Raw genomic sequence first — 127,068 nt, 5'->3', positions numbered from 1 at the left:
GGTGGGGGGTAGAGAGATAGAGAGGTGGGGGGGTAGAGAGATAGAGAGGTGGGGGGTAGAGAGATAGAGAGGTGGGGGGGTAGAGAGATAGAGAGGTGGGGGGGTAGAGAGATAGAGAGGTGGGGGGTAGAGAGATAGAGAGGTGGGGGGTAGAGAGATAGAGAGGTGGGGGGTGGTAGAGATAGAGAGGTGGGGGGTAGAGAGATAGAGAGGTGGGGGGTAGAGAGATAGAGAGGTGGGGGTAGAGAGTAGAGAGGTGGGGGGTAGAGAGATAGAGAGGTGGGGGGTAGAGAGATAGAGAGGTGGGGGGTAGAGAGATAGAGAGGTGGGGGGTAGAGAGATAGAGAGGTGGGGGGTAGAGAGATAGAGAGGTGGGGGGTAGAGAGATAGAGAGAGAGATAGAGAGGTGGGGGGTAGAGAGATAGAGAGGTGGGGGGTAGAGAGATAGAGAGGTGGGGGGTAGAGAGATAGAGAGGTGGGGGGTAGAGAGATAGAGAGGTGGGGGGGTAGAGAGATAGAGAGGTGGGGGGTAGAGAGATAGAGAGGTGGGGGGGTTAGAGAGATAGAGAGGTGGGGGGTAGAGAGAGAGGTGGGGGTAGAGAGAGAGGTGGGGGTAGAGAGAGAGGTAGGGGGTAGAGAGAGAGGTAGGGGGTAGAGAGAGAGAGAGGGTAGGGGGGGAGAGAGAGGTAGGGGGTAGAGAGAGAGAGAGGTAGGGGGGGAGAGAGAGATAGAGAGGTAGGGGGGAGAGAGATAGAGAGGTAGGGGGGAGAGAGAGAGAGAGAGGTAGGGGGGGAGGGAGAGAGAGAGAGAGAGGGAGGGGAGAGAGAGAGAGAGAGAGAGAGGTAGGGGAGAGAGTGAGGCGTAGGGGGGTAGAGTGAGGCGTAGGGGGTAGAGTGAGGCGTAGGGGGTAGAGTGAGGCGTAGGGGGTAGAGTGAGGCGTAGGGGGTAGAGTGAGGCGTAGGGGGTAGAGTGAGGCGTAGGGGGTAGAGTGAGGCGTAGGGGAGAGAGAGAGAGAGAGGGGTAGGGGAGAGAGAGAGAGAGAGAGGTAGGGGAGAGAGAGAGGGGTAGGGGAGAGAGAGAGAGAGAGAGGTAGGGGAGAGAGATAGTTAGGGGGTAGAGAGAGAGATGTAGGGGGTAGAGAGAGAGATGTAGGGGGTAGAGAGAGAGAGGTAGGGGGTAGAGTGAGGGGTAGAGGGGTTAAGTGAGGGGTAGGGGGGTAGAGTGAGGGGTAGAGTGAGGGGTAGAGTGAGGGGTAGAGTGAGGGGTAGGGAGGGGTAGGGGGTAGAGTGAGGGGTAAAGGGGGTAGAGTGAGGGGTAGAGGGGTAGAGTGAGTGGTAGAGGGGTAGAGTGAGGGGTATGGGGTAGAGAGAGAGGGGTAGAGAGAGAGGGGTAGAGAGAAGGGGGAAGAGAGAGGGGTAGAGAGAGGTAAGGGGTAGAGAGAGAGGGGTAGAGGGGTAGAGTGAGGGGTAGAGTGAGTGGTAGGGGGGTAGAGTGAGGGGTAGGGGGGTAGAGTGAGGGGTAGGGGGGTAGAGTGAGGGGTAGGGGGGTAGAGTGAGGGGTAGGGGGGTAGAGTGAGGGGTATGGGGTAGAGAGAGAGGTGTAGAGAGAGGTGTAGAGAGAGGTGTAGAGAGAGGGGTAGAGAGAGAGGTGTAGAGAGAGGGGTAGAGAGAGAGGTGTAGAGAGAGGTGTAGAGAGAGGGGTAGAGAGAGAGAGAGGTAGGGGGTAGAGAGAGAGAGGTAGGAGGTAGAGAGAGAGAGAGGTAGGGGGTAGAGAGAGAGAGAGGTAGGGGGTAGAGAGAGAGAGGGGTAGGGGGTAGAGAGAGAGGGGTAGGGGGTAGAGAGAGAGAGGGGGTAGGGGGTAGAGAGAGAGAGGGGTAGGGGTAGAGAGAGAGAGGGGTAGGGGGTAGAGAGAGAGAGGGGTAGGGGGTAGAGAGAGAGAGGGGTAGGGGGTAGAGAGAGAGAGGGGTAGGGGGTAGAGAGAGAGGGGTAGGGGGTAGAGAGAGAGGGGTAGGGGGTAGAGAGAGAGAGAGGTGGAGAGGGAGAGAGAGGTGGAGAGGGAGAGAGAGGTGGAGAGAGAGAGGTAGGGGGGAGAGAGAGGTAGGGGGGGGGAGAGAGAGAGAGGTAGGGGAGAGAGAGAGAGAGAGGTAGGGGAGAGAGAGAGAGAGAGAGAGGGGAGAGAGAGAGAGAGAGGTAGGGGAGAGAGAGAGAGAGAGGTAGGGGGAGAGAGAGAGAGAGAGGTAGGGGAGAGAGAGAGAGAGAGTTAGGGGGTAGAGAGAGAGAGTTAGGGGGTAGAGAGAGAGAGTTAGGGGGTAGAGAGAGAGAGTTAGGGGGTAGAGAGAGAGAGTTAGGGGGTAGAGAGAGAGAGTTAGGGGGTAGAGAGAGAGAGTTAGGGGGTAGAGAGAGAGAGTTAGGGGGTAGAGAGAGAGAGTTAGGGGGGTAGAGAGAGAGAGTTAGGGGGTAGAGAGAGAGGTAGGGGGTAGAGAAAGAGAGAGAGAAAGGTAGGGGAGAGAGAGAGAGAGGTAGGAGAGAGAGAGAGAGAGAGGTAGGGGAGAGAGAGAGAGAGAGAGAGGGGAGAGAGAGAGAGAGAGGTAGGGGAGAGAGAGAGAGAGAGGGGTAGGGGAGAGAGAGAGAGAGAGAGGTAGGGGAGAGAGAGAGAGAGAGAGGTAGGGGAGAGAGAGAGAGAGGTAGGGGAGAGAGAGAGAGAGTTAGGGGGTAGAGAGAGAGTTAGGGGGTAGAGAGAGAGAGTTAGGGGGTAGAGAGAGAGAGTTAGGGGGTAGAGAGAGAGAGTTAGGGGGTAGAGAGAGAGAGTTAGGGGGTAGAGAGAGAGAGTTAGGGGGTAGAGAGAGAGAGTTAGGGGGTAGAGAGAGAGAGTTAGGGGGTAGAGAGAGAGAGTTAGGGGGTAGAGAGAGAGAGTTAGGGGGTAGAGAGAGAGAGTTAGGGGGTAGAGAGAGAGAGTTAGGGGGTAGAGAGAGAGAGTTAGGGGGTAGAGAGAGAGAGTTAGGGGGTAGAGAGAGAGAGTTAGGGGGTAGAGAGAGAGAGTTAGGGGGTAGAGAGAGAGAGTTAGGGGGTAGAGAGAGAGAGTTAGGGGGTAGAGAGAGAGAGAGAGAAAGGTAGGGGAGAGAGAGAGAGAGGTAGGGGGTAGAGAGAGAGAGAGTGAGAGGTAGGGGGTAGAGAGAGGTAGGGGGGTAGAGAGGGGTAGAGAGAGGTAGGGGGTAGAGAGGGGTAGAGAGGTAGGGGGTAGAGAGGTAGGGGGTAAAGAGGGGTAGAGAGAGAGAGAGGGGTAGAGAGTGAGGGGTAGGGGGTAGAGAGAGAGTGAGGGGTAGGGGGTAGAGAGAGAGTGAGGGGTAGGGGGGTAGAGAGAGAGTGAGGGGTAGGGGGTAGAGAGAGAGTGAGGGGTAGGGGGTAGAGAGAGAGTGAGGGGTAGGGGGTAGAGAGAGAGTGAGGGGTAGGGGGTAGAGAGAGAGTGAGGGGTAGGGGGTGGTAGAGAGAGAGAGGGTAGAGAGAGAGAGGGTAGAGAGAGAGAGGGTAGAGAGAGAGAGGGTAGAGAGAGAGAGGGTAGAGAGAGAGAGGGTAGAGAGAGAGAGGGTAGAGAGAGAGAGGGTAGAGAGAGAGAGGGTAGAGAGAGAGGTAGGGGGTAGAGAGAGAGGTAGGGGGTAGAGAGAGAGGTAGGGGGTAGAGAGAGAGGTAGGGGGTAGAGAGAGAGGTAGGGGGTAGAGAGAGAGGTAGGGGGTAGAGAGAGAGGTAGGGGGTAGAGAGAGAGGTAGGGGGTAGAGAGGTAGGGGGTAGAGAGAGAGAGAGAGAGAGGTAGGGGGTAGAGAGAGAGAGAGAGAGAGGTAGGGGGTAGAGAGAGAGAGAGAGAGAGGTAGGGGGTAGAGAGAGAGAGAGAGAGGTAGGGGGTAGAGAGAGAGAGAGTGAGAGGTAGGGGGTAGAGAGAGGGGTAGAGAGAGGTAGGGGGTAGAGAGAGAGGTAGGGGGTAGAGAGAGAGGTAGGGGGGTAGAGAGAGAGGTAGGGGGTAGAGAGAGAGGTAGGGGGTAGAGAGAGAGGTAGGGGGTAGAGAGAGAGGTAGGGGGTAGAGAGAGAGGTAGGGGGTGAGAGAGAGAGGTAGGGGGTAGAGAGAGAGGTAGGGGGTAGAGAGAGAGGTAGGGGGTAGAGAGAGAGGTAGGGGGTAGAGAGAGAGGTAGGGGGTAGAGAGAGAGGTAGGGGGTAGAGAGAGAGGTAGGGGGTAGGGGGTAGAGTGAGGGGTAGGGGGTAGAGTGAGAGGTAGGGGGTAGAGAGAGAGAGGTAGGGGGTAGAGAGAGAGAGGTAGGGGGTAGAGAGAGAGAGGTAGGGGGTAGAGAGAGAGAGGTAGGGGGTAGAGAGAGAGAGGGTAGAGAGAGAGAGGGTAGAGAGAGAGAGGGTAGAGAGAGAGAGGGTAGAGAGAGAGAGGGTAGAGAGAGAGAGGGTAGAGAGAGAGAGGGTAGAGAGAGAGAGGGTAGAGAGAGGTAGAGGGTAGAGAGAGGTAGAGGGTAGAGAGAGGTAGAGGGTAGAGAGAGGTAGGGGGTAGAGAGAGGTAGGGGGTAGAGAGAGGTAGGGGGTAGAGAGAGGTAGGGGGTAGAGAGAGGTAGGGGGTAGAGAGAGGTAGGGGGTAGAGAGAGGTAGGGGGTAGAGAGAGGTAGGGGGTAGAGAGAGGTAGGGGGTAGAGAGAGGTAGGGGGTAGAGAGGTAGGGGGTAGAGAGGTAGGGGGTAGAGAGGTAGGGGGTAGAGAGGTAGGGGGTAGAGAGGTAGGGGGTAGAGAGAGGGGGGAGGAGAGAGGTAGGGGGTAGAGAGAGAGGTAGGGGGTAGAGAGGTAGGGGTAGAGAGAGTGGTAGAGTGAGGGGTAGGGGTAGAGAGAGAGGTAGGGGGTAGAGAGAGAGGTAGGGGGTAGAGAGGTAGGGGGTAGAGAGGTAGGGGTAGAGAGAGTGGTAGGGGGTAGAGTGAGGGGTAGGGGGTAGAGAGGTAGGGGTAGAGAGAGTGGTAGAGTGAGGGGTAGGGGGTAGAGAGAGGGGTAGGGGGTAGAGAGAGGGGTAGGGGGTAGAGAGAGAGGTAGGGGGTAGAGAGAGAGGTAGGGGGTAGAGAGAGAGGTAGGGGGTAGAGAGAGAGGTAGGGGGTAGAGAGAGGTAGGGGGTAGAGAGAGAGGTAGGGGGTAGAGAGAGAGGTAGGGGGTAGAGAGAGAGGTAGGGGGTAGAGAGAGAGGTAGGGGGTAGAGAGAGAGGTAGGGGGTAGAGAGAGAGGTAGGGGGTAGAGAGAGAGGTAGGGGGTAGAGAGAGAGGTAGGGGGTAGAGAGAGAGGTAGGGGGTAGAGAGAGAGGTAGGGGGTAGAGAGGTAGGTAGGGGGTAGAGAGGTAGGTAGGGGGTAGAGTGAGTGGTAGGGGGTAGAGTGAGTGGTAGGGGGTAGAGTGAGGGGTAGGGGGTAGAGTGAGGGGTAGGGGGTAGAGTGAGGGGTAGGGGGTAGAGTGAGGGGTAGGGGGTAGAGAGAGAGGTAGGGGGTAGAGAGAGGGGTAGAGATGTAGGGGGTAGAGAGAGGGGTAGAGATGTAGGGGGTAGAGAGAGGGGTAGGGGGTAGAGTGAGGGGTAGAGAGGTAGGGGGTAGAGAGGGGGGTAGAGAGGGGTAGAGAGAGAGAGAGAGAGGGGTATTTAAAAACAACAAACGGGAGGTAAACGGGAGGTAAAAAGTAAAGTTATGTTCTTAATGCATCTATGAAGTTCCCTTCAGTGGTCATCTTTTCTGAAGCACTTACAAGGATTAATTGAGATCACATTAAGCAAAAGTGATAACGGCGAGGGGTAGAGAGGGAGGTAGGGGGTAGAGAGAGAGGTGTAGAGGGTTAGAGAGAGAGAGAGAGAGAGAGAATCCAAGATGGCGTAGCAGTCAGATGTCCTTTGTCCTCGTCTTATCCCGTGTATATATATTGTATATATTTTTCTTCGCATATATTTTTATATATATATTTTTATATTTTATTCTTCTTAAAAACTCAACTTCAAAACACTCTCCTGCAACCCACCTCACCAAATGTGGTGCGGATCTGTTTTTTTTTTTCCTCAAAAGTATTATTCACCTCGTATCCGAAATCTACAACAGAAGCTAGCCAGAAGTTAGCCAGCTCACAAGCTAACGTTAGTAGTTCAGCTAACCACAGCTAGCGCTCATCAGCTATCCTTTAGCTCGGAAAACTATTGCCAGTTTTGTACAACGCGACTCAGATCAGAGCATACCAGACCTTTTTTTCTCTCCATATCCCCGGATTTTTACCGCAAACTCTGGACATTTACACCTGGATCTTGCAGCTAACTAGCTGCTATCCGAGTGACTATCGGCTAACATCAATTCCGGAGCAAACACCAATTATCCCGGAGCTAGCCAGCTGAAGAGTTCCATCAGCCACTCCTGGGCTACAATCACCTATCCGGACCCGTTTTACTGCCGATGCGGAGCCCCACCGGGCCTTCACGACTGGGATTCCGACGTTATCTGCCCGAGGGAGTATTTCAACTGGCCCCTCCATCGCGACGTAACCTGAACGTCCATATGCTAACTGCGGCCCGCTAATCGTTAGCTGTCTTGAGCATATCGGCTGCTATCTGAACAGGTCTATTGAACAATCTTCTTAGGCCACTATAACTATTTTGACAATTGGATTGGTCCCCTCTACCACACGGAACCCCACTAATCTACCGACGGAATTGCACGGCGTGGCTAAAAACAGACCTCCATCTTCTGCTAGCTTGCTACCCATGACTAGCTGTCTGAATCACGAAGCTAGCACCAGTTAGCAAACACAATTCTACAACTCACAACCTCTCTTTCGCCACCGCCATCCGGCTTGGATTCTCTGTCGACACGACCACGTCTGGTCTGTAGACAAATACCCCATCCGCTGTGCCCTCAACCGGCCTCCGTCTGAGCAGACCCCCTCCGTCTGAGCAGACCACCCCCCCGGGCTACTAACTTTAAACGCCGCGGGCTAGCTTAGTGGAGGCCTCACTGCTCCATCTACGGCTGCCCCCTGGACACTATGATCACTCGGCTACATAGCTGATGCCTGCTTGACTGTCCATTAATTCACGGTACTCCATTCCGTTTATTTGTGTTTTATCTGTCGGCTCTGTGCTTTAACTCAGGATCTGTGTGTAGTTAATCCGACCCTGTCTGCCTGGTCGTCGCCATTTTTACCTGCTGTTGCTGTTAGCTGACTAGCTGCTGTTATCTCACCTGTTGTTTTAGCTAGCTCTCCCAATCAAGACCTGCAATCACTTTATGCCTTATTGTATGTCTCTCTCAAATATCAATATGCCTTGCATACTGTTGTTCAGGCTAGTTATCATTGTTTTGGTTTGCAATGGACCCCGTAGTTCCACTCTCCGTACCTCTGATACCTCCTTTGTCCCACCCCCCACACATGCGGTGACCTCACCCATTGAGACCAGTATGTCCAGAGATACAACCTCTCTTATCATCACCCAGTGCCTGGGCTTGCCTCCGCTGTACCCGTGCCCCACCATACCCTGGTCTGCACATTATGCCCAGAATCTATTCTACCGCGCCCATAAATCTGCTCCTTTTATTCCTTGTCCCCAACGCTCTAGGCGACCAGTTTTGATAGCCTTTAGCCGCACCCTCATCCTACTACTCCTCTGTTCCTCGGGTGATGTGGAGGTAAACCCAGGCCCTGCATGTCCCCAGTCACCCTCATTTGTTGACTTCTGTGATCGAAAAAGCCTTGGCCTTATGCATGTCAACATCAGAAGCCTCCTCCCTAAGTTTGCCTTACTCACCGCTTTAGCACACTCTGCCAACCCTGATGTCCTTGCCGTTTCCGAATCCTGGCTTAGGAAGGCCACCAAAAATTCTGAGATTTCCATACCCAACTATAACACTTTCCGTCAAGATAGAACTGCCAAAGGGGGAGGAGTTGCAATCTACTGCAGAGATAGCCTGCAAAGTTCTGTCATACTTTCCAGGTCTATGCCCAAACAGTTCGAACTTCTAATTTTAAAAATTAATCTCTCCAGAAATAAGTCTCTCACTGTTGCCGCCTGCTACTGACCCCCCTCAGCTCCCAGCTGTGCCCTGGACACCATCTGTGAATTGATCGCTCCCCATCTAGCTTCAGAGTTTGTTCTGTTAGGTGACCTAAACTGGGATATGCTTAACACCCCGGCAGTCCTACAATCTAAGCTTGATGCCCTCAATCTCACTCAAATCATCAAGGAACCCACCAGGTACAACCCTAAATCCGTAAACATGGGCACGCTAATAGACATTATCCTGACCAACTTGCCCTCCAAATACACCTCTGCTGTCTTCAATCAAGATCTCAGCGATCACTGCCTCATTGCCTGTATCCGCCACGGGTCCGCGGCCAAACGACCACCCCTCATCACTGTCAAACGCTCCCTAAAACACTTCTGCGAGCAGGCCTTTCTAATCGACCTGGCCCGGGTACCCTGGAAGGATATTGACCTCATCCCGTCAGTTGAGGATGCCTGGTCATTCTTTAAAAGTTACTTCCTCGCCATATTAGACAAGCATGCTCCGTTCAAAAAATGCAGAACCAAGAACAGATATAGCCCTTGGTTCACTCCAGACCTGACTGCCCTCGACCAGCACAAAAACATCCTGTGGCGAACTGCAATAGCATCGAAGAGCCCCCGCGATATGCAACTGTTCAGGGAAGTCAGGAACCAATACACGCAGTCAGTCAGGAAAGCAAAGGCCAGCTTTTTCAAGCAGAAATTTGCATCCTGTAGCTCTAACTCCAAAAAGTTCTGGGATACTGTAAAGTCCATGGAAAACAAGAGCACCTCCTCCCAGCTGCCCACTTCACTGAGGCTAGGTAACACGGTCACCACTGATAAGTCCGTGATAATCGAAAACTTCAACAAACATTTCTCAACGGCTGGCCATGCCTTCCCCCTGGCGACTCCAACCTTGGCCAACAGCCCCGCCCCCCCCCCCCCCCCCCCCGCTGCTACTCGCCCAAGCCTCCCCAGCTTCTCCTTTACCCATATCCAGATAGCAGATGTTCTGAAAGAGCTGGAAAACCTGGACCCATACAAATCAGCTGGGCTTGACAATCTGGACCCCCTATTTCTGAAACTGTCCGCCGCCATTGTCGCACCCCCTATTACCAGCCTGTTCAACCTCTCCTTCGTATCATCTGAGATCCCCAAGGATTGGAAAGCTGCCGCGGTCATCCCCCTCTTCAAAGGGGGAGACACCCTGGACCCAAACTGTTACAGACCTATATCCATCCTGCCCTGCCTATCTAAGGTCTTCGAAAGCCAAGTCAACAAACAGATCACTGACCATCTCGAATCCCACCGTACCTTCTCCGCTGTGCAATCCGCTTTCCGAGCCGGTCACGGGTGCACCTCAGCCACGCTCAAGGTACTAAATGATGTCATAACCGCCATCGATAAAAGACATTACTGTGCAGCCGTCTTCATCGACCTGGCCAAGGCTTTCGACTCTGTCAATCACCATATTCTTATCGGCAGACTCAGTAGCCTCGGTTTTTCTAATGACTGCCTTGCCTGGTTCACCAACTACTTTGCAGACAGAGTTCAGTGTGTCAAATCGGAGGGCATGTTGTCCGGTCCTCTGGCAGTCTCTATGGGGGTACCACAGGGTTCAATTCTCGGGCCGACTCTTTTCTCTGTATACATCAATGATGTTGCTCTTGCTGCGGGCGATTCCCTGATCCACCTCTATGCAGACGACACCATTCTGTATACTCCCGGCCCTTCCTTGGACACTGTGCTATCTAACCTCCAAACGAGCTTCAATGCCATACAACACTCCTTCCGTGGCCTCCAACTGCTCTTAAACGCTAGTAAAACCAAATGCATGCTTTTCAACCGTTCGCTGCCTGCACCCGCACGCCCGACTAGCATCACCACCCTGGACGGTTCCGACCTAGAATATGTGGACATCTATAAGTACCTAGGTGTCTGGCTAGACTGTCTGGCTAGCAAACTCTCCTTCCAGACTCATATCAAACATCTCCAATCCAAAATCAAATCTAGAGTCGGCTTTCTATTCCGCAACAAAGCCTCCTTCACTCACGCCGCCAAACTTACCCTAGTAAAACTGACTATCCTACCGATCCTCGACTTCGGCGATGTCATCTACAAAATAGCTTCCAATACTCTACTCAGCAAACTGGATGCAGTTTTTTACAGTGCCATCCGTTTTGTTACTAAAGCACCTTATACGACCCACCACTGCGACCTGTATGCCCTAGTCGGCTGGCCCTCGCTACATGTTCGTCGTCAGACCCACTGGCTCCAGGTCATCTACAAGGCTATGCTAGGTAAAGTGCTGCCTTATCTCAGTTCACTGGTCACGATGGCTACACCCACCCGTAGCACGCGCTCCAGCAGGTGTATCTCACTGATCATCCCTAAAGCCAAAACCTCATTTGGACGCCTTTCCTTCCAGTTCTCTGCTGCCTGCGACTGGAACGAATTGCAAAAATCTCTGAAGTTGGAGACTTTTATCTCCCTCAACAACTTTAAAAATCTGCTATCCGAGCAGCTAACCGATCGCTGCAGCTGTACATAGTCCATCTGTAAACTACCCACCCAATTTACCTACCTCACCCCCATACTGCTTTTATTTATTTACTTTTCTGCTCTTTTGCACACCAGTATCTCTTCTTGCACATGATCATCTGACGATTTATCACTCCAGTGTTAATCTGCTAAATTGTAATTACTCGATTTATTGCCTACCTCATGCCTTTTGCACACATTGTATATAGATTCTCTTTTTTTTTCTACCATGTTATTGACTTGTTTATTGTTTACTCCATGTGTAACTCTGTGTTGTTGTCTGTTCACACTGCTATGCTTTATCTTGGCCAGGTCGCAGTTGCAAATGAGAACTTGTTCTCAACTAGCCTACCTGGTTAAATAAAGGTGAAATAAAAAAAATAAAAAAAAGAGAGGGAGAGCGAGAGGGAGAGAGGGAGAGCGAGAGGGAGAGAGGGAGAGCGAGAGGGAGAGAGGGAGAGGGAGAGGGAGAGAGGGAGAGCGAGAGGGAGAGAGGGAGAGCGAGAGGTAGAGAGGGAGAGCGAGAGGTAGAGAGGGAGAGCGAGAGGTAGAGAGGGAGAGCGAGAGGTAGAGAGGGAGAGCGAGAGGTAGAGAGGGAGAGCGAGAGGTAGAGAGGGAGAGCGAGAGGTAGAGAGGGAGAGCGAGAGGTAGAGAGGGAGAGCGAGAGGTAGAGAGGGAGAGCGAGAGGGAGAGCGAGAGGGAGAGCGAGAGGGAGAGCGAGAGGGAGAGCGAGAGGGAGAGCGAGAGGGAGAGCGAGAGGGAGAGGGAGAGCGAGAGGGAGAGCTGGAGAGGTAGAGAGGGAGAGCTGGAGAGGTAGAGAGGGAGAGCGAGAGGTAGAGAGGGAGAGCGAGAGGTAGAGAGGGAGAGCGAGAGGTAGAGAGGGAGAGCGAGAGGGAGAGCGAGAGGTAGAGAGGGAGAGCGAGAGGTAGAGAGGGAGAGCGAGAGGTAGAGAGGGAGAGCGAGAGGTAGAGAGCGAGAGGTAGAGAGGTAGAGAGCGAGAGGTAGAGAGGGAGAGCGAGAGGTAGAGAGCGAGAGGTAGAGAGCGAGAGGTAGAGAGCGAGAGGTAGAGAGCGAGAGGTAGAGAGCGAGAGGTAGAGAGCGAGAGGTAGAGAGCGAGAGGTAGAGAGCGAGAGGTAGAGAGCGAGAGGTAGAGAGCGAGAGGTAGAGAGCGAGAGGTAGAGAGCGAGAGGTAGAGAGCGAGAGGTAGAGAGCGAGAGGTAGAGAGCGAGAGGTAGAGAGCGAGAGGTAGAGAGCGAGAGGTAGAGAGCGAGAGGTAGAGAGCGAGAGGTAGAGAGCGAGAGGTAGAGAGCGAGAGGTAGAGAGCGAGAGGTAGAGAGCGAGAGGTAGAGAGCGAGAGGTAGAGAGCGAGAGGTAGAGAGCGAGAGGTAGAGAGCGAGAGGTAGAGAGCGAGAGGTAGAGAGCGAGAGGTAGAGAGCGAGAGGTAGAGAGCGAGAGGTAGAGAGCGAGAGGTAGAGAGCGAGAGGTAGAGAGCGAGAGGTAGAGAGCGAGAGGTAGAGAGCGAGAGGTAGAGAGCGAGAGGTAGAGAGCGAGAGGTAGAGAGCGAGAGGTAGAGAGGTAGAGAGCGAGAGGTAGAGAGCGAGAGGTAGAGAGGTAGAGAGCGAGAGGTAGAGAGCGAGAGGTAGAGAGCGAGAGGTAGAGAGCGAGAGGTAGAGAGCGAGAGGTAGAGAGCGAGAGGTAGAGAGCGAGAGGTAGAGAGCGAGAGGTAGAGAGCGAGAGGTAGAGAGCGAGAGGTAGAGAGCGAGAGGTAGAGAGCGAGAGGTAGAGAGCGAGAGGTAGAGAGGGAGAGGTAGAGAGGGAGAGGTAGAGAGCGAGAGGTAGAGAGGGAGAGCGAGAGGTAGAGAGGGAGAGCGAGAGGTAGAGAGGGAGAGCGAGAGGTAGAGAGGGAGAGCGAGAGGTAGAGAGGGAGAGCGAGAGGTAGAGAGGGAGAGCGAGAGGTAGAGAGGTAGAGAGGTAGAGAGCGAGAGGTAGAGAGCGAGAGGTAGAGAGCGAGAGGTAGAGAGGGAGAGGTAGAGAGGGAGAGGTAGAGAGGGAGAGGGAGAGGTAGAGAGGGAGAGGGAGAGGTAGAGAGGGAGAGCGAGAGGTAGAGAGGGAGAGGTAGAGAGGGAGAGCGAGAGGTAGAGAGGGAGAGCGAGAGGTAGAGAGGGAGAGCGAGAGGTAGAGAGGGAGAGCGAGAGGTAGAGAGGGAGAGCGAGAGGTAGAGCGAGAGGTAGAGCGAGAGGGAGAGCGAGAGGTAGAGCGAGAGGGAGAGCGAGAGGTAGAGCGAGAGGTAGAGAGGGAGAGCGAGAGGTAGAGCGAGAGGTAGAGAGGGAGAGCGAGAGGGAGAGCGAGAGGTAGAGCGAGAGGTAGAGAGGGAGAGCGAGAGGTAGAGCGAGAGGTAGAGAGGGAGAGCGAGAGGTAGAGCGAGAGGTAGAGAGGGAGAGCGAGAGGTAGAGCGAGAGGTAGAGAGGGAGAGCGAGAGGTAGAGCGAGAGGTAGAGAGGGAGAGCGAGAGGTAGAGCGAGAGGTAGAGAGGGAGAGCGAGAGGTAGAGCGAGAGGTAGAGAGGGAGAGCGAGAGGTAGAGAGGGAGAGCGAGAGGTAGAGAGGGAGAGCGAGAGGTAGAGAGGGAGAGCGAGAGGTAGAGAGGGAGAGCGAGAGGTAGAGAGGGAGAGCGAGAGGTAGAGAGGGAGAGCGAGAGGTAGAGAGGGAGAGCGAGAGGTAGAGAGGGAGAGCGAGAGGTAGAGAGGGAGAGCGAGAGGTAGAGAGGGAGAGCGAGAGGTAGAGAGGGAGAGCGAGAGGTAGAGAGGGAGAGCGAGAGGTAGAGAGGGAGAGCGAGAGGTAGAGAGGGAGAGCGAGAGGTAGAGAGGGAGAGCGAGAGGTAGAGAGGGAGAGCGAGAGGTAGAGAGGGAGAGCGAGAGGTAGAGAGGGAGAGCGAGAGGTAGAGAGGGAGAGCGAGAGGTAGAGAGGGAGAGCGAGAGGTAGAGAGGGAGAGCGAGAGGTAGAGAGGGAGAGCGAGAGGTAGAGAGGGAGAGCGAGAGGTAGAGGTAGAGGTAGAGGTAGAGGGAGAGGTAGAGGTAGAGGTAGAGGTAGAGGGAGAGGTAGAGAGGGAGAGCGAGAGGTAGAGCGAGAGGTAGAGCGAGAGGTAGAGCGAGAGGGAGAGCGAGAGGTAGAGCGAGAGGTAGAGCGAGAGGGAGAGCGAGAGGTAGAGCGAGAGGTAGAGAGGGAGAGCGAGAGGTAGAGCGAGAGGTAGAGAGGGAGAGCGAGAGGTAGAGCGAGAGGTAGAGAGGGAGAGCGAGAGGTAGAGCGAGAGGTAGAGAGGGAGAGCGAGAGGTAGAGCGAGAGGTAGAGAGGGAGAGCGAGAGGTAGAGCGAGAGGTAGAGAGGGAGAGCGAGAGGTAGAGCGAGAGGTAGAGAGGGAGAGCGAGAGGTAGAGAGGGAGAGCGAGAGGGAGAGCGAGAGGTAGAGCGAGAGGGAGAGCGAGAGGTAGAGCGAGAGGTAGAGAGGGAGAGCGAGAGGTAGAGAGGGAGAGCGAGAGGTAGAGAGGGAGAGCGAGAGGTAGAGAGGGAGAGCGAGAGGTAGAGAGGGAGAGCGAGAGGTAGAGAGGGAGAGCGAGAGGTAGAGAGGGAGAGCGAGAGGTAGAGAGGGAGAGCGAGAGGTAGAGAGGGAGAGCGAGAGGTAGAGAGGGAGAGCGAGAGGTAGAGAGGGAGAGCGAGAGGTAGAGAGGGAGAGCGAGAGGTAGAGAGGGAGAGCGAGAGGTAGAGAGGGAGAGCGAGAGGTAGAGAGGGAGAGCGAGAGGTAGAGGTAGAGGTAGAGGGAGAGGGAGAGGGAGAGGGAGAGGGAGAGGGAGAGGGAGAGGTAGAGGGAGAGGGAGAGGTAGAGGTAGAGGTAGAGGGAGAGGTAGAGGTAGAGGTAGAGGTAGAGGTAGAGGTAGAGGTAGAGGTAGAGGTAGAGGTAGAGGTAGAGAGGTAGAGGTAGAGAGGTAGAGGTAGAGAGGTAGAGGTAGAGAGGTAGAGGTAGAGAGGTAGAGGTAGAGAGGGGGAGAGGGGGAGGTGTGTAGGAAGGGGGCAGAGAGAGAGAGGGGTAGGGGGAGAGAGGTCATAAGGGGCGTTCCTTCTTGCTGACAAGCTCTCTGACCTCACTCGGGGAGTGGCTACTTAATGTGCAAAGGACATGATTAGAAGTTTTCTCTTATGACTCCTAAAATCACATTACTAGGACATCTTCTTTGTGCATGACACAAGTAATTTTCCCAACAATTGTTTAAAGACCGATTATTTAACTTATTATCTGTATCACAATTCCAGGGGGTCAGAAGTTACATACACTAAGTTGACTGTGTCTTTAAACAGCTTGGACAAGTCCAGAAAATTATGTCATGACTTTAGAAGCTTCTGATAGGCTAATTGACACCATTTGAGTCAATTGGAGGTGTACCTGTATGTATTTCAAGGCCTACCTTCAAACTCAGTGCCTCTTTGCTTGACATCATGGGAAAATCAAAAGAAATCAGCCAAGACCTCTGAAAAAAAAATTGTAGACCTCCACAAGTCTGGTTCATCCTTGGGAGCAATTTCCAAACGCCTGAAGGTACCACGTTCATCTGTACAAACAATAGTACGCAAGTATAAACACCATGGGACCACGCAGCTGTCATACCGCTCAAGGAGACACGTTCTGTCTCCCTAGAGATGAACGTACTTTGGTGCGAAAAGTGCAAATCAATCCCAGAACAACAGCAAAGGACCTTGTGAAGATGCTGGAGGAAACAGGTACAAAAGTATCTATATCCACAGTAAAACGAGTCCTATATCAACATAACCTGAAAGGCCGCTCAGCAAGGAAGAAGCCTCTGCTCCAAAACCGCCATAAAAAAGCTAGACTACGGTTTGCAACTGCACATTGGGACAAAGATCGTACATTTTGGAGAAATGTCCTCTGGTCTGATGAAACAAAAATAGAACTGTTTGGCCATAATGACCATCGTTATGTTTGGAGGATGAAAGGGGAGGCTTGCAAGCCGAAGAACACCATCCCAACCGTGAAGCACGGGGGTGGCAGCATCATGTTGTGGGGGTGCTTTGCTGCAGGAGGGACTGGTGCACTTCACAAAATAGATGGCTGCATGAGGTAGGAAAATTATGTGGCTATATTGAAGCAACATCTCAAGACATCAGTCAGGAAGTTAAAGCTTGGTCGCAAACGGGTCTTCCAAATGGACAATGACCCCAAGCATACTTCCAAAGTTGTGGCATAATGGTTTATGGACAACAAAGTCAAGGTATTGGAGTGGCCATCACAAAGCCCTGACCTCAATCCTATAGAACATTTGTGTGCAGAACTGAAAAAAGTGTGCGAGGAAGGTGGCCTACAAACCTGACTCAGTTACACCAGCTCTGTCAGGAGGAATGGGCCAAAATTCACCCAACTTATTGTGGGAAGCTTGTGGAAGGCTACCCGAAACGTTTTCCCCAAGTTAAACAATTTAAAGGAAATGTTACCAAATACTAATTGCGTATGTAAACTTCTGACCCACTGTCAATGTAATGAAATAAATAAAAGCTGAAATAAATAATTCTCTCTACTATTATTCTGACATTTCACATTCTTAAAATAAAGTGTTGATCCTAACTGACCTAAGACAGGGAATTTTTACTAGGATTAAATGTCAGGAATTGTGAAAAACTGAGTTTAAATGTTTTTGGCTAAGGTGTTTGTAAACTTCTGACTTCAACTGTACATTTAATACTGTATTGACATTTGTGTTTGCAAAACAACATATAAATACAGATATGTGTTTGTCCCTCTCAGGTACTGGGCAAGGACCACCCAGATGTTGCCAAGCAGCTGAACAACCTGGCCCTGCTGTGTCAGAACCAGGGCAAGTACGGAGAGGTGGAGTACTACTACTGCCGCGCCCTGGAGATCTACGAGTGCAGACTTGGTCCCGACGACCCCAACGTGGCAAAGACAAAGAACAACCTGGTGAGTACTACTGGGCAACACCTGGGTGGTGTTCATTAGGCACCAAACGTTTATTCTATTGTGTGTCCCAATGAGCACAGCCCTGCTTTCATACTAACTCACTCTGTGGGGAATGTCCTATTTCTGAAGGGTCTGTGTTGTGTTCAGAACAGAATTATCTACGTGTAGTGGGTCACACACACACACACACACACATGCTTGTGAGAATAGCTACTGTGTCTTGTGTCCATCGTCATTCACCTATAAAAAAACACCCACATAAGCCATGTGTGGATTAGTTTGAACTTGCATGTTTGGTTAGTCAGGATTTCTGTGTCACTACGTTTAGTTCAAAATGAAATACAATTGTATTTGTCACATGCGCTGAATACAACAGCTGTAGACTTTACCGTGAAATACTTACGAACCCTTTGCCAACAATGCAAAGTAAAAAAAATAAGAACAGTTTTCAAGAAAGGAAATATTAACACAAGTAACATAATGAGACTATATACAAGGAGTACCGGTACCGAGTCAATGTGCAGGGTTACGAGGTAGTTGAGCTAATATGTGCAATCAGGATAAATAATAAACTGAGGTGCAGCAGCGTTTTTGAGGTGTGTGTGTGTGTGTGTCTCAGCATATGTAGTGAATGTGTTGGCGTGTCCGTGTAGTGTGTGGGTAGAGTCCAGTGAGTGTGCAAGAGTGTCAGTGCAAATAAAAAGGTGGTCAATGCAAATAGTTAAGGGAGCCAGCAGTCTTATGGCTTGGGGGTAGAAACTGTTCAGGAGCCTTTTGATCCCAGACTTGGTGCTCCGGTATCGCTTGCCATGCGGTAGCAGAGAGAACAGTCTATGGGTGCGTTTGCTATCTACTCCGATTTCAGAGCACTCTCGTCTGAGTGTGCCAGAGCGCGGAATAACTGATGAATTTGAGAATGCTCAACACCCGTTGATTATGGCCTATGTCAGTAAATGTCGGGCAAATAAGCTTAATTCAATTGTTGCCAGCAGCACAGTTACAGTCACCAACGCTCTGGATAACATGAAAACAGCCTAACCAGCTCTGCTAGGGTGAGTAAAATGGTCAGAGTGAAGTGTTCTCTCATTTGTGTTTGGAAGTGGCTAGCAAGGTAGCCAACGTTAGCCAGTTTGCTTGGGTGCCTGACTGCCGTTGTGAGGTCGGTACGCTTGGATCAACCCTACTCCTCAGCCAGAGCGTCCAGTGTGCGCTCTGAATGTACCGAGAGCGACGCAATCTGAATTTACGAATGGACAATCTGACAACGCTCTGAATTTACGAACACCCAGAGCGCACACTCTGGCACTCCAGATTTGAATCTACAAACACACCCTAAATGACTTGGGTTGCTGGAGTCTGATCATTTTAAAGGCCTTTCTCTGACACCGCCTGGTATAGAGGTAGCGCCTTACGGTCGGAGGCCAAGCTGTTGCCATTCCAAGCGGTGATGCAGCCAGTCTTGATGATTTCAATGGTTGCAGCTGTAGAACTTTTTGAGGATCTGAGGGCTCATGCCAAATCTTTTCAGTCTCCTGAGGGGGAAGAGGTGTTGTCGTGCCCTCTTCACTACAGCCCTGTCAATGTGAATGGCAGCTTGTTCGGCCCTCCGTTTCCTGTATTCCACGATCAGCTCCTTTGTCTTGATGAGGTTGTTGTCCCGGCACCATACTGCCAGGTCTCTGACCTCCTCCTTATAGGCTGTCTCGTTGTCGGGGATCATGGCTACTACCGTCATGTCGTCTGCAAACTTATTGATGGTGTTGGAGTCGTGCGCGGCCAAGCAGTCGTAGGTGAACAGGGAATACAGGTGGGAACTAAGCACGCAACCCTGAGGGGCCCCTGTGTTGTTGTCTACCCTCACCACCTGGGGGCGGCCCGTCAGGAAGTGGAAGTCCAGGATCCACTTGCAGAGGGTAGGCAACACCTATGGTGTTGGAACGCTGAGCTGAACAGTATTCTCATGTAGGTGTTCCTTTTGTCTAGGTGGGAAGGGGCAGTCTGGAGAGACTGCGAGAGAGCGCTTTGTATGCGTATCTGTGTGTGGAGTAATGGTGATGTAGAGTTCTGTTCCTGTAGGAGTAGCTTGTAATTACAGTTGTGTAACCTTCTTGACAATGTTTGCTCAGAGTATTGATTTAAAAGAATAACGTCACCTTGACTCTTCACATTCACCTGTGAAGTTTCAAAGTTAGGATTATGGAAGACACAGCATTTTCATTCAGGATGAACCGTCTATATTGGTACTCGGAGACAATAAACCAATGTGATTTTCCACTCCTGTAGAGTTCGCTTCACATTCACAGCATGATTAACGCTGATTGGCGTTACCTTTGCTTTGCAGTTAATTGTGCTTGCCTCTCCACAAGCAGGGAAACGTCTCAATTAGTGTTTAAAAGCATTCTACTAGTCCACTGGGCTTTGCTTTGTCTATTTGTCTATTCGCCGCCAGTTTCCAGAGTCTTGTAGCTTGTCTCGTCCACCCACTCAAATCATGGGATTGAGGGGCTGTATTGAGACCCCGAGGCAGGCGCGGTGGTGCTATATGGTGCCCCTGAACTACACTGGAGAAATATTTTGATGGATGGATTGGACAAGTTCTTTTAGGAAACTCGGTGTGATTTGATACAACATTGATAAGCACTTTTTTTTTAATATCTTCTCTCTTTTCTCTAAAGGCATCCTGCCTTCTCAAACAGGGCAAATACAAGGAGGCTGAGATTCTGTATAAAGAGATTCTGACCCATGCCCACGAGAAAGCGTTTGGATCTGTTGATGGTAAGAACAGTACAGTACCATGCTTTTCAATAAAGCTCTCACCTCAGAGGGGTAATATGGTTTTATATAATCATAATATGAGGAGGACTGGTGGAGGTGGCAGGGTGGGGTTCTCTTAGAAAGTACATTAGAGATGTCATGTCTTTAAAGATGTTATCATCTTTCTTCTCGATTCGCCTCTTGTCTTACCCCAGCGAGCAAGGCCACTGATGGACACAGGGTTAAAAAATGGACAGTGTTCTAAACAGGGCGCTGTTCGTTCGTCAAGGCACGACTCGCTCACCAGTCAGACAGAGGATGAGAGAATTTTCTGAAGAAAATAAAAAGGCTTTTTCCTGGTTTAACAGATTAACTTTCCTTGCTCTTATTCCTTTGGGATAAACTCAGGGGATTTGATATCCTCCTTTAGAATGTCACATTGGTACAATTTATTTTTAATGAGTGCCACTTGTGCCAAGTGGGAGCACTCAAGCTGACTAAACTCCGAGTTTGGTTGGTTCTCAAAATTTCCTTGAAGCTTTTTCATGAATTGAGACAAGGCAGGTCTTTTCTTTCTGTTGGTCGCCTGAAGTTTAGACAGAGAAGTTGCGGTTTACCAATTTTACAATGCGAATTATATGATCTTTTCAATCAACTGTTCTCTGTCGTGGGTGATGTTGGCTTTCGCCGACTGGTCGAGCAACGGTACACACTACCAAGTGCGTTACCAAGTGCACAGTAATAGCGTCACTGCTATTAGCTTCACCACTGACATTTGGACCAGTAATATCAGCCTCATGAGCATGCTGAGTCTGACAGCACAGTGGGTCGTAGAGGATTTCGTACTGAGGAAAGTCATATTTCATGCTCATGAATGTAATGGTTGTCATACCGCTGCTGCCATTTCAATGTCATCTGGGAACATGTTTGAAACTTGGAAACATGAACACACTAGCTAGCTCCATTTGAACCACTGACTTGAGAAATAAGCTCATCAACTGCGCCCGCAGCAGACGTGATACCCTCTGTCATGGCATTGAAACTCCTGCTCAACAAAACTGCCGACAGACCGTGGGGTTAAAACTTGCAAAAGTAGTCTACTAGAGACTGTGAACAAGCAATTCGGTGGCATTCTCTCTGAGCCTCTTTACTGTGTTGCCACCATGCTCGACGCTAAGTACAAGGACAGCTACTTCGATGCAGACAAGAAACAGGGTTTATGTGAAATGTTACAGACATAGCTGGACAAGATGAAGATGGACACTGTGACAGTGCGCACCGAAGAAGAGGACCCATGACAGAAGAGGCCATGGACAGACAGAGCTGAGACTTCACTGCTTGACATGTATAATGAAATCCTGGTAGAGAATGAGACGACTGAACAACGAAACAGCACAGCAAGTACGTGAAAGAAATAGGTTTTGATTATGTTTTACTGGTAATGGGTACATACGTAAATGCCAACAAAATAACTTGTTGGTGTGTGTGTGTAACTAGGCAAGTCAGCTAAGAACAAATTCTTATTTACAAAGACGGCCTACCCCAGCCAAACCCGGACGACGCTGGGCCAATTGTACGCTGCCCTATAGGACTCCCAATCACGGCTGGATGTGATACTGCCTGAATTCAAACCAGGGATGTAGTGAAGCCTCTTGCACTGAGATGCAGTGCCTTAGACCGCTGCATCCATGTGTGTGTGTGTGTTAACTATTTAACGGTACTAGAATGCTTAAAAGGCCACTAAAATTGTAGATATCGGTTATCGGTATCATTTTTGGGGGGGCCAGGAAAATATAGAATATCGGTATCTGCTTAAAATGTCATCGGTGCATCACTAGTTGTTGATCATTTCTAGACTTTTTTTCAAGTCTTGCCATTGATCTTCAAGCAGATTTAAGTCAAAACTGGAACTCGGTCACTCAGGAACATTTAGTGTCTTCTGGTAAGCAACTCAAGTGTAGATTTGGCCTTGTGTTTTAGGTTCTTGTTCTGCTGAAAGGTGAATTCATCTTCCAGTGTCAGGTGGAAAGCAGACTGAACTAAGTTTTCTTCTAGGATTTTGCCTCTGCTTAGCGCGGTTGTTTTTTTTTTATCCTGAAAAACTCCCCAGTCCTTCACATTCCCATAATATGATGCAGTCACCACTATGCTTGAAAATACGGAGATTGGTACTGTCATGACGTTGCCCTCTTTGGGTACCATCCCCCTCTCTCTCCGTCTCCTACACTCAGGCTGCTGCGACCTCAGGTCGTAAATTCCTAGAGAAGATCCTGCCTCATGGCCAGACAGTGTCGAGAGAGTGAGTTTTCATAGAGAGAACAAAGGAATTTCTTCCACCTCACAGAATGGGTGGTCCGAACAGTATTTATGTTCTGGAGAATGTATAAAAGATCGGTGAAGAATCCAGCTACGAACTGGTCCGTTTGGTACAATTTTGTGAAACTCATGAGACAATACAGCCACATTACCATAACGCTGTTTATACAATAGCCAAGGGCCAAGACGAGACCAGCTTACCTCAATTACGAGATGGCTAAAGGTTGCAGACCAGCTTATCACGAGAGGGCCAAGGTTTGAGTAGAGACCATAAACCTGAGTATAAGCTAAGGTTTGAGTAGATTGCGGAATCTTTTAACCATACCACGTGGTTAAACTCTTAGACAATCGATACCGACAGAATAAGAACAAGTCTGATATAAATTACTAGTCTGCAGCTAGGATTTCGGTATCATTGAACGCGAAGACCGACAACTGCCGAAACATCAATTCTATAACGACATGAATGAATGTCACTCTGAACTATCCAGTCTAACCACGACAGAGAGAGGGCGGACAAACTCCAAAGAATTTTTGATAAAGATTAATCTTCAGTTTAATGATACCAAAGACACGACAGTACTCAGTAATGTAATGTCTTGGATTTGCCCCAAACATAACACTTTGTATTCAAGACAAAAAGTGAATTGCTGAGCCACATTTTTTGCAGTATTACTTTAGTGCCTTGTCGCAAACAAGATGCATGTTTTGGAATATTTTTATTCTGTACAAGCTTCCGTCTTTTCACTGTCAATTAGTTTAGTATTATGGAGTAACTCAAATGTTGTTGATCCATCCTCCGTGTTCTCCTATCGCAGCCATTAAACTCTTAACTGTTTTATTGTCACCATTGGGCTCATGGTGAAATTCCTGATTTGGTTTCCTTCCTTTCCAGCAACTGAGTTAGGAAGGACAGCTGTGTCTTTGTAGTGACTAAATGTATTGATACACTATCTAAAGTGTAATTAATTAATAACTTCACCATGTTCAAAGGGATATTCAATGTCTGCTTGAATTTTTTTTTTTTATCTACCAATAGGTGCCCTTTGTGAGGCATTGGAAAACCTCCCTGGTCTTTGTGGTTGAATCTGTGTTTGAAATTCACTGCTCAACTCAGGGACCTTAAAGATAATTGTATGTGTGGGGTACTGATATGAGGTAGTCATTCAAAAATCATGTTAAACACGATTATTGCACACAGAGTGAGTCCATGCAACTTATTATGTGACTTGTTTAAGCACATTTTAACCCAGACCATGTTTTGGCTTGCCATATCAAAGGGGTTGAATACTTATTGACTCAAAACATTTCAACTTCTAAAAACATAATTATGCTTATGGAGTATAGGCCATTGACACACAATCTCAATTTAATCAATGTTAAATTCAGGCTGCAACGCAACAAAATATGGAAAATGTCAAGGGGTGTGAATACTTTTTGAAGGCATTTGGAGTATTCAGACCCCTTGACTTTTTCCATATTTTGTTACGTTACTGCCTTATTCTAAAATGGATTAAATAAAACAAATGTGTCATCAATCTACATGCAATACCTCATAATGACAAAGCAAAAACAGTTTTATAGAAATGTAAGCAAATGTATTAAAATAAAAAAACAGATACCTTGTTTCCATAAGTATTCAGACCCTTTGCTATGAGACTTGAAATTGAGATCAGGGTGCATCCTGTTTCCATTTATTATCCTTGAGATGTTTCTACAACTTGATTGGAGTCCAGCTGTAGTAAATTCAATTGATTGGACATGATTTGGAAAGGCACACACCTGTCTATATAAGTTCCCACAGTTGACAGTGCATGTCAGAGCAAAAACAAAGCCATGAGGTCGAAGGTACTATCTGTACTGCTCCGTGACAGGATTATGTCGAAGCACAGATCTGGGGAAGGGTACCAAAAAATGTCTGCAGCATTGAAGGTCCTCAAGAACACCGTGGCATCATTCTTAAATGGAAGAAGTTTGGAACCACCAATACTTTTCCTAGAGCTGGCTGCCCGGCCAAACTGAGCAATCAAGGGAGAAGGGCCTTGGTCAGGGAGTTGACCAAGAACCCGATGGTCACTCTGACAGAGCTCCAGAGTTCCTCTGTGGAGATGGGAAAACCTTCCAGAAGGACAACCATCTCTGCAGCACTCCGCCAATCAGGCCTTTATGATAGAGTGGCCAGACGGAAGCCACTCCTCAGTAAAAGGCACATAACAGCCCGCTTGGAGTTTGCCAAAAGGCACCTAAAGGACTCTGACCATGAGAAACAACATTCTCTGGTCTGATGAAACCAAGATTGATCTATTTGGCCTGAAATCCAAGCATCACGTCTGGAGGAAACCTGGCACCATCCCTACGGTGAAGCATGGTGGTGGCAGCATCATGTTGTGGGGATGTTTTTCAGCGGCAGGGACTGGGAGACTAGTCAGGATTGAGGGAAAGATGAAAGGAGGAAAGTACAGAGAGATCCTTAATGAAAACCTGCTCCATAGCACTCAGGACCTCAGACTGGAGTGAAGTTTCATCTTCCAACAGGACAACGACCCTAAGAACACAGCCAAGTCAATGAAGAAGTGGCTGAATGTCCTTGAGTAGCACACCCAGAGCCCGGACTTGAACCCAATGGAACATCTCTGGAGAGACTTGAAGATAGCTGTGCAGCGACGCTCCCCATCCAACCTGACAGAGCTTGAGAGGATCTGCAGAGAAGAATGGGAGAAACTCTCCAAATACAGGTATGCCAAGCTTGTAGCGTCATACCCAAGAAGACTCAAGGCTGTAATCGCTGCCAAAGGTGCTTCAACAAAGTACTGAGTAAAGGGTCTGAATATTTATGCATATGTGATATTTCTGTTTTTATTTTTTAATAAATGTGCAAAAATTTATATAAACCTGTTATTGCTTTCTCATTTTAGAGTATTTTGGGTAGATGTTATATTTTTTAAATTTAAATCCATTTTCGAATAAGGCTGTAGCATAACAGAATGTGGAGGAAGTCAACTGGTCTGAATTCTTTCCGAATGCACTCTGCCAGGTCAGGCTGACCACAAACAATCTTTTTACAGAACACTCCTGTTTCATTTTTGCAGCTGAGAACAAAATCATCGGGATGCACGGTGAAGAGAGGGAGGAGATGAGCAAGGTGGGTTGTGTGTATTTACCTATGTTCTCATGTATCCTTAAGGCCATACTAGGTGGAGCTCTGTAACACATCTGTATACCAGTCGGAATGTAGTAGTTCCTGTCTGAAGTTCCACTCTCATAATTGACCACTCTCCATCTCTCTTTAATTACTTCCAGGGCAGGCACAGAGACAACACCCCGTACGGCGAGTATGGAGGCCGGTATAGGACCTGCAAAGTCAGCAGGTGAACCACGAGTTGTGCTGACGTAGAGACAAAGCATTGGTCAGTCATTAGTGTGGCCCCTATTCAAATTGACATTATGACACTTAGATTATGTGTTTCAAAGGCTTCAGGATATTAGGCCAATTGAATGGTGCCAATTACGCATGGAGCTATTTAAAGAGATTCATCAAGTTCTTTCAAAATATTTTACCCTGAAATATTATCCACATCAGTCCTTGCAGCAAAAATAGAGAACCTGTTCAATATCGTTGAACAAGACATGGCCTCTGTTTAAAACCATTTGTGCCTGCTGTTATCCGTGTGAGTGACCACTCACTCAGTGACAATTGCTGTGTCTGTCTACCCGCAGCCCTACAGTGAACACCACTCTGAGAAACCTGGGGGCTTTGTACTGCCGACAGGGCAAGCTGGAGGTCGCAGAGACCCTGGATGAGCGTGCCGTGAGTTCACGCAAGCAGGTACATATACAGTGAGCTCCTTAAAGTATTGGGACAGTGAATTTTGTTGTTTTGGCTCTGTACTCCAGCACTTTGGATTTGAAATGTTTCAATCACTATGGAGTTGTAGACTGTCAGCTTTAGTATTTTCATCCATATCGGGTGAACCGTTTTGAAATAACAGCATTTTTTTGTACATATTCCCCCCATTTTAGGGGACCAAAAGTATTTGGACACATTCACTTATGTGTATTAAAGTAGTAAAAGGTTAAGTATTTGGTCCCATATTCAGAGGTCCAATACGCAATGACTACAAGCTTGTGACTACAAATGTTAAATGCATTTTCTGTTTGTTTTGGTTGTGTTTGAGATTATTTTGTGCCCAATAGAAATGAATGGTAAATTATATATTGCCAAATAAGAATAAAATATGTTTCTAAACACTTCTACATTAATGTGGATGCTACCATGATTACAGATCATCTTAAATTAATCGTAGATAATGATGGGTGAGAAAGTTAACGGCATAAATATCACACCCTCCCAAAAAATGCTAACCTCCCCTGTTATTGTAATGGTGAGAGGTTAGAATGTATTGGGTATGATATTTGTGCGTCTAACTTTTGAATGAATGAATCTCATGAGTCCTGTTTCCTTTCTCTACCTTGCTTTGGATGCAGAGCAACATAGTAAGTGGTTTTAAGTCTAATAGGTAGTCTCACTAGAGTCTCCATCCACTAGAGTGTCCCTCCTAACATCACTCCCATGTAACTGTCATTGTAGTGTCCATGTCTCTGTGGTGGCTTCCTATTGCATTCATTGTCTCCATGCTCCAGCAAATGTCTCAACAGAGGCAGTGGAACAAAACATATAAACATAATATAATTCCACAGCCTCTATGTACTAGAACAGTAGTATTCAAAGTCTGGGTTGTGACAACAACTTGAGTACAGATTATTCATATTTATTTTGATAAGAAATGATGGTTACTTGTTGATGTAAAAATATACAAACTGATTTGGGGTGGGGTTGCAAGAAATTCTTGGGGGAAAAAGGGGTCCCTGCTGAAAAAGTTTGAATACTGCTGTACTAGAATATATCCGGACTTCAGATATGTTTGTGCTGCCTTGCCAACGCCTGTGATCAACATGACAATGACCATAACAGTTGGGTATACATCCCTAGAATTCACTAGCTCGTGACATCTTCAAGGTTAGTAGTCTCTCAAGGGCGTGTGCTTGTTTGTGTCTGTCTGCTTGCTCGTGTATGTGTGCACTTGTCCTTCCCCCAGACCATAGACCCCATCCACCAGATGCGTGTGGTGGAGATCTTAAATGATGGCGAGGGGGACAGGGAGAGACGGAGGATTAGGGACAGCCTGTCCAGCGTTAAGTGCGAGAGCGGCTCCGAGACCGGCGAAAAAGTGAGTGTGGAGTGGAATGGGGTGAGTACAAATCCACTTCAATTTATTCAGTCCCCTAAACTCCAGTGACCTTAGTGATGGACATAGCAGTCATACAGACTACACTGCTGAGCTAATGGTCTGGTACAGTAGGACACCTGCCCTAATCCTCAACATTGCACAATCCGTTCTCACTATCCCTTGCTGTTTCTAACATGGTTGTGTACTGTTAGGTTCTTATTTTTCAGAGTAAATAACTCACGGCCACTAGAGAAACTTAACCAAGTTGAATTCTTCCCAAAAGGTTGTTGCAGTTGTAATTCAGCCAAAAAATGTTCTCACCATCACAAGTATATATTCCCCACTTCGGACACTCCTCTCTAATCCTTACATCGTATGGTTCCACAGGAAGAGGGTAACAGGATAATATAACAAGTATTTCTCCCTTCAGGGGATCTGACCTGACCTCAACCCCCCCCCCCCCCCTTCTCCTAATCCACAGATGTCCTCTCATATCACCTATCGCACTCCCGTGACTCTCTCCCGTCCACCCAGGGCATTCCACATCCACTCTGTCTTTCTACAGATCTCACTCCTTTATATACTATGCGTCTGATCTATCATGTCTTTAATATCACGATGTTCAAAGTTTAGCCCGAATCCAACAGTACCAATTCTCTGCACTTTTTCCAAAGTGTGTACTTGCAAACCTGTACATGGATTTACAAGGATTGTTGTGAAAGTATTAGCTGGAGGGAGTTGTCACCATCGTTAAAACCATGAGAGGGAGGGTACTCACACCTGGAGCGCACATTTCGTGTGATGCATGAAACATTTGGACGCTGACAGAGTCATCAGTACTAAAGTATGTGTGCAAGGAAATTAAGGCTGTTCACTCCTGGATCTGGAGCAGCATCTATAAGAAATTGTTTTCCAGTTAGCTATACTGTATCAGTCCACCAGCTCTGTATTAGTGCCCTGTCATCACTAAAGTGTCAGCTGGAAATGCTTTTTGAAAAGGCAAAAAGCTGATCGAATGTCCCGGCATACCCTGTTGTGTAACGTCTTTTCATTTAAATACTGGCTTTGTATGTCTTCCATTTTTTTTGGTGGTGCTTGTATATTATAATTTCTCGTTTTAATGTCTGAGAGTTGTTAAATGTCGCTGAGGTCGCTTGTTAAAGAAGAGAGACACAAATGACACAGGTTCACTCTGGGGCATCTTGTAAAGGCAGAATCCTCTTTTTTTTCAGAATTCACAAGGCACTACTGTTTGGCCTGTTACCTTAATGACGCCTAGCTAATGTGTCAATCTGATAGATCACAGCTTAGTATAGTCACTCACCATTGTTTGGGGTCAGTTCCATTTCAATGCAGTCAATTCAGGAAGTTGACTGAATTGAAATGGAATTTACCCCAAACCTGGTTCGAAGTCTTTAAAATGCCAAGCGACAGTGAAATGTACCTCAGTCAGACGCTGGCTGTTTGTCCCTTTTAGGACATCTGGACTGGTAATGCTGGCATGAGTTTTTCTCCCATTCTCTCCTCTGCGAGCCGTATGGGAGGGAGAGATTAATTTACTGCATTTAATGGGCTTTTACAGCCCATGCTAGTCAGGCAACAGATCTGCTGCAGTGGGAGCGCTGCCGATAAGCCATGACTAAAACAGTGAGGGATAGTGAGAAGGGATTTTGTTGGCTGCGTCCCAAATGGTTACTGTGACCCTATGGGCCTTGGTCAAAAGTAGTGCACTATATAGGGAAATAAAGTGCTATTTGGGACTCATTTGGGACGCACGCAACTGATCCTTCCAAGAGATACCCAGACTGTGCCTCATCTCACTAACGCACCCAGCCACCTCTTGCTACCCCCCTCCCACTCCAAACACACATGTTCCGCCACTGCTAGCCTGCGAGGCTCACCTTTTAACACGGGACATGCCATGTCAAACAGTCTGTTATATCTGGAGTTTTTCTCCTGTCTTATCCGGTGTCCTGTGTGAATTTAAGTATGCTCTCTCTTTCTCTCTCTCGGAGGACCTGAGCCCTAGGACCATGCCTCAGGACTACCTGGCATGATGACTCCTTGCTGTCCCCAGTCCACCTGGCCGTGCTGCTGCTCCAGTTTTAACTGCTCTGCCTGCGGCTATGGAACCCTGACCTGTTCACTGTGATTACTATTATTTCACCATGCTGGTCATTTATGAACATTTGAACATCTTGGCCATAATCTCCACCCGGCACAGCCAGAAGAGGACTGTCCACCCCTCATAGCCTGGTTCCTCTCTAGGTTTCTTCCTAGGTTTTGGCCTTTCTAGGGAGTTTTTCCTAGTCACCTTGCTTCTACACCTGCATTGCTTACTGTTTGGGGTTTTAGGCTGGATTTCTGCACAGCACTTTGATATATCATCTGATGTAAGAAGGGCTATATAAATAAAATTGATTTGATATTCAGTTGGTTTGAAATGCAGACCACCCATTAACCACCGCCGTGCTTTGGCTGATTCATGTGTCCTCATATCTTTGAGGTTATTTTATGTTCTTATAATCCTTTTCTTGATCTTTTAAAGAAAGGTACAGTGTGTATTTGTTAAATTGTGTATGATGGCAAAACATTTTTTTTTAGCTTGCTATCAAGAGTTTGAACACAATTATTCTGATAAAAAAAGATTTAACATTTGCCAAAATCCAGTCTCCTATAGGAATTGTGTGTACCTAGTACCATATGATCAGACCTTTCACATAGGCCCAGAAGCAGAGCTTAGTGTTCTCGCCCATATGGGTGCGAGGCATAGCCAGGAGCCCATCCTGTACGTAAAATCTTACTCCGTATGGGCACACGATACCTGATTTCGAACATGTACAGAGAATATAGCTTTTTAATATCATTTTTATCTACTATGATGAACACAAGATTGTATTAGGCTACAAAAATTCTTACTTGCAGTTCCAAAGCAAGTCCTGAACTATTTAGCTACGCATAACATATACTGTAGCTATATAGCATAACCATGCATTAAATAATACGCACAGACAAATGTCAAAATTGTATCACAAATAGCATTGAAATTTGAATCTGCAGTAGGGTGGAACGGCACCACTGGCTGCCCCACGATTATGGATCAGCTACTCTTCCTGGGGTCCAGCAAAATTAAGGCAGTTTATACAGTTTTAGAACATTACAATACATTCACAACACACTGTGTGCCCTCAGGCCCCTACTCCACCAATACCACATATCTACAGTACTAAATCCATGAGAATGTGTAGTGCGTATGTTATTTTGTGTGTGTGTGTATGCATGTGTCTGTGCCAATGTTTGTTGCTTCACAGTCCCCGCTGTTCCATAAGGTGTTTTTTAATCTGTTTTTTTAAATCAAATTTGACTGCTTGCGTCAGTTACTTGATGTGGAATAGAGTTCCATGTAGTCATAGATCTATTTAGTACTGTGTGCCTCTCATAGTCTGTTCTGGACTTGGGAACTGTGAAGAGACCTCTTGTGGCATGTCTTATGGAGAATGCATGGGTGTCCGAGCTGTGTGACAGTAGTTTAGACAGACAGCTCGTTGCATTCAACATGTCAATACCTCTCATAAATAAAAGTAGTGGGCTCTCATTCTTAATTGGAAGAAGTTTGTAACCGTCACAACTCTTCCTAGAGCTGGCTGCTCGGCCAAACTGAACAATCAGGGGAGAAGGGTCTTGGTCAGGGAGGTGACCAAGAAACCAATGGTCACTCTGACAGCACTCCGGAGTTCCTCTGAGATGGGAAAACCAGAAGGACAACCATCTCTGCAGCACTCCACCAATCAGGCCTTTATGATAGAGTGGCCTGGCGGAAGCCACTCCTCAGTAAAAGGCACATGACAGTACACTTGGAGTTTGCCAAAGGGCACCTAAAGGACTCTCAGACCATGAGAAACAAGATTCTCTCGTCTGATGAAACCAAGATTGAAAGATTGGGCCTGAATGCTAGGTGTCACGTCTGGAGGAAACCTGGCACCATCCCTATGGTAAAGCATGGTAGTGTGGGGATGTTTTTCAGCAGCAGGGACTAGGAGACTAGTCAGGATTGAGGGAAAGATGAACAGAGCCAAGTACAGATAGATCCTTAATGAAAACCTGCTCCAGAGCGCTCAGACTGGGGCGAAGGTTCGCCTTCCAACAGGACAACAACCCTAAGAACACAGCCAAGACAACGCAGGGGTGGTTTCGGGGCAAGTCTCTGAATGTCCTTGAGTGGCCCAGCCAGAGCCTGGACTTGAACCCGATCGAACATCTCTGGAGAGGCCTGAAAATAACTGTGCAACGGCGCTCCTCATCCAACCTGATAGAGCTTGAGAGGATCTGCGGAGAAGAATGGGAGAAACACCCCAGATTCATGTGTGCCAATCTATTAGCGTCATACCCTAGAAGACTCGAGGCTGTAATCGCTGCCAAACGGCTTCAGGAAAGTACTGGTAAAGGATCTGAATACTTGTGTAAATGTGACATTTCAAGGGGGTTTTGTAATAAATTTGCAAAAATGTCTATCCTTTTTTTGCTTTGTCATTATGGGGTATTGTGTGTAGATTAATGAGGGGGATAAAACTAAAGAATTTTAGAATAAGGCTGTAACTTAACAAAATGTGGAAAAGGTCAAGGGGTCTAAATCCTTTCCGAATGCAATGTAACATGCAAATAAAGATCTATTCTATTTGATTTTAAGAGTAGTCAATACAGCAGTGCAGATTTGGCCAAAGGCACATCTCCGTTAGGATAACCTGAATAGGTTAAGGATTGCGTTTAGTTAGATGATGCCCCACCTCAGAGCTTTTAATCCAATGTTTTTTGTTTGTTAGTGTTTCTTTCTCTTTCCATCAGGCCTAAGCCACATCAAGATTATTGCTCCATCCTTTTCTCTCTTCTCTCCTACCACGAAATTAAAAGTTCATCCTCTACCATTCCTCGTGTCCTCGGCAAGACTGCTCCTTGATGTCACCTCTGTCCCTCTACTGACAACCGTTGGGATGTTTGGTTTCCTCTATCTTCTCTCTTTTCACTCTTTTCTTTCACTGACCCTGTCTCGTCAGAATTTTCTCTCCCTATTCCCATAACACGAAGTCATGCCTATCATACACACTCCTCTCCCTTCTAACATCCATCTGTAATATTGAGCTGTATTCCACTGTATTTAATTATGACATGATAGAAGGGGTCAGAGTTTGGAAAAACGGTTACCCGTGGGGAGCACAGTAGAAAATACCAGAATGGTATTGGACAATGGGGAATCTGTGTCTATGTGGCCTGCAACTGCTCCCGTCACCCTTAACATCTGCCCAAAACCCCAGTCTATTACCATGACAACACCTGTCCCGTCACAACATAGCTGAGGTTTGACTGTCTGCATCTCAAGTCTCCCTTCAGGATTTCACTGTTGCTTTGCGTTGGCCGCAGTCTTTATTTGTGTTGGAGTCATATACACACATACACACCCAGGACAGTAAGCAGCTGGCATGTGAAAATAGTCTGTGATCAAATACAACATTTCTTGGGAGTCTGCAGTTGACAAACTTGGTACCTGTTTTTTAGCCATAGTAGTATCTTCTTATTGAAAAATGCAGTTTTATTTGCTTCTTTTAAAGTAAGTTGAATCATTTTTTAAATGTATCCATATGCCTGAGATCAATGAACTGAGCAGTTTTAAAGAGGTATTGTAAGAAATGCTCATGACTTTGTTATATTGCATTAGGTAGGCTAACGCCGATGACTTTGAGTTGTCAAGCGCGGGGATGTAGTGGATTCAAACGTGTCCTGTGTTTATATATTTATTTTCCTTGTTTACATAACTTGTATTACTCTTGCTGTGTCTTGGCGGCTGAAGAAAGCAGGGGTGTTCTAACTTACTATACTACCGGTATGTGGCGTTACTGTATCATACAGTAACCGCTGCCTGTTTGTCTTGGTGGATTAATACACACTGCAGCATTTTCAGCCTGTGAATAATATAGCGGCTTTAATGAACCATTTTTCACAAAAGAAAACTGTCATTGCGACCTTCAAAATTACCCTGTGGCTTGTGTTCTTATTGGCTAGACTGCTCTCCCTTTTTTGACGCATAGCGTTTTACATACTGTAGGCCTACTGTTTACCATGCACAGGTTACGTTTAAAAAGGGAATAGTGTCACATGATCAAATGGTTAAACTGCTACTGTAACAAGACAACCAACATTTACATTATCAAAACATCCTCGTCCTCTGAGACCAAGGATAAGTTAGTGACTTTATATAGCCTTTGAATGATATGTTGGCGTTGAGATTGTATAGCACAAATTAGTGTTGCTGTTTGAGAACATATTAGTCATAGTATTTTTGTGTGAACACTTTAATATGTTGCCTTATGTCAGAGTTTATTACAGATGAACATTGTCCATAGTTAGTGCTCCCTCAAGGCCAACTTAAGTGTTCAACCAACTAAATTTAGTAATTTCCACATTATACTTAAGTGTATTAATGATATTCATGGCTTTGATAAGTGCTCATCACATCAGGTGTTTGAAATGTCCTTTGCATTGATTTTCCATTCCTAACCATGAAGCATACTGTTAAGAATACAAGCAACACTGACAAAAGAGGGAGGGAAACGACAATGTTCATCACGTAATTCTGACAATATTGTTGAGTTATAGTGGAATGCTGCTGGTTTATTTAACCTGTCTGTAATTGATGTTATGTAGCGTGAACTTCCGTTTCCTAGGGCAGAAGTAAACTCCATGGCAAGCACTGTCTTAGAATGGACTGCATAATATTTACCATTTATTCTTGCAGTGTGATGATTGTCGCATCAACACTTGTTAGTATTCTCAAATAAAGTTTTTCCTTTGAAGTGTCATTTCTCTCTGTACCTCTTCCAGATCATGAAAAGCTTCCACACCTGCAAGTTGGGGCGTAAAAAAAAATATAAAGTTTTATTGTGCCCTCTGCTGGCCACTTTGATATACTGCCATCTCTAATTAGAACATTCAGAAACACTTTTTGAGTTTGGATGGCCACATCAAATGTATTTCTAAAGTTATTTGTTTGAATCAGCAGGTGTCACAGGGTCAAATAATAGTCACAGTGGTTATAGAGGGTGCAACAGGTCAGCACCTCAGGAGTAAATGTCAGTTGGCTTTTCATAGCAGAGCATTCAGAGGTTGAGACAGCAGGTGCGGTAGATACTGGAGGCTGAGACGGGGGTCTCGGTACACAGTGGCCCTGTCCGGCGATACCTCCAGACAGGGCCAACCAGATGGGTATATAACCCTATTCACTTTGCCAAAGCACAGCCCCCACACCACTTGAGCGATATCACCAACTTACTACCTTGAGAAGGCTGAGGATAGCCCACAAATATCTCCACCGCACCAGCCCGAGGGGGCGCAAGACCGGACAGTGACTCAACCCACTCAAGTCGATTATAGTGAAAAAGCCTGGCACAACGTGACGCACCCCTCGGGACGGCATGGAAGAGCAATATTAAGCCAGTGACTCAGCCCCCATAATAGGGTCAGAGGCAGAGAATCCCAGTGGAGAGAGGGGAGCCGGCCAGGCAGACAGAAAGGGCGTTTAGTCACGCCAGTGCTTTGCCGTTCACCTTCGCACCCCTGAGCCAGACTACAGTCAATCATAGGACCTACTGAAGAGATGAGTCTTCAGTACAGACTTAAAGGTCGAGACTGAGTCTGCGTCTCTCACATGGATATTCCATAAACATTTAGCTCTATAGGAGAAAGCCCTGCCTCCAGCTGTTTGCTTAGAAATTCTAGCCTGCGTCTCGTGATTTTAGTGTACGTATTCTGCCCTTGAGTTGCGTTCCCATGCAAAACTAGACAGATAGCTAACAACTAAGTCTTCAATAAAACTCCCACGGCGTGACTTTTCTTGAATTAATATATTGAAAACGTTTATGTTGTGAAACTGCAAAATACAGAAAAGAATATACTTTAGTATTCAATTCACACCGACATACTGTAGCTGTACATTATACTGTAGCGACCCGCACAGACAGCTGTGTGTTATGTGTTAGGCTAGTAGGTGGTTGTGTTGTACTGACCAGTACCCAGTGTTCGCGAGGTCCGACATGTCAATCAACCTGCTATCTGCCAATCACGGGAATGCCTGGAATGTTCTGATGCCGGGCATCCTGGTGGTTGGCGGAGTGGCGTGGAGGGGGGTTGGGCAGGGGGATGGAGCATTGGAAGTTAAGACCAGGTTTAGCCTTTGTTCTCTCTCTTTTACGTCTGGGCTTCACAAGAGGTCACGATTGGCTTGTGGGTTATCTGGCATTTATTTGGCGTGGGCTACGGCCAAACAGTAGCCTGTGTAAAGTTGGTTGAATAAAACGTCAATTCGCAAACTCAATCCTCTGTCTGGACAATTGTTCATTTATGATCTAGTCAGGTCATTACAATACATTTAAAGTTGCATAAATACAAAGCACGTGCTAAGGTACCATGCATCTGGCATGATGCCAAACCATATAGCTAATTGTTACTCATATGGTAATTGGCTAACTCCTTTCATTACTCTAATAATGTACAACCATCTATGTAGAATAACAAAGCATATTACACTAGAAACAGTAACAAAACTACAGTATTGTATATTTTATAATTTGTTTGCATGACGCACGAGCAAAGTAATACAGCTAACGGCATACATGAAAGGCATTGCAATTTGTGTGAGTAAATGCAACCAACCAACATTGATATGTAAGCAACTCTATCAATAACAAGATTATCATCACTAGCTAAATGCTTGAATTTAACTTACAAACAAACATTTTCCAAGGCTGGAGCGTGACAAGAAATAACTACATTGAAAGACCTGCACCGTAGCGTTGTTTTTAGCTGCTTCTATGCGTGCAGAACGAATTCTCTACTTCCTGTTTGCGTAGTCTTTCTAAGTACCAGAAAGCTCCACTAGGGGGCGAATAACACCATGGAACACAATGAAAATACATTTTAACCATTGTAATAAAATAATCTGTTACCTCCTAAAAGGATGGCAGCACAGTACGTGTAGGTATGTACGGCAGGACCACAACGAAGAGATAGGTAGGAGCAAGTCCATGTAATGCTTTGTAGGTTAGCAGTACAACCTTGAAGTCACCACTAGCCTTAACAGGGAGCCAGTGAAGAGAGGCTAGCACAAGAGTAATATGTGACCTGTTTCAGAAAACTAGGCATATGTCGCGGGTCACTACTTCACATGAGAGCCATTTGAACGTTTTTTTATTTTTTTATTCAAAATGCGAATTTTGGCAGAAATGCCTTCAGGAACATTGAACCTGGTTGGTTAGCTACCTGCAGATTCAGGCAGGGTAGTACCATCATGAGTTGGGATTATGGTTCATTGTTTCGCTAGCTAGCTACATGTCTTTAAAAAAGACTCCACTATGCAAGTGTCCATTAATTGAATGTCTCTGAGACAACTGTTAGCTTCGGTGCTTGACTGCTGCTGTTAGGACAGAACGCTCGGATCAACCCTTAAAAGAGTTTGTTGGAGCTAAATCTTAATAAGAGGGTGTGAACGATGCTGAATGGGTGTAAACAAAGAAGAGCTCTCCAGTAGGTACCGAAATACTCAAAGACCATTTTTTCAAAAGTGAGGTTCCAAATTTATCAACTTTCAAAGCATAATTACTTTCCCATTGTTCCTCAAATGCAGTGTATACAGTGTACCATTTTGTATCTCTGCGTTTCTGCTTTTATCCAATGTAAAAAAACACAATTTCAAATTTTGCTACATAAGACCGAATCAAGGTGCTAGGTCACATATAATACTTTTTGGGGGTTCTAATCAAGATTCTAGCAGCCGTATTTAGCGCTAACTGAAGATTATTTAGTGCTTTATCTGGAGAGTAGAGCATTGCAGTATTCTAATCTAGAAGTGACAAAAGCATGGATTAGCTTTTCTGCATCCGTTTTGGACAAAAGGTGAATGATTTTTGCAATGTTACGAAGATGGAAAAAAAGCTGCCCCTCAAATATTCTTCATATGTTTGTCAAAAGAAAGATCAGGGTCCAGAGTAATGCTGAGGTCCTTCACAGTATTTTTTATTTGAGACGACTACATCCAAGATTAATTGTCACAGCACATCTCTTTGTTTCTTGGGACCTAGAACTCTGTTTTGTTTGAGTAAAACATTTTTTTTTTATTGCCGCCATCCTTATGTCTGAAACACAGGCTTCCAGGGTAGGTAATTTATTTAGTTTTTAAAATGTATTTGTATTTATTTTATATACATTTTCTGGGTCAAGGTTTGACTTTTTCAGGATTAGGCTTTATTAAAGGCACTTTTGAGTTGGGTACACATCCAGAAGATAGGGAGCCGTTTATTATGTTCAACATAGGAGGACCAAGCACAGGAGTAGCTCTTTCAGTAGTTTAGTTGTAATAGGGTCCAGTAGGCAGCTGGAAGGGTTAGAGGTCATGACTACTGTATTTTTGTGAATGTGTCGAGAGATACAGGATTCAAAAACTTTAGTGTCCATTGATACTAGGTCCTGGCAGTTTTGTGCAGACTCAGGACAACTGAGCTTTGGATAAATACGCAGATTCAAAGAGGAGTCCGTGATTTGGTTTCTAATGATCATGATCTTTTCATCGAAGAAGTTAACCTGTCTGGCACCGGCGTTCCGCTAGCAGAACTCCTCCCACATTCCACTGAAAAGGCAGAGCGCGAAATTCAAAAGATATTTTTTAGAAATATTTAACTTTCACACATTAACAAGTCCAATACAGCAAATGAAAGATACACATGTTGTGAATCCAGTCAACATGTCAGATTTTAAACATGTTTTACAGCGATAACACCACATATATTTATGTTAGCTCACCACCAAATACAAAAAAGGACAGACATTTTTCACAGCACAGGTAGCATGCACCAAGCCAAACTAACTAACCAAGAACCAACCAAACTAACCAAGAAACAACTTCATCAGATGACAGTCGTATAACATGTTATACAATAAATCTATGTTTTGTTCGAAAAATGTGCATATTTGAGGTATAAATCAGTTTTACATTGCAGTTACCATCACAGCTACCGTCAGAAATAGAACCGAAGCAGCCAGAGTAATTACAGACACCAACGTCAAATACCTAAATACTCATCATAAAACATTTCTGAAAAATCGATGGTGTACAGCAAATTAAAGACAAACATCTTGTGAATCCAGCCAATATTTCCGATTTTTTAAAGTGTTTTACAGCGAAAACACAATATAGCATTATATTAGCTTACTACAATAGCCTACCACACTACCACATTCATTCATCAAGGCACGTTAGCAATAGCAATAGGCACGTTAGCTATAGGGAATAAACCAGCAAAATATATTAATTTTCACTAACCTTCATAAACCTTCATCAGATGACAGTCCTATAACATCAGATTATACATACACTTATGTTTTGTTCGAAAATGTGCATATATAGAGCTGAAATCAGTGGTTATACATTGTGCTAACGTAGCAGCTTTTCCCAGAATGTGCGGATATTTTTATGACACTCCAACTATTCTGACCAAATAACTATTCATAAACGTTACTAGAAAATACATGTTGTATAGGAAATGATAGATAGACTAGTTCTTAATGCAATCGCCGTGTTAGAATTCTAAAAATAACTTCATTACGATTTGCAGTTTACGTTATGGCGAGAGCGTGCCCAAAACCTGGCCGCAAACGACTATTTCACATGTTCGACAGATATATGAAATAGCATCATAAAATGGGTCCTACTTTTGATGATCTTTCATCAGAATGTTGTACAAGGGGTCCTTTGTCGGGAACAATCGTTGTTTGGATTTAGAATGTCCTCTTCTCCAGTCAATTAGCACGGAAAGCTAGCAAAGTGGCTCGAAGCTCACCTTCCTGAACAAAGGCAAATAACAACGCAACACGCCTAACGTCCCGAATAAATTTCAATAATCTAATAAAACTATATTTAAAAAACATACTTTACGATGATATTGACACATGTATCAAATAAAATCAAAGCCGGAGATATTAGTCGTCCATAACGACAGCTTATCAGAAGGCAAAACCAGGTCCCTTCACGCGCTCTCCAGAAAACAGGAAACTGGTGACACGTCATGCCGATAGCTATTATTCGACCCCAGATCAAGTTACACACTCCATTTCTTCTCTCACTGACTGTCGACATCTAGTGGAAGACCAAGGCACTCTTCATATAATTGATTAAAATGCCTTTATTAGTATAGCATGTTCAATAGAAACAAAGTTGTTTAAAAAACGAAATGCGTCCTCCTTTCTTTTTGATGGTCCTTGGTCCTCCTTTCTTTTTGATGACCAATTTACACCTTTTACCAAAGAGCACCTTCTATCTACCAAAATATACTATAGTGTACCTTAGTAGCGCTTCCCTTCCTCCTCTTTCATCTAGTGGAAGACGTATGAAGTGCATGTATTCTAATAAATATCAAGGACCTTTATAGGCAGGCCCTAGAACAGTGCATCGATTTCAGATTTTCCACTTCCTGTCAGGAAGTTTGCTGCAAAAGGAGTTCTGTTTTACTCACAGATATAATTCAAACGGTTTTAGAAACTAGAGAGTGTTTTCTATCCAATAGTAATAATAATATGCATATTGTACGAGCAAGAATTGAGTACGAGGCCGATTTTCCCCCAAAGTGAAAACAGCACCCTCTGTCCTCAACAGGTTAATAAATTCATCACTGCTGAAGTGAAGATCCTCTGTTAGGGAATGCTGCTTTTTAGTTAGCTTTGCAACACGATCAAAAATATATGTTGTATTGTTTTTATTCTCCTCAATTGGGTTGGAAAAGTAGGCTGATCGAGCAGCAGTGAGGGCTTTTCAATATTGCACGGTACTGTCTTTCCAAGCTAGTCAGAAGACTTCCAGTTTGGTGTGGCGCCATTTCCATTCCAATTTTCTGGAAGCTTGCTTCAGGGCTCGGGTATTTTCTGTATACCAGGGAGCTAATTTCTTGTGACAAATGTTTTTTGTTTTTAGAGGTGGTCCAATAGTCCCGGATTATTAGGAAAAACATTTTTATCCACAATATTTATTCCACGGGACAAAACTAGATCCAGGGTATGACTGTGGCAATGCGAAGGTCCGGTGACAGGATGAACAAACCCCACTGAGTCGATGATGGCTTAGAAAAACTTTTGGAGTGGGTCTGTGGATTTTTGAATATTACATTTAAATTGAATTTAATTGAACATCATGTATAATGGCATGACCTGTGTTTACGTGAGCATCCGATTAGGCTTCAGATGGGCCTATTATGTAGGACAGATGGAAGTGATGCATGGATGGATCGATCGATCGACAGGTGGAGCCTCTCTAGACCATAACAGGTTGTTATACCCCGGGTACAGGAAAGACTTATTGTCATATCTAGGAATGTGACGTGATATCACAGAATACTAGCAGAAATGAGAAGTGAATATTGTGAAGTGTGAATAGGGTCACAAATAGTTTGAGAATTTAGGTATCAGTTACACTACTTAGATCAATGGGACAATAACCCTACATAAACCAGTTTGGCCATTGCCTTTGGGTAAAATAATTGGGTGACTACTCATATCATACATAACACAAAGGGAATTGAATGTTTGCTTAATTTCAGTTTATGTGACAAAACAAGCAAGTATAGTGTAGAGAATCATTGTACCATTTAAACTGCTGTGAAATATATTTTCCATAACCAAAATATTGTATTTTCAGCTGTTTGAAGCTTGTTTACTAAACCGAAAGTAAAAGACAAAAACTAAACTTAAAAACGGAAAACACAGAAATGTCTAGCGCACATAGAACAGAGCTACTGCTTATTAAACTTGCATTCAATTATTTATTTATTTAATTTAACTGTTATTTAAACAGGGAGTTACATTGAGATGAAACATCTATTTTACAAGAGAGCATTACAATACACATTACAATAATAACAGAATATTAATAACATACACGTGTATAAAACAATATAATTCCGCACACATTTAACAAAAATAAACATTTAATAAAAGCAATCACATTCAACTACATAGAGGTCCTCAATCAATCATTTAAACTGCCAGAGGGGCACCAGTACATCTAGCTGCAGTGAACTCTGCATATTGTTCCACAAATTAGAGGCAAAAAAACGAAATGTGGATTTTCCGAAATCTGTAGAGACTGAAAGGATCTCTAGTGTCATCCATTACTGTTGACGGTTTTAGTAACTTATTATTCTTATCTTAATTAATGAAGTTACATATGGAGGGAGTTTCTGTAACTTTGCGTTGTAAATAAATAAGAAGGCAGCTCTCTTTTTACAGACAGAGATGTCCATCCCACATTTTTATACAGACTACAATGATGAATCCTAAAATTGTCCCTTCTGATAAAACGTATTGCGGAATGGTAGACTGCATCCAAGGGTTTTAAAACAGAGGTTGCCGCATGCATGTAAACAATATCACCTAAATCCAATACAGGGAGAAGCGTTGCTTGAACAATCTTTCTCCTATTTTTAATACTAATGTATCATTTATTTCTATATTTAAAAAACTATCTTAGCTTCTTAGTCAGATTTTTTTTTATATGCGCTACGAAGGATAACTTGTCATCAATCCAGACACCCAGGTACTTATATTGAGAAACAAGCTCAATTTGGATTCCATTTATTGCGCAAATGTGCAGGTCCTCAAGGTCAACATTTCAGGACCTAGAGAACAGCATGAGCTTGGTTTTACTTGTATTTAACACTAATTTAAGATCTGTAAGTGATTTCTGAATTGATTCAAAGTCATGCTGAAGTTCACGATTGGCCTGCTGCACTGAGGTGGCTCAGGAATACAAAACTGTGTCATCTGCATAGAGATGAATGCTACAAGAATTAACTGTTTTTCCTATGTCATTAATATACAAAGTGAACAATAAGGGACCCAAAATCGAACCCTGAGGAACACCTTTTTGGATTTCAAGAAATTCTGATTGAACCCCATCTACAGTGGCTTGCAAAACTATTAACCCCCCTTGGCATTTTTCCTATTTTGTTGCCTTACAACCTGGAATTAAAATTGATTTTGGGGGGGTTTGTCTCATTTGATTTACACAACATGCCTACCACTTTGAAGATGCAAAATATGTTTTATTGTGAAACAAGAAAGAAATAATAAGAAAAAAAACAGACCTTAAGCGTGCATAACTATTCACCCCCTCCCAAAGTCAATAGTTTGTAGAGCCTCCTTTTGCGGCAATTACAGCTGCAAGTCTCTTGGGGTATGTCTCTAAGCTTGGCACATCTAGTCACTGGGATTTTTGCCCATTCTCCAAGGCAAAACTGCTCCAGCGCAATCTTTAAGTCATACCACAGATTCTCAATTGGATTGGGGTCTGGGCTTTGACTAGGCCATTCCAAGACATTTAAATGTTCCCCCTTAAACCACGTGAGTGTTGCTTTAGCAGTATGCTTAGGGTCATTGTTTTGCTGGAAGGTGAACCTCCGTCCCAGTCTCAAATCTCTGGAAGACTGAAACAGGTTTCCCTCAAGAATTTCCCTGTACTTAACGCCATCCATCATTCCTTCAATTCTGACCAGTTTCCCAGTCCCTGCCGATGAAAAACATCCCCACAGCATGATGCTGCCACCACCATGCTTCACTGGATGGTGTTCTCGGGGGGATGGGAGGTGTTGGGTTTTCGCCAGACATTTTCCTTGATGGCCAAAAATCTCATTTTAGTTTCATCTGACCAGAGTACCTTCTTCCATATGTTTGGGGAGTCTCCCACATGACTTTTGGCAAACACCAAACGTGTTTGCTTAATATTTTCTTAAAGCAATGTCTTTTTTCTGCCTACTCTTCCGTAAAGCCCAGCTCTGTGGAGTGGACAGCTTAAAGTGGTTCTATAGACAGATACTCCAGTCTCCGCTGTGGAGCTTTGCAGCTCCTTCAGGGTTATCTTTGGTCTGTTTGTTGCCTCTCTAATTAATGCCCTCCTTGCCTGGTCTGTGAGTTTAGGTGGGCGGCCCTCTCTTGGCAGGTTTGTTGTGTTGCCAAATTCTTTCCATTTTTTTAACAATGGATTTAATGGTGGTCTGTGGCATGTTCAAAGTTTCTGATATTTTTCATACCCAACCCTGATCTGTACTTCTCCACAACTTTGTCCCTGACCTGTTTGGAGAGCTCCTTGGTCTTCACGGTGCCGCTTGCTTGATGGTGCCCCTTGCTTAGTGGTGTTGCAGAATATGGGGCCTTTCAGAACAGGTGTATACTGTTGTCGTGTCTTTGACAATGCCAGATTAATTGCTATGACATGCTATTCTATAAAAGAATTTCTCTGTAATTAATGTTACCTGATTGAACTAATCATGTAAACATAATTAACTAGAGAGGGACACCACGAAATAATATTTATAGAGCTGTTATCGTTCGAATAAACTCTCAAAGACTTAGGAATATTTTACATCCATAGCAGTCACATTATTCGTCAGTTTATTCAGTCTCATCTGAAAGTTGTAAATCCTTGATTATCTGAAAGAATCCTGGCTAACAAGTTGAATCAGCAATACAAAATTGGGTTTAATTATTTATTTACTTAATACCTAACTAATCACACAGAATCACACATACACAATGAAATCATAACTTGATCACAAATTACGTCTTACAGAAAAACGTCCCTAGCGGGCGGAATCGATATGACAGCTTGTTACACAAAGAAAAGGGGCGGGATTTTAGTGAAAGAGCGGGAGACTGGAACATAGGCGAAGCTGTACCATCGTAAATACAGTATCTTATGCATTCTAAATTACCGCCCATTTGAAAAGGAAAATGCAATAAATATTTACTCTAAGCTGCGCTTCAGTAGGTTGGTGGTAGATGGAAGACCGTATCGCCAACCCGAGTCCTCTGTCCTTTGAAGAATGTCTCTGGTGATCACTGGATACGTTGGAGTAACGTTGTGTGTAGTAGACGGGATACTCTGACTGTCCTTACTAACCTACGTTTGTAGCAGCTGTTGCTAACTCAACGGCTAGGAGGTATCCCTTCTGTAGTGAATACGAGTTCAAAGTTCATACCATTCACAACCAAAGTCCATGCTGCTGTTGGCTTAGTTCTGTAGTTATTATCTGAACCATTCTGACACCGGATCGTCATCCTAGTGTACCCGGAACAGTTATTATCTGAACCATTCTGACACCGGATCGTCATCCTAGCGTCCCCGGAACAGAAAGTTATATTCTCGTCAATGGCTTTTATAGTGGAGGGAGAGGGGTGTGTCTGAAAAGTTTATAACCCATGCCTCTTCACAGGGGCGGGCCACTGTGAGCAGAGAAAACTTATGAAAGCCCAGATCTCTCATTTGGAAACTAAAATTACATTTAATCTCTTCACAAATAATTTCATATTCAAACATTTGAGTTAAACAACAATTCCATGTGAATCCCATACCTCTGACGTTTAGACTTTCCACAGTAGAGTTTATGTCATTCTATCATTGATGAGAATGTGTCAGAGGGCAACCGAACTGACATAATATACCTTAAGTACCACCGCATATGTTCAGTTGGTCGGATTACCAGAATATAGTTCATTTCCCCCCACCTTCTGATGTCCCCAGAATCTCTATGTTAACCAAGGGGTTTTCTTATGTCACATCAGTTATAGTAGGGAGAGAGAAAAAGGGGGAAAGAGGTATTTATGACTGTCATAAACCTACCCCCACTGCCAACGTCATGACACTGTACAGTTGAAGTTGGAAGTCTACATACACCATAGCCAAATACATTTAAACTCAGTTTTTCACAATTCCTGACATTTAATCCAAGTAAAAATTCCCTGTCTTAGGTCACTTAGGATCACCACTTTATTTTAAGAATGTGAAATGTCAGAATAATAGTAGAGAGACTGTTTTATTTCAGCTTTTATTTATTTCATCACATACCCGGTGGGTCAGAAGTTTACATACACTCAATTAGTATTTGGTAGCATTGCCTTTAAATTGTTTAACTTGGGTCAAATGTTTCAGGTAGCCTTCCACAAGCTTCTCACAATAAGATGAATTTTGGCCCATTCCTCCTGACAGAGCTGGTGTAACTGAGTCAGGTTTGTAGGCCTCCTTGCTCGCACACGCTTTTTCAGTTCTGCCCACAAATGTTCTATAGGATTGAAGTCAGGACTTTGTGATGGTCAGTCCAATACCTTGACATTGTTGTCCTAAATACATTTTGCCACAACTTTGGAAGTATGATTGGGGTCATTGTCCATTTGGACAACCCACTTGCGACCAAGCTTTAACTTCCTGACTGATGTCTTGAGATGTTGCTTCAACATATCCACATAATTTTACTTCCTCATAATGCCATCTATTTTGTGAAGTGCACCAGTCTCTCTTGCAGCAAAGCACCCCAGAACAGGATGCTGCCACCCCCGTGCTTCGTGGTTGGGATGGTGTTCTTCGGCTTGCAAGCCTCTCCCTTTTTCCTCCAAACATAACGACGTTCATTATGGCCAAACAGTTCTATTTTTGTTTCATCAGACCAGAGGACTCTTCTCCAAAAGGTATGATCTTTGTCCCCATGTGCAGTTGCAAACCGTAGTCTGGCTTTTTTATGGCGGTTTTGGAGCAGTGGCTTCTTCCTTGCTGAGCGGCCTTTCAGGTTATGTCGATATAGGACTCATTTTACTGTGGATATAGATACTTTTGTACCTGTTTCCTCCAGCATCTTCACAAGGTCTTTTGCTGTTGTTCTGGGATTGATTTGCACATTTCGCACCAAGGTACGTTCATCTCTAGGACACAGAACGCGTCTCCTTCCTGAGCGATATGATGGCTGCGTGGTCCAATGGTGTTTATACTTGCAAACTATTGTTTGTACAGATGAACGTGGTACCTTCAGGCGTTTGGAAATTGCTCCCAAGGATGAACCAGGTTTGTGGAGGTATACATTTTTTTTTCAGAGGTCTTGGCTGATTTCTTTTGATTTTCTCATGATGTCAAGCAGAGAGGCACTGTGTTTGATGGTAGGCCTTGAAATACATCCACAGGTACACCTCCAATTGACAAAAAATATGTCAATTAGCCTATCAGAAGCTTTTAAAGCCATGACATAATTCACTGGAATTGTGATACAGTGAATTAGAAGTGAAATAATCTGTCTGTTAACAATTGTTGGGAAAATTACTTGTGTCATGCACAAAGTAGATGTCCTAACCGACTTGCCAAAACTATAGTTTGTTCACAAGAAATTTGTGGAGTGGTTTAAAAACAAGTTTTAATGACTCCAACCTAAGTGTATGTAAACTTCCGACTTCAATTGTATATGCTGAGATCATGTGACAGATCATGACACTTAAATAAAGTCCACCTGTGTTCAATCTAACTAATTATGTGGCTTCTGAAGGTAATTGGTTGCACTAGATCTTATTTAGGGGCTTCATAGCAAAGGGGGTGAATACACATGCACCCACCACTTTTCCATTTTCATTATCTTTTTCATTTCACTTCACCAATTTTGACTATTTTGTTTATGTCCATTACATGAAATCCAAATAAAAATAATTTTAAATTACAGGTTGTAATGCAAAAAATTTCGAGAAACGCCAAGGGGGATGAATACTTATGCAAGGCACTGTATCAAGATGGCCTGAGTTTTGTCGCTAAGATAATTCTAAAACCATTAACAGGCTGTATATCCCAGGCCTACTTTCTTCAGAAAAACAGAATGATCAACAGTGTTGAACGTCTTTGACAATAAACAAGGCAGCTCTTTTTAGCATCCAAGGCATTGACAAGATCATTAGCAACTAGTGTGGTTGCTGTGATAGTACTATGCCCGGGCCTAAACCCTGATTGGTTTATATTAAGAATACAATTATCAGATAAAAAGGAACGAAGTTGTACAATAACCAAGGATTCAAGAATTTTAGCTAAACAAGGTAGTCTTAAAATGAGGCGATATTTGTCAAGATCATTTGTATCCCCACTCTTATGGAGTGGCAGCACATATGCGTATTTCTTTTGGAATACTTCCTAATAATAATGTTAAATTAAAAATGTGGGCTACTGAGCCAGCAATAAGGGGTGCTGCACACTTAAACAGTCCAGGATCCAAATGATCAACCCCTGTGGATTTTTTGTTGGTTTGTTTGTGTCTAATATTAACAAAGCATCCAGGACTTCTTTATCTGTCACGACTTCCGCCGAAGTCGGTCCCTCTCCTTGTTCGGGTAGTGTTTGGCGGTCGACGTCACCGATCTTCTGGCCATCACTGATCCATTTTTCATTTTCCATTGGTTTTGTCTTGTTTTCCTTCACACCTGGTTCCAATCCCATCAATTACATGTTGTGTATTTAACCCTCTGTTTCCCATCATTGTTGTAATTGTTGTTGTAATGCAACAAAATAGGAAGGGGGATGAATACTTTTGCAAGGCACTGTACCTTACCTGTACTTATCTCATGAAGGTGGTGCTATCAATTAGCTATGACAGGCAGTCTTATGTAATATATATATATATATATATTTTTAATTTAACCAGGTAGGCTAGTTGAGATCAAGTTCTCATTTACAACTGCAACCTGGCGATATACTTTTGTTATTCCAGTCTCCTGGTGTAAATAACACATCCCCTTTCCCAGACTTGTTCTGTGGTACTAAACCAGGGAGTCCTGTGTCCTCTAATGTTACATGGAGCTATTGGTTAGTTTGGTTAAGAGGGGAGACATAGGCTCACAAAGAAAGCAGATGTCTTAGCAAGGCTCCATGATCAACTATCACTGCGGTCTGTAGTCATTCCTGATCCAACTGTCACTCAACAAGCACCTCATGGAAGCCTATAGTGCTGTTTATACACTCTTAAATGATAACAAGGGGAGACAACCATGTTCAGTGGTTCCTCATTTAAAAGTTGCGTAATACTGCAGTACAGCGTTCAGTATGCTGTGGTATTCTTCGATTTGTCGCAGTCCTTGCCTTTACTGCTCATTTGAACCACCAGAGGGCATCTTAGAGCACATCTGCTTCAAATAGACATCCTGATAATGTTATGGATGCTTTGGGTGCGTTTAAACATTTAGTTTATTGTAATTCATCTTAACAGAATAGAAATTAGCCTGAAGAGTTTTAATAAAGTAGAATGTTGTTCTTATACCAACATGACAGGTTTTATTCAAAAGCAAAACAATGGCCGTTGCATCTTCCTCTTTGCTATAAATCATAAAGGAATATAATAATACCTGGGTTCGAGTCCAGGCTCTGTCGCAACCGGGAGACCCATGGGGTGGCGCACAATTGGCCCAGCGTCGTCCGGGTTAGTGGAGGGTTTGGCCGGCAGGGATGTCCTTGCCCAATTGCGCCCTAGCGACTCCTGTGGTGGGCCGGGCACAGTGCACGCTGACTCAGTCGCACGGTGTTTCCTCCAACACATTGCTGCGGTTGGCTTCCGGGTTAAGTGGGCATTGTGTCAAGAAGCAGTGCAGTTGGGTTATGTTTTGGAGGCTCTCGACCTTCGCCTCTCCCGAGTCTGTACGGGAATTGCAGCGATGGGACAAGACTGTAACTACCAATTGGATACCAACCAAGAAATTGGGGAGAAAAAATAAGAAAATAAAACTAACAAAACAAGTTTCAGCAAATTATTTTTGGTAGCATTTCTATATTGAAGATGAACAAGTAATTGGGTGCATTTTCCCTTATTCCATACAGTTCGCTTAATTTTTATAATATATTACGCTTCATCTTTCTCGAATAAGTTCCTCCATTTCTTTTTGTTTTTACTCTCACTTAATCTTGGAGCGGCAGGTAGCCTAGTGGTTAGAGCGTTGGGCCAGTAACCAAAAGATTGCTAGATTGAATCCCCGAGCTGACAAGGTAAAACTCTGCCATTCTGCCCCTCAACAAGGCAGTTAACCCACTGTTCCTAGGTGGTCATTGTAAATAATAATTTGTTCTTAACTGACTTGCCTAGTTAAATAAAGGTTACGTTTTTTTTTAAATCTTTGTCTCTATTTTTATTGCTATCAATCTGTTCAATAAATCCTTCTATTTCCTTAGGACTATGGACTCTTTTCACCTAAATTGCTTTTGTTTAACAGATGAGTATTGTATTGCATGGCACATTTAAGTGTCCCATACAATAAGGGGATCTGCTGTACCTACACTACCGTTGAAAGAAAGCACGCGTTTTGACCATTAAAATAACATCAAATTGATCAGAAATACAGTGTAGACATTGTTTATTTTGTAAATGACTATTGTAGCTGGAAACGGCTGATTTTTTATGGAATATCTACATAGACGTACAGAGGCCCATTATCTGCAACCATCACTTCTGTGTTCCAATGGCACGTTGTGTTAGCTAATCCAAGTTTATCATTTTAAAAAGGCAAATTCATCATTAGAAAACCCTTTTGCAATTATGTTAGCACAGCTGAAAACTGTTGTGCTGATTAAAGAAGCAATAAAACTGGCCTTCTTTAGACTGGTTGAGTATCTGGATCATCAGCATTTGATTACAGGCTCAAAATGGCCAGAAACAAAGAACTTACTTCTGAAACTCGTCAGTCTATTCTTGTTCTGAGAAATGAAAGCTATTACATGCGAGAAATTGCCAAGAAACTGAAGATCTCATACAAAGCTGTGTACTACTCCATTCACAGAACAGCGCAAACTGGCTCTAACCAGAATAGAAAGAGGAGTGGGAGGCCCCAGTCCACAACTGAGCAAGAGGACAAGTATATTGGTGTCTAGTTTGAGAAACAGACGCCTCACAAGTCCTCAACTGGCAGCTTCCTTAAATAGTACCCGCAAAACACCAGTCTCAACGTCAACAGTGAAGAGACGACTCCGGGATGCTGGCCTTCTAGGCAGAGTTGCAAAGAAAAAATAATATATCAGACTGGCCAATAAAAAGAAAAGATTAAGATGGGCAAAAGAACACAGACACTGGACTGAGGAACTCTGCCTAGAAGGCTAGCATACCAGAGTCACCTCTTCACTGTTGACGTTGAGACTGGTGTTTTGCGGGTACTATTTAATGAAGCTGCCAGTTGAGGACTTGTGAGGCATCTGAACAGCCGCTCATTCGAAATAATTGCAATTTACATATTTACAATTGTATGCCTTTGTTGTCTCTCTGTTAAAATCGCTGGTCCGTCTGCTGGAGAGTCAGTCGACAGAAGATCTCTGGTTTGTCCACCAGAGATCAAAGTCTTTTGAAGATGTAGCTTGTTCCCTTTGTTCTGGAAGTGTCTGTTATAATCGATGATTGGGAAATGTTCTCCAGAATGGATCATGAAGAATACTACCCGGGGGTTCTCGGTCGCGTTTACCAGACTAAAGTACTTAAACAGCTGCAGACTGAATGTTCCTGTGTAGTTTTCAGTTTTGTAGATTTCTTAACCATTCGTGGCGTTGGTTCAACACCGTCTGCCTGCTTGGTCTATGGAGTAGTAGCCATTTCAACGTGGGGACTCCCGTCCCTGCATTTTCTTGACTAAATGTACATTTTGTCACAATTTCGATTTTTGTCATTATGTCTGTGCTCACGTGGGCATGGCCACCGACTTGGTTAATTAAGACTTCATATGAAAAACAACTCTCTCATTTAGAAGGCTAACGTCACATTACATCTTCTCACAATTAGTCTCATATTTAATCATATCAGTTCCCCAACATTTGGATGTAAGTCTGGTAATGGGGAAATATGCACATTCAGGGATACAGTTATGTTGTTCTTCCATCTTTAGTTGCATCACAAATTATTAACAAATTCGACAGGATTGTTCTTTAAATACCCATGGACCATTTCAAATGTTTGGATTACAGAAATACTGTTTAATTATTCAACCTTTTGACGTTACCATACTGCAATGTTTCTCTCTGTGGTAACAAAGGGATTTAACTTCCATTTCTGAGAGTGGGAGACAGAGTTTTCCTGCAGGTATATATTGTAAAACTGTGGAGAGAGAGAGCGGGGGCACCTATGATCCTCCCCAAAGGGCAAGTCATGACATGTTTTATATTATATAATAACATATGCCTAGGAACTCACTTGGTGAAGTCCACAGGACTGAAAATTTACAAATTCAACAACCATGTCTCAGTCACTAACAGATGCAGTCATGGGTGGTAGTAACTTTACAATTCACTCAAAAATCTAAGGCACACTGGGAAATTATATTTTAGGCGTGGCTTAGTGGGGGCATGGCTTTCAGATAGTTATTGTTGTCCACCTGTGAGTGGAAGTGTTGTACCAGTTTTAGAGGTACATTTTTCCCACTACAAGGAACACGTGGCTTTTTCACTGTGGTGTCACTATATAAAGGCAAAAAGCATTATTTTGAACTAGTGGAGAAATGTACTGAGGTATGAACTTGGGTACAATTATGTACATATAACTAAAAGTACAAAGGAGGACCTTGCAGGGTACCACCTCAGTGACGAGTGGTTGTTCCCTTTTAGGAGCAAATCTAAACCATTATTTCTGAGAGTGCAAGTGTGACAGTGTTTCCATTCGCAGGTAGTAGCTGGCTTTTGGCCTATAGAAAATGTGAAAAGCCGATAAATGACATGACCACCTGTCAATTGTCTGAGAAGAAGAAAAAATAACATTATAAAATAATGCTTTTTAGCCTATTCATTGATGGAAATATCAGTCGATGGACATACATTTGACTTGTCATGTCTATTGGAACATTTGCATAATTTAGTGGAATTAAATTGCTGTGTGTGTAGGCTACAGTATATTCCTTGTATCTTATTTATCACATGCATACAGCATACAGATACAGAGCCTTTGAGTGGAAAAGCTGTCTGACAGCACTAGAGCTGCTGCATCTCAAATGGCAATGGAAGGCAGGCTTCATCAGCACGTCACACATCACTTTGCAATGAGCTGGAGGCAGTAGGCTATGCAGTTTGAAAAAATATACTTCATTGTTTGAAACCGGAACGTTTTATTACATATGAGGCATGTCTTACCTTGATTCAAAGTAGCCTATTAGATCTCCTCACTTTCTACATGTCTAACGATATTTTCATCTCTGTCACATGAAAACGCTCACATGTGCTGTGCCCTTTTGACAACAATGTTTTCTGCTTATGTATTATGGAACGAACATTCAGGTCTCTTGTGGCCTTGGGTGCAATGCTGTGCTTATAATGTGACGTAATAATAGTTTATCATCATTTTAAGCTAAAACTTCTGATCAGTTGCATCAGTCTCATAGCTTTTAAAATTTTTGATTTTTATGTAGCCTAGGCCTACTGGTTGTGTGAATTCAGGTTCTATCTACCCACAACTGTCCGAGTCTGATTGGAATAGGCTATTTCTTTCTCAACAAGCTGACCAATAGAAATCGGTCAACTTTTCTACAATGGAGGATAGTAGATTGAAATAGGCTAGTGATTTTTCTGTTTGTTACTCGTCTTGTTGGCTGAAAAAGTAAAATGTGTACAGTTATTCTAACATCTTCAAAGTGCACATCAGAATTCGGTAAGAAGGACCACACATCGTTGCATCCTCGACTTGTATGTTCTGTTAACCTTTTCACACATACCAACAAACGGGTGTGATCATTCTACAGTGGTCCCTGCAGCGTATGTTCAAACCAGTGTGATGAGAAAGATTATTATTCAAACCAGTTTCAATTGACGCAACAGTCTCAGTATTTGTGCTAGCCAGTTTTTTTCCACAGAAACATTTTGAATAAACACATTCCTTAAAAAATGTATGTCCTGAATGTGAGCAGTTTATTTTTGGATGCAATGTTCAGACATTTACAGAAATAGAGACAGCATACACAATCATCCAAACCGGAAAATGTAGGCTGCACTAGTCCTAGCGCTAACTGAGGAAAGATTGACCTAACACAAGCGGTCATATTTAGAGAACACTCAGCTGATAGAAACCACAATATAAATGAGCTAATAGCAATTACTATTTATAATTCATCACGTCACGGTTGAGCTCAACATTGATCTAAATAATTGAGTAAAACACTTTCTAGAAATCAAAAGTCATCCGACGATGGGTAGTTCGTGCGTGTAGCCATGTTTGTTTTTTCGCAATCAACCAAAGATAATAAAAGGAGACTAGATGAATTTGGTCTGTTGGCATGATGCATGTTGAAGGGGTGGGGGGGGTGTCGTCTACGATCATTCACTTCCGGAGGTTTACTCAAAAGATGAGTGAACAATTCCTTCACCTCATTATAACATCTTTGGTCTGACTGACATTTACGTGACACCCAGAATGCAGTGTATAATGTCAACAAACATGGCGCCACACATAGTTGGCAAATAGCTTAGCATTAGCTCATTATAATAATCAGTACAACAAAATACCCAAAAAGCATTTTACACACATCATAGGTGTCCATTACAATCTATGCAATAATCTAAACCAAAAAAAGTGTTGAACAAATCAAAATATATGTTATATTTGAGATTATTCCAAGTAGCCACCCTTTGCCTTGATGACAGCTTTGCACACTCTTGGAATTATCTCAACCAGTTTCACCTGGAATGCTTTTCCAACAGTCTTGGAGTTCCCACATATCCTGAGCACTTGTTGGCTTCTTTTCCTTCACTCTGCGGTCCAACTCATCCCAAACCATCTCAATTGGGTTGAGGTTGGGGGATTGTGGTGGCCAGGTCATCTGATGCAGCACTCTCCTTCTTCGTCAAATAGCCCTTACACAACCTGGAGGTGTGTTGGGTCATTGTCCTGTTGAAAAACAAATGGTAGTCCCACTAAGCGCAAACCAGATGGGACCACATAGTAGTCATTGGTAACTACATGATTCCATATGTGTTATTTCATAGTTTTGACGTCTTCACTGTTATTCGACAATGTAGAACATAGTAAAAATAAAGAAAAACCCTTGAATGAGTCGGTGGGTCCAAACATTTGACTGATAATATACATACATACATACATACATACATACATACATACATACATACATACATACATACATACATACATACTGTATGCTACAGTAGAAACGACAACACGACATAAGGCACTTACTTTGATAGGAACTCACACATGTCCAAAGTTATTATTTGTAAAGAAAGCAACAATGCGAACACCGGTCAGAAAACCAGCCAGTTTAGTGCAAGACTGCGCAAATGTCTGCATACTTGATGTGCGTAAAAAATGTGAAGGGCTCTCCTCGAAGAGGGAAGTTTGTCCGGCATGGTAAAGCCTCAAACATAAATACTGAAATGGGCTACTTCTATGTGAATTAATGAGGCGGAACACACCTCAATTCAAACTGTTGTTAGAAAATACAACTTTATCGAAAATAATTGGAAATTGACATGTTGAAACAGCCTAAAGAAAATTAGCAGGCAGCGCGTGTTAACTATCCCGTTGCTTATTAACAATCACAATTTGGAACAGTGAGTGCATTCTGATTTCACTTGCATAAAACAACTCATGCTGGGGCGACCGTTAGAGATATTTGGAACTCACTGGTGAAAAGGTTAATATTAATTGCCATAATTAATTACGATAATTCGGTCATTCTGAGCACCTGTGGGTGCACGCCCTAATCAGGTTACGCACCAAATGCATATGGGTCTGGGAGATTTCTCAAATGTCCTGTAAAACCCTGAAGTGTGAGCTCCCAAGCTGAACCACAGAATTATGGCTAACAAAATATCCATTCAAACCTTTCTACCAAAGTGGTAGCTGAAAATGTTATCTGTTTAGAGAATTCGTACCTGAATGGATTTTCTAGAGAGATGGTTCATGGTAGTGGTATCACAACTAATTGAGCAATTTAATCACACAACTTGTATTAATGTGTACAATTCTTTATAATGTACTGTATATATAGGTGAGTTCCTGAGGTCATTCATTCTTAGCTGTGCACTGAGATGTATTGTTGCTCTCATGGAAGATTCTCAGCAGAGAACAAGTGGTTCTTGTTAGTAACGAGCAGTGGAAAAGAGACTAATTACATTTAATTTGAGTACGCTAATAGATTACGTTACTAACCTTGAGACATGCCTCTAAGTGTATTATATTTATTGTTATACTGCTGTTTTAATTTCTTTTTACACTTGATTCTCTATTTTTCTCATTTATTTTCTTTTTCGGTTTCCTTGGAAATAAGGAGATCTGAAACAGTTCTTGAGAATCTACCAAAGCAAAGATGAGACAATCAAGTCTCAACCTATCAGCACAAAGACCAAAGTAAGTAGCATTCACTACATGTTGGATGCGATTTGCTCATTTAATTTGAAAAACAAGCACACAACACAATCATTAAGCTCTGTTGGAAACCATGTGCCAGCTGGAGGGTACACAGGTGTCTGCATTTTGATGCAAATTAGTCATTTTTTCTCTAATTGGATTGCTTTGTCTAATGGGGCTTTAGACAGCTTTTATAAACCCTATGTAAAACCTGCCTGATTCATGCCATTCTGGATCTGAGTTGAGCAGCTTTGTATTATATGCCAATGCCCTTTCTCTGTCTCTCTCGCTCTCTCTGTCTACCCAGGTATCCATCTGTGCCCAGGTAGCTCATGGGATGGAGCATATGTCCAATCACCGCTTTGTTCACAAGGACCTGGCTGCCCGTAACTGTCTAATCAGCAGCCCACGCAGTGTCAAAATCTCAGCTCTCAGCCTCAGCAAGGACGTTTACAACAAGTCACAAGTCATGGGGCCTGCCACGTGTAGTGACGGTCCATCATGTGAAAAGAAAGTATAGCACATTTGTACTAGGATAATGTATGCAGCCTTGGTTAAGCATAAAGTCAAGACAAAATAGTAACATCATGCACATAATTAAACTCTCGACATTAGTCTGTTTGTCTGACCCTCAATACGTGTGTTGGTCTGTCTGCAGTGAGAGTACTACCACTACCAGCAGGTGTGGATCCCCCTGCACTGTTTACCGGCCGAGTCTGTGTTTGAGGTTGACTTCTCCACCAAATCAGAGGTCTGGGCCTTCTGGGTGCTCGTGTGGGAGGTGTTTAACCACGGGGAACTGCCATACACCAAACTCAGTGATGATGAGGTGCTGGAAGGCTTGTATAAATCAATAGAAATTTTGAAATGAAGTACTTTGACTAGTGCAATTTACCAGACTACATAGTGCCCACCAATCTTTGTAATCCAATGGCTGAGCAATCACTGTTCAGAAGGGGGGGCTTTAGATCACTACTGGCTGTAAGCGAATGAGTGAAGTGCATTTGGAGCAATACTAGCTGTATCCAAGGCTCAGCCAATCATTCACATAACAACAGAATGCAGCACCGACTGGAGAGAAGAGACAACCAACTTGCTAGTTACAGCATCAGCGCGCACTCTGGAAAGACAGCAGAGAGTGGAAAGGGAGTTTGCCAGTTACAGCAGCGCTTCCCCTGAATGATAATGAAGAAGTAGGTGAAAAGCCTGACGATGGGGGTGAGATGGTGATGAAGCTACTTCATGAGCTGAAACCGAAAAACTGGCATTTGGAAAGTTTGAGGTGAGGGAGCAAGTGTGGTGGAACAATAATTGTTAGCATCTTGCTAACTGGATCAAATTATCCGTTAGTTAGCCTGAGAACTGTTGAGCAACATTAGCCAATTTAGGTGATAAAGTAATTAAGTTTATGGTGTGAAAATTAGCTGGCTAATAAAGTCAGACAGCTAGTTGACGTTACAACAACAGATGAGCTAACGTTAGTAACCTAAACAATTCCTTATAGTATTAACTGGTATACGACTCCTTGCCGTTCCTCAAGTTATAACGTTTGTTGCTTACTGGACCCTGGCAATCTGAAATGTTAACTAGCTAACGAACTAACTACTATCTATGAACTAATATTTTCCCTCTATAGTATGTGGTTCATTTCAGAATGAGAGAATTAGGTGAAAATGAGGCGTTGCTTGTTAAACAAGTGCATTCAGGGATGAAGTGGAGCTGGGCTTGGCTTAAACTGGATGCCACTATAGAGGTGAAAGGAACACCACACTTTTTCCTATTTCTCACTTTTTCAATACAGTGGATAAAAAGGTCTATGCCAGGTCTAAGGTCTTTTTTGCTCTGCCTGAAAGAAATCAATTATGCCAACAACGGGTCTCATGCTCTGCTGCTAGCACATTGTAGAACACATGTCCACAGGCAGAAAGTGTACAATGTAATAACGTGCAGTGTAGCCCAAAGACATTGCTTTTGTCTTGTTGAACTTGACATAGCGTAACACTTGTGAGTGAGGGGGATTATAAAACATTTTACACAGTGAACGTTATTTTTGTTGGTGCACTTGATCGATGTCTACATAGTGGCCACTATAATAGAGCAAAAATAGAATGCCTCTTTCATTCTATTTCTACTTTAAGATGTTTTTTCCCCCAATTGCAATATTTAGATGTATGTGGTCACAAGCGTTCTATTATAAAGGCTGTCATGGCTAACTGCAATATTTGTGTGTAGTTTTTTTTTCTCTGGACTTGTGTCATTTGCAGTAAAGTCTAGGCAACAAATAACATTGGATTGCTTTCCTTACATTTTTTAAGCAGTGAGATAGGTTCACATTTACCACTTTCTTTTAGACACAGAAACTGATCATGCAGATCATATTCTTTGTTTAATTAGTTAAAACCTGCATTTCAAGAAGGGATCCAGCCTAAGTCATTAGATATTAGCATTTTAAAGCTGATATTAAAATAAAAATGTATCGCCCTAGCAGGGATTTTTTGCATGTTTCAGTGCCCCAAAAAAGTGTCACCTTTTTGGACTCTCTCCAGTTTGTAGCCCTGGTACTTCTGTTCTGATAGTAGGCTGATTGGGTATGAGAAAATAATATGTCTTATCTGCTCTGTGTATGTACCCCCTAGTGCCAAGGCTGCGAGGGCTGCTGCCCAAGTGGCTGACTGTCCACCAACATGCTGCAAAAATCATTGCAGACCAAGGCCAATTAATACATTTTTTTTTTAATGTAAAATTTGATGTACATGACTTCTCTGAATGTGATTGATTCCATTGTTATTGATGATTGTGTTCATAGAATGTATATTTTCTGGGTGATTTCAATATTGCCTGGCTTTCATCAAGCTGCCTACTCAAGAAAAAGCTTCAAACTGTAACCAGTGCAGTCAACCTACCATCAGTCAACCTACCAGGGTGGTTAAACAGCACAGGATTGATATCATGTATTGATCACATGTTTACTAATGCTACAGAAATGTGCTTGAAAGAATTATCCAGATCTATCGGATGTAGTGAGCACAATATAGTAGCCATATCTAGGAAAACCAAAGTTCCAAAGGCTGGGCCTAATATAGTGTATAAGAGGTCATACAAGAAGTGTTGTAGTGATTCCTATGTTGTTGTAAAGAATATTTGTTGGTCTGTGGTGTGTAATGAGGAGCAAATAAACGTTGCTTATCCCAGTTACTAATAAGCATGCACCCTAAGGCTAGGCGTCCCACTAGCAGTACAACTTCCAGTGACACTGGAGGGCACGCAATTCAAATAAATAATCATAAAGATTATGGATATTTAACATTTAGGAACATACAAGTGTCTTATATCGGTTTAAAGCTTAAATTCTTGTTAATCTAACTGCACTGTCCGATTTACAATAGGCTTTACAGCGAAAGCATGCCATGCGATTGTTTGAGGACGGCGCCCCACATCAACATTTTTCCACCAGCACATAAATTCACAAATAGCGATTAAATATGCACTTTTTGAAAATCTTCCTTTTGATTTGTCATCCAAAGGGTCCCAGCTACAACATTTAGTGTCGTTTTGTTATATAAAATCTGTCTTTATATTCCAAAAAGTCAATTTAGTTGGCACCATCGATCTGAAGCCAGGCAGCTACTTTGGGCACGTCAATCCGGTGGAAATTGAGAAAAACAGACCCTAGCCTGAAGAAGATTTATTAAGAAAATTACTGTAACAACTGTTAAATCCCAGTGAATTGAAAAATTGTATGGTTGAGAGGGATGAGGCAAAAGGAATGGCAAATAAGTCTGGCTGCACAAACGATTGGCAAATGCACTGTAAATTGAGAGATAATGTGACTAAACTGAACAAAAAGAAGAAACTATACATGAAACGAAGATACATGACATAAAGAATGATAAGAAAAACTTTGGCGCACCTTCAATTACATTTTGGGAAAAAGGCAAACTCGGCTCCACCATTCATTGAATCAGATGGCTCATTCATCACCAAATCGACTGATATTGCAAACTACTTCAAAGATCAGCAAACTTAGGAATGACATGCCAGCAAAAAACGCTGATACTACACATCCAAGTATATCTGTCAAAATTATGAAACACCAAAATAAAAATTTTGAATTCTGTAAAGTGAGTGTGGAAGAGGTGAAAAAATGATTGTTCTCAATGACAAGGCACCGGGATCTGAGAACTTGGATGGAAAATGACTGATGATAATAGCGGACAATATTTCTTCTAAAAACATATACATATGCAGACCTATCAGTGGTCTGTAGACTCCCATTCTCTCCCATCCATTTGGAAAAAGGCCATTATCACTCCAGTCCCCAAAAAGCCTTGTCCAAAAGAAAATAATGACTTTAGACCTGTTTCGCTGACCCCCATCGTAATGAAGTGTTTTGAAAAGACCATGGTGTGGGAGCTCCGTTCAGATGTGAACCCTGTGTTCGATCCTTACAAAATGCCTATAAGCAAAATCGTGGGACTCATGATGCAATCAACATCTGGAAAATCCCAAGGCCTATGCTAGACTGTTATTTATTGATTTCAGTTCAGCATTTAAGACAATACAGCCACATGTCCTACTCAGCCAGTTAAAGCAGATGCGTGTTAACCCCTATACCATAAGGTGTTACCACTCATTCCTGTCTAGCCATACTCAACAGGTTAGAGTTAACAGGAGATGGTGTTTGACCCCACATCTGTCGGCAACCACGCGCCTATGGTTGTCCGCAATGCTGAAAATAATGCTCCTGTTATACTATGCACTCATAGAGAGTATCTTGAGATACGGCATCACAGTCTAGTTTGACAATTTATCAGTCCAACTGAAATCCCAAATTGCCATAACAGACCATTTTTTTTTTTAGATCAGATAAAACCAGATCCTTCCCATGTCCTTTACTCGTGAGTATCACCTCAGATGCTTTAGGGTCCCTCCTCCCCTCAGACACTATAGAGTCCCTCCTCCCTTCAGACACTGTAGTGTCCCTCCTCCCCTCAGGCAGACACTATAGGGACCCTCCTCCCCTTAGGCAAACACTATAGGGTCCCTCCTCCCCTCAGGCAGACCTATAGGGTCCCTACTCCCCTAAGGCAGACACTATAGGGTCCCTCCTCCCCTCAGGCAGACACTATAGGGTCCCTCCTCCCCTCAGGCAGACGTTATAAGGTCCCCCCTCCCCTCAGGCAGACACTAATATCTCTCCTCCCCTCAGGCAGATGCTATAGGATACCTCCTCCCCTCAGACATACGCTATAGGGTCCCCACATGTAAGCTGAACAGGTGTAAGCATTCCCATGTCCTTCAAATACCAAAACGACAATAAGTAAAACTGAGCTGTTAGTACGCTACTGACAGAATAAGGGAATAAGCAAAGTATTACTTATGTGGCTATATGAGAAGTGTATGATGATAATGGTAATGTGCAATGTATGTATTATGTTGAGTGCGTAATGTAGTGTCTAATTTGTGTACAGTAGTACTGTGTGTCTGACAATTTTCCCCTAGGGACATTAAAGTTCATCCTTTCCTATCCTCCTTATAGTATGTGAAATTTCTAAAATGTTAAATGCCAGGATGTCAGACTATTTGGGTTTTTCATCTAGTATGAGAATCATCTTTCCAGACCCACGTGCGTTTGACAACAGCCAATAATCAGTTAAGGTGATGAGCTGTACCAAAATGAACGAATGGCTGGAAACAACGCAATTGTGCATTAGATTACACATTCTCAGTATGGATGAGCCTAGTATGTTGATATTTTACATAAGTAAACTGTAGTTGACTTATGTTTTACTATACAGTACATTCTAAATAGTATGTAGTACAATTAGTGCACAGCATGCAGTTTTAGTAAGTAGTAAGCAAGACAGATTTCGGACACGGCCACTCTCCTATTCTTGGGGTAACTTCAAGCTATTCTCGAGTGTCAATCGCAGGACTGTGATTAATCATTTTTATGGTTCTGTTAGGAGAACAACTTGTATTTGCTTGACATTGTATTGAGATACACTATACTGTAGGTCACCTTGACAAAGTGTGCTAAGTGGCACATACAGTATCATCATTTTATTATCAAGCTGAGGGCAGGCTATCTGCCCAATCATTCTTATGAATTCCCTACCAGAACCAGCTTTACTCTATTCTTATGATGATTTGACTCATTGCGCTATAAGAATGGAGTGAATGAGTTAAATCACATTGACCTGTACATTCTGTATCCCAAGTCTAACCTCCCCTGTCTCTCCCCTCCACTCTTCTCTCCCCAGGTCTGCAAGCAGGCAAGATTAAGCTGCCCGTGCCCAAGTTTACAAGCTCATGTGCCGCTGCTGAGCCCCCAGTCTCAAAGAGAGCCCCTCCTTCAGTGAGGTCGTCAACGCCCCGGGGGAGCTGTCCTCTGACAGTAAAGCCTGAGAGGAGGACAACTGACCCCACCGCACCTCCATCTCTGCCCCCCTCCCAAATGAACACAGAAGTGCTGGATTCTGAGTCACACAGATTTCAAGGACGAGGGGGGTGGCAAGGAGTTATTATTTCTAAGGACGTGTGGATAAGAAGAAGATAATACTTTTTTATACCCTTGCGTGTGTGTAGATGGTTTCATGTGAGGAGGAGTGCCAGGAGTTTACATTTGCCTTAATTGCAGCATGGAAGGCATGCCCCACTGACGCTGTCCCTCTTTGCTCACGTGGTTTCACTGTGCCCATGCCTGGCATGGGTCTCTCAGGGTGTGTCCTATAGACGCCCTCCCTCTCCTCTATGACCCTGCAGCACAGGAACCATAAGAACTATAGTGCCTCTCCTTGCCTACCAGGGCCTCAATCAACCCTTAAATCCCCCCAACTAATCCAGGAGGAGAATTTAAACTACCTTTGTCCAGCAGGGGGCACATTGTGTATGTGCTGCACTGGACTCACCACCTGAATGCTGTATGTACAGTACCGTGAAAACTTATTTGCCCCCTTTCTAATTTTCTCTACTTTTGCATATATATTTATTTATTAAATATTCTTTTACAGATGTGTATTTTTACTGCTTTTTCGCCCCAATTTCGTGATATCCAATTGGTAGTTACAGTCTTCTCCCATTGATGCAACACCCGTACGGACTCGGGAGAGGCAAAGGTTGAGAGCCATGTGTCCTCGGAAACACGGCCCTGCCAAGCGACACTGCTTCTTGACACACTGCTCGCTTAACACGGAAGCCAGCCGCACCAATGTGTCGTAGGAAACACCGTCCAGCTGGCAACCGTTGTCAGCTTTCAGTTGCCCAGTCTGCCACAAGGAGTTGCTAGAGTGCAATGGGACATCCCCAAACCATCACACTACCACCTTGACCTTTGTTATGAGGTTCTTACTGTGGAATGCATTGTTTGGTTTTCGTCAGGCATAATGGGACCCATATCGTCCAAAAAGTTATACTTTTGAATAATCTGTCTGCTTTATGGCAGGTGCTTTATGGCAAACTTCACTCAACTTTTTGGACGACATGGGTCCCATTATGCCTGGTGAAAACCAACCACTGCATTCCATAGTAAAAACCAAGAGTCAAGCATGGTAGTGTGATGGTTTGGGGAAGCTTTGTTGCCTCAGGACCTGGACGACTTGCCTTAACCTGTCTAGGACTGGGACCCCGTTCCGCTAACGGAACCCCTCGGCAACAGCCAATGAAATTGCAGGGCGCCAAATTCAATCAACAGAAATCTCATAATTCAATTTTCTCAAACATACAGGTATTAGACACCATTTTAAAGATAAAATTGTCGTTAATCCAACCACAGTGTCAGATTTCAAAAAAGCTTTTCGACGAAAGCAGACATATCATTATGTTAGGTCAGCAACTAGTCACAGAAAAGATACAATAATGAAAACACAATTAATCAGCTAGCTGGTACTTTGCAAATAGGTAGCTAGCTAGCGTTAGTAACTAAATAAACGCACAGTCATTCATTAAAAGTACAATTGTTCCCCTACTAGATAGTTAACCATCCACAGTGTAGTAGCTACGTGAGTGTGCTAGCCACAGTGCTGCATACAGCGATTTTCCAACCAAAGAGAGGAGTCACAAAAAGCAGAAATATTGATAAAATGAATCACTAACCTTTGATATTTCTTTGATATTCTTCATCAGATGACACTCCCAGGACAACATGTTACACAATACATATATGTTTTGTTCGATCAAGTTCATATTTATATCCAAGAACCTCAGTTTACATTTGGCTTTGCCTCCAAAACATCCCGTGAATTTGCACAGAGCCACATCAAATCACAGAAATACTCATAATATACATTGATAAAAGATACAAGTGTTATTCACAGATTTAAAGATATACTTCTCCTTAATGCAACCGCTGTGTCAGATTTCAAAAAAACTTTACGGAAAAAGCAAACCATGCAATAATCTGAGTACGGCGCTCAGACGACAAATCAACCCAAAGAGATATCCGCCATGTTGGAGTCAACATAAGTCAGAAATAGCATTATAAATATTCACTTACCTTTGATGATCTTCATCAGAATGCACTCCCAGGAATCCCAGTTCCACAATAAATGTTTGATTTGTTCCATAAAGTCCATAATTTATGTCCAAATTATTCCTTTTGGTTCGCGCCTTCAGTACACAATCTAAACTCACGACGCGCGGGCAGGTCCAGGCAAAAGTTCAGACGAAAAGTCATATTACAGTCCGTAGAAACATGTCAAACGAAGTATAGAATCAATCTTTAGGATGTTTTTAACATAAATCTTCAATAATGTTCCAACCCGGAGAATTCCTTTGTCTTCAGAAAAGCAATGGAACAGAGCTCGCTCTCACGTGAACGAGCGTCATGAGCTCAAGGCATTCTGGCAGACCTCTGACTCATTCCCCTCTCATTCGGCTCCACTTCACAGTAGAAGCATCAAAAAAGTTTCTAAAGACTGTTGACATCTAGTGGAAGCCTTAGGAAGTGCAAAATGACCCCCTAAACACTGTGTATTGGATAGGCCAAGAGTTGAAATTGGATTTTTCTCAGGTTTTCGCCTGCCATATGAGTTCTGTTATACTCACAGACATCATTCAAACAGTTTTAGAAACTTCAGAGTATTTTCTATCCAAATCTATTAATAATATGCATATATTAGCAACTGGGACTGAGTAGCAGGAAGTTTACTCTGGGCACGCTTTTCATCCAAACATGAAAATGCTGCCCCCTATCCATAACAAGTTAATAGAAGGAACCATGAATGCTGCTCTGTGACAGAGAATTCTACAGGAGAATGACAGGCCATCCTTATGTGAGCTGAAGCTGAAGCGCAGCAGGGACATTCAGGAAGACAATGATACAAAATCAAATCTACATGCAAATGGATAAAAAGCTAAACAAATGAAGTTTTGGAATGGCCTAGTCAAAGTCCAGACCTAATTCCAATTGAGATGTTGTGGCAGGACTTGAAACGAGCAGTTCATGCTTGAAAACCCACAAATGTCGCTGAGTTACAGCGGTTCTGCATGGAAGAGTGGGCCACGATTGCTCCACAGCGATGAGAGAGGCTGATCAACAACTACAGGAAGCGTTTGGTTGGAGTCATTGCACCTAAAGATGGCACAACCAGTTATTGTGAGTAAGGGGGCAATTACTTTTTCACACAGGGGAATTGGATGTTGCATAACTTTGTTAATTAAAACAAGTATATATATTTTTTGTAAACTCAGATTTCCTTTATCTAATATTTGGTTTTGGTTGAAGATTTGATAATGTTCAGTATCAAAAATATGCAAAAATATAGAAAATGGAATTTGCAGCCTCAAGGATGCACATGTTCATCTGATGATTTATCACTCCAGTGTTAATCTGCTAAATTGTAATTATTCGATTTTTTGCCTACCTCATGCCTTTTGCACACATTGTATATAGATTCTCTTTTTTCTACCATGTTATTGACTTGTTTATTGTTTACTCCATGTGTAACTCTGTGTTGTCTGTTCACACTGCTATGCTTTATCTTGGCCAGGTCGCAGTTGCAAATGAGAACTTGTTCTCAACTAGCCTACCTGGTTAAATAAAGGTGAAATAAATAAATAAATAAAAAATGTGTGCCACTGATGCTGTTGTTTGAACTTGTTCTGATATCTGTTGAAGAGGCAACCATCAGGGTAGAAGCACAAATGAACAAGGTTTCGCATGAAGGTTTATACTATTAACATTTTTACCCTATTTTATAGTCAGTTACACATTGTGTCTGGGGAACTCAATGGATTGACTTGTCTGGTTGAAATATGAACTTCACATGAACAAAAGTACTGTCAAATGTATAGCCAAGGATTATTTAGAGTGAGTGAGTTTTGCTTGTGTGCACTTTTTAATCTCTTCTGAGCATGTCATTTTAACTCTGAAGTGCTCAATGGTGACCATCATTGACGGAATTTACCATATAATAGACCACATATTACATATATAACCATGCTATCACTGTTGCAGTCTGTCATTTCAACATAACCTGCAACGCTGTCTCTTCAGAGGTCCAATCACAATACCCGTAATTTTCTAGCTGGTCCAATGATTTTGTGCAATGTTGCACATTCCACCAGGCGATGTGTACGTAATGTAGAAGCCATACACTAACTTCACTTAAAAATATCTCTTTTTATTACTATCATATTGTAGAAGGATGTACTTACGGGAACCTTTTTATTTATTTTTAAGGTCCTGTCTTTTTTAACCATATTTTTTCATTAAAAGATACTTTGATCTCTTAATGCAGTCAGTAGGGTTATACATATGTTATTACAAAGAAGAGTCTGACTACAAGTCACCAATGCTCTTCAAGGGACTCTTAAGTGCCTGGTAAATGAAGGATAATTAGCTGTTTTCCCTCCTTTTTTTATTTTTTATTTTACCAGGTAAGTTGACTGAGAACACGTTCTCATTTGCAGCAACGACCTGGGGAATAGTTACAGGGGAGAGGAGGGGGATGAATGAGCCAATTGTAAACTGGGGATTATTAGGTGACCATGATGGTTTGAGGGCCAGATTGGGAATTTAGCCAGGACACCGGGGTTAACACCCCTACTCTTACGATAAGTGCCATGGGATCTTTAATGACCTCAGAGAGTCAGGACACCCGTTTAACGTCCCATCCGAAAGACGGCACCCTATACAGGACAGTGTCCCCAATCACTGCCCTGGGGCATTGGGATATTTTTTTAGACCAGAGGAAAGAGTGCCTCCTACTGGCCCTCCAACACCACTTCCAGCAGCATCTGGTCTCCCATCCAGGGACTGACCAGGACCAACCCTGCTTAGCTTCAGAAGCAAGCCAGCAGTGGTATGCAGGGTGGTATGCTGCTGGCTCCTTCCCTTTACACAATATCTAATCAAAATGTAATGGCCTTTTTTGTTTGTAAAGACCTTGCTTTTTTAAAATGGTTTTTAGTGCGAAATTGTTTTTTGTTTTTTATGAAGGCTATGTGCTCACACTTAGGCCTGTTTTTGAATCCGCTTCAGCTAATTGCCACAGTAACCACAATGTATACAAGCTGCTACCAATAAAGTTTCATGTGTTTTTAAACAAGGTGTCTCGTCTTTCTAATTTCTGTGTTACATAGAACTCATATTGATTGGCCCCATACACGCTCAAGTTGTGAAACTGATGTGCAACACGTTTTGCATGTACACTCTTAGAAGAAAAGGTGCAATCTAGAATTTAAAGGGGTTCTTTGGCTGTCCCCATAGGAGAACCCTTTGAATAACCCTTTTTGGTTCCAGGTTAGAACCCTTTTGGGTTTCATGTAGAACCCTTTCCACACAGGGTTCTTACATGGAACCCAAAAGGGTTCTTCTTACCTGAAACCAAAAAGGGTTCTCCGATTGGGACAGCCGAAGAACCCTTCTGGAACCCTTTTCTCTAGTAGTGTATGGTTGTGATACAATGGAGTGTTTTTCTGTACAAAAATAAGTACACTAGTGTTGTGGAGATGCCACACAATGGCTGTGTACAAGTTTTGTGCAGACTAACCCTCCACTGTGTCACAAAAATATCAGTTGTGCCACAAGCATTGTGTCGTGCATGAGTTGACCAACATCAATGTATGTATACAGGGCCATGTAGACTGGAGAGATTGGAGATACTGAAGAGCCAGCAGTGTAAAGAACTTTGTAGAAGTTAAAGAAAGATTGTTTGACAAATGCCCCTCTGAGGCTTTAGGGATGTGTCATTGTAGGCCTGTACTCTGTACTCTATAAGAGCTGTGTTGTCTCTGATGTGTGTTTACATGAATGGACGGTCACACAGGATCGAGGCTGGAGGCAACAGGATCTTGGGCTGACATAGAACTTCACAGCCCCATGATGTTGCTAACTCTTCCTAGAAGGACAGAGCTTGAAAAAACAGGTAATGAGCAGTGTATAGTGTGTAAGCGTGTAAGCAGTGTATAGTGTAAGCAGTGTATAGTCCAGGCTGTTAATGTACAGTACCATTCAAAAGTTTGGACACACCTACTCATTCAAGGGTTTTTCTTTATTTTGACTATTTCCTACTTTGTAGAATAATAGTGAAGACATCAAAACTATGAAATAACAGATATGGAATCATGTAGTAACCAAAGGAGTGTTAAACAAATCCAAATATATCTTATATTTGAGATTCTTCAAAGTAGCCACCCTTTGCCTTGATGACAGCTATGAACACTCTTGGTATTCTGTAAACCAGCTTCATGAGGTAGTCACCTGGAATGGATTTCAATTAACAGTGCCTTGTTAAACATTCATTTGTGGAATGTATTTCCTTCTTATTGCTTTTGAGCCAATCAGTTGTATTGTGACAAGGTAGGGGTGGTATACAGAAGATAGCCCTGTTTGGTAAAAGACCAAGTCCATATTATGGCAAGAACTGCTCAAATAAACAGAGAAATGATAGTCCATCATTACTTTATGACATAAAGGTCAGTCAATCCGGAACATTTCAAGAACTTCTAAAGTTTCTTCAAGTGGAGTCGCAAAACCCATCAAGCGCTATGATGAAACTGGCTCTCATGAGGACCGCCACAGGAAAGGAAGGCCCAGAGTTACCTCTGCTGCAGGGGATACGTTCATTAGAGTTAACTGCACCTTAGATTGCAGCCCAAATAAATGATTCACATAGTTCAAGTAACAGACACATCTCAACATCAACTGTTCAGAGGAGACTGCTTGAATCAGGCCTTCATGGTCGAATTGCTGCAAAAAAAACACAACTAAAGAACACCAATAATAAGAAGAGACTTACTTGGGCCAAGAAACACGAGCAATGGACATTAGACTGCTGGAAATCTGTCCTTGGTCTGACGAGTCCAAATTTGAGATTTTTCATTCCAACCGCCGTGTCTTTGTGAGACGCAGAGTAGGTGATCGGATGATCTCCGCATGTGTGGTTCCCACCGTGAAGCATGGAGGAGGTGTGATGGTGTGGGGGTGCTTTGCTGGTGACACTGTCTGTGATTAATTTAGAATTCAAGGCACACTTAACCAGCATGGCTACCAAAGCATTCTGCAGCGATATGCCATTCTATCTGGTTTGCGCTTAATGGGACCATCATTTATTTTTCAACAGGACAGTGACCCAACACACTTCCAGGCTGTGTAAGGGCTATTTGACCAAGAAGGAGAGTGATGGAGTGCTGCATCAGATGACCTGGCCACCACAATCACACGACCTCAACCTAATTGAGATGGTTTGAGATGAGTTGGACTGCAGAGGGAAGGAAAAGCAGCCAACAAGTGCTCAGCATTGTGGGAACTCCTTCAAGACTCTTGTAAAAGCATTCCTCATGAAGCTGGTTGAGAGAATGCCAAGAGTGTGCAAAGCTGTATCGTCTGTATACCACCCCTACCTTGTCACAATACAACTGATTGGCTCAAACGCATTTATAAGGAAAGAAATTCCACAAATTAACTTTTAGCAATGCATTTCCACCTGTTAATTGAAATGTATTCATGTGACTACCACATGTAAGCTGGTTGAGAAAATACCAAGAGTGTGCAAAGCTGCCATCAAGGCAAAGGGTGGGGACTTTGAAGAATCTAAAATATATTTTGATTTGTTTAACACTTTTTTTGGTTACTACATGATTCCATATGTGTTATTTCATAGTTTTGATGTCTTCACTATTATTCTACAATGTATAAAATAGTAAAAATAAAGAAAAACCCTTGAATGAGTAGGTGTGTCCAAACTGTATTAAAAAAAAATACAATTAAAAAAATCTGGGGGGGTATGGGAGAGCTGATATGGGAGAGCTGATATGGGAGAGCTAGTTGTACTCATGCTTACTAATACTGTTTCCATTGAGTATTTGCATAGGTATAGAGGGTATTTATGTGTAATACTGTGATCCTACTGTGCTCCCAATATTCTGTTGCCTGTGATATGTAGGCCTACTGCTTATCATTAATGATGACATTGACCCTTGATTGGCCTGATTTATTCTGCAATGATCTACTGGGCTTGTTGTCCATGGCCCTTGATTGAAGGTTATTTGTGTAAGCAGGAGTGTGAATGACCTCTAATATGTAAAGTTATAACATTTTATTACTAAGTATTTAACAACATCCAATGTCGCTCATTCTAACAAGATTATGCCAAAATGATTTAGGCTATTACCATCAGATAAAGTATTTATTAAAATTTGGAACATGTAATGTTCAAATTCAATCTGCTTTTGAATTATTTTCTAAATGTGATATTTTAGATAGTACCACCATTTATTTAGCTATTTAGCTATAGTAAATTCTAAGACCCACTATCCTGTTCTTAGGCATAACACGTTTATTATTGTCTATAACACGTTTATTATACTATTATTATATCCCTTAATTTACTGTCTTGATACAAATGAAATACTACGCTGCTTTGAGGGCATGCATGTTTTGATATTTCAATATCTCAACGCATGACCACATTGACGTCGTGTACAGCGCAACCATTTTGGTATTTATTCTAATAAACATGCTCTATTGACCAATGGTAGCTCTACTGAGAACCTCATCGGCCAATCCGTAGACGACGCTTTGACTCGCCAAATAAGGAGAGACAACTCCATAAAAGGAAACATTGTATCTCTTTATAAGGAGGAAAGTAGTTCTTGGGTTGTAATATTAATCCACTATCTGATACATTATTTCAAAAGGCATCAGGTTTGTGTGCAAATGCACGGCTAAAATAGTGATATTCGATTAAATATTTTCAGCGTTTGTGCTTTGAAGGCGGATACCGATGACACTTGAAGCGTTTAAGGTGTGAACTACATGACATGGCGGAGTAATAACTAATGCGCTCTACGCCTTTTCCTTTTTGAGAAATTGCTCGGAGTTTTGGAAATAGAGGAGGTTGAGCCAAGCTGTACCGGGCTGATGAGTCCTAGGGGCAGCATCACTTTTGAAAGTTTACGTTGGTGGTTTCAAACAGACGCCAATTTCGCAATGTCCTCATTTTCGCTGTTTGTTTACCTTTTTGGTGGTTGGGTTGCATGAGCTGTGCCGTAATTTTACTAACACGCGCTCCGGCTGGCGATTTCAGAGACCGGGTCCTCTAAATAGAATGTTACCAAGCCAGGCTGGATCAGCACCATCTGGAAACGGATCAGCGTCTGTCAGTGGTAACACAGGTCACGGTTCTGTCGTTATTGGGAGTGGAATTCGCCCTGTGTTGGTCAGAGCAGTGCAGACGACAACTGGGGTCAGCGACAGCACCGGTGCGGTTGGGATGTTGGGGGGCAACGGTCCAGAAGTGGGTCCAAGAGGTGGGGCAAGACCAGTGAGCGGGACGGGACTGACGACTCTACAGACCGCCGGCCATGGAGGCATCGGAAGTTTGAATACGGGAGTTGGGGTTCACGGAGGCAGCCGGTACGACCCAGACAAAAAGTGTGCGCCCATGGGGTGCAGTGGGTCAGACGCTGATTCGGACTCGGGGGATGATGACGACATGATGGGATCAATCAGAGACAACAGAAGAGGTGTAAAGCGGGAGAGACTGGAGATGGAGGCTGCGGTAACAGGGCAGGGGACTGGGGTACCACCCGGGGCTTATGGTTTAGTCCCCGGAGGTGTTGCTGGCGCAAAGCCGGGGAAGAAGACACGTGGACGTGTAAAGATAAAAATGGAATTTATCGACAACAAGTTGAGGCGATACACAACTTTTAGCAAGAGGAAGACAGGCATAATGAAGAAGGTGAGTAATCACAGTGAAAATTCCAGCTGTTGCATCTCTCATCACACGTGACACTCAGGTGTGATGGAACACTCATAGAGGGTATTTAGGTGTAATACTGTGATCCTACTGTGCTCCCAACATTCTGTTGCCTATGATATGTAGGGCCTACTGCTTATCATTAATGATGACATTGACCCTTGATTGGCCTGATTTATTCTACGATGATCTACTGGGCTTGTTGCCCATGGCCCTTGATTGAAGGTGATTTGTGTAAGGAGGAGTGTTAATGACCTCTAATATGTAAAATTATAACATTTTATTACTAAGTATTAGTGTGTCCACTCCAAAGTGTTACATGGTCATGCATGATTTTGCATAGTCTATATACAGACTGAAACTAATGCCTGCAAAATCGTGTAAATGATCCTTACAAGCCAGAACGTTGAATAAAATTATACGTGAACTTACTCCCGGGTGTCTGTGTGGTTTGTCCTTCGGCTGCTTGACATTTTTGACAAAATATCCACAAGAAAGCACCAGGTATAATTAGGTTTATATTGGATATTTGGTTCTCAAATAGCTTTTGAATCAAGCGCTCCATGACAATGAATCAGTAGAGGACGGAGAACAATTGATGTGAATTTTAAATGTTTAATTTGGATTTCAATGTTTAAAAAAAAAGTTAATTGTTCTTCATCCTCCCCTGATTCAGAATATAAAATGTTCATTGTCATGACATGCTTGGTTCCATAGCTATTGACGAGAGAACCGATTTATCCAATATGAAACTAAATTTAGCTCTTTGTGGAACTGAACCATATATCTACAGGCTCTCTAAAAAGTCTAGTAAACAATACTTTCCTGTGGATATTTTATCTCAAATTTCGAGCAGCTGAAGGACAAACCACACCGTCAACCGGTAGAGTAAGTTAAAATGCAATATTATTAAACATTCTGACTTGTAAGGAACATTTACACCACAGGAGGTTGGTGGCACCTTAATTGGGGAGGATGGCTTGTGGTAATGGCTGGAGTGGAATGGTATCAAAGACATGGTTTCCATTCTATTCCCTCCGTTCCAGACACTATTATGAGCCGTCCTCCCCTCAGCAGCCTCTACTGATTTTAAACGATTTTGCAGACATTAGTTTCAAGCTGTGTGTATCCTAGGCTTGGGCGGTATCCAGATTGTCATGTCAACCATGTGCCATCCTGGGATATTCTGTAATACTGGCAATGAACACAAGGGGCACAACAAGTACATATATAAAATCCCATAGCACTCTCTGACAAACTGTTTGCAGGGCAGACATTCCAGCTCATAAAGTGACTTATAAATGCTACTGACAGTTTGCTGCACACACAAAACAAACATTAGACCGCAAGTCTCTTGATCCAGTTGGGGGGATTCTCTGCTGTTACCAAGAAGAGCTTGATTGCAAGAAGCTAACCACTTAACTAGCTAGATAACTAATTACTAAGTTAGCAAACCAAATGCACAACTGTAGAGCATTTAGCACATTTTAGACAGTTAATAATAAGATTAGGGGTGTCATGACATCAAATGTTCAGCCTGCTGCACTGACCCTATGGACGCTATCCCATAATGACAGTAAAAACATGTTTTTATACATTTTTGCACATTTATTGAAAATGAAATATCTCATTTACATACAGTACCAGTCAAAAGTTTGTACACACCCACTCATTCAAGGGTTTTTCTTTATTTTGAAGATTTTCTACATTGTAGAATAATAGTGAAGACATCAAAACTATGAAATAACACATATGGAATCATGTAGTAACCAAAAAAGTGTTAAATAAATCAAAATATACTTTAGATTATTCAGTCACCACCCTTTGCCTTGATGACAGCTTTGTCCACTCTCTGGATGACCTCAACCAGCTTCATGAGGAATGCTTTTCCAACAGTCTTGAAGGAGTTCCCACATATGCTAAACACTTGTTGGCTGCTTTTCCTTCACTCTGCGGTCCAACCCATCCCAACCATCTCAATTGGGTTGAGGTTGGGTGATTGTGGAGGCCAGGTCGTCTGATGCAGCACCAACACTCTCCTTGGTCAAATACACAACCTGGAGGTGTGAGGTCATTGTCCTGTTGGAAAAACAAATGATAGGCCCACTAAGCGCAAGCCAGATGGGATGGTGGCCAATTCAATTGTTTGGGCAGATTTTAGAAATAAACACTTGTAAGGTCTCACAGTTGGCAGTGCATGTCAGAGCAGAAACTTTACCATGGGATGATCTCTGAGATATAATTGTGATGAGGCATGTATGTGGGGAAGGGTATAAAACATCATTCAGAAATTGAAAAAATACGGAACTACCCAGACTTTGCCTAGAGCTGGAAGTCTGACTAAACTGAGTAACTGGTCAGGGAGGTGACCAATGACCACTCTGACAGAACTACAGAGTTCTTCCTTGTTTGGGAACACACACACCAAAGCACGCAACAGGCTGACCAATACAATGGTTGAAAAATTGGTGGCTATCCGGGCAAATTTTGGGCTTTTTGAGCCTGACAACGAGCCATCCACAACAAGGTTGGAAAGTGACAGTGAAGATGAGGCCTGAGTCTGATGTTCAAGAGGTGAACAATTTAAGGAGGTCCAGGGAGAAGACATGGAAGCCTGAGAGGAAGACAACCAAAGCTTTAGATTCTAGACTATCATTTTATGTTGAATTTTATGTTGAAAATGTTATTGTGAGATGCGATGGATCATTCAATATTCCCTTTCTTTTGTTGTTCAGTGAAATCATCCCATGTGAAGAGTCTTTTCATTTAATTAAAGTTACATTTCTAACTAAGTTGTTTTATTCTAACTAAGTTGTTTTTATCTATTGGAAGGATTAAATCATTTGCAATTATGTCCACTGATAAGGTAAAAGGTTTATGTTTCTGTCTTCATATGTTATGGTAAATATATTCAATGCAAAAAATATTGACATTTTTAAATGGTATTAATATTAATTTGCATTTGTTTCCGTTAATTCCCACGGAAAGTTTCCACCTCTGACTATTCCCCAAAATGTGCAACCCTAGTCAAGAGGTATGAATACTTTCTGGAAGCCCCTGTATATTACGCTACTTTCCATGATGTGTGTCTGCAGAAGTGGACGTTTTGATCACATCGAATTGGGGGACTGGTTATCCTTTTTACCGCAGATTCGTGATGTTAGTATAAAAGTTTTTGTCAACATAGTGACACAATCAATTGTTTAAAATTGATCAATGTATTTGGTTTTGTTGAGTTGATCAAACGTGCTGGAACTTAGAACGCAGCTCTAAAAAAATTCTCAAATGGTACTGGATAATTCTGGGGGAGGTCTCTATAAAAGTTGTTGGCCACACACCAATACGGAGTTGACAGTCAAACTATCACTTAAATGGCAGCCAACTGTTGTCACTGTTAGTATCCTGTGGCGGTTCGTGATTCATTGAAGTTGACTGACAACACTTTTTTTCCCTTTTCCATGATGGCAGCCTCCTGAAATCAACGTCCGCCATTCCAAAATATAGATGGAAGCCTTCTACAATTTGTCAGCTAACCAACCATGTATAGGTTATTCCAAGTTTCAGTGTGGCCTTTGAATAATTTTTGTTTAAACAGCGCTACACCCCAAATGTTTGCCCACTGTACTATTGATTTCTGCGTAATATCGTGATTTAACAAAAGTTTTGGGTTAAACTTTCCATATTGGTGAGCCACTTGATTCAAAATGCAACACTTCAAAATGTAGCTTGCTGTCTTATACAAATTGTCCTCTAACCAATGATGTACAAAATTCTTTGAAGTACTTTAAATGATGTCTGCGTGTTGTAGTGTTCCCTTGGCTATCCGAAAATAAATAAAAAACAATAAGATTGTGCTGTCTGATTTGCATATTATAAGCAATTTGAAATGATTTATACTTTTTGATACTTAAGTATATTTTTGCAATTACATTTACTTTTGATACTTAACCTGTTTGGCGTGCAAGCCCGACGTCGGTACACTTATGACAACAGCCAGCTCAAAGTGCAGGGCGCGAAATTCAAAAGATATATTCTTTAAATATTTATCTTTCACACATTAACAAGTCAAAGACACCAGATAAAAGGTACACATCTTGTGAATCAAGCCAACATGTCCGATTTTTAAAATGTTTTACAGGGAAGACACAATATGTAAATCTATTAGCTAACCACGTTAGCAAAAGACACCACTATTTTTACTCCATCCGTTTTTTACTACATCAGTAGCTATCACAAATTCGACCAAATAAAGATATAAATAGCCACTAACCAAGAAACAACCTCATCAGATGACAGTCTGATAACATATTTATTGTATAGCATATGTTTTTTTCGAAAAATGTGCATATTTCAGGTATAAATCATATTTTACATTGCAGCTACAGTCAGAAATTGCACCGAAAGCAGACAGAAAAATTACAGACACCAACGCCAAATAACTAAATACTCATCATAAAACATTTCTGAAAAATACATAGTATACAGCAATTGAAAGACAGGCATCTTGTGATTCCAGACAATATTTCCGATTTATCAAGTGTTTTACAGCGAAAACACAATATAGCGTTATATTAGCTTAGCACAATAGCAAACATAACAACAGCATTGATTCAAGGCAAAAATAGCTATAACGTATAAACCACCAAAATATATTAATTTTTTCACTAACCTTCTCAGAATTCTTCAGATGACAGTCCTGTAACATCATATTACACAATGCATATAGAGTTTGTTCAAAAATGTGCATATTTAGCGGCACAAATTGTGCTTATACAATGAGATTAGTGTCCATAACGTCAAGCAATCTGTCCGGCGCCATCTTGGAAAGCCACCTACTCTTATCGAAAACTATTCATAAACTTGACAAAAAAAATACAGGTTGGACAGCAATTGAAAGACAAATTAGTTATTTTTTAAAATGTTTTAATTTTTTTTTATCCCTACCGGATATCCCTACCGGCCAAACCCTCCCTACCCCGGACGACGCTATGCCAATTGTGCGTCGCCCCACGGACCTCCCGGTCGCGGCCGGCTGCGACAGAGCCTGGGCGCAAACCCAGAGACTCTGGTGGCGCAGTTAGCACTGCGATGCAGTGCCCTAGACCACTGCGCCACCCGGGAGGCCCGACAAATTAGTTCTTAATGCAATCGCCGAATTACATTTTTAAAATTAACCTTACTGCGCAATACAGGCTGCGATAACAATGCTACACTGCAAGCAATGGCCTTTCATGCATTTAACATTTTTCAACAGAACAATGAATTATCAGCATAAAGACTGCTTACTATTAGCTGAGCTTCCATCAGAATCTTGGGCAAGGTGTCCTTTCTTCAAAACAATCGTCTTTGGGTTGAAAGATGTCCTCTTGTCCGGTCGAATTAGCCGCTAAACGTTAGCCGCCAACTGGAGTGGTGTCCAACTCGTGAAAGCGCATGGCAAAGAAATCCCAGAAAATCGCAATAAACTGCAATAAGTCGGTTTAAATTAACTACCTTATGATGTCTTTAACACCTATAACGAATAAAAACATGACCGGAGATATAGAAATACTAAAACGAAAGCGTTTGCAGGACGCCATTCTGATGTCTTCATGCGTCAAGCGCACTGTTGAAAAGAACGGTACTTCCTGTTCCACGGTCTAATATAAGGTCCCAGATTGCGCAATCGACTCCATTCAAAGTCTCACCGCTTACTGACATCTAGAGGAAGGCGTATGCAATGCATGTACCCTCATAGCTTGCATGGGGACTTATAAACTGATCTCAGAACAGGGACCTGGATTTCTGAAATCTCACTCCCTGACAGGAAAAGTGCTGCAGAAGGAGTTCTGTTTCACTCAGAAATAATTCAAACGGTTTTAGAAACTAGAGAGTGTTTTCTATCCAATAGTAATAATAATATGCATATTGTACGAGCAAGAATTGAGTACGAGGCCGTTTGAAATGGGCACCATTTAACTGGCTACTCAATACTGCCCCTTGCAGCCATAACAGGTTTTAAGTAGAATTTTTCTGGGTGACTTTCACTTTTGCTTGAGTCATTTTCTATGAAGGTATCTTTTAATTTTAGTCAAGTACATTTGGGTACTTTTTCCACCACTGCCAAATTCCGTGTGGTTTTTGAGCTGTGTTCGTTTTAACACCCCCCCCCCCCCCCCCGTGCAATTTGATTTCAATGTGATAAGAGTGATTGACAAAAGTGTTGCGCTCCTCTTTCAGTTTTGGTGACCCCGTATCAGAATGCAACATTCTAAAATCTAGCTAACTGTTCGTTTTAAACAAATACAAGCAATATGATTACTATTATTGCACATGTGTAGGTTGTCGTCAACAGGAAGCAGCGACCGCATCAATGTATATTCTTAAGTTAAAAATGAACTTTCAACATTTAATTTCCAATGATATTGTACTTAATCAGGTAAAAACTGCTGAATGAGCTCAAAAACTTGTTGTGATTTTATTTTGATTTACCAGAAATCACCCAAACTGGTGTGCCCTGCCTAATACGATATCGCAAATATTTAGCTGTGAATTCCATACTGTAACTAGATCAGTGTGTGGTGCACAACAGTGAGTGAGTTACTCACAAGGCTCCGGTCTCTCGTCGTTGTGTGCTTGTAAACAAACGTGACTAGGGACTATCTCTAAGCCTCATAATGTGACTGTTGAAATAAAGAACGTTATCTGCTTTATCTCCTAACGTATTGCACAAGTTGACTGCAGGTATTTAATTTAAAAGTAGCTACAAATATTAACTATTCATAAAAACTTCAAAACCATCCCGTGGCTATTTCCAAGTACCCCGGTACCGTCCAAGCCTAGTGTGTGTGGGTGGGTGTGTATGTACCAATTAATTGTGTGTGTGTTACAGCCTGATTAATCAGACTAGATGTTGCATTGCTTGATGTGTATGGGGCATCATCAAGTCCTGTGAGTCTGTAAAACTCCTGAGCGGCGCAGCGGTCTAAGGCGCTGCATCTTAGTGCAAGAGGCGTCATTGCAGTCCCTGGTTTGAATCCAGACTGCAACACATCCGGCTGTGATTGGGAGTCCCATAGGGTGGCGCACAATTAGCCTAGCATTGTCCGGGTTTGACCGGGGTAGGCCGTCATTGTAAATAAGAATTTGTTCTTGCATGACTCGCGTAGTTAAAGGTTAAAAAAAACATGCACCTATAGCAGGGATCATCAACTAGATTTAGCTGCGTGCCATTTAAAAAATGTAATAAAACATTCAAGAGTGGCTGGTTAGGGGGATGGAACATAAATACAAATAATTTGTAGACTGCAAATTGACCGCAAGAAGCCCAAACGGATATCATTCAATCATTTCAAACTTTGTATCCATTTGTATACGATCACATCTCTATTATGCATGGAAAATACTTTGGAATAGATTTTAAAAATTATAATCACTTAGAGCTTGTTTTTAGTCTGTTTTTAAATATATTTTTGGAGGGCGCCGCCTCTGCCAGTTGGGGAGCCCTGACCTATAGGCTACACCAACACTGACCAAGAATGTCATCATGAGGTAGACTTCAACTTCCCTGTACAATATCCTTCCCTTGTGTCACTTTGACTTATATATTATGTAACCCGTGGAAGGCCCAATTCAACCCAAAATCGCACAGAATTTGCCATAATCTGATGTAATAAGACTCGCAGACATAATGTGTAAAGAACCAAGTGGGACATGCCATCTCTGTCCTGGCACTGAGTGACTGGAAGTCACAACATTCATGTCTGGCTTTGTGTTTTAAATAGACTAGAGCAACTGACATTTCTATTTATAACCACAACGTCACCTCCACTATACATCTCTGTGTCTGGTAGGCATAGTTGCAGTAACACACTTTTAATCTAAATGTAGAAATAGTATATTTTTAGCAAACTATTTTCAATTTGCATTTTTTCACATTTTCAAAGAGGAGTTTGTGCTCAGTATGTTTAAATGTTTCTCATTCAACCTTTTTAAAGTAGCTATTTGTATTTAATATCGATCCCCATTAGCTTAAAATGGTGTGAACCAAAGCAGCAGTTACACTTCCTGGGGTCCAGCAAAATGAAGGTAGTTTATACAATTTTAAAAACATTAAAATACATTCACAGATTTCACAACACACTGTGTTCCATCAGGCTCCTACTCCACCACTACCACATATCTACAGTACTAAATCCATGTGTATGTATGTTATCGTGTGTGTATGCATGTGTCTGTGCCAATGTTTGTGTTGCTTCACTGTCCCTGCTGTTCCATAAGGTGTTTAAAAAAAAAACAAAACTGTTTTTAAATCTAATTTTACTGCTGGCATGAGTTACTTGATGTGTAATAGAGTTCCACATAGTCATGGCTCTCTGTAGTACTGTGTGCCTCCCATAGTCTGTTCTGGACTTGGGGACTGTGAAGAGACTTCTTGTGGCATGTCGTGGTGTATGCTTGCGTGTCCGAGCTGTGTGCCAGTAGTTTAGACAGACAGCTCGGTGCATTCAACATGATAATACCTCTAATAAAAGTAGTGATGAAGTCCACTTTCAGCCAGGAGAGATTGACATGCATACTATTAATATTAGCTCTCTGTGTACATCCAAGGGCCAGCCGTGCTGCCCTGTTCTGAGCCAATTGCAATTTTCTTAAGTCCTTTTTTGTGGCACATGACCACACGACTGAACAGTAGTCAAGGTGCGGCAAAACTGGGACCTGTAGGACCTGCCTTGTTGATAGTGTTGTTAAGGCAGAGCATGGCTTTATTATAGACATACTTCTCTCCATCTTAGCTACTACTGCATCAATACGTTTTGACCATGACAGTTTACAATCTAGGGTTACTCCAAGCAGTTTAGTCAACTTGCTCAATTTCCACATTATTTATTACAAGATTTAGTTGAGGTTTAGGGTTTAGTGAGTGTTTTTGTTCCAAATACAATGCTTTTAGTTTTAGAAAAATGTAGGGCTAACTTATTCCTTGCTACCCACTCTGAAACTAACTGCAGCTCTTTGTTGAGTGTTGCAGTCATTTCATTCGCTGTAGTAGCTGACGTGTATAGTGTTGAGTCATCCGTATACATAGACACTATGTCTTTACTCAGTCAGTGGCATGTTGTTAGTAAAAATTGAAAAACACAAGGGGCCTAAACAGCTACCCTGGGGAATTACTGATTCTAACTGGATTATATTTGAGAGGCTTCCATTAAAGAGCACCCTCTGTGTTCTGTTAGACAAGTAACTCTTATCCACATTATAGCAGGGGGTGTAAAGCCATAACACATGGTTTTCCAGCAGCAGACTATGCTCGATAATGTCAAAAGCTGCACTGAAGTCGAACAAGAGAGCCCACACAATCATTTATCATCAATTTCTCTCAGCCAATGATCTACTGCGCAAGCTTCCGACATACCTCACTTCTTTGTTGTTGAAGAATAGAGACATGAGTTACAAAACACACTCGCAGTGTTGGTTAACTCATGAGGTTCTTCGGGTCTCCACCAAATTGTGTAGATCCACTTTTAGTTTTGATGTGCCCTACTGCTGGAACAATCTGCAGATCTCGTTGAAATGGGATGTTCTGGTGCTGCTCAAGCAGTTTAGGGTATTAATTGAAGACCTGGTAGCTGAGAGATGTAGATGTTATCCATGATTTGTATGTTTGTGTATTTTAACTGTTGCTTGTATTCTATAAAATTGTAAAATGCAGGGCTCCCTTGTAAAATAGACCTTTGTCTCAATAGGACTCCCTGTTGAAATAAAGGTGTACATTTGTAATTTATAAAAAAATTTTTTTTATTCTTGTCTGAAGCAGATCAACGCTTTGTTGAGAGCGAGAACAGTTGTCTCAACAAAGTGCTGATCTGCTTCAGAGTCCCATGCAGTGCAGACATTCTTTTTTAAGATTGTGTCATCAAAATAATTGCAATGCCACTCTTTGCATTGTTTGATCTTTGTAAAAAGGTTGAGTTCTGACTGATGAGCAAGTCCCTGCCTTGCTTGTGCTTGTTTCCTTTTGGCATCCTCCACTGTTGCCGTGGAAACTGAGGTTTCTGTATATTGTACAGTAGGCAGCAGCGTGACTGGTTGTCAAAACCAGAGTGCACAGAACAAAGTATGACAGCATTCAGCAGTTTGTTTCAGATCTCTCAGGGTGCAGGCCAGGGCAGTGTAAAATGGTTGAAATTAATGGATTTCTAGATCTGAAATCTGCCTCTGGTTCAGAAAAGGATCTGCAGGCTCATTCAAAGGCATGTCAAGCCTGCACACCCTCTAGCAAGTCTATTTCTCCAAGACCAGGATTTTACTACTGCTCAAAATTTTCATGCCCCTGAGCTTTAATGTATAGATAGATCTGAATGACTGTTCATCACCACAGTGCTAATTTGTGTGACTGCCTCAATGGAGCCACATGCCCCAAAGCTTTACATGTAAATCAAATACAATTTTATTAGTCACATGCGCCGAATACAACCGGTGTCGACCTTACAGTGAAATGCTTACTTATGAGCCTCTAACCAACAATGCAGTTTAATTTTTTTAATAAGAAATAAAAGTAACAAGTAATTAAAGAGCAGCAGTAAAATAACAATAGCGAGACTATATACAGGGGGGTACCGGTACAGAGTCAATGTGTGGGGGCACCGGTTAGTTGAGGTAATATGCACATGTAGGTAGAGTAATAAAAGTGGCTATGGATAGATGATAACAACAGAGTAGCAGCAGTGTAAAAGGGGTGGGGGTTGAAATGCAAATAGTTTGGGTAGCCATTTTATTAGATGTTCAGGAGTCTTATGGCTTGGGGGTAGAAGCTGTTTAGAAGCCTCTTGGACCTAGACATGGCGCTCCGGTACCGCTTGCCATGCGGTAGCAGAGAGAACAGTCTATGACTAGGGTGGCTGGAGACTTTGACCATTTTTAGGGCCTTCCTCTGACACCGCCTTGTATAGAGGTCCTGGATGGAAGGGAGCTTTGCTACAGTGATGTACTGGGCCATACGCACTACCCTCTGTAGTGCCTTGCGGTTGGAGGCCGAGCAGTTTCCATACCAGACAGTGACGCAACCTATCAGGATGCTCTCGATGGTGCAGCTGTAGATGTTTTTTGAGGATCTGAGGACCCATACCAAATCTTTTTAATCTCCAGAGGGGGAATAGGTTTTGTTGTGCCTTCTTCATGACTGTCTTGGTGTGCTTGGACCATGTTAGTTTGTTGGTGATTTGGACACCAAGGAACTTGAAACTCTCAACCCCGTCGATGAGAATGGGGGTGTGCTCGGTCCTCTTTTTCCTGTAGTCCACAATGATCTTCTTTGTCTTGATCACGTTGAGGGAGAGGTTGTTGTCCTGGCACTACACGGGCCAGGTATCTGAGGCTTTCTTGTCGGTGTTCAGGCCTACCACTGTTGTGTCATTGGCAAACTTAATGATGGTATTGGAGTCGTGCCTGGCCATGCAGTCATGAGTGAACAGGGAGTACAGGAGGGTACTGAGCATGCACCCCTGAGGGGCCCCTGTGTTGAGGATCAGCTATGCGGATGTGTTGTTACCTACCCTTACCACCTGGGGCAACCCGTCAGGAGGTCCGAGATCAAGTTGCAGAGGGAGGTGTTGGTCCCAGGGTCCTTAGCGTATTGATGAGCTCTGAGGGCACTATGGTGTTGAACACTGAGCTGTAATCAATGAACAGAATTCTCACATAGGTGTTGCTTTTGTCCAGGTGTGGAGTGCACTAGTGATTGCATCATCTGTGGATCCGTTTTGGGCGGTATGCAAATTGGAGTGTGTCTAGGGTTTCTGGGATAATGGTGTTGATGTGAGACATGACCAGCCTTTCCAAGCACTTCATGGCTACAGACGTGAGTGCTACGGGTCGGTAGTCATTTCGGCAGGTTACCTTAGTGTTCTTGGGCACAGGAACTATGGTGGTCTGCTTAAAACATGTTGGTATTACAGACTTGGACAGGGAGAGGTTGAAAATATCAGTGAAGACACTTTCCAGTTGGTCAGCGCATGCTCGCAGTACACCTCCAGGTAATCCGTCTGGCCCTGCGGCGTTGTGAATGTTGACCTGTTTAAAGGTCTTACTCACATCGGCTGCAGAGAGCGTGATCACATAGTCTTCCTCGAACAGCTGGTGCTCTCATTCATGTTTCAGTGTCATTTGCCTCGAAGCGAGCATAGAAGTAGTTTAGCTCGTGTGGTAGGTTTGTGTCACTGGGCAGCTGTCGGCTGTGCTTCCCTTTTGTAGTCTGTTATGGTTTGCAAGGCCTGTCACATCCGACGAGTGTCAGAGCCTGTGTAGTATGATTCGATCTTAGTCTTACATTGATGCTTTGTCTGTTTGATGGTTCGTCTGAGGGCATAGTGGGATTTCTTATAAGCTTCCGGGGCTTCCCGCTCCTTGAAAGCGGCAGCTCTAGCCTTTAGCTCAGTGCAGTGTTACCTGTAACCCCAACCATAAGCCATGGATATGTACATACGGTTACTGTGGGGAGGACGTCATCGATGCACTTATTGATGAAGCTGATGTGTGTACTGATGTGACTGATGTGATGTACTCCTCAATGTCATCGGAGGAATCCTGGAACATATTCCAGTCTGTGCTAGCAAAACAAAACAGTAGCTTAGCATCTGCTTCATCTGACTACTTTTTTATTATTATTTAAGGCCAGAAACAGCATACAGTGCCTTCAGAAAGCATTCACAACCCTTGACTTTCTCCACAATTTTTTGTTACAGCCTGAATAAAAAATGAATTTCTGTGCCACTGGCCAACAGATAATACCCCATAATGTCAAAGAGGAATTATATTTTTTAGAAATGTCTACAAATGTTTTGAGTCAATAAGAAATGTTTTGAGTCAATAAGTATTCAACCCCTTTGTTATGGCAAGCCTAAATGTTTTTTTTAATTTTTTTATATTTTTATTTATTTAACCTTTTTAGCTTGGCTAGTCAGTTAAGAACAAATTCTTACTTACAATGACGGCCTGCCAAAAGGCCTCCTGTGGGGACGGGGGCCTGGGATTAAAAATAAAAAATAAATACAGTATAAGTATAGGACAAAACACACATCACAACAAGAGAGACAAAAAAACACTACATAGAGAGAGACCTAAGATGACAACATAGCAAGGCAGCAACACATGACAAAACAGCATGGTAGCAACACAACATGGTAGCAGCACAAAACATTGTACAAACATTATTGGGCACAGATAACAGCACAAAGGGCAAGAAGGTAGAGACAATAATGCATCACACGAAGCAGACACGACTGTCAGTAAGAGTGTCCATGATTTGAGTCTTTGAATGAAGAGATTGAGATTAAACTGTCAAGTTTGAGTTTGCTGCAGCTCGTTCCAGTCGTTAGCTGCAGCGAACTGAATAGAGGAGCGACCCAGGGATGTGTGTGGTTTGGGGACCTTAAACAGAATGTGACTGGCAGAACGGGTGTTGTATGTGGAGGATGAGGGCTGTAGTAGTTATCTTAGATAGTGGGGAGTGAGGCCTGAGAGGGTTTTATAAATAAGAATCAACCATTGGGTCTTGCGACGGGTATACAGAGATGACCAGTTTATAGAGGAGAATAGAGTACCGTGATGTGTCCTATAAGGAGCATTGGTGGCAAATCTGATGGCCAAATAGTAAAGAACATCTAGCCGCTCGAGAGCACCCTTACCTGCCGATCTATAAATTATGTCTCCGTAATCTAGCATGGGTAGGATGGTAATCTGAATCAGGGTTAGTTTGGCAGCTGGGGTGAAAGAGGAGCAATTACGATAGAGGAAAGTCTAGATTTAACTTTAGCCTGCAGCATTGATATGTGCTGACAGTGCACCGTCTAGCCATACTCCCAAGTACTTGTATGAGGTGACTACCTTAACCTCTAAACCCTCAGAGGTATTAATAACACCTGTGGGAAGAGGGGCATTCTTCTTACCAAACCACATGACCTTTGTTTTGGAGGTGTTCAGAACAAGGTTAAGGATAGAGAAAGCTTGTTGGACACTAAGAAAGCTTTGTTGTAGAGCATTTAACACAAAATCCCGGGAGGGGCCAGCTGAGTATAAGACTATCATCTGCAAATAAATAGATGAGAGAGCTTCCTACTGCCGGAGCTATGTTTTTGATGTAAATTGAGAAGAGCGTGGGGCCTAGGATTGAGCCTTGGTGACAGGCAGTGGCTGAGACAGCAGATTTTCAGACTTTTTACACTGCACTCTTTGGGAGAGGTAGTTAGCAAACCAGGTCAAAGACCCCTCAGAGACACCAATACTCCTTAGCTGGCCCACGGGTGGAATGGTCTACCGTATCAAAAGCTTTGGCAAAGTCAATAAAAATGGCAGCACAATATTGCTTAGAATCAAGGGCAATGGTGACATCATTGAGGACCTTTAACCTGTCTAGGATCAGCGTGGCGCTAGCGGCACACCCCCCCCCCCCCCCACTGAAAAACCAGTGCCGCGAAATTCAAAAAAAATATTTTTTTAAAATATTTAACTTTCACACATTAAAGTCCAATACAGCTAATGAAAGACACAGATCTTATGAATCCAGTCAACATTTCCGATTTTTAAAATGTTTTACAGGGAAGACACAATATGTAAAGATGTACATCTATTACCTAAAAACACATTAGCATAATCCACCATCTTTTATTTGTCCACCAACACCAGTAGCCATCACCAATTCGGCTAAACTAAGATATTTATAGCCCCTAACCAACAAAAAAACTCATTAGATGACAGTCTGATAACATATTTATGGTATGGGATAGGTTTTGTTAGAAAAAAGTGCATATTTCAGGTATATGGCATAGTTTACAATTGCACCCACCATCACAAATGGACTAGAATAATTACAATGAGCAACGTGTTTACCTAACTACTAATCATCAAACATTTCGTAAAAATACACAGCATACACGAATCGAAAGACACAGATCCTGTGAATACAGACAATATTTCAGATTTTCTAAGTGTCTTACAGCGAAAACACAATAAATCGTTATATTAGCTTAGCACATAGCAATTAGCAGCCCAGCATTGATTCTAGCCAAAGTGAGCGATAAAAGTCAACATCGCCAAAAGATATTAATTTTTTCACTAACCTTCTCAGAATTCTTCCGATGACACTCCTGTAACATCACATTACAACATGCATATACAGTTTGATCGAAAATGTTTATATTTAGCCACCAAAATCATGGTTAGACAATGTGAAATGTAGACAAGCTGGTAAAGAAAACGTCCTTGCGCCACTTAGACAGTGATCTACTCTTATACATAAATACTCATAAACGTGACTAAAAAATATAGGGTGGACAGGGATTGATAGACAATTTAATTCTTAATACAATTGCGTTATTACATTTTTTAATTTATCCTTACTTTTCAATACAGTTTGCGCCAAGCGAAGCTACGTCAAAAAACATGGCGTCCTAAGCCACTAAAATGTTTCGACAGAAACACGATTTATCATAATAAAAATGTCCTACCTTGAGCTGTTCTTCCATCAGTATCTTGGGCAAAGGATCCTTTCTTGGGAGAAATCGTCTTTTGGTGGAAAGCTGTCCTCTTGCCATGTGGAAATGTCAACTACGTTCGGGATGAACTGAAAAGCGTTCCCAACTTTTCACATCGTTGCAAAAATAAATGTCCCAAAATCGCACTAAACGGATATAAATTGCTATAAAACGCTTTAAATTAACTACTTTGTGATGTTTGTAACTCCTATAACGAGTGAAAAGATGACCGGAGAAATATAACAGGCTAAACTAACGCTTGGAACAGGAGAGGGTCGGTGTCTTCCACGCGCGTTACGCAGCAAGAAAAGACTTGCTAGCTAAAGGTTTTTTTCATTTGTAGGGCCTGTGAACGAGCAATCGAGCCCGTTGGAATCGTCATCACGTAAAGGCATCCAGGGGAAGACGTAAGAAGTGTCCGTATAGTCATAGCAACGACAGTGCCCGTTTAAATGACTTCAGAAAAGTGGCCAACGTTTCTCAAATCTGACTCCATGTCAGGGAAATTGCTGTAGAATGGGCTCTGTTCCACTTAGAGACAAAATTTCAACTCCTATAGAAACTATAGACTGTTTTCTATCCAATAATAATAATAATATGCATATTGTACGATCAAGGATTTTGTGGGAAGCCGTTTAAAAAATTAGCCACATTAGCATAAATAGTCTAAACAGCGCCCCCATCCCCAACAGGTTAAGGTTGCAGTGACTCATCCATAACCTGAGAGGAAACCAGATTGCATACCCCAGAGAATACTATAGACATCAAGAAAGCCAGTCAGTTGATTATTGACAAGTTTTTCCAACACTTTTGATAAACAGGGCGAAATAGAATAATAAATAAATAAATAGAATAATAAAGGATGAACCGTGGCTGCCTTCCAAGCAATGGGAACCTCCCCAGAAAGGAGAGATGGGCTTGGCGATGATAGGGGCAGCAACCTTAAAGAAGAAATGGTCTAAACCATCTGACCCAGATGTTTTTTGGAGGTCAAGTTTAAGGAGCTCCTTTAGCAGCTCGGACTCGGTGACTGCCTGCAGGGAGAAACTTTGTAGCGGGGCAGTGGAAAAAGAGGGAGAGGCATCGGGGAAAGTCGCATTAGAAGGGGTGGGAGATGAGGAAATGTTGGACGGGCAAATATGAATCCTGACTTAATGAAGTGGTGATTAAAGATCTCAGCAATGTGCTTCTTGTCAGTAACAACAACATCATCAACATTAAGGGACATGGGCAGCTGTGAAGAGGAGGGTTTATTCTCCAGGTCTTTAACCGTTTTCCAGAACTTCTTGGGGTTAGACCCACAGAGGGAGAACTGCTCCTTAAAGTAACTAACTTTGGCCTTCCGGATAGCCTGAGTGCACTTATTCCTCATTTGCCTGAAGGATAGCCAGTCTGCCTGAGTATGCGTGTGCTGAGCCTTTCGCCAAATGCAATTCTTGAGGTGGAGTAACTCTGCAACATCACGGTTGAATCAGGGGCTGAACCTATTTTTAACATTTTCTTTATGGGGGCGTTAACAATACCACTGAAAATATCAAAATAGAAGGGCCAAGCGTCTTCGACAGAGGATATCAAGATGATTCTATACCATTTTACCTAGGGCAGTTCATGAAGGAAGGCTTGCTCATTAAAGTTTTTTAGCAAGCGTCTATGACAAATCAGGACAGGTTGTTTCACTGAGCACCCATTACGAACCCAGGCTGTAAAACAGTGATCACTAAGGCTATTACAGAAAACACCAGACTGATGCCTATCAGGATTATTTGTGAGGATAACATCGAGGAGAGTAGCCTTGCCTGGGTGTTTGGAGTCATACCTTGTGGGATTGGTAATAATCTGATAAAGATTTAGGGAGTCCCATTGCTTTAGGACTTGGTCAGGTGGTTTAAGTATGTCACAGTTTAGGTCACGAAGCAGGACAAATTCAGACTTGGTGTAAGGGGCCAGGAGAGAACTTAGGGCAGGTAGGGTACAGGCCGGTGCTGGAGGACGCTAGCACCCAGCAACAGTCAACAAAGAGCTATTTGAAAGTTGAATTGTTAAAACCAGCAAATCAAATTGTTTGGGGACAGACTTGGTGGAGACAACTGAGCACTGAAGGTGATCCTTGGTAAAGATTGCCACTCCCCCACCTTTTGGAAGATGTGTCTTGCCGGAAATAGGTTATAACCAGAAAGGTTAACCTCAGTATTCAAAACACTCTTTCTTAACCACGTCTCCGTAATGACCAACACATCTGGATTGGAGCTGTGAACCCACACTTTCAATTGATCCATTTTAGGTAATACTTTTCTAGTGCTAACGTGCAGAAAACCCAGGCTTTTACGAGAGCAGAAATCAGTGAAGCAGATATCAAAGCACAAGTCAGAATTGGGGCTAGCAACAGTAGATGGGCCAGGGTGTACATCCACATTTCCAGATATCATCAATAGTAATACAATCAAGGCACGGCATAGGACAGGAGTAAACATTTGCCACTCAGTGTTAGTCCTGTGGGTGAAAACAGCTTGTTGATATTAGAAGTCGAAGGCTAGCTAACGGGTGGGCCACAAACGGCCAAATAATGGCTCAGTACAACAGTGGTGTGCTGAATTGCATCTCGGAACGCACAACTAGTCGACCTTTGTGGTCATTTAGGCAGGTTATTTAGGCAGGACCACAGATGGGCTATTGCAACAGACGACCACAGCGGGTTCCACTCCTATCAGCTAAAAACAAAAAAGTGGTGCCAGTGGGCACACGATCACCAACACTCGTCAATTGAGGAGTGTAAAAACATATCAAGTGGGTAAAACGGTATGTAAACATTTATTAAAGTGACCATTGTACATAGGGCAGCAGTCTCTAAGGTGCAGGGTAGAGTACAGGGTGGTAGATGGCTAGTAACAGTGACTAAGGTTCAGGGCAGGGTACTAGATGTCTTCATGGGTCTGGGTGGAACTGATATACCCAAGACTCGACCTGGCTCTATTGGGTTTGGCTCAAATTCTAATTTTGGTCTCGGGTCTATGTAACTACAGCTGATAGACCCGACCACGGCTCCAAGGCTCTGCTAATAAGGTGAATTTATTGACGTATAGAAGGCCTAGCCAACATCTATAAAGACTTATTCATTAACCAGAAAAGCAAATTAGCAGATACATTTTTTTTTGTCACCCGGGTCCATTCTGGTCTAGACCCGGACCCGTTAGACCCGACCAGTACCCTATGTCGAGTTGTCCTCGGGTCCATTCAGGTCTGATTATTCTCTGGTCCGTCCAGGTACCCATTTTTGTTATTTTATTAAAATCAATTGGGGGTCTGTTCAGGTCAGTTCTGATTGTCCTCGGGTCTAACTTTTTGGACCCGTGAAGACCCCTGCAGGGTTCTGGGCGTAGTCACCACTAGCCGGCCTATTTAACAGTCTTATGGCCTGGAGATTGAAAAACAGCTTCTGTCTCGGTTCCAGCTTTGATGCACCTGTACTGTCTCCTTCTAGATGGTAGTGGGGTGAACAGGCCATTGCTCTGGTGGCTGAGGTTCTTGACGATCTTCTTGGCCTTCCTGTGACACTGTGTGCTGTAGATGTCCTGGAGGGCAGGCAGTGTGCCCCCGGAGATGTGTTGGGCTGACCCCACCAGCTTCTGGAGAGCCCTGCGGTTCTGGGCGGTGCAATTGCCATACCAGGCGGTGATACAGCCCGACAGGATGCTCTCAATGATGCATTTGTAGAAGTCTGTGAGTGTCTTAGGGGCCAAGCAGAAATTCTTCAGCTTCCTGCCTCCTTATTCAACATGCTGTCTGTGTGAGTGGACCATTTCAGGTCCTCAGTGATGTGCACGCCAAGAAACTTGAAGCTTTTCACCTTCTCCACTGCTGCCCCGTCGATGTGGATGAGGGAGTGCTCTCTCTGCTGTCTCCTAAAGTCCACGATCAGCTCCTTCATTTTATTGACATTGAGAGGTTATTGTCCTGGCACCACTCTGCCAAGGCCCTCCCGTCCTCCCTGTAGGCTGTCTCGTCAGCCAATTTGATGATTGAGTTGGAGAGGTGCGTGGCCACACTGTCATGGGTATCAGAAGTAAAATTACAGGCAAACTGGCATGCTACTGTGCCTTTCTAGATCTTAAACTGTTGAGTAGATCCACGACTGATCCAAATGGAATGAAACATTCAAATCACTGGGCTTTTGCACCGTTATTCAAATTACATTTTCACTGCAGGTTAGAGTAGAATTTTGTACTCCCTTATAAACGATAATGCAATTATTCATTGCAGTGTGGTGTTGTAGGCTAGTCTAGGCAGGATAATTGTATTGTCCCTCAAGATCAATAGTGAAGCTTGTTTGTAAACAAAGTAAAAGTAAACAAACACTATACAAAACATTGTTAAAACTATAATTTTGATATCATGTATGGTCAGTCTGTGCATCCACTGTGCATCCAAAAGACTCTGACATTGCTTGTTCTGATATTGCTCATTCTGATACTTGATAGTTTCTTGTATTTCTAGCATTTCGCTGCGCCTGCTTTAACCTGTTTGGGCTGCAAGGGGCAGTATTGAGTAGCCAGATAAAATGTGCCCATTTCAAACGGCCTCGTACTCAATTCTTGCTCGTACAATATGCATATTATTATTACTATTGGATAGAAAACACTCTAGTTTCTAAAACCGTTTGAATTATTTCTCTGAGTGAAACAGAACTCATTCTGCAGCACATTTCCTGACCTGGAAGTGGAAAGTCTGAAATCGATGCTCTGCTTTTCTTCCTGCCTATTCATGGGCATGAAACGTAAGAGTCTACGTTCGCTTCATAGACCTTCCCCTGGGTGTCAAGAGGCTGTGAGAGAAGACATTTCGAGTTTATCTTGGTCTGACGTTGAATACAGGCTCTTTGTATGACGTGTCCCTCATTTCCGGTACTCTGAGGAGCGCGCGCAGGACAGTGGGATTGCCTTCTGTTTAGCTGCCGTTATGGACGACCAATATCTCCGGCTTTGATTTTATTTGATACATGTGACCATATCATCGTAAAGTATGTTTTTTCAATATAGTTTAATCAGATTATTGAAATTTTTTCGGGAGTTTTGCCGTGTTCCGTTCTCTTCCGTTTGTTGACATGGAGAGATCCGTGCCACCCGGCTAGCGCGCGTGCTAATTCAAGAGGGAAAGTGTCCGTTCTGAATCCAAACAATGACTGTTCTGGACAAAGGACACCTTGTCCAACATTCTGATGAAAGATCAGCAAAAGTAAGACCCAATTTATGATGTTATTTCATATATCTGTCGTAGTCGCCGGCGCCCAAGTGTTTCTGGCTATTGTGCTATTTTTGCCTTGAATCAATGCTGTTGTTATGTTTGCTATTGTGCTAAGCTAATATAACGCTATATTGTGTTTTCGCTGTAAAACACTTGATAAATCGGAAATATTGTCTGGAATCACAAGATGCCTGTCTTTCAATTGCTGTACACTATGTATTTTTCAGAAATGTTTTATGATGAGTATTTAGTTATTTGGCGTTGGTGTCTGTAATTTTTCTGTCTGCTTTCGGTGCAATCTCTGACTGTAGCTGCAATGTAAACTGATTCATACCTGAAATATGCAAATTTTTCTAACAAAACATATGCTATACAATAAATATGTTATCAGACTGTCATCTGATGAAGTTGTTTCTTGGTTAGTGGCTATTTATATCTTTATTTGGTTGAATTTGTGATAGCTTCTGATGGAGTAAAAAACTGATGGAGTAAGAAAAGTGGTGTCTTTTGCTAACGTGGTTAGCTAATAGATTTACATATCTTGTCTTCCCTGTAAAACATTTTAAAAATCGGACATGTTGGATGGATTCACAAGAATTATACCTTTCATATGCTGTATTGGACTTGTTAATGTGTGAAAGTTAAATATTAAAAATATATATATTTTGAATTTCGCGCCCTCCACTTGAGCTGGCTATTGTCATAAGTGTACCGACGTCGGGCTGCAGCCATAAGAAGCATCTGCTAGTCTGTGTACGTGACAAACTTTGATTTGATATGTCACTAAATGTCATGCTTTTATCTGTTGCATCATACTTGCATACATTTTCTTCTGGTCAAATACCAGCTATTATGGCAACCATTTGGTATTTTTGCAATAACTCGTTTCCTGGTGAAGTTTGAAATGGGCACCCCTTCTGGGATGTTTTCATATCGCCTGAAGAATGTTTGTACCAAATTTCATGCTTTAATCCACCACGTAATGTTTTTTTTTGCTCAGGCCCTGGACCATAAAGCAAACAAGCTAGAATGACAGAAGGTACAAATAGGAATGAACAAACTCCCCCTTCCCCATTTTCAACACTATGTAGTTATCAAGCCGTGCACTTGGGTATTGGCCAAGCCACCCTGACACACACACATAGCCCTGGTATGGCTGAGACAAGCTGACCACACAGTTCTTGGTACAGCAAGACATCCTCTGTCATTGAATTATGGATCAAATCCATTGGAAGTGTTACTGAGCGCTGCATACTCTATGCACTCCATTTCTAAGAATATTTCCGCAGGGCCCACTGAAGCTGAATAATACAATGGTTAAGTGAGTCCAGCCAACCACAGGTCTCATCTCCAGCCAACCACAGGTCTCATCTGTTCTGCCACCCCTCATAGCCTGGTTCCTCTCTAGGTTTCATCCTAGGTTTTGGCCTTTCTAGGGAGTTTTTCCTAGCCACCGTGCTTCTACACCTGCATTGCTTGCTGTTTGGGGTTTTAGGCTGGGTTTCTGTACAGCACTTCGAGATATTAGCTGATGTACGAAGGGCTATATAAAATAAACTTGATTGATTGATTGATTGATCTTCGCTGCTTTTCAGAGCATGCATATATTTCCAGAGGCTGGCTGTCTTTGATTCGTTCATTAGACACATCAGCTCTAGAAGTGAAGGCTGCATCGCTGGCCTAGCAAGTGTGACAGACCCACAGAAAGAGTGTTGGAAGTGGCTCATACACTCCTTGCCCCTCTATTTATTTTCCCCTTTTTCCCTCCAATTTCGATCTTGTCTCCTCCCTGCAACTCCCCAATGGGATCCGGGGGCGAAGGTCGAGTCATGCATCCTCTGAAACATGACCCACCAAACCAAACTTCTTAACACCCGCCCGCTTAACCCGGAAGCCAGCCACACCAATGTGTCGGAGGAAAAACTGTTCACCTGGTGACCAAAGTCAGCCTGCAGGCGCCCGGCCCGCCACAAGGAGTCGCTAGAGCACGATGAGCCAAGTATAGACCCCCCCCCCCCAACCAAACCCTCCCCTAACCCGGATTATGCTGGGCCAATTGTGCGCTGCCCTATGGGACTCCCGAACACGTCCGGTTGTGATACAGCCCAGAATCAAACCCGGGTCTGTAGTGACACGATGCAGTGCCTTAGACCGCTACGCCACTCGGGAGGCCCTTCTACCTTTATTTCTTGTGGAGTTGCATTTCACTCCTACCAAACGATGATTAGATGAGTAGCTTCAGCATTGTCCAATTGCTACATTAAATGATGCAGGACATGATATCTGAAAATGAGATGACAGGCTAACAATGAACAAAGTAACACGTTGCCACACTTCCAAACCTTGTGATGTCTGAAAGTTCCTTGAAGCTAGAAACCGGTAAGTTCCTTGAGAGAATGTAACTTAAAGTAACTATTGATACGTTTGATGCGAGTTCTGTTTGATAGAAATTTCTCATGTAGTAACGGCACTGTAGTTTAACAGTATAGGTCCTATGATTTCACATAGGCTATTTGATAAAGGTAAAGAAGCGATTGTTGGTTGTGTGAATTACAGCCATCCTCTAGTCCTCCTTCCTACTCTGCATTTCTGCCAGAATGATACCCTGTGGCTAGCAATGAAATAATTCATCAGCCAACGGAAATTGTATTCATTAAGGTGATGGTAATGGTAGTCTGCCTACTCTACATCTCTCTCCTTTTCTCCCTTTCTCTCTGAAAAACGTGCCACCAGAAGCATCCTACACTTTACTGATCACTCAAGTAAATCAAAAGGCTCTCTTAGGGAGTTCACAAGGTTCACTCCAAGTGCAACAATAAGTCTGTGTGAGAATAGCTCATGGTGTGTGTTGCATATCTGATGCAAGACCTGTGCTGTATTCGTGGAACACTCTACAACTGGCTTTGTGTGGTTAGAATGTCCACCCTGAGTTTGAATGGTTGGGAGTTCGATCTGTGATCGAGTCATACCAAAGACCAAAATGGGACCTGATGCGTCCCTGATTGGCACTCCGTATTAAGGAGATAGATTGGGGGTAAGGCCCTGTGATAGACTAGTGTCCTGTCCAGGGGGTGTACTTGTACATCAAGCTGCCTCACGCTACAGAAACAGGAGAAAGGCTTGTGTGTGTGTGTGTGTGTGTGTGTGTGTGTGTGTGTGTGTGTGTGTGTGTGTGTGTGTGTGTGTGTGTGTGTGTGTGTGTGTGTGTGTGTGTGTGTGTGAGATGTCTGGTGTAATGTATGACAAGGCGGGACAGCTCATGTTCTAATGTTTCACAGCTTGTGAGAGGAGTCATTGCTCATGCGCTCTATTTAAGATCTACAGTGCCTTTGAAAAAATATTCAGACCCCTTGGCTTTTTCCACAATTTGTTACGTTACAGCCTAAACACTTTCCTCATCAGTCTATACACAATACCCCATAATTACAAAGCAAAAACAGGTTTGCTAATTTATTAAAAATAAAACACTGAAATATCAGGTTTACATAAGTATTCAGACCCTTTACTCAGTACTTTTTTGAAGCAGCTTTTGGCAGCGATTGCAGCATCGAGACTTTTGGGTTTGACTCTACAAGCTTGGCACACCTGTATTTGGAGTTTCTCCCATTCTTCTCTTTCAAGCTCTGTCAGGTTGGATGGGGAGCGTTGCCTTACAGCTATTTTCAGGTCTCTCCAGAGATGTTCAAGTCCGGGCTCTGCCTGGGACACTCAAGGACATTCAGAGACTTGTCCGAAGCCACTCCTGCGTTCTCTTGGCTGTGTGCTTAGGGTTGTTGTCCTGTTGGAAGGTGAACCTTCAACCCAGTCTGATGTCCTGAACACTCGGAGCAGGTTTTCATCAACAATCTCTCTGTACTTTGCTCCATTTATCTTTGCCTCGATCCTGACTAGTCTCCCAGTCCCTGCCGCTGAAAAACATCGCCACAGCATGATGCTGCCACCACCATGCTTCACCGTAGGGATGGTGCCAGGTTTCCTCCAGAGGTGACACTTGGTATTCAGGCCAAAGAGTTCAATCTTGGTTTCATCAGACCAGAGAATCTTGTTGCTCATGGTCTGAATCCTTTAGGTGCCCTTTGGCAAACTCCAAGTGGGCTGTCATGTGCCTTTTACTGAGGATTGGCCATAAAGGCCTGATTGGTGGACTGCTGCAGAGATGGTTGTCCTTCTGGAAGGTTCTCCCATCTCCACAGAGGAACTCTGGAGCTCTGTCAGAGTGACCATCGGATTATTGGTCATCTCCCAGACCAAGGCCCTCCTCCCCCTAATTGCTCAGTTTGGCCGTGAGGCCAGCTCTAGGAAGAGTCTTGGTGGTTCCAAACGTTTTCCATTTAAGAATGATGGAGGCCACTGTGTTCTTGGGGACCTTCTTCAATGCTGCAGATATTTGTTGGTACCCTTCCCCAGATCTGTGCCTCAACACAATCCTGTCTCTGAGCTCTACAGACAATTTCTTTCACCTCAATGTTAGTTTTTTTCCAAATCATGTCCATCAATTGAATTTACCACAGGTGGACCCCAATCAAGCCATATACACATCTCAAGGATGATCAATGGAAACAGGATGCACCTGAGCTCAATTTAGAGTCTCATAACAAAGGGTTTGAATACTTAAGTAAATAAGGTATTTCTGTTTTTCGCTTTGTCATTATGGGTTATTGTGTATAGATTGCTGAAATGTATTTATTTGTTTATCTGTTTTAGAATAAGGCCGTAACGTAACAAAGTGGAAAATTTCAAGGGGTGTGAATACTTTCCGAAGGCACTGTACATGGCTATTACCACTCCCCCTTTCCTTTCTCTCCCTACAAACCAAGACACCCATCGCAAGGAACGCAATCATTCTCACAATATCACACTCTATTCTTAGACCTTTTATCTCATGATATTTTAGCTACATTTGTGCTATACGTCCAGAGTTCACCAGAGAGGTATTTTTAGACTTGCAGTGTGTTCCTTGGCTAGTTGGCTGCAATTTCAACCTGTTATCTGTGGGTAACCCATCAAGAACTATGTTTTCCTATTCCAATTAAGTCTTGTCTGTGTTGGTAAGGAAAGTTTTAAACAATTTGTTTCAGTTATTAAGAACGTGGTGGGATGTCAGCTTACTTTGTTTATTTTGGCACATTCCTCAGAGACTGATGTTGATGCTCATGCTAAACTGAAGCTGATATGGATGTTGAAACTGATATTAGATATTGATGCTGATTCTCTTCCTCCCTGCCATGACAGGCTTATGAGCTCTCCACGTTGACAGGAACCCAGGTCCTGCTACTGGTGGCCAGCGAGACGGGCCACGTCTACACGTTCGCCACGCGGAAGCTCCAGCCCATGATCACCAGCGAGACAGGCAAGGCCCTCATCCAGACGTGCCTCAACTCTCCGGACTCCCCGCCCCGCAACGACCCCTCCACTGACCAGCGTATGAGCGCCACAGGCTTCGAGGAGACGGACCTTACCTACCAGGTGTCTGAGTCGGAGAGCCTTGGGGAGACCAAGGTGAGTTCTGCTGCTGCTCTTCACCATAAGGACCAGGGTCGTATTCATTAGGCACCGAACATTAAAAAAATGGACTGAAACAAGGAGGGAGTACATGAACTTGACCAATAAAAAATGCTCATTTTCATTTTCCGTTGCAAAACTTTTTGCTACAGAGTGCCCTAATGAAAATGACCCAGAACAAACTGGCTTTGGAACAGAAACAGAACACATCTGCATGTTCTGCTCATCAGTTTACCTGTAATGTACGTGCTGTCCGGTTCCCAAGTGTTTACAAAGAATGGCATTGCTATTTTTTGTGTGTGTACTGTTGTCTGTATTTCAATGCTAAAGGAATACAGTAATTGCAGTCAACATAGCCGCTTACTTAAAAAAGATATAGCACCAGAGTTACTATAATAGATGCTCAGTCAAATCCTACCAGAATTTGACAGCCAAGCACAGCAGAGGAGAACTAGACTAGTTCATCAGATTCACATTCAGTTATGGAAACTCAGCTTACTGGTATGTATAGAATGAGCTGCGGTTTGTCACCGGTTTTAAACCTTTGTGTCAAACTCAAGGCAACCTCTTTTGGCTTGTTGCTCACGGCTTTGTTTGATTGTCTACTAAATATTTTTCTATTGGCTCAAACAGCCTGGTTACGTCTCTTGTGGCAGGAAGCAGAGGTGTAAAGACAGACCAAAGTAGTGGAACACGAAACCGCTCAACAGAATGGATTAGAAGTTATCTTCACTCTACCTCGCTGAACTTGGCACAGAAACGCTCTCAAACCCCTGTCTATAAACCTGTAGGTCAAGGCAGGTCGGGGTTGTATTATGAGAAATGTACAGCCGGTTATATATAAGTATGTGTGGATGTTTTTTTTTATAGTATGATTTATTCATGTCGTCCTATAATGTCTATAATACCATACATATTTTTTTATCTTTTAGAATAAAAGTTTTTGTTTTTTTGCATGCTGATCCAGCATGAGCACTTCACTGTAGTTCCTCACTGTATCAGTGGAAGAAGGGTTTTTCATGAGAAACTCAATATTGCTATTCTAATTGTGCAGTGATATACCTGATACTGTTCTAAAAAAAGTAGTAGGCTTTGTGATGTGCAGTGGAAAGAGATTACAATGTTTTAAAGCCATTTGGACATTCTTTATAGTTAGATGTGCTTCGTTACCCAATGGAACACCGTGGTCCTGTTGCTCACATAGTCACGTGCTAGCCACCAGGATTTCCTCCACTGTTGACTTGATTTAAGTACACTCCTTTGAAGAGGACCTCCTTTGAAGAGGACCATACACTATGTGCTCATTTCATGTTTTCACAAGCCAGTTACTTGCTGTCTACCTTGAGGATGGTGATCAACCTTTGGGTTGTTAAGTCACTAATGCCCGCTTCACTCATTGGTAAAAAAAAAAATGGATTCTGCCTCCAAGGCCATATATGGTATGGTTTCCCTGCCTGTTCTCTTGGCTGAGGCTCCTCACATTCCTTATAAGCTGCAGCTGTCTTTGGAGTTCTGCAACAGTGATGTGGTGGTGGGTTGTATGTACAATTGAGTAGGGGGATGGGGGGGTGTAGATAGGGATATATTATTTAAGAAGACCGATGGAATGGAAACATTTGGCTGTTATCAGTGATATGTCCCCTTGGATGTCATTTGTCATTGAGACTGTGGATGGTTGGTGATGGGGCCTTGTGCAGTTATTGTGTGGAAGATCAGTGTGTGTGTGTGAGAGAGAGAGAGACTTGAGCATGGTTTCATTGTAAAGGCAATCCAAGTTTAATACACGTGGGGGATCAACACTCGTATTGTTAGACCCTGGCAGATGGTTACTGTAGCCATGATGAACTCTGGATCCTTTTGCTTTAGTTTTCAAGGCTGCTGCTTTATGCTTCCCTGAAGTCTCTAGATACCATTGGTCTTGAGAACAGTATGTCATACATTCTGTAGAAACTAGTCTAAACATTCACCTTTTGGTCTGGTTGGTGGAGGGAGAGGGGGGAGATGAAGGGAGGGACGGGTGCAAGGTGAAGCAGAAGAGTTAGGTCAGCAGCACCCACGTGATAAGATGCAGTCGAGCCATGCTGCGAACATCATGTGACATTTGGAAACCTGTCGTAGCCTAATGATGTGTGTACTACTGTACATCATATGATTACTTTCAATAGGTTTTCTCTGCATCTGTCACTTCTGTCTCCTTTAGTTTTTTGTGTATTTCCCTGTTCCGTCTGTTAGATCAGGGTCTTGAGTAGCTTACTTCACCCCACTAAGGCAAGTGTTGTTTTTCCTCCGTAACAGTTATGGTTAGGATTTTGGGGAGGGTAAACTGATCCTAGATCTGTGTGTAAGGGTAGCATCCTAGTGACACCATGCCCCCTCTCTTGCACTCCCTCCCTCCCGCTCTCTCTGCCTGGCTGCTAGTACTGTCGTAGTTGTAATTGGGGTGGTTTTATTTGTTCCCAGCGGTTGTTAGTGCAGATCGTGTTTCCTCACCACCACTGTTGTAACATTGTTGCATTCTTCTCACCAAAGCTCCCACACAAAGACACCACTAGGCCAGAGAATGCCAACTAAGATTTAAAATGTTTGTTTTTCTAGATGTTGGTGATCAATTAGTTCAGTTGTACAATAATTGCCACTCAGGGATGAATAATATTGAATTATAATGTTCTCATTATTCAAATAATTCAAAGCTTAATTTTCTCTATTAGTCCTCATTCCCCATAGTAATGAATCAGGTCTGTTATATTATTCCTGTCGATGGAAAACTGCTGTAGGTAAATATAGTTTTTCTACTTCTGCTCTCCCACCAGTGTGCCACTGTGTCTCTCTGGACACAAGATGAGCTTTGGCTTTGGAGGGCTGCAGGGGGCATTCTGTGACAATTGAGTGTCATTGAGATAATGGAAAGTTAATTTACTCAGATATGCAGCCTTATCACAAGGTTACTCCTAAATAGGGAGTCTGTGACACATTTAGTGGAAGTGGGTGGATGGGGGGAAGGTGAGCGCAATGTGTCGCTGTGCAAGAGAGGGAGGGCTGTGACATTATGTTACCCCCCTTTTTATTTGACAGCAAGCAAGTGGACAGGCCAGCTGCCATTGGCTGCACCTCCTCCACTTGGGCTGCCTTGCCTTTTTTAGAAGTTCCCCAAAAGGAGCTGTGAATTCCATGTTGCTGGCAGGGTGCCAGTGCGTGAGTTTCGGAGCCAGCAAATGGGAGATTATTAGGGGGACAGACAGCTACCAGTGAAGTTGTAGCTAGCTACAATGGGCACTCAAAGCAGAAAAGGGTTTGAAGTAGTGGTGGGCTGCCAGTTGTCACCTTCATTTGGGATTTATTTAACCTCCCATGAATACTGAATCATCTCCCAAGCCCCCAATGGGGGGGACCCATTCTCCTTTCCCTTCACTTTATCTATCATCACAACATTACTTATAGTTGAAAAGAATTGTCACCTCAGTTAAATAGAAGAACGAGCACAAGGACAGGCCATTGTTTGTATGTGTGTGCGCTGTGCGTGCGTGCGTGCCGTGTATGTGTTACGTGGAAATTTGACCATGTCTGTGTGTGTAAAAATTATTGGTAATATCTCTCCTGGCTTAAGTAGTATAATAATGTTCCTCAGATGTAAGAGGGTATTTAAGTACATGCATTCTCACTGGAGGGGGCAGAGAGGACCCATCCATCCATAACTCCTGTCCCAACTAGCACATCCGTTTTATTTATTTTTACCCCGAACAATACAATTGGACGTACTTTGTTAAATCCTGTTGCTGCTCCATTATATTAAGTGGAGTGTTTCTCTGCGTCAGTGGTTTTCTCTGCGTCAGTCTTGGTTTCCTTAGAGATGGTTGCAGTGCTGGAGATGAAGTAAAGGAGTAGGGGGTATGGGGGCTGAGGTTCAATTAGTGACTAAGCTTCTCTCACCAAGGTCCCATGGAGAAATGACAAAAGCATATAGTGCACCCTTGATAAATAAATGCAGCTGTGTGACATGAGTAGTGTTTTATTGAATGGCAGAAAGAGACAGGTTTCAGGTAGAGAATACTATTGGAGGAGAGTTTCAAGAAAATGTAACGCTGCTCTCGTAGAGTTGGCTCCCGTAAGTGGAATCTTTATGTCAAGGACAGATGTTTTCTTCTGTACCACCGGACTGAAGGAGTAACTTGAGTGCACTGTGGTAGGCTACATTTAATACACTGCTAGCCTGGCTTGCAGCCTCAGAGCTCGTTGCTTTGGGGAGAGACTAATGCAAGGCTGCAGGTTCCCTGCGGGCAAAAGCCTGGCATAATGTAACATTTTGATTTGATATTTAGTTGAGTTATCAACCAATGTGAATTCTACCTGAAATAAACCAACCCCTGAAATCCTGTAGTTGAATTGTGGTTGAAATCTGGTTCAAATTAGTGTATTTCACCACTTTTTAGTGTTTTCAACCAAAAATATAACTGATGTTCAACATCAGTATGTTGAAAAGAAACTTGGTTTAACATATTTTTTTCCCAGGTTGGTCTGAACCAAAAGTCAATGCAGATGTTATGGTTCAATCAACCTGTGGTGAGGAATTCAGAGGAGAGAGTAGAGGCAGAGGGAGATGGTCGAACAAACATGTTTGAGGAACAATGATAAGTCGGCCATAGAGATTGCGTGGCTGAACTGACAGAGTATTAGTGCCAGGTAACTGATGGCAATATTTGACTTACTTCGATTCAGTCCAGTGCCCCATTTCTTGCTCAGACAAAGGACTATGGAAAATGTGATCGCGTCATGTTGATAATGATGTGTCTTACAGCATGGTCAGCTGCCCTATAGTAAATTTGAGTATTTTCAAATAATGTGGCTGAATCAACTACTTCTATTTGAAGTATTTCCAAATAGTCTACTTGTTTCCAAATAAGTTTAAAATACCCCTAGGACCAAACAGCAATGTTGTAGTACTCGATTCTGGGCTTGAGACAACATTTTGAGTGTCTTGTCTCTGTGTCAGATACATTTGTACTTGGTCTTGACTCTGTCTCCGACAGTGAGGACTCATAATCTCTTACAGAGACCAGCGGAGTAAAACACTCTTAATTATCAGCTTCTATTCAGTAAGCGCATAAAACCGCTTCGCCATGGCCAAATATATACACTCCTTTCTTGAAACATTAATACCTGCAGTCTTTATATCTATTAAGGACATGTTTGTGCAATGGTGAACCTATTGGACCTAGGCCTTCAGTGTGTGACAGGTTTGTGATGCTGAAAGTACAGCAACGGTAATACCAACACACTCCTGTAGGAGAGTGCACTTTTTGTAAAACACAAAGGGCCAGTGGCGTAGTGGAGGCTATACGCAGGTGCCGTGTACCCACTTTTGTTTTTTAATGGGCGTTGCTTATACGCACTTCTTAATCCCTACTGATGCTTATCAAAGTAGTGTGGTGGAGGTATACGTCTTATCAATTATGTAGTACAATAGAGAAATCATGCACAAACCTACACAATTGCAAAGCAACACATAGCCTAGTTTCAGCTGAACATCATCTGCAGGCAGCAAGAGCGCACAGCTCTCAACTGGTTTTGGCATGGGACAGCTCACAGACTAATGTTTTTTTTGTAAAAACTGTCCCACCAATTACAAGTCAAAATGTGATTGGTTGAGTCCACTGTCACTCCAAAATGTTGCCCTAATACAGTTGAATGGCAAACGCCTTCTATCTAGCTTCTGATGGCCAAGCCAATTGTTGACTTAGCTAGTTAGATTTATCTCCCCAGAGACCACTAAAGAAAAATCCTGATTGGATTTTTTTTCTCTTCAGTGTTAACCCTTTCCTTTCCAACAAAAACTGAAGAGGGGTAGTAATAATTTGTTGAGTGGCTCTATTTTCCCCCAGCATGCATTTTTCCAACGTTCTGAATGTCTAAAGAATCCATATGTTTTTCTGAAATATGAACACAGAAATACTGGACATTTTGAACTCTTATTATGGTGGCGATTTGACAAAATTACAATCATGGTCTTGAATTGGACTCGCATTTTTCTGGTCTCTGTCTTGACTCGATCTTGGACCCCTTGTCCCACTCCTGGTCTCGACTCTGTCTCCCTTTCTTGGTCTTGAATCGGTCTTGCTTTAGGTGGTCTTGAACACGACACTGCCAAACAGACCTGGGTTCAAATGCATGACGTTTTTAAATATTTGTATTTGAAAATACACTTATCTGTGCATTTCAGTATTTTCAAATACATGCCAATACTTTCCTAATGTATTTCCAAATAGTTTCCAATATTCGTCTACTTGTACTTTCAAAGAACATTTTTCAAAATACTTACATCGAAACGTATGTGAAAGTAATTGAAATACTTAGTGGTATTTGAATCCCAGGTCTGTACTGAAGCAATGTCTGCCCGGAGATTGCAAGGTTGGTGGACTTTAAAATTGGGACCCAATGTCCCTCTGTTTGGCATTGGGGTTAAGGCCCTGAGACAGACTAGCATCCTGTTCAGGGGATGTACTTAATCAAGCTACCTCACACTTCAGAAACAGGAGATTCACTCCTGCCCTATGGTTCGGACAAGGCTTACTTACTGCTCCTACTGAAGAAGGATGCGTTTGAGTTTCACAAGATGCGTTTGAGTTTCACAAGTCTTCTCATACCACTCATGTCAGACCAAAGGGCTACGAAATGACATCTATTCAGGCTGTGGCCTGTGGCTCTTCACGCCGGCTGGCCTCCTGCCCTGTCGTCCCAGCTGGTGTGGAAAGGGTTAACTCCACTCCCGAGGTGCTTGGGTTACCCCCCCTCCCACCAGCTGTCTACTGCCCCCTCAGCTGTTCATACACTCACCCTTGTCCTCTCTCTGTCCCCTGTCCCAACCCTGGCCCTCATGGCCCTCCCTCCTGAATACCTCAGACACTCCTCACACCCTCACTCCCACCCCGTGGTCTTGCCGGCTAACAACTGGTCCTCACCCTGTCACTCTCTCCTTTTAGCCCCTGGCAAAAGCACTATAGTAGTTATTCAGAGCATTTTGGGCTATTCCTCTCGGGTCGATATATCTCTGTTGATTTGATGTGATTGAACCCAAACACCAGAGGCATTGTGTTCTCTTGTCTAGACCTACTGTTATCCTATCCCACACACACAGACATACATGCACATAAAAAATTGGCCATTTGGTAGACACACAACTGTGATTACATGACATGATGGCACATATTGGTTAGACAAAATTATGTATAAATCAACCAATTTTTGCTCTCTAGTAACCTCGACCACAGGCTCAATTGCTACCAAGCCGGCTGCAGACGAGATAAGCTCTCTAGTAGAGAAGCAGCACAACACACCTCTCACGCCCCCTCCCCTTATGCTGTTTAACTAGAGAGGGAAAGGACCTTGGCCTAGTAGAGCTCCCTTTCTCTGTGTGGATTATAGACTTGTGGTTTGGAGAGGACGGACACTGCTCTGCTTTGCATTTGTGCCTTGCTTATGCTGCTCCCTTCTGTCTGTTTGGCAGTTAGGAATACTAATTTGTCTAGTCTCTGATAATGAGCATGTTTACAAATGATTAATGTCTGGTAGTGGACACTACTCATATACTATGCGTTTTGGTATGTAGATTATATTCTCAATGGAAATATTTGAGAATAGATGTCAGTTATTGAACCTCTACAACAGGATTTTGTGATTGGAAAATAAGGTATTTTGGGGCTGTCTGCAACATGGGACTGTGGGTTTATGTTGGTGTGTGTGTGGGTGGTTGCAAGCACGTGTGTCTCGCCCACGTGTGTGTGTGTGTGTGTGTGTGAGAGAGAGGGGAGGGCCTTATCAGTAAAGCTTCTGTAGTCCATGGTGCATCCAGTACCTCTCACCCACTCAATCAGTCACATATAAAAACCAACAGGGGTGTTACTCAGGTTTGCTGCTCCTGCAGTAGCCTGCACTGATCACAAATCAAATGTTATTTGTCACATGCTTCGAAAACAACAGATGTGGACTAACAGTGAAAAGCTTATTTACTCATGGGCCCTTCCCAACAATGCAGAGAGAAATAAAAAAGAGAAATAATAGAAAAGTAAAATGCATAATAATAAAAAAAGTTATAATAGATACACAATGAGTAATGATAACTTGGATATATACAATGGGTACAAGTAACGAGTCCATGTGCAGGGGTACAAGATAATTGAGGTAGTTATGTACATATAACTAGGAATCAAGTGACAGTAGCAGCAGCGTATGTGATAAGTTAGTGCAAAAAGGTTCAATGCAGATGACCAAATAGCTACCCGGACTAACTATTTAGCAGTATTATGGCTTGGGGGTAGAAGCTGTTCTAGGTTCTTCTGGTTCCAGACTTGTAGTACCGGTTGGCGTGCGGTAGCAGAGAGAACGGTCTATGACTTTACAGTGTGATGCTTACTTACAGTTGAAGTCGGAAGTTTACATACACTTAGGTTGGAGTCATTTAAACTCGTTTTTCAAACACTCCACAAATTTCTTGTTAACAAACTATAGTTTTGGCAAGTCGGTTAGGACATCTACTTTGTGCATGACACAAGTAATTTTTCCAACAATTGTTAACAGATAGATTATTTCACTTATAATACACTGTATCACAATTCCAGTGGGTCAGAAGTTTACATACACTAAGTTGACTGTGCCTTTAAACAGCTTCGGAAAATTTCAGAAAATGTCATGGCTTTAGAAGCTTCTGATAGGATAGAATAATTGACATAATTTTAGTCAATTGGAGGTGTACCTGTGGATGTATTTCAAGGCCTACCTTCAAACTCAGTGCCTCTTTGCTTGACCTCATGGGAAAATCAAAAGAAATCAGCCAAGACCTCAGATTTTTTTTTGTAGAACTCCACAAGTCTGGTTCATCCTTGGGAGCCATTTCCAAACGCCTGAAGGTACCACGTTCCTCTGTACAAACAATAGTACGCAAGCTTAAACACCATGGGACCACACAGCCGTCATACTGCTCAGGAAGAAGACGCTTTCTGTCTCCTAGAGATGAATGTACTTTGGTGCGAAAAGTACAAATCAATCCCAGAACAACAGCAAAGGACCTTGTGAAGATGCTGGAGGAAACAGGTACAAAAGTATCTATATCCACAGTAAAACGAGTCCTATATCGACATAACCTGAAAGGCCGCTCAGCAAGGCAGAAGCCACTGCTCCAAAACCACCATTAAAAAAAGCCAGACTACGGTTTGCAATTGCACATGGGGACAAAGATCGTACTTTTTGGAGAAATGTCCTCTGGTCTGATGAAACAAAAATAGAACTGTTTGGCCATAATGACCATCGTTATGTTTGGAGGAAAAAGGGGGAGGCTTGCAAGCCGAAGAACACCATCCCAACCGTGAAGCACGGGGGTGGCAGCATCATGTTGTGGGGGTGATTTGCTGCAGGAGGGTCTGGTGCACTTCACAAAATAAAATTATGAAAAATGATGTGGATATATTAAAGCAACATCTCAAGACATCAGTCAGGAAGTTAAAGCTTGGTCGCAAATGGGTCTTCCAAATGGACAATGATCCCAAGCATACTTCCAAAATTGTGGCAAATGGCTTAAGGACAACAAAGTCAAGGTATTGGAGTGGCCATCACAAAGCCCTGACCTCAATCCTATAGAAAAGGAACGGGCCAAAATTCACCCAACTTATTGTGGGACGCTCGTGGAAGGCTACCTGAAATGTTTGACCCAAGGTAAACAATTTAAAGGCAATGCTACCAAATACTAATTGAGTGTATGTAAACTTCTGACCCACTGGGAATGTGATGAAAGAAATACAAGCTTAAATAAATCATTCCCTCTACAATTATTCTGACATTTCACATTCTTAAAATAAAGTGGTGATCCTAACTGACCTAAAACAGGGAATTTTTACTAGGATTAAATGTTAGGAATTGTTAAAAAAAAAGAGTTTAAATGTATTTGGCTAAGGTGTATGTAAACTTCCGACTTCAACTGTACATGCCCTTTCCCAACAACGCAGAGTTAAAAAGTAAGAAGAATTAGCAACAAAAAAAAGGAAATATCAACACAAAGGAAGGTATACAATGAGTACCGGTACCGAGTCGGTACCCGATGTGCAGGGGTACGAGGTAATTGAGGTAATATGTACATGTAGGTTGGGATGAAATTGACTAGGAATTTAGGATAGATAATAAACAGAGTAGCACCCGTGTATGTGAAGAGTGTGTGTGTGTGTGTTGGAATGTCAGTGTAGTATGTGCGAGTCTTTGGGTAGAGTCCAGTGAGTGTGGATAGAGCCAGTACAAGAGTCAGTGCAAAAAGTGCAAGAGTACAAGAGTCAGTGCAAAAAAATATACTGGGCCATACGCACTACCCTCTGTAGCGCCATGCAGTCGCCAAACAGTTGCCGTACCAAGCGGTGATGGTGTAGCTGTAGAACTTTTTAGGGATCTGAGGGCCCATACCAAATCTTTTCTGCCTCCTGAGGGGGACGAGGCGTTGCCGAGCCCTCCTCACGACTGTGTTGGTGTGTTTGGACCGTGATAGGTCCTTAGTTAGGTGGACACCAAGGAACTAAACTCTCGGCCCGCTCCACTACAGCCCGTCAATGTTAATGGGGGCCTGTTCGGCCCGCATTTTCCTGTAGTCCACGATCAGCTCCTTTGAGGGAGAGGTTGTTGTCCTGGCACCACACTGCTAGTTCTCTGACCTCCTCCCTATAGGCTGTCTCATCGTTGTTGGTGATCAGGCCTACCACTGTTGTGTTGTCAGCAAACTTAATGATGGTGTTGGAGTCGTTTGGCCACGCAGTCGTGGGTGAACAGGGAGTACAGGAGGGGACTAAGTACACACCCCTGAAGGGCCCCAGTGTTTAGGATCAGCATGGCAGACGTGTTGTTGCCTACCCTTACCACCTGGGGGCGACCCGTCAGGAATTCCAGGATCCAGTTGCAGTGGGAGGTGTTTAGTCCCAGGGTCCTTAGCTAGACCCAATAGACCAGAGGGTAGAGGTGGTTTATTTACGCACAGACGAGTTTCATCAGGGTGTCCGCACATCAGCTTCTATATTGCCGTCTGTTTCTCTTCCGAGTGTTGGGGATTAGGGCCTGGTCTGGGTTGAGCAGTATGTCCTGTGCTGCTGACCTGTTGAAGTGGAAATCTTCATCCAAATCCAGAAGCGTTTTTCTGTCATAGGACATTTATTTCTTCTGCATTCAGCGTGCAGTTTGCTCTGCCTTCCCTATCTTTTGGTAGTGTTGTCTGTCTTATATGAATGGCAGTGGCAGTATGAAATCAAACTTTTAGGGGCAGTTTCCTGGACACAGATTAAGCCTAGTCCTGGACTAAAAAGCATGTGCATTCTCCATTGAGTTTGCTATTCAGTCCAGGACTCGGCTTAATCTGTGTCAGGGAAACCCCTCCCTCAGAGTTGAAAAGAATATAGATCCCAATGACAGTCCATCCATCCAGTGTGTGTTGTAATAATACTGATGTTAAGGATTTCTGAAATAGCCCTATCAACAGGGTGTGTGGGTGGGTGTGTGTGTCTGATATGTAGCTTTTCTCTGCCTAATGCCTATCTCTTCTTGCAGCCCACTCACAACAATGTTTACTTGTTGTATACTAGGGTCGTGACGATACACATCACAATAACTCTTTGGTCCTTTTAAAAACCTGCTGTATGTAAAATATTGCGTCCTATAATTTGGAAAATAAATAAATGTGACTCTGGATGGAAACATAATGATGTTTGTTTCCAACATTAGGGCTGTTTCCAACATTAGGGCTTTTCCTAAAGGAGTTAAATCTGCTTCGTGTTTTGTTTCCTTGCCAGCATACTAATGAGTATCGTGATACAGGTATCATCCCGGCCCTATTGTATACCCTCACATAATCACGCTTATGTTTTGTTATTATGATATACACTATACTACCACTTCTTGCCAACTTATTACACAGCTTTGTTAAATAATTTGCATTCGTTATTTCTGTTTCTTGTTGGATTGGTATGATTCCACTCCGATGACAGAGACAATCAAGGCAAAACAATAAGGCTCTTTTAAAACATGTCATTAGTCCTATTATGCTGATACAAGCAGAGTACTTAATTTATTCGTGACAACTTTGACGTCCTGTAATGATTATTCCTGTTTGACACTACTTTTCCATCCACTGACATGCGTTTACCCTGGAGTAAATGCTGTGGGATTGATGTCCAGTAGGCCTAAGTGCAGTAAGTGGTTGGGTTCCGATTCTCTTTAATGAGACGTGTGTACTGGACTCGTTCAATCCCCCCATGCATTTGATTGGTTCAAGCAAGGGGAGTGTACATGAAACTGTATTGACTGACATTCGGCTACGGACATGTTCAAGTGTGTAATTGCATCTTAGGACTGTCTCCGCTAAAAAATTTTTTTTTTTTAATAAATAAAATAATAATAATAATAAAAAAAATAAAAAAAATTAAAAAAAATGGTGGTCGACCAAGAGTAGTCTGTTCATTCGACCAATCGAATGTTCAATATTTTAAGATGTATATTTTTCCATATATACAGTGCCTTCGGAAAGTATTCAGACCCCTTGACTTTTTCAAAAACCAAGCCATGAGGTCGAAAGAATTGTCCGTAGAGCTCCGAGACAGGATTGCGTTGAGGCACAGACCTGGTGAAGAGTACCAAAAAGTATTGAAGGTCCCCAAGAACACAGTGTCCTCCATTTTTAAATGGAAGAAGTTTGGAACCACCAAGATTCTTCCTAAAACTGGCCGCCTGGCAAAACATAGCAATCGCGGGAGAACGGCCTTGGTCAGGGAGGTGACCAAGAACCCGATGGTCACTCTGACAGAGCTCTAGTTCCTCTGTAGAGATGGGAGAACCTTCCAGAAGGGCCTTGAGTTTGCCAAAAGAAACCTAACTCTCAGACCATGAGAAACACGATTTTCTGGTCTGATGAAACCAAGATTGAACTCTTTGGCCTGAATGCCAAGCGTCACGTCTGGAGGAAACCTGGCATCATCCCTACGGTGAAGCATGATGGTGACAGCATCATGCTGTGGGGAAGTTTTTCAGCAGCAGGGACTGGGAGACTAGTCAGGATCAAGGGAAAGATGAACGGAGAAAAGTACAGAAAGATCTTTGATGAAAAACTGCTCCAGAACACACAGAACCTCAGACTGGGGACAAAGGTTCAACAGGACAATGACCCTAAGCACACAGTCAAGACAATGCAAGAGTGGCTTCGGGACAAGTCTATGAATGTCTTTGAGTCGTCCAGCCAGAGCCCGGACTTGAACCCGATCGAACATCTCTGGAGAAACCTGAACATAGCTGTGCAGTAAAACTACCCATCCAACCTGACAAAGTTTGAGAGGATCTGCAGAGAAGAATGAGAGAAACTCCCCAAATAGAGGTGTGCCAAGCTTGTAGCGTCATACCCAAGAAGACTCGAGGCTGTAATCACTGCCAAAGGTGATTCAACAAAGTACTGAGTAAAGGTCTGAGTACTCATGTAAATGTGATATATATTTTTGTAATACATTTGCAAACATTTCTAAAAACCTGTTTTGCGTGTAGATTGATGAGGGGGGAAAAAACTACTTAATTTTAGAATAAGGCTGTAATGAAGAAAATGTGGAAATAGTCAAGGGGTCTGAATACTTAAAGAATAAATACATACATACATACATACATACATACATACATACATACATACATACAGTTCAAGTCAGAAGTTTACATACACCTTAGCCAAATACATTTAAACTCAGTTTTTCACAATTCCTGACATTTAATCCTAGTAACAATTCCCTGTCTTAGGTCAGAGATCACCACTTTATTTTAAGAATGTGAAATGTCAGAATAATTGTAGAGAGAGTGATTTATTTCAGCTTTTATTTATTTCATCACATTCCCAGTGGGTCAGATGTTTACATACACTCAATTAGTATTTGGTAGCATTGCCTTTAAAATATTTAACTTGGGTTAAACAAACGTTTTGGGTAGCCTTCCACAAGCTTCCCACAATAAGTTGGGTGAATTATGGCCCATTCCTCCTGACATATAGAGCTGGTGTAACTGAGTCAGGTTTGTAGGCCTCCTTGCTCGCACACGCTTTTTCAGTTCTGCCCACAAATTTTCTATAGGATTGAGGTCAGGGCTTTGTGATGGCCACTCCAAAACCTTGACTTTGTTGTCCTTAAGCCATTTTGCCACAACTTTGGAAGTATGATTGGGGTCATTGTCCATTTGGAAGACCCATTTGGGACCAAGCTTTAACTTTCTGACTGATGTCTTGAGAAGTTGCTTCAATATATCCACATCATTTTCCTCATAATGAAGCCATCTATTTTGTGAGTGCACCAGTCCGTCCTGCAGCAAAGCACCCCAGAACATGATGATGCCACCCCCGTGCTTCGCGGTTGGGATGGTGTTCTTCGGCTTGCAAGCGTCTCCCTTTTTCCTCCTAACATAACGATGGTCATTATGGCCAAACAGTTCTATTTTTGTTCCATCAGACCAGAGGACATTTATCCAAAAAAGTACAATCTTTGTCCCCATAAACAGTTGTAAACCGTAGTCTGGCTTTTTTTATGGCTGTTTTGGAGCAGTGGCTTCTTCCTTGCTGAGCGGCCTTTCAGGTTATGTCGATATAGGACTCGTTTTACTGTGGATACATATACTTTGTACCTGTTTCCTCCAGCATCTTCACAAGGTCCTTTGCTGTTGCTCTGGGACTGATTTGCACTTTTCACACCAAAGTACGTTCATCTCTAGGAGACAGAACGTGTCTCCTTCCTGAGCGGTATGATGGCTGCGTGGTCCCATGGTGTTTATACCTGCGTACTATTGTTTGTACAGATGAGCGTGGTGCCGTCAGGCATTTGGAAAGATTCCTGAAGATTTCTTTTGATTTTTCCATGATGTCAAGCAAAGAGGCACTGAGTTTGAAGGTAGGCCTTGAAATACATCCACAGCTACACCTCCAATTGACAAAAATTATGTCAATTAGCCTATCAGAAGCTTCTAAAGCCATGACATAATTTTCTGGAATTTTCCAAGCTGTTTAAAGGCACAGTCAACTTAGTGTATGTAAACTTCTGACCCACTGGAATTGTGATACAGTGAATTATGAGTGAAATCATCTGTCTGTAAACAATTGTTAAAAATTACTTGTGTCATGCGCAAAGTAGATGTCTTAACCGACTTGCCATAACTATAATTTGTTAACAAGAAATTTGTGGAGTGGTTTAAAAACGAGTTTTAATGACTCCAACCTAAGTGTATGTAAACTTCCGACTTCAACTGTACATACATACATACAACATACATACATACATACATACATACATACATACATACATACATACATACATACATACATACATACATACATACATACATACATACATACTGTTGGGTTCTTATTTTTCAGAGTAAATAACCCACAGACACTAGATAAGCTTTAACCAAATGTATTCTTCCCAAAGGTTCTGTACAGCTGAAAACAGACAGCAAAAGATTTCAGACTTCACAGTTTATATGCATCCTACTTAATACACTCCCCTTTCTCTCCAATCCTGACATTTTATGGTTCTACAGAAGCTAATAAAGAGGGTAACAGGATTCCAAACATTTATTCCTCTCTTAAGATAATCTGTCCTCACCTCCTGACCTCAACCCCTCTTTCATCTAATACACAGATGTCCATCTGTCTCCCCTGTATCAACACATCGCTCCCCTCTCCTCCATCAAACACATTCCAAAGCCTTCTTTCTTCTGAGAACCATTAACTTCTAACATAAACCAGTCTCTTTAGTTTCCTATCATTCATTTAATATCTCAATGTTCAAAGTTTAGCCGATTCCATGACATACATACATACAAACAAACAAACAAACAAACAAACAATATATTAAAGGGGGGAAATGGCTACCTGCTGAGAACATAGGGCTCAGAGTAAATCAATGGTAATTGCTTGGCTATGAACTTCCTCTCTACCCCACGTGCTCTAGTGAAAAGTGCTGTCATTGGCTTGGTTTGTTCAATAAAATATGTCTGTCAGTAATTGAGTTAGTCAGTAAATCCAGTGGATAAGAGCCCAAAAAATACAAAAAAATTGCACTTTCTGATGGAAGCATGAAACTGCTATTTTGACAACCCCACTCATAATTCATATTTTCCCTCCTTTCCCAGGACCAGCTAAAGCCTGCGTTCACGGTGACCAGCCTCCCGGGCACCACCAGTTCCCACGCGCCCACGGCCCCCACCACCTCCACCAGCATGCAGGTAAGCAGCGGGCCCTCCTTCCCAATTACCAACTACCTGGCGCCCGTCTCGGCCAGCAGCAACGTCAATGCCAACGGCACCATCCTCAAGACCACTGGTTCCTCCGGAGGGCAGGTCATGCAGCTGCCCAGCGGTTTCACCTTCATGTCAGGTAACTATAGCTATGCTATGCTATACTTTAATAAAAAATACTATGCTATGCTGTACTATACCATACCAGTCAGCATCCAGGGTCATGTTTTGACATTTTTTGCAACAGAAAATGAAAATGAGTGCCTATATTCTTCTGCTTGGTGGCTAAAGGACAAAACTCACCAGACCAAATATTCGTCTGTACAGTAGGGGGCCATTCGTTAATGGACACAACCCATTTCTAAGGAGAAACTCATACCATTTAATGCAGTTTGTTTGTTTACTGGGATACATAGACATCATTCTCTACAATGGAGTTGGTGTTCACCGGGATCAACTCTTTGTGACACTTGTGTACCATGCTTGTGTGTCACTCAAGAGTGTTAGTTCTTCACAGACCTGGGTTCAAATACTTTTTAAAGTATCTAAATTACTTTCACATATATTTCAAAGTAAGTATTTGGATATTTTTTCTTAAAAAATACAAGTAGTTGAACATTTGGAAATGTATTCGGAAATCCACTTGGTAAGTATTGGCATGTATTTGAAAATACTCAAATACAGACAAGTACATTTTTTAATACAAACATTGAAATATTCCCATGCATTTGAACCCAGGTCTGTTTGGTCCTAGGGGTATTTCAATTGTATTTGGAAACAAGTATTTGAAAAAAGTTTCAAATAATATTTATAGGAAATATTTCAAAATACTTCAAATAGAAAGGTGTAATTCTGCTAAATGATTTTAAAATACTCAAATAAACAAAAAATAAGTATGTAAAATACAAATACTTAAATAAGCGTGTATTTGAATCCAGGTCTGGTTGTCGACATACATTTTTTTTTGCTTTGTCATTATGGGGTATTGTGTGTAGATTGATGAGGAGGAAATAATTATTGAATCCATTTTAGAATAAGGCTGTAACATAACAAAATGTGGAAAAAGTCAAGGGGTCTGAACACTTTCCGAATGCACTGTATAGCAAATCCTGTTACAAGGGGCACCTCTGTCTAGATAGATACCGTAGCTTTTCTGGCGCGATGTGATGTAATGAGGGGCCACACCTGGTTCCTCAACTCTGTCTGAGCCGGGGCTCCATGAAGTAGGACTAAATAATAATCTCAGTACTAGCTGCCCAATATTCATTGAATATTCATTACTAATTATAGGCAGAGCTCGGCAGCCCTCTCCACGATGGCCATTGTGTTGGACCTTCCAATTATTCCTCTATTACAATGGAAATCAAAGGCAGGAGCTGCTGAGCCCATAGATGTAGACGTTTCCTTCCTGGATACTGGTGTTTTGTTATACATGTAAAACATAGCCAAACTGAGAGGACTTCCTGGAGATGTGAAATGCGCCATAAGGTAAACAGTTGATGTGGAGACGCAAGTCACGCTACTGCAACGAACCACCTTGAGGTCATAATTGCTACCAAAGGTGCTTCAACAAAGTACTAAGTACCTATATAAATAAGGTATTTCAGTTTTTTGTTTAAAAAAAAACAAAAAAATTCAAAAAAACATAATAACTTTGTCATTATAGGGTATTGTGTATAGATTTATGAGGAACATTTTTTATTTAATCAATTTTAGAATAAGGCTATAATGTAACAAAATGTGGAAAAAGTGAAGGGGTCTGAATGCTTTCCGAATGCACTGTATATCGCATACCAGGCGGTGTCAGAGGAAGGCCCTAAATATGGTCAAAGACTCCAGCCACCCTAGTTATAGACTGTTCTCTCTGCTACCACACGGCAAGCGGTACTGGAGCGCCAAGTCTAGGTCCACGAGGCTTCTAAACAGCTTCTACCCCCAAGCCATAAGACTCCTGAACATCGAGTCAAATTGCTACCCAGACTATTCACATTGCTCCCCCCTCCCCTCTCCACACCACTGCCACTCTCTGTTTTCATCTATGCATAGTCACTTTAATTAATTAACTCTACCTACATGTACATACTACCTCAACTAACCGGTGCCCCCGCACATTGACTCTGTACCGACACCCCCTGTATATATTGTTATTTTTTATTTCTCATTCTTATCCGTATTTTTTTAAACTGCACTGTCGGTTAGGGGCTCGTAAGAAAGCATTTCACTGTAAAGTTCTACCTACACCTGTTGTATATGGCGCATGTGACTAATACAATTTGATTTGTATATATTCTGGTTCAGAGTTTTGAAAACTTTGTAATATAAGCTGGCTGTCGCCTCTATAAAGGAGTCTTTGATTTTGTATATTTGCATAGCCATGAATTCATTGTATTACTCTCACTGGAATATTGATATTAAAATAGGTAAAATCAGTACAGGAGGTCCAGGTCTCTTACAACTATGCAATACTGGGCAATAACCACCTTAAAGCTTAGAAAGTCTTATGTCATGTAGTGGTGCAGTCACTGACGGTAAGGTATTACCCTTGTTGTTGCTGGGTGAAGTCTGTATGTAGTGACAGTGTGGCTGAAGCTGTAGCTAGTTGTGGTAGCAGATCTTTCTTCCCATCTCTCTTTTCTCTCCCATTATGACAGCAGGCTGAAGGGCAGCTTGGGAGCCTCTCTCTCCCTTTCCCCCACTCTCTCTGCACCACCTGTCTGGTACATGACCAGTGCCAGGTGGAACAACATACTACTTAAAAAAAAAAAAACTCTGTTGACATCTCAAACCCTAATAGCGCAACTAAAGAACCTGTCGATGGACCATATGACCAAGTGTGGCTATGCAACACCCTCTCCCTGTTTAACTCTTCCTTTTCTCCTCTCCATCCTGCAGCAGGCACGCCGCTCCCCCCTGGCACCCCCACCATTCCTCTCAGCCAGCTGCACCAGCACTCCTTGGCCATCCAGGGACAGACGCTCACCTCATCGCAACTGACACAGCAGGGCCAGCAGGCCGTCTTCCGCTTTCCCACTGCAGTCTCCCTAGGTCAGTCAGTCTGTCGAGAGAAAAAAAGAGACTAGTCTGTGTCTGCCTGGAGACAAGTCTGTCTGTCTGTCGAGAGAAGTCTTGCACACCGTTAGAGCCTGGCGCAGTCCAGTCAGTGTGGTGCTGGGTGTAAGATGTGCGCTACAGAAACACAGGGCCCGTTTCCTCCCCTTCCTATATCAATGGGTAAGCGGGCATCCCGTAGCTCTGTAAGACAAGGCCCTGCCCCAGTTGTGTTTTTTTGAGATTCGTGGGATGATATGTCTTGAGGGCTTTATAAAATAAATTTGATTGTAACAGGGGGGAATTGGGTTACTACATATTTCCAAAAAGGGCTAGTATTTATCTTTCATTTGTGCGGATGTAGTTACTCATGTTCTGATTTGTGCGCCGGGAAAAAATAGGGAGACTAGTCTGTCTGTGGCTGCAGAGGGGATGTACAATGGATAACAGGCATGAGGCAGGCATGAACTTTAGCTGATTTATACGTAGGTGTATGAAACCATGTCCAAAACTGTATGGGTCGAACTTGTAATATTCTTATAATTTATGTGTTCTGACATTAAGATAGAATAGTGTACAGGTGAGTGAGCAGGTGTTTGGTGTTGCCTGTTCTCCTCCAGGGGGAGGAATGACCCAGCAGCTGCAGGCCATCCAGGTGCACCCCACCACACATGCCAATGACAGCAGCTCGGAGATCTCCCAGACCTCCTCTGTCTCCACTGGTAACTATCCTTTGATTAACACAGCGCTGTAAAACTCTGATTATGCGTGAGAAGCTGTAGCCATAGTCTAACTTAACCCTAACGTATCTCTCTGAGTGAGCTGAGTGGGTGGAAGGTTGTAGTCTACAATACTGTTATGAGGAGTCAACTATGGTTGAACAGAATGGACTTTATCCTCAGTGATACAGTGCCATCTGGTGGGCAATGTCTCTTATAAACTCATCTTTCTTTGTCTCACACACTTTCTTTTCTACTCCTTCCAGCGACCATCGTCACATCGTCAGTGCCCACATCTATGGCGGGTCACATGATGTACACCAGCCCCCATACAGTGATGTATGCGTCCACGCCCACGCTGACCGATGGTGGCCTGGCTGTGCTGAACACCTTTTCCCAGGGCCCCTCGGCCATGCAGGTGTCCCATGGACAGTGCCAGGACACAGGTGAGACCACGCTAGACTACAGTAGGCTACGCTGGGACACAGGTGAGACTACATCAGTCATGGGTTATTGGGGGAAACCAGGGAGGGGGAGGTTGATTGATGTATGAATTAGACCTGGGTTCAATTAGTATTTTTTTCTTGACAATATTTTTAGTTGGGCAGATTGAGCTTGGAACTTTCAAAATGCTCCCATTCCAGGCAGGCTCAATCAAGTGCTCAAAAGATGAAAACGCATACTATTTGAACCCAGGTCTGTTATGAATATAGCTACATAGTCAGGACGTTGATTATGACAGGCTAGTGAGTTTGACCCTGACCAAAAGTGGGGTGGTATACCTTACACACCATGCACATAGTGTCTGTATATATTCAGTGATAAAATGTTAGTTTAGATGAGTGCTGTGTTCTTCATGTTGTTTGTGTCCGTCTCTCTCTGGCTAGGTGCTGTCCCTCAGGTATTCCTTACGGCACCCTCGGGCACCATGCAGATCCCAGTCTCGGCAGTGCAGCTACACCCAGTACGGCAAGACCTACATTTTACAAGTGAAACTCATATTCTATCTGCAACCAGCATGCCACTGACCTGCACCAATGCATCCGGACAGAGCACTGTCTTCTCACTGTGGAGGGATAGGGTTTTGCCTGCCTCCTGTACTGTTACTGTATGTGGATGATATAGTCCTATGACATTTGGACAACACGTGTGACACAAGCAAAACCATATGTTATTTGGAAGACTTGTTTTGTTACTATAATTGAGAAAGTCATGCAAGATTGAGATTGTTTTTGTTTGTGAATGACTAATGTTTAGGAACAGAATAGAAGCCATTGTGTTTCAAGAGCCCTAGTTAGAGTACAATAGTGACACTGTAACAACACAAATGACCAAACTTGTGCAAAGTGATGCTTTTAGAAAAGGCTTTCTTATCTAAAAGAGATTATTTAAGTTAGTAAATTTCATGTCAATAATTTGGTCCTTATGCAGCAAGCAGGGTTGGAGTCTATTCCATTTCAATTCCAGTCAATTCAGGATATTCTCTTAAGTGAATTAAGATCAAATTCGTATTTATTAGTGAAGGCAAGAGGCAAAAGGGACTGAAAAACAACAACAATGTTAGACAAAACGGACAACACAGACCGAAGAAACTGGCAACAGCACAAATACAGCAGCAAAAAAACAGTGTATGTGTGCAGGCGTGTGTGCGGGTGGTATCAATGCTTTTCAATAAGGAAAAATTGTAATTTGAATTTGGTTTAATTCATGAATTTACAGGAATGGAATTGAAATGAAATTGACCCTAATCTTGTTAGGCAGTAGTATTGTGTGACAGAAGTCTACTCAACAATCACAAATTAAAGCATGCAAAGTGGAACTGTGCTGAGCGTAGAGGTCTTCAGTGGCGCATGCTGACGTTGATGTGTTGTGTTGCAGATGGTGATTAGTCAGAAGTCGAGGCACAGCAGCAGTAACCTGACAGAGCTGCAGATGGTCAACCTGGATACCACACAGAGCGCTAAGAACGACTGACAGACAAACGCATGAAAACTGGCCAAATAGACAAAGACTCTCTATTTATTGATGCCTTAGCACTTCATTTTACACCTCTGTCACTTTACAGTACAATACTGTAAGTAAACAGTCCATTCGGAAAGTATTCAGACCCCCTTGTTCCACATTTTGATACGTTACAGCCTTATTCTAAAATTGATTAAATTGTTGTTTTTCTCTTCAGTCTACACACAATAGCCCACAATGACAAAGCAAAAACAGAATTTTAGAAATGTTTACACATTTATTACAAATTGAAAACTGAAATATCAAAAGTTTGGGGTCACTTTGTAATTTCCTTGTTTTCCATGAAAACATACATGAAATGAGTTGAAAAATGAATAGGAAATATAGTCAAGACGTTGACACGGTTATAAATAATGATTTTTAATTGTGTCCTTCAAACTTTGCTTTCATCAAAGAATCATTTTGCAGCAATTACAGCCTTGCAGACCTTTGGCATTCTAGTTGTCAATTTGTTGAGGTGATCTGAAGAGATTTCACCTCATGCTTCCTGAAGCACCTCCCACAAATTGGATTGGCTTGATTGGGCACATCTTACGTACCATACTGTCAAGCTGCTCCCACAACATCTCAATATGGTTGCGATCCGGTGACTGTGCTTGCCACTCCATTATAGACAGAATACCAGCTGACTGCTTCTCCCTAAATAGTCTTGCATGGTTTGGAGCTGTGCTTTGGGTCATTGTCCTGTTGTAGGAGGAAATTGGCTCCAATTAAGCGCAGTACACAGGGTATGGCATGGCGTTGCAAAATGGAGTGATAGCCTTCCTTCTTCAAGATCCCTTTTACCCTGTACAAATCTCCTACTTTACCACCACCAAAGCACCCCCAGACCATCACATTGCCCCCACGATTCTTGACAGATGGCGTCAAGCAGTCCTCCAGCATCTTTTCATTTTTTCTGCATCTCACGAATGTTCTCTGTGATCCGAACACCTCAAACTTAGATTCGTCTGTCCATAACACTTTTTTCCAGTCTTCCTCTGTCCAGTGTCTGTGTGCTCTTTTGCCCATTATTAATATTTTATTTTTATTGGCCAGTCTGAGAGTTGGCTTTTTCTTTACAACTCTGCCTAGAAGGCCAGCATCCCGGAGTCGCCTCTTCACTGTTGACATTGAGACTGGTGTTTGCGGGTACTATTTAATAAAGCTGCCAGTTGAGGACTTGTGAGGTGTCTGTTTCTAAAACTAGACACTCTAATATACTTGTCCTCTTGCTCAGTTGTGCACTGGGGCCTCCCACTCCTCTTTCTATTCTGGTTAGAGCCAGTTTGCGCTGTACTGTGAAGGGAGTAGTTCACAGCGTTGTACGAGATCTTCAGTTTCTTGGCGATTTCTCGCATGGAATAGCCTTAATTTCTCAGAACAAGAACAGACTGACGAGTTTCAGAAGAAAGTTCTTTGTTTTCTGTCCATTTTGAGCCTGTAATCGAACCCACAAATGCTGATGCTCCAGATACTCAACTAGTCTAAAGAAGGCAAGTTTTATTGCTTCTTTAATCAGGACAACAGTTTCAGCTGTGCTAACATAATTGCAAAAGGGTTTTCTAATGATCAATTAGCTTTTTAAAATGATAAACTTGGATTAGCTAACACAATGTGCCATTGGAACACAGGAGTGATGTTTGCTGATAATGGGCCTTTGTACGAGCTATGTAGATATTCCATATTCAATACAAAATCATCTGTTTCCAGCTACAATAGTCATTTACAACATTAACAATTTCTACACTGTATTTCTGATAAATGTTATGTTATTTTAATGGACAAAAAAGTAGCTTTTCTTTCAAAAACAAGGACATTTCTCAGTAACTCCAAACTTTTGTACGGTAGTGTAAGTATTCAGAACCTTTACTCAGTACTTTGTTGAAGCATCTTTGGCAGTAATTACAGCCTCGAGTCTTCCTGGGTATGACACTACAAGCTTGGCACACCTGTATTTGGAGAGTATCTCCCATTCTTCCCCACAGATCCTCTCATGATCCTCCCATTCTCCCCATCCAACCTCTGTCACAGCTATTTTCAGGTCTCTCCAGAGATGTTCGATTGGGTTCAAGTCCGTGCTCTGGCTGGGCCACTCAAGGACATTCAGAGACTTGTCCCGAAGCCACTCTTGCGTTGTCTTGGCTGTGTGCTTTGGGTCGTTGTCCTGTTGGAAGGTGAACTTTCACCGCAGTCTGATGTCCTGAACACTCTGGAGCAGGTTTTGATCAACAATCTCTCTGTACTTTTCTAAGTTTATCTTTGCCTCGATCCTGACTAGTCTCCCAGTCTCTGCCGCTGAAAAACATCCCCACTGCATGATGCTGCCACCACCATGCTTCACCGTAGGGATGGTGCCAGGTTTCCTCCAGAGGTGATACTTGGCATTCAAGCCAAATAGTTCAATCTTGGTTTCATCAGACCAGAGAATCTTGTTTCTCATGGTCTGAGTCCTTTGGGTGCCATTTGGCAAACTCCAAGTGGGCTGTCATGTTCCTTTTACTGAGGAGTGATTTCAGTTTGGCCATTCTACCATAAAGGCCTGATTGGTGGAGTGCTGCAGAGATGGTTGTCCTTCTGGAAGGTTCTCCCATCTCCACAGAGGAACTCTGGAGCTCTGTCAGTGACCATTGGGTTCTTGTTCACCTCGCTGACAATGGCCCTTCTCCCCTAATTGTTCAGTTCGACTGGGTGGCCAGCTCTAGGAAGAGTCTTGGTGCTTCCAAACTTCTTCAATTTAAGAGTGATGGAGGCCACTGTATTTTTGGGGACCTTCAATGGGGCAACATTTTTTGGTACCCTTCCCCAGATCTGTGCCAAAAAAGGTCCCCAGATCCTGTCTCAGAGCTCTACAGAGCTCTTCTTCGAGCTCATGGCTTGGTTTTTGTTCTGATAATTTACTGTCAACTGTGGGACCTTATATAGACAGGTGTGTGCCTTTACAAATCATGTCCAATCAAATTAATTTACCACAGGTGGTCTCCAAGTTGTAGAAACATCTCAAGGATGATCAATGTTAACAGGATGCACCTGAGCTCAATTTCATGTCTCATAGCAAAGGGTCTGCATATTTAGGTAAATAAGGTATTTCAGTTTTGTTTTTTTATGAGCTAAAAATTCATAAAAACTGTTTTCGCTTTGTCATTATGGGGTATTGTTTATAGATTGATGGAAAATGTTTATTTTATTAATTTTAGAATTAGGCTGTAATGTAACAAAATGTGGAAAAAGTCAAGGGGTCTGAATACGTTCCGAAAGCACTGTACACACGCACGGAAGGGTGTGTGTTGTTAACCCTTGTATGTTAGTAAATGTTTGAAAAAACATATGTATTCATTCACTAAAGCATAGGAAGGAATTGAGGTTTCACTACATCCCCTTTTCTATTGGGTGTTTTTTCTTTTTGTTTATCTTTTTTTGGAAGATCTGTAAGTAATTGCCATGTGAACACGATGCAGGTGCTGCAGCTTCACACGTCAGCCAAAGATACATTAATTGTCTGAATGTTTGTGCGTTTGTGTGTGGGGTTGCAAGAGTGAGATTTATAAATGGGTGGGGAATGCAGGACATTGAGATTAAAGACATTTGGAAATGTACATAATTATTTTTTAAATTGAATCAAATTGTATTTTTAGCCTGTTTGTGCGATGGCATGTAGTTGTTTTCTATTTAGTTGTTTTGTGTGTATATATATATATATATGCAACTAATTTGCATATAAATAAATTATTTACACACTATGTATGTAAATTAATGTAATATTCGTGCATATTATGTTGATTTATATATGCGGATGGGAATTGACATCCAGGACAATCTACTCTTTTCAAGTCAGTGCAAAGACGCTGGAGATTTGTTGACGTTTTCCATTTTGACATCTGAGGGGTATTTCTTAAAGCAGGATTAACGAGTTGGCTAAACCTTACTAAATAAAAGTCTGAAACAGCCACTTACTGGACTTCCTACTTGATCTGTAATGAGTAGTATTTTGATTTCAATAACTATTTTTACATAAATTTATGAATCTTAAAGTATAAACATGAATATTGAGTAGGATAAACTTGAACCGGGCATGATAAAAATGTATAATATAAATGAGCTAGTTGGATAATGTAATGATCCTGCGTTGTGAAATACAAACCAGCTTGTGCCAAACTGACAATGATAGTGGTGGAGAAGTGCATTTTCCCTAGTGACGAATTCTTTCTAGAGTGATCCACAATGACCCCTTGCCTTGCTGAAGGACTGGGTCTACTGGTGCCTGTATGGCCATGTAGGCTACTGAAAGCTACTGTTATGTTCTCTAATCAGGGCAGATGTGAGCAGGACACTGGCAAGCTCCTGTGTAGAGGTATTCACAGGTCCAAAAAGTTAGACCCGGACCCGAGGGCAATCAGAATGGACCCGATAATTAAAATAAATGGGGACCCGGATACGAGAACAATCAGACTGAACCCGAATGGACGAGAGGACAACTCGACCTAGACCCGACCGGAGTACCACTGAAGTACCCCATGTGCATTTTACCAGTAAGCATATGGTCTCGTGAGTCTTTTCAAGTACCCCCTGTGGCTTGGCCAAGTACCCCCAGGAGTCCTTGTACCCCTGGTTGGGAACCATTGCTATAGGCTATGCAGAGCAGTGGTCGGATCTATCAGCTGTCGTTACATAGACCCGAGACCCGATAACAATTAAACAGGACCAGAGGGACAAGTTAGAATTTCAGACCCGAACCCAATAGGGCCCGGGGCGGGGCTCTGGTATATTGGGCCCACACGGACCTGTGACCACCTCTACTCCTGTGCTGTTTAAGAGTTAGACATAATGCCAAGATAAAACGCTGACATTTTCAATGGTTTTCTGCTATTCTCATAAACTGAAATAAAAAGGGTCTATCCACGTTCTATAGGTGTCACTACTGTATGATGGGTCTGTTAGTGTCCTTTTAACCATACCTGGGTTCAGGTATTATACATAGTATCTTTCAAATACTTTAAGCATTTGCGTTAGCCTGTCTGGAGTGCTAGGTGGGTGTGCTTTGCACTTTTGGGACGTTTCTATTGGTTCCATCGCAACAGGCAAGCTCCCTCAAGCACAACTTAAGTATTTGAAATGACTTCAAATAGTGTTTGGACCCAGGTCTGCTTATACAGTAACATGGTTAATCAATCAATCTGTCATTGCATTGCCTCTGGACCATTTACATTTCATAGCCAAAAGTAGGTGGACATCCCTTCAAATTAGTGGATTCTACTATTTCCGACACACCCATTGCTGACAGGCGTATTAAATCGAGAACACAGCCATGAAATCTCCATAGACAAACATTGACAGTAGAATGGCCCGCATTGAATAGCTCAGTGACTTTCAATGTGGCACCATCATAGGATGCCACCTTTACAAGTCAATTCATCTGCCCTGCTAGAGCTGCCCGGTCAATTGTAAGTGCTGTTATTGTGAGGTGGAAAACTATAGGAGCAACAACGGCTCCGTTGCTAAGTGGTAGGCCACAGAAGCTCACAGAATGGGACCTCCGAGTGCTGAAGCGTGTAGCGCATAAAAATCATCTGTTCTCAGTTGCAACACTCACTACCGAGTTCCAAACTGCCTCAGCACAAGAACGGTTCGTCGGGAGCTTCATAAAATGGGTTTCCATGGCCGAGCAGCCTAAGATCACCATGCGCAATGCTGAGCATTGACTGGCGTGGTGTAAAGCTCGCCGCCAATGGACTGGAGCAGTGGAAACGCGTTCCCTGGAGTGATGAATCACGTTTCAACATCTGGCAGTCCAACAGACTAATCTGGGTTTGGCGGATGCCAGGAGAACTCTACCTGCCCGATTGTATAGTGCCAACTGTGAAGTTTGGTGGAGGAGGAATAGTCTGGGGCTGTTTTTCATGGTTCGGGCTAGGCCCCTTAATTCCAGTGAAGCGAAATCTTAACGCTATAGCCAATGACATTCTAGACAATTCTGTGCTTCCAACTTTGTGGAAACAGTTTGAGGAAGGCATAACAATGCCCCTTGTGGACAAATCAAGGTCAAGATAGGTGTTGAAAAACTTGACTGGCCTGAACAGAGCCCTGACCTCAACCCAAATTGGACACCTTGGGATGAATTTGAACGCCGACTGTGGGCATAATCGCCCAACAACAGTGCCCGAACTCACTAATGCTCTTATGGCTGAATGGAAGTAAGTCCCTGCATCAATGCTAAATCATCTATTGGAAAGCCTTCCCAGAAGAGTGGAGGCTGTTATAGCATCAAAGGGGGGACCAACTCCATATTAATGCCCATGATGTTGGAATGAGATGTGGACACTGGCTCGTCAAACATAGGAGTGTACACAAACTATACTGGTATTTACTTGTATTTGTTTAACTGTGTTGAGGAAAAATGTTTTAAAGAGTACTTCATAAAAGTATACATTTACTGTCAACCCCAAACAAGTATTAAAGAAAGCGGTTATATCCATCACTTCATAGTATTTATTTGGAGAAAGTATGGTGGATTGGGTGTAGTGAAAACACCATTTTATTTTTTTATAACACAATGCCTCTTTCATAAGTGTGGGTTTATGTTTACATAAAGGGAATTTAAACATCTTTATTCTGCAAACCATCACAAGATCCTTGGCCCTTACCTTATACTGTATATTGAAACTGTCATGTTTTTCTCCCATCCCACAAATTTGTTTCATCAGTCAATGGAGCCTTGATGAAGTCCGTTTTTTATTGTTTATTCACTGGGCTGACAAGATCTGTTGAGCAGGGTCATGCAATGCTTTGATTTGATTTTCATGAAGTTGCAAAGACTAGGATCCGATCCGGTCGAGTTTGTAGACTGTATTTTACAGGCACTTACGGTGTTTGCAGAGATCGCATTCAAGGTAAATGCTGCAGATGTTGGCTCAATTGGAGAAAATAATGAAATGCAATAGCGTGGTTTTGGATTGAAACCCGTCCAAAGTCTCTTGTGCGTTAGAAGTTGACACACTTGTTATATCAGATACTCAGGTCCCTCCAATGGTTCTTAAAAACATAAGAATAGTGCATTTTAAAGGGGATTATGAATAAATGGAATGTGCAGTCCACTCAGTCATGGCAAAATATAAATGGTTTGTTTTAGTACTTTTGAATCTAAATGTAATAGTATATGTCCAAAACGTTTGTAATAAAAACCGAATTAAACCTTTTGAATGTATTTTGTCCATAATCCCACATAATATGATTCAGCAATAACAACCAAACAACCTGATGAAAGCGCTCTTTATTGGGGACGGAAAATGTTAGCCATAATGTCCTGTATGATTTATAATACACACCGAAAAGTAGCAGGCATACAGCAGAAATGGCAGATGCGAGTAAAGATGTGATGTGCATGAGAGAAACTGTAGAAAATAACCCACCCATCAGCGATAGTCACCTTCGACACTGATCATAAGCATCGAGAGGCACGATGAGGAATGAGCATGCAATTTCTTACATTTAAATAGCATTGCACTAATCACTGAAGAAATCATACTGGTCATCAAACCAATTAA

At 43.1% G+C, this 127,068-nt stretch overlaps 2 protein-coding genes and 1 pseudogene across 6 annotated transcripts; all 3 read left to right on the top strand.

Moving 5' to 3' along the window:
- The first annotated feature begins 14,800 nt into the window (after nt 1-14,800).
- Nucleotides 14,801-33,700, top strand: LOC129857183 (kinesin light chain 1-like). The gene is made up of 7 exons (XM_055925235.1): nt 14,801-14,809; nt 16,378-16,551; nt 19,227-19,326; nt 24,711-24,763; nt 24,922-24,989; nt 25,339-25,447; nt 26,718-33,700. The coding sequence occupies exons 1-7, from the start codon at nt 14,801-14,803 to the stop codon at nt 26,916-26,918; spliced, it is 714 nt and encodes a 237-aa protein (XP_055781210.1). The 3' UTR covers nt 26,919-33,700.
- A 20,270-nt stretch (nt 33,701-53,970) lies between these two features.
- Nucleotides 53,971-62,178, top strand: LOC129857124 (inactive tyrosine-protein kinase 7-like; annotated as a pseudogene).
- Nucleotides 62,179-70,103: 7,925 nt separating this feature from the next.
- Nucleotides 70,104-126,720, top strand: LOC129853920 (serum response factor-like). 5 transcript variants are annotated; one of them, XM_055920469.1, is made up of 8 exons: nt 70,104-71,226; nt 97,224-97,490; nt 113,655-113,898; nt 116,652-116,804; nt 117,428-117,529; nt 117,793-118,014; nt 118,414-118,515; nt 119,405-119,495. In XM_055920469.1, exons 1-8 carry the CDS (start codon nt 70,594-70,596, stop codon nt 119,413-119,415), a joined length of 1,734 nt encoding a protein of 577 aa, XP_055776444.1. In that variant the 5' UTR covers nt 70,104-70,593; the 3' UTR covers nt 119,416-119,495. The 5 variants fall into 5 exon arrangements, with proteins under 5 accessions (XP_055776444.1, XP_055776427.1, XP_055776419.1 ...); XM_055920452.1 differs by having other exon boundaries at nt 70,105-71,226; nt 97,224-97,457; nt 118,414-118,490; nt 119,405-126,720; XM_055920444.1 differs by having other exon boundaries at nt 70,106-71,226; nt 118,414-118,490; nt 119,405-126,720.
- Nucleotides 126,721-127,068: the final 348 nt, after the last annotated feature.

Source organism: Salvelinus fontinalis, chromosome 1 (genome assembly GCF_029448725.1).
Source record: "Salvelinus fontinalis isolate EN_2023a chromosome 1, ASM2944872v1, whole genome shotgun sequence".
NCBI lineage: Eukaryota > Metazoa > Chordata > Actinopteri > Salmoniformes > Salmonidae > Salvelinus > Salvelinus fontinalis.
The sequence above is the reverse complement of the archived record's forward strand: the minus strand, read 5'-3'. Positions and strand labels throughout refer to the sequence as shown.

Excerpts from the sequence above, each read along its gene's own strand:
- LOC129853920 (XM_055920444.1), top strand. The coding sequence starts at position 70,594 with ATGTTACCAAGCCAGGCTGGATCAGCACCATCTGGAAACGGATCAGCG. Across the intron at positions 97,491-113,654 it reads AGAGCCTTGGGGAGACCAAG|GACCAGCTAAAGCCTGCGTT; the intron begins GTGAGTTCTGCT and ends CTCCTTTCCCAG. Across the intron at positions 118,015-118,413 it reads TAGGCTACGCTGGGACACAG|GTGCTGTCCCTCAGGTATTC; the intron begins GTGAGACTACAT and ends CTCTCTGGCTAG.
- LOC129857183 (XM_055925235.1), top strand. Across the intron at positions 24,990-25,338 it reads AGGACCTGCAAAGTCAGCAG|CCCTACAGTGAACACCACTC; the intron begins GTGAACCACGAG and ends GTCTACCCGCAG. Across the intron at positions 25,448-26,717 it reads CCGTGAGTTCACGCAAGCAG|ACCATAGACCCCATCCACCA; the intron begins GTACATATACAG and ends TCCTTCCCCCAG.